Source organism: Leucopleurus acutus, assembly GCF_964270905.1.
Source record: "Leucopleurus acutus genome assembly, chromosome: 6".
NCBI classification, from domain to species: Eukaryota; Metazoa; Chordata; class Mammalia; order Artiodactyla; family Delphinidae; genus Leucopleurus; species Leucopleurus acutus.
Genome location: NC_139149.1, coordinates 117,595,269 through 117,735,038, shown reverse-complemented (window position 1 = coordinate 117,735,038; position 139,770 = coordinate 117,595,269). Strand labels below are relative to the sequence as shown.

The following is a 139,770-nucleotide window of genomic DNA, read 5'->3' as shown; positions in this document are numbered from 1 at the left end:
CACGAGCTGCCCTGCACGACTCTGCCCTGCCTGCCTGTCCTTGGCCGAACCAGGGTCAGCTTCCCCTGTGCCCCCGGCTGGGTCAGGGAGTCTTAGGGCCCCACCAGCCACATGTCCGCCTTGGACGCTCTCAGAGGAGCTGTCTGGACCAGTTCTCGAGAGCCTACACGGAGAGCTGCCTAAGTGAGAGGTCATGTTGGCCCTCCTTGCCGGGTGGTGTAATTTTTCTTTTTTTTGAGCTTATAGCCACATTTTATTTTATTTTGGTATACGCTAAGTTTTTTTTAAAAAAATTGTTCTTTATTGAAGCATAGTTGATTTATAATGTTGAGTTAGTTTCAGGTGTACAGCAAAGCGACTCGTTTATGCATACACATCTATTTTTTTCAGATTCTTTTCCCTCATAGGTTATTACAGAATATTGGGTAGAGTTCCCTGTGCTCTACAGTAGGTCCTTGTTGGTTATCTGTTTTATATATCGTAGTGTGTATATGTTAATCCCCAGCTCCTCATTTATCCCTCTACCCCCCTTTCCCCTCTGGTGGCCGTAAGTTTGTTTTCTGCGTCTGTGGGTCTGTTTCTGGTGCTGCAGTTCTGAGTCGTCAACGTCGCGAATTAAGAAAAGCAGGGACTTGACTCTATGGGATTTGGTGGCGCTGCCTTTAGCAGTGCCGGCTCAGGGCATCATGGGTCACATGCCCCTTGGCCCCTGAACCGTGGCTGCGTGAGATGACGGGAGCCGTCCCTTCCATAGACGCCCCGCCAGGGGTTGGTGGCTCACCTCCCGCCAGACGAGGGCGCTCCGGGCAGCTTCACTGGGCGGCATCGGTCAAGGCACAGGGCGGCAGGGGGACGGTTCCATTGACCTGTTTCTGCCCACAGCCACCCCAGAGATGCACGGGGTGCGCGTCTGAGCTGGGGCAGCACAGAGGCTGTCGCAGAGGTTCCTGGGTGGTGGGGTCAGGCCAGGGGGCCGAGGCCCCGGGAGGGCCACCCAGTGAGGGTACAGGCGTCCGGGAAGCCCGCCTCCTGCCTGCGGCCCAGGCTCCCTTTGTTCACTATGTCTGTGGCTCTAGAGAAAACACTGCCTCTCTCCCCAGCCCTTCGTGTCCCGCCCTGCTTCGTGTCTGTCTGTCCTTTTGCCCACTGCCTTCACACAGCCCCCCGGAGGTCACCACCCTCCCTGTGCCTGCCTGAACCCTGAGCCCCCACTGGCCCTGCCCAGAGCCCCACAGGACAGTGGAGGGCACGTCCCCACCGGAGCCACAGCCAGGGCGGTTATGCTGGGATTGCTGCCACCCAAAGTCTGACTATTCAACTGACTGCTGTCCCCACGACATCCCTACAGCCCAAGGACCCCGTCGCATCACATGTTACGTCAGCTGTCAGGTCCCCTGAGTCTCCTTCCGCCTGCCCGAGCTGCTCAGTCTTGTCTGGACTTGGGCGATCTTGCCACTTTCCAGGCGCAGGGCAGTCGTGGCATAGCCGCCCCCAGTGTGGGCCTGTCCGCTGTTTCCTCCCGTCAGGTCCAGGCGCCGCGCTAGGGCAGGACTCCCAGACCCATCCGGCCCTCAGCTGCATCCCGTTGGCTGGCACGCGGCTTCGGTCTGCCCGTCACGGACGGTGAGCACGTTGTTGCCTGAGCGGCTGTCCCCGGAGCTTCCAAACTGCCAAGTTGCTACGTTACCGTGTAACTGTACATTTTGCTGTGTAATTAGGACATGTTTTGCAGGAGATTCTTTGAAAGTGTGTTAATGTCCCTTTTCTCATCAGACTTGCCAGGAACTCATTTATGTATGTTAGGATAGACCCGTGGTTTCCCGTCCTCAGTGAGCTCTAGGCCTCTGCTGGCCGTCTGGGTGATGAATGCTTTCAGATTTAGCTAGAACAGCCCGGGAGGCTTCCGAGGAGGACACCTGGGTGACCCTGGAGGGAGGAGCAGTCTTCCAGGTGGACAGCTCAGGGTGGGGACTGCACTAGGGACAGAGCGGGCAGCATGACCCCTCAGAGCACCATGGCCAGCCTGGGCACTGCGGTGGCCCCAAGCAGCTGGAATTTGGGAAGCGAGACAGGGAGGGAGGAAGCAAAGGGGGAAGGGCCCGCAGGGCTAGAATGTCTGGACCAGAGTTCCCGAGGGTCAGGGAGGTCAAGGAGGCTCGCGGGGGAAGTCATGGCAGGAACCACGTCCCCCTCCCCTCAGAGCAGGGGAAGCAGTGTTGTCGGGGGGCAGCCTCCTCCACACCTGATGGTTGGACGTGCTCTGTTACCATGGAGATGGCCCGGCACCAAACCCCATCAGGCATCTCTGAGAACGCGGCGCACCCAGGAAAGACTTTAGTCACCTTGAGCGTCACCCCAGAGGCCATGAAGATCTCCTAGATCGCCTGGGGGAGGGAGTGCGTTAGTCTCCTGGGGCAACAAAGCACCACAGACCCCGGGGCTTAAAACAACAGAAAGATTCTCTCGCAGTTATGAGGCCAGAAGGACGAAATCAAGGTGCTGGCCAGACCAGGCTTCCTCCAAAATCCCTAGGGAGGGTCCTTTCTGTCTCTTCCAGCTTCTGGGGGCCCCACCCCTCCCATTCTGCTTCCACCTCCACACGGCCTCTCCCCTGTGTGTCTGAGTCCAAACGCCCCTCTTCTTAGAAAGACACCAGTCACATCCCCTTTGGGCCCAAGCTCCTCCAGGGTGACCTCATCTTACCTTCACTAATCACATCTGTAACGACCCTATTCCCAAGTAAAGTCCCATGCTGGGGAACAGGACTTCAGCCTATCTCTCTGGGGGACACAGTCCAACCCCTAACAGGGAGTCACTGTCCCTGCCTGGGGCCCCCGGGGCACGGTTACCCCACAGGGTCAGGCCAGCGCTCCAGCCCGCTGCACCCCTGTCTCCCACGAGGGTCTGCTGGCCCCTCGCCCTCTGGACAAATTCCGGCTCCTTCTGTCTGCTGCCCCGCTCCATGGCCATGCCCAGAAGGTTTGGCCTCTGACGCCTTAAGCTCCAGTGGCCATCTCTGCAGACCCTCTCCTGTCCCCAGGCCCACTCCCTCCACTCTGCAGGAGCCCAGCCCTGGCCCAGCCTTGGCCCTCAGCAGGCCTCTCTGGCTCCGTCCCCCAGGCTGGATTCTGGGATTGACCATCTGTGACTCACATCGGGACAGGTGCACAGAATCCCTAGGTGGGTCTGGGCACAGGGTGCTGATGGTAGCCGGCCAAGGAACCTCCAGCCATGGATGCCCCCCACCCCAGAGCCTTCCTCCACCCCTACCCGGCCACTCCTCAAGAAATGAGGCCATCAGTCACCATGTCACTGGCCACTTTAGGGGAACTCAACAAAAATCAGTTTACTGAAAGGAAATTTTCTGATGGCCAAGTGAGCAACTGATCACGGCGAGCCCCCGAGCCCCCGAGCCCTCGCGTGGAAGGGGGGCAGCAGAGAGCGCGCCTGCAGAGAGAGCCGCCTGCCCGCCGCACGCACGCACGCACGCGTGGGAAGGCTCGCGCCCTGGGCGCGCCGGGTGGGCTGGCGCTCGGCTCCCGGGAGGAGGTGCCTGGAATCAGTGAAGCCCCAGCTCCCGGGGAAGGTGCTGCCCTGGCCCACAAGCACCCGCCTCTCCCTTCTCTCCACTGGAGGCTCCCCCCGCAGCCTGCATGTCCCCAGAGCCTGCGTCCCAGGCCTTCCCCGCTGTTGTCCCCAGGGGGCTCCCCACCCTGAAGCCACACACACCACTTCCCTCTTGAGCCCATTGACCCGAGACCCCACTGCCTGCCAGTGGTCTGTTCACCGTTTCCACCCCCAGCTCCTGCCTGCCCTCCCTCCACTCTGACCCTCCCCTCCTTCTGAAAGCCCCCCACGCGGGGAAGCCTGTCTCCCCTCCTGAGCACCCTGGCCGGCCCGCCCCTGCCCTCCTCCTGGAAACCTTGTCCGGAGATGCGGGCCCCCCGTGAGGCCCCTTAGGGTGGCCGCCCCTCCTCCCCACATCCCCCACTTCCCTCCGCCTAGCTGCCCCCACGGCCGCACCCTGAGTCCCCTCCTGGGCTGGCGCTGCTCTTCCCACACTCTCTCCCCCTCTCTACAGGCTGATGGCCCGCTGCCCCCCAATCCAGGACCCAGCCCTCCCCTTCCGCCGCCAGCCAAGCTGACCGCTGACCTCGCAGCCGAGGCCAGTGTCCTCCCTCCGTGTGCCCCCACCTGCCAAGCTTCAGGGGGGCCTCGGCGTCTCCCCCCACGCCCTGCGGAGGCCCAGGGGCGGCAGCAGCATTGCCCAAACAGCAGGGCCGGCCCGAGATCACCCGCTCGGCTCGGAGCTCAGGAGCAGTGGGTCTGTCTGTCCATCCTTCTGTGGCGAGGGCTAGAGACCCCGGCTGGCACACCTGCAGGCAGGTAGAGGGCACACGGAGGCCTCAGTGCCCGACCCTGAGCTACCCGGGCGTAGCACCCACTCCAGGAGGAAGCTGTGGGTCTCAGCTGCACGGGAGACGGTTTTCTGAAAGAGCTGCCAGGGGACGCCACAGGCTGTCTGTGTGACCCTAGAACAGGCCCCCTAGAGCCCCAGACGCCAGCCAGGGGTGGGGACGGGTGGGGAGGCAGTAAGCCAGAGGAGGGCGGGCCCCCCTGGGGTGGCCTGACCGCCCAGCTTCACCCCGAGCCCGGCGACCAGAGGCAGCGCCGTCCCCGCCGGCACCCTCCGTCATGCTGGAGGAGAAGCGTCCCCGACGGCCCCGAGGTGGCCCACTTTCCCTGCTGAGAGCCTCGGATCTCCCATCGTAAGAAGGCCTTTCTGCCCCGTGGCTGAATCTGAACCTCGAAGCCGCCTGAGCAAAGGGTGGGTTGGGCCTCGTGGTGGGGGAACCTCGGCCCTGAAGGCGTCCATGTCCCGGAACTGAGACCGTGTGGGGACTTCGCAGCTGGGATTAAGGTAAGGCTCCTGAGGGAGAGGGCGTCCTGGATTGTCCGGTGGGCCCAGTGTCCTCACGAGGGTCCCTAAACGTGGCCGACAGCAGCAAGAGTCCGAGAAGGAGATGCGACAGGGAAGCGGCTCCGAGACACCAGACGGACAGACGGCGCTGCCTCTGCGGGCGGGGGAGGGGCCGGTCAGCCAGGAGCTGGAAAGGCAGTGAGGGGCCCCCCCAGGCCCCCAGGAGGGACTGCCTCACCCTGACTTTAGCCCACATCCCTTTATGGACTTCACGTGCTCTCTCGTCTGCATCTGAGCCACCAGGACAAGATGCGTCAGCCAGGCCGAGACGCGGCGCTGTAGGTGGAGGCGCCCGTCACGCATACCTGCGCACACAGGTGTCGTTGCCCTACACGCTTGCCCTAAACACGGGGATTCTGAGATCCTATTTTGCACATTTCTCTATAAAGAAAAAAGTGTGTGGTGAGTTTCTAATCGTGCGCCCGGAGTTTTAGTCAATTCGGTCCAAGTCGGAATCCTGAGACCAGGAGCACGGATGTCCCTGGGTGTCCCAGCTCGAGCAGAGAGCGAGGTCGCCCTTCCTCTGCCGTCTTGTCTTATTTGGCCTCAGTGGACCGCAGGATGCTGCCCGCATTGGTGAGGATGACGTTTACTCAGCCCATTGATTCAGATGCTAGTCTCTTCTGAGACACCCTCACAGACGCACCCAGAAAGCACGTGTCCCCGTCTCTGGGCATCCCTCGGCCCAGGCAAGCTGACACTCCTGGCCTGAGGCAGGAAAGGACTGGTGTCCTGCCCGAGCATCCCTGAGAACTGCATCCTCCACCTTAGACCATTTTCCTGAGCAGCTTCTGCACACCTCACCTTGCCTCTCCTCCCCCACCCCCGTGCTTCTGTTCCGTGCGCTGTAGGATGTTACCTCTGGCCCTGCCCCTCCCTGCCACGATTCCAGGCACGGTGTGGGCGGGACCAGTCCTTCAAGCTCACCCCAGCCCAGGATGGCTAATGGTGACGCACCTCTGCCCAGAGAGACTGCAGATGTCCTGAATGGGTCCCACGAGACCCAGGCTGCTGAAGATGTCCTCCATGGTGCCCGAGTGCCCACGGCCAGCCCAGCACCCGGGACACGGGCAGCAGAGCAAAGGTAACGGGCTTAACGTTTGGTTTCTTGCTCTTTGCAAAATGTACAAAACTGTGTGACTGTCTGAACTCAGTGCTGAGGCTTCCCAGATCTTTGGAACAGGTTCACACAAGTCCTGATGCTCCCTGAATTCAAGCAGGTTTGCCTTTGGGGGTAATCCCATTTGGGGAATCAATCATATAAAGTAAAACTGTGAATATAAGATACAGCTCCAGGCATCTGCACGGTTGGTAGAGCGGCCAGGTCCTGGGACCCACAGGAGAACTGTCGAATAGACGCGGCTTTGGGCTGACAGTAGAGCCAGGGTCTCCTGTGAGTGTGCCCCTGGGGACACGTGACAGTGTTCAGACATTCTGGGCTGTCTTGACAGGGGCTACTACTGGCATCAGGGCGTGGAGGCCGGGGATCCTGCTACACGTCCGCCATGCACAGGACAGCCTCTCCATGGAGAATTATTCCACCCCAGCCTCCGTGGCGTGAGGCGGAGGCACTCCATGCTAGAGTATTAACGGCTGTTGCAGAGAGCGGGTGAATCTGATATACAGAGACCTGGCAGAGGTCCAGAGAGAAAAATGCAACAGTGGGGAGCGTGTTTACAGAGCAGGACAAACTCTGGGCGCCCTGGGCGCACACGGTGCTTGGCTGGGTGGGGAGGGGACGGGGAGAGGGTCTGTCCACGCCGGGCCGTTAGCACTGAGGGGTTGCTCAGAGAAGCAGAGTGGAGAGGGGGTGGTAACCACCTTGTCTCTCTTTTTCACTTTAAAGATATGTCTCTGTGTGCAGTGTGTTCCCATTGTTTGGCCAGCTTAAGGGGCCAGCGGCTGACATCTCCCTGGGAGCAAAGCAGGCGGCGAGGCTCGGCTTTCAAGGCCCGTGGGCTGCCTCCCGGCCGTCCAAGGAGCCGGATTTAGCGCTGCTTCAAAAGCCATTTGCAGCCCTTTAATTCCCAGCCGCCACTCTGGCCCAGCTCGGGCCTCCTGGCTGCCTGCGTCGCGGGCTCACAATACCTGCTTCTCAGATGAATCGGGGAATCTAGGACAGCCGGCGAGAACTGAGCCAGGCAAGCTGCTCTGTCATCAACCTGTTTCCACCAACACCAGGGAAGGAAGAGCCGAAGGATCAGACAGAGGAGGCCGGCGGGCGGCCGCCAGGATGGCTGGTGCCCAGCTCCCAGCAGAGACCCTCAAAGGCAGGAGAGCCGGGAGCCCCCGACGGCGGCAGGACAGGGCCCCGCTGCCCGGACGCCTCAGTCGGGCTGAGAAACACGCCGAGCCCCGGTTCCCATAAATCCGGCTTTTATGTGGCGATGAATAGGGGTAAACAATGGATCTATTTTAGGCTGCGGAGAAACTGGCCCAGCCTGGGTCTCCCTCCTGCAATTAGGAGCCTCAACATGGCGGGGCCTGGAATCCCTGGCTGGCATGGAAGCCTCACGAAGACCAGGTCCGCCTGGGTTTGGGGGAGGAGATTCCACCCCCCCCTGGGGTCTGTTGCTGGCAGGGCCCCCTCTCCCAGCATGGGAGGAAGTGATGCTGGCAGCCCCGGCTGCCAGCAGGGCCCAGCTGGTGCTGACTGCCCCATCGCCCCGTCTCTGCGAGCACAGGTTGGCCCTTGGCCTCCGGAGGTGTCCCGCAGCTGCCCCCAGAACGGGAAGCCCCTCCGCGACCCCTCCCGCACGGCGGCCAGCCTCGGCGGGACCTCCCCATTCCTGCTGGAGCCCGCCCCGAAGACGTCTCAGAAGCCACGGTGTCTCCCTCCAGCCCCGCACTGCCTGCGGACACTCAGCCCGCCCGTGGGGTGGACACTTAGTGTGCCAGGCGCAGCCTGATGGAGCGCGTTGGCCACAGTTGCACAACAGCCCTCCCTGTCACTGCCACGGTCCAGGGGGGCATAGCACCCTCCCACCCCATATCTTCCTCCTCCAGGCAAGCGTCCCTCTAAAGTGCATCTTCTCCAGGCCCTCATCACCCTGTCCCCAGCCCTCCCCCGTGTAGGGATGGCAGAGGGCATGGGGATGGCCGAGGGCCCTTAGTGCCACACGGCCCTCACCCAGCTCCAGGCCGCACTCCCCGTGCATGGGGAGAAACGCCCAGCCTGTCCCTCCTAGAAGCAACCACGTTCACCTCTACCAGCTGTTCTTCTGGTCTCCACCTACTTCTGTCCAGAGAACAGTGTTCCCCCCATGACGGTTGCCTCTGCGTGTCACCTGGGCTGGCCACAGTGCCCAGGTATTTGCTCAAATGCCAGCCTAGACGTCACTGTGAAAGTGTTTTTTAAATGAAAGCAGACAGTCCTCCACAGTGCAGGTGGGCTAAGCAGAATGCTTTAAAAGAGAAAAGACTGAGGTCTCCAAAGAAGATGGCATCCCGCCTCCAGGCCATCTGTGGACTCAGGCCTGCAGCCTTGATGCTCCCCTGGGTGTCCCTCCTGCCAGCTTGCTCTGCAGCCTTTGAACTTGTCAGCCCTGCAATCGCATGAACCCCCTCCTTAAAGTACGCCTCTCTCCCTCGGTCTGTATAGACACGTCCTGTCGGTTCTGTCTCCCTGGAGACCTGGACTGATCCACACCCTGCGGTGGGCAGCCTCCGAGATGGTCCCAGTGATCCCTGCCTGTGGGTGCCCATGCCCTCCCGTGAGTGTGGGTGGGGGCTGGTGACGGATCCTAATACAGAGAGCCTGGCACCCGTGGTGAGCGAACCGCCTCTGGGATTAGGGTACAGAAGGATGCCCGTCGTGCTCACCCTCTCTTCCTCTCTCTCTCGGGGGTCAGAACCTTCCCTCTGAGGGAACCCAGCGGCCCCGAGTTCAACTACCCCATAGAGAGGCCCGTGGGGCAGGAAACCTGCCGCCGCCAGGGCCTTGAGTCCAGGCAGCAGCCCTGCGAGTGACGTGGCTCCTTCCCCAGCCCGGCCTTCAGGAGGTACAGCCCCAGGAGACACCTTGTGGGCGACCCCGAGTTGGGAGACCCCACTGTCCTGCGCCTGCATTTCTAACCCGCTCACATTGAGCCTGGGGTTCGGGGTCTGTTGTTGGAGGTGATTGGTGACACTGGAGCAGGTAACTAACACACACCTGTTTCTTTATCATCTTAGAACTTATCTCCTGACAGCTTCCTCTCTCAGCTCTGATTCTCCCTTCTCTGGCCTCCCAACACGTCTCAAAGTTTGGTTAAAATCAATATTCCAGGGCTTCCCTGGTGGCGCAGTGGTTGAGAGTCCGCCTACCGATGCAGGGGACACGGGTTCGTGCCCCGGTCCGGGAGGATCCCGCATGCCGCGGAGCGGCTGGGCCCGTGAGCCATGGCCGCTGAGCCTGCACGTCCGGAGCCTGTGCTCCGCAACGGGAGAGGCCACGGCAATGAGAGGCCCGCGTACCGGAAAAAAAAAGAAAAAGAAAAAAAAAAAAAAATCAATATTCCAGTCTCAAGGGATTACGACTAGGTAAAGAAGATGTGCTACTGAGCTAAGCTGTGCATTCTGGTGGTGTTTCATTCTCCGTATGTTTTCCCCCCAGAGTTAGTTATTGCCTTGCTTTTATTTAAAAACAAAAAGGGTGGGGGGAAAGCGTAGTTTCCATGTACCCGTTTATAATTATTCAATAAATGCTCTATCAGAATTTCCAAATGCCGTCCATATCTGCCCGAGAGCTCAAATGCTCAGATAACCTACTGTTGCCATTTCCTTTTCTGCTGAAAATCTAGCCCCGTCCCTGGAGTCCTGGTTCCCTGGGCCTGCAGGATACTGTTGCTTAGGGGCTTCCCTTCACCTCTCTTTGGAGGCGTGAGACCGGCTTTCTGTGTTCCACAGCTTCTCAGTACACTGTGTCACAACAACACGGGACAGGGAGCCTGGGAGATAAAATGCTGAGTCTGTGTAGGTCCCCAAATGCCTGCATTCTCTCCCAGGGGTGGCTGATGCGTGTTTTAGGCACAGTGTCCTGGCCCCCATCCAAAGGCCGGCGTCATCTTCCTATGTCGCCCAGCTTCCGGGGTGGCCAGAGAGATCTGACGCCACTGGAATTCCCACTCGTTTTATATGACCTGTCCTTGCAGCTTGGAAACTTGTAGACTTTCCTCTCGTGTCCAGTGTCCTGAAATTTCCAGAGTTGCGCCTCTGCGGGTCTTTTCTCTCACTGGACGGGGTGCAGCCCTGTCTTTCTGGAGGCGCAGTCCTTCCCCACGAGGACACTTCCTTGCACGACCGCTGCTGACGTTTATGTCGGATCTCCTGAATTCATCCTCCACTGTTCCCATCTTTCCTCGGCGAGTTTCTTTTTTTGTCTTTTTGTCGTATTTTAGGAGAGATTTTCATTACTCTACCCTCCTGTCTTTCTGTTGATTTTTAAGATTTTAAATTATTGTATTTTGAATTGTCAATTCTGTTTCTTGTTTTCAGAATGCTACTTTCATTGTGACATCCCATTTTGTTTCGTGGACACAATATCTCATCCGGCACTGATAATATTAATGTTTTAAGCCGTTTTTTCCTTCCTGCTCCCTTAACTGTAGGCTCACACCTTTAATCTTGTTACTCTTGATACTGTAATAGCTATCACCAAATGCCCGGAGCTTCCTGGATGTTATTCCATGATTTTGCCCATTTCTCGGGTGAGAATCTGAGGCCCTGAGGCGGGGTGTGTCCTGCCCAGTCTCATAGCCTGTCAGAGGTCAGGCCAGACTCAGGCAGTAGGACCCCTCCTGAGCCTGGGCTCTGACCACTGGACCATCCTGCCTCAGTCTGGGGCCAGCCCGGGAGGCGGAGCCCCTCACTCCCACACATCTGGCTGGCAGGACGGAGGCCCTTCACGGTCCACCCTGAGCTCGTCTCTGCCTGAGGCGCACTCTCCGTCTCTCTAGAGCACAAGTCCTTCCAAGACGCCCCCAGCCTTTGGATGGGGGCCAGGACACTGCACCTAAAAGATGGATCAGCCGCCACTGGGATTCAGGCATGCTGTGGAAGCGACCCCAGCCCCAAGGGACACCAAGCGGCACGGCAGACCCTGTTCCCTGTCCCCAGACCCTGCCTCCTCACACAGCCCAAAGCCCGGGGTCCCCCCGGGTGCATCAAGGGACCCAGGGGTCATCTTGCACGTGCACCCCCAGCCTGCCTCAGACCACCCTCCTCTCCACCCGCCCTGCCCAGCCACCTTCTCCTGCCCGGCCCTCACCCGGCTCCCGGGAAAGTCCTTCTCTCCTCCAGCCTTGGGGAGGCAGGGTCCCCCTAGGTCCCACCCACTGCCTGCAGAGAGCGGACAGGACATGCAAACCGCAGACCCGGGAGGGCATGAGATGAGTGGGCCCACGCGGCCTGCAGAGGGCTGGAGCGTGCCTGCCATGCAGTCCCCAGCCCCCTCCCACCAAGATGTCCAAATCCAGTGAAAGAAAACTCGCAGCTCTGAGGGATAGACATCTGGGCTGGATCCACCCCGAGGGCTGCCAGCGAGCGTCTACCTGCTAACTGAGAGGGGCCGAGAGCCTGGGAGAAGAGGGGCAGGGGGTGGGCAGGGGCCCCTGAGCCAGGCCAGAGGAGGGGCTTCCTCTCCAGCCAGGGACCTGGCTGGCCTCCCCGTCCCTCAGTGAGACAGGCCTGAGGCGGGCGTCCTAGCCCTGCGGTCCAGACACCACAGTGCTGGACACAGTTGAACGTGAGTAACTGTCCAGTGAGCGGCTCCGCCGATCTCAGGAACCCTCGGCTGTCCTTCCAGAGCCATGGGTTACAGAACCCTCTGCGCTTCTTGTGGCCAGGGTGGGCCCCGAGCCACTGCAGGGAGGCTGCAGCAGCACCTGGAGTGTGTGCCTCCTGGGACGGGACGGGTGGTTCCATCTGGGCAGCCAGCTGGACGCACCAGCTCCCGGGAGCCCAGGGGCCCTCGGAAGACCGGGGGCATCGTGACGCCCGGAGCGTGTTCGAAATGCCGGGGCTCGCGGCTAGGCCTTCTGAATGAGACTCCGCAGGGGCACGGTGTGCACCCAGGGCGGGGCGGGGGGGGCGCAGGAACGAGTGTGGTCTGACCCTCCGAGCGGGGCTGCCCCTGGGCCTCCACTGTTTACTGGCGGCTCCGGCAGGTCCCCAACTCTGAGAGCCTCGGTTGGTTTCTTCCCCAGTGAGTGGGGACAAAAGCAACAGCTCTGACCGCACTGGGAGGCAGGGATTTCGGTGGATGGTCCAGAGAGGGGCCTGGCACAGAGAATGCCGTACGATGCCAGGCCCTTAGCAGATGTCACGGGTGGAAACCCAGGGAAGGGGTCACCTGAGTAAGTGTTGCGGTGTTTTGTCACACAGCGAGGTGACCTGGGTACCCTCGAGGCTCACCGCGCCCTCTGGCACACAGATCGCTGAGTCTGACTTTGCCACGAGGGGAGTATGGACCCGGGTTTGGCTCTGGTCTGGCCTCAGAGCGCTGCACTGCGTCCTTGGGAGGACTGAGGGATACACAGGTCTGGGGCAGTCTCCAGCCCACCTCACGCCCATCCCTCCACTCCGCCTCAGTCGTAGTGCCCAGCTCCGCCCAGGCCTCACCTGCTCTGCAGCCCCTCGCCTGCGCCCCACCTCCATTCCCTCCGTGCTTCTCTGAGACCCCAGCTCCAGACCCCTGCAGGACCCCAGCGGGCACCCCTCACCTGGAGTAGCCCCTCGCCTGCGGCCCCCCTCCATTCCCTCCGTGATTCTCTGAGACCCCAGCTCCAGACCCCTGCAGGACCCCAGCGGGCACCCTCACCTGGAGTTTGGGGAGTTAACTCCCAAGGGCAACCCCCAACCAACGGGACAGAAGACCTCAAATCAGCGCTTCCTCTGGTCTGAGGACTTGGGAGCCCCGGGTGGGCGACGGCGTGCCCCGGGCCCAGCTTCGCCCCTTCTGTTCACGGCTCCACGCGGACTCCCAGCCCTGCTCCCCGACCACGCCCCAGACAGAGCATGCTGGCTACGCCCACACCGGGCCAACGCTGATGGAGGCCTGTGGTGCTGGGATGTGGCCCTCGGGAGCTCTCAGTACCCTGGGAGGTGGGGGGTGAGTGGGCAGCCCCTTGTCCTGCGTCTCCCATCACTCTCCCAGGTGGTGACCACAGACCTCTCCCTCCAGGGCCCTTTCCTCCCCCACAGCCAGGGCCACACCTAGAGCCTGGACACGATTCCTGCACCACCATGCTGCCGAGGCCCTGGGCTGCCTTCTTGGGGAGTATTTCCAGGAAGACGACCGCTGCACAGGAGCCTTGGGGGCCTGGGGCACAGCTGGTCCAGCGCTGTGTCACAGACGCGTCACAGGCTCCTGGCGTCTGTCACAGCCCACATCTCATGCCAATGCTTCTCATTATCTGAGTCTTGGGCTTTGGGGCACTGCCCCCAAGTCCTCATCCCTGGCCCCAAGGTCCCTAAGCTCCAAGCCTGAGAGGAAGAGGGCCCTGCTAGGGAGGGATGGAGCCCTCCTCTCCGGCTCCATCAGGCTCTCTCTCTTACGAGCTCCGCTGGGCCCTAGACAGCTGTGGACTCCGGGTGTCTCGGACCAGGAGCCTCGCTGACCGGGGGAGCTCAGGGCTGCAGCCGGCTGCCCATCCTGTGTGACAAGACCTTTGCGATGCTCCAGGAAGAAGCATCTTGGAAAAGACCCGCCCATGCCTGCCCCGCCCCCAGGGCTGGAGCCTCCTCTCACTGCCTGCTGGAGCCTAAAGCCTTGGCTCTGGGCCAGAGCCTGGGCTTGTCACCACGGGCCAGGCAGGGCCACGTGGCTCCAGTTAGATTAGAATCTCAAATAATCAGTGAACGCTTTTGAGTAGCGGGGTGTCCTGCCTTCCACCTGTCCACCCCGGCACCCGATGGGTCCGCGCTGCCTGGCCTCACTCCACCCCAGGCCAGGGTCCCCTCGGCTCAGGAGAAGGCTTCTCGTGGAGTGAACTGGGGCCTGGTCAGAAATTCTCGCAGATCATTGAATGGACGGAATGATTTTCGTGAAGAATCACACGGGCCTTAGGCGTGTGACTCCCGAATCTCCCCTCTGCCTTCGCGGGCTTTGACCAGCTATCCTCGGATTCCAGTGAGCGTGGCGCCCCCTGGAGCCCACTCTCGGATGCGCCGTCCATGATGTCAGGTGTGGGATTCCTCAGAACGCCCGGGTGTGTCCCGGTTCCAACTTCCCAGAGTTCTCCAACCCACACTTGAGAGTAGTTTCCGGCAATGTTCACCTCGAGTCGGCCTTTCCAAGGCAAGTGAGTTTTCACGCACAAAACTCTGTTCACGTTCATTAGCTTTCATGGTATTTAATTAAATCCTTTTCTTAAAATGACAAATACAATCAGAGCCTGTGGGTTTGGAAACAAAGAATGTGGCTGTCTCTTCAATAAGTGGTGCTGGGAAAACTGGACAGCTACATGTAAAAGTATGAGATTAGATCACTCCCTAACACCATACACAAAAATAAGCTCAAAATGGATTAAAGACCTAAATGTAAGGCCAGAAACTATCAAACTCTTAGAGGAAAACATAGGCAGAACACTCTATGACATAAATCACAGCAAGGTCCTTTTTGACCCACCTCCTAGAGAAATGGAAATAAAAACAAAAATAAACAAATGGGACCTAAGGAAACTTCAAAGCTTTTGCACAGCAAAGGAAACCATAAACAAGATGAAAAGACAACCCTCAGAATGGGAGGAAATATTTGCAAATGAAGCAGCTGACAAAGGATTAATCTCCAAAATTTACAAGCAGCTCATGCAGCTCAATAACAAACAAACAAACAACCCAATCCAAAAATGGGCAGAAGACCTAAATAGACATTTCTCCAAAGAAGATATACAGACTGCCAACAAACACATGAAAGAATGCTCAACATCATTAATCATTAGAGAAATGCAAATCAAAACTACAATGAAGTATCACCTCACACCAGTCAGAATGGCCATCATCAAAAAATCTAGAAACAATAAATGCTGGAGAGGGTGTGGAGAAAAGGGGACACTCTTGCACTGCTGGTGGGAATGTGAATTGGTTCAGCCACTATGGAGAACAGTATGGAGGTTCCTTAAAAAGCTACAAATAGAACTACCATATGACCCAGCAATCCCACCACTGGGCATATACCCTAAGAAAACCATAATTCAAAAAGAGTCATGTACCACAATGTTCATTGCAGCTCTACTTACAATAGCCAGGACATGGAAGCAACCTAAGTGCCCATCATCGGATGAATGGATGAAGAAGATGTGGCACATATATAAAATGGAATATTACTCAGCCATAAAAAGAAACGAAATTGAGTTATTTGTAGTGAGGTGGATGGACCTAGAGTCTGTCATACAGAGTGAAGTAAGTCAGAAAGAGAAAGACAAATACCGTATGCTAACACATATATATGGAATTTAAGAAAAAAAAATGTCATGAAGAACCTAGGGGTAAGACAGGAATAAAGACACAGACCTACTAGAGAATGGACTTGAGGATATGGGGATGGGGAAGGATAAGCTGTGACAAAGAGAGAGAGTGGCATGGACATATATACACTACCAAACGTAAAATAGATAGCTAGTGGGAAGCAGCCGCGTAGCACAGGGAGATCAGCTCGGTGCTTTGTGACCACCTAGAGGGGTGGGATAGGGAGGGTGGGAGGGAGGGAGACACAAGAGGGAAGAGATATGGGAACATATGTATATGTATAGCTGATTCACTTTGTTATAAAGCAGAAACTAACACACCATTGTAAAGCAATTATACTCCAATAAAGATGTAAAAAAAAAAAAAGAATGTGGCTGTGAGAGGCTCCCCTCCCCGTGCAGGAGCAGAGGGGCGGGCGCTTCTCCAGCGGACCTGGGTCATGGGGGGGAGTGAGGGCAGCACAGCCGGGCGCAGGGACAGCCGCGTGAGTGGCTGGCAGGACCCGGCTCTCACACTGACCAGGTGAACCCGGCCAAGCACAGACCTGACCCAGGTGTTCAGTCCGTGCTCTCAGCCAGCCCCATGCACCCTGGCCAGGAGCTGTTCCAGGCCCGGGACACTCGGATTCTCTCAGGAGCCTAGGGCTCAGAAAGGAAGTGGGCAGAGCACGGAGCCAAGAAGGAGGGCAGGGTCGCCTGCTGGGACCAGGGGCGTGGGACAGAGCGACGTGGGCTGGGAGATGGGGGAGCTCCAGAGGAGGCGGGGCTCCTGGGCTGGGGAGCAAGTTGCCCAGCGTTGAAGCTGCGGGCACACTCAGGGCCCGAAAGCAAAGCGAGCTGCCACTGGGGTCCCGGGAGCGGACTGGGTGGGCAGCGCGGACCCTTCCAGCCGCAGATCAACACGGCGGGTGGAGGCGCGCTGAGGGTGGCCCTGGAGGGGCTCAGGGAGGAGGGGCCTCCAGAAGCACCGGCAGGGGGCCTGTGTCCCGGAGGACCTGTGGCTGGAGGACTTCATAATGAACAGGGCTCTGGCTTGCGTTGGAACGGCTGAAAGCACTGTGACGCAAGCGCCCTCCTGCCCTCAGGAGACCCGAGGTGGGCCGGGTGCTTGTCCTGGGGGCCGCAGGCTCTGGAGTGTGCGGGGCTCAGGCACCGCAGCAGGAGGCCACACCTGGTGCTCCCGAGCTGGCAGCAGGGGGCGCCCCGAGACCTCCTAATGGGAGCAACTGCGGGACTGGCCCGGGAGGACCGGAACCAGGGAGGACCGGAACCAGGCCGCCCCTGGGGCAGGTGGAGCCGCAGAGGTGAAGGGTCCCCAGGTCGGCCGCCCCGGCCCCGCCTGCCCGCACAGCTGGCAGAGCTCCGCAGCCCGGCCCCTCTCTCTGCCTGGGTAGCAGAGAGGGAGACGGGCAGCTTCTGTCCACTTCGTCCCTCGAGACCCGTATATTGCAACCAGAGCTGCTTCTCAGCGCAGGCAGGTGGGACCTTCGGAGGCTCCGAGGCGTCCACAGGGAGGGTGCTGGGCTGGGCAGGGCAGGGCAGGGGCAGTCAACCAGGCTTCAGAGATTTCACCACCACCAGCCTGGGTCCCACCCCTGAACCATAATATTAGCATCCTGCCTCAGGAGCCTGGGGGCTGGAAATCCTGACTGTTTAAAAGCTCTGCAGGTGGTCCCCATGTGCAGCCAGGGTTAAGAACTTCTCTGGACAGCGGCTCTCAAAGCCTGGCCCTGGATCTGCTGAGCGCACCCCTGGTAATGTGATAGAAAGGCAGAGTCCTGGGCCCACCCCTGAGCTCTTGAATCAGAACTCTGAGAGGTAGGGGCCCAGGGATCTGCATTCTGCCATGTCCCCTAGGTGATTCTGACACTGCCCAGGTGGAGAACCTGCTTGTGCGTGCCTCCCTACCCTAAATGTGCTCTGGGACCAGCAGCACAGACATCTCCTGGGAGCCTTGAGGGATGCAGAGTCCCAGGCTCTACCTCCAACCTGCTGAATCAGAACTGCATTTTAACAGGATCCCTGGGCGATCTGTACATAGTGTGAGAACCACTGCTTTGGGGTCCCACTGAAAAAGAACAGTACACGGCTGGGTGTGCAGAGCCCCAGCAAGGGTCACTGGGGGAAGGCTACCTGGTGAGGGGGTGAAGGGGCCATCCTCCAGGGGGCAGAGGAGTGGGCCCCAGTTGGGGTTCTCCAGGTGGGACCCTTCAGGTGGAGCCCCTCCAGGTAGAGCCCTCCAGGTGGTGCCCAAGACGTTCTGTGTGCAGGTCAGCAAGGGAGAGGAGCTTGAAGAACTCAGGAGGCAAGAAAAGGTTGGGGGTGGACACACCTGGGGGTGGATATGGAAGACCCAGGAGGTTGACCCAGGCCAGCAGATCAGAAAGCTAAGTAACAGGGAGCTTGGGGTGGTGGGTTTTCTTAAGATTTTTTTTCCCATTATAAAGGTAAACAAACTTATGGTTACCAAAGGCGAAAGGTGGGAGAGGGATAAATTAGGAGTTTGGGATTGACATATACACACTCCTATATATAAAATAGATAATCAACGAGGATCTACTGTACCGCACAGGGAGGAACTCTACTCAATACTCTGTAATAACCTATATGGGAAAAGAATCTGAAAAAGAATGGAAATATGTGTATGTATAACTGAATCACTGTGCTGTACACCTGAAACTATCACAACATTGTAAATCAACTCTACCCCAATATAAAATAAAAATTAAGTTAAAAAAATAAAAGTAATGAATTAAGGAAAACATGAATACCCAGAAAGAAGGAAAAACATATATACCCATAGCTCCCAACACCATCACTGCTCATTACTTGTGGACTTTTTCTATGTATAGTGCTTTATAGTGAAGTAATCAGTTATAAAATAAGTACTTGTAATTTTATTTCGTTTTCCCCAGCATCACAGGGATGTTCGCACATCGTCTTCAGACATGGAACCGTTAGTGATGGACAACGTGGTGATGACAGTAGCGAGACCGGCTGGTCCCCGCTCCCCGCCGCGCCGCGGCCAGCTGCACACTTCCCCCGCAGAGCACCGGCGGTCCCAGGCTCACCACAACGCCGGGCCCGAAACGCACAGACGCAAGACCCCGCGGAGGCTGGCTCCCACCTGCCCTTCCAGACTTCACATCCTCAGCTCCCCATACTGCATAAGGCCTGTTCCTACCTAAACTCCGTGTCCCCTTACGCTCCGAGTGGCCCTGTTGGGTGGAGTACTGGAGCCGGGAGAGGGGCCCAGGGGGTTACAGGGCTCAGGAGGGGCTCGGGAGCTGCCTCTCTGGCCTCTGACATCGGTGGCGCCATTCGCAGTGGTCAAGGGCCTCCGTCGTCCACGGCACCAAGTGCAAGATCGAGTCCCGAAGCCAAGTGCCTACAGGAGGCACAGCTGTGGGTGACCGGGCAGCTGCTGTCACAGCCCCTTAGTGGGAATAAGGAGTAAAGACTGTTGGGCTGGCTGGTAGCTTCTAAGTGTGCTGGAGAATTTGGGAAAAGGAAATGAGGAGCTCAGAGCTTAAGATTCCCAGCCAGGGGCAGACAGAGAACCAGAAAGCGTCTGTGCTGTGCAGAAAAGCCCCTCAGACAGGCCTGCCCGCGAGGCTGGCCCTGGGCTGGGCGCGCCGGGAGGGTCCCCAGCCCCCTCGTGGAGCAGACGGCCTCATGGCCCCTAGACGTTTGTGCCCAACGAGGTTCTTGCGGAGTGCCGCTTCCTCCTGGGAGTCTGGAACCTTCACCAGGCACAGGTGCCCGCAACCACTCCCAGGAAAGCCCCAGGTGCTGTGTCTCTGACGGGCTCCCCGGGGAGACAGCACGTCACAGGTCATCACCGCTGGTGGCAGAGAGCTAAGTGTGTCGTGTGCTCACGCCTGGTCCCCGACTTGTCCCCACCAGCCTCTTCCTTTTACTGATGATGCTGTGTATCCTTTCTCTGTCCTGAATCCAGCTGTGAGCACGGCCTCTGCTGAATCCTGGGGGCCTCCTAGCGAACCTGGGAGAGGTTCTGGGGTCCCCGACACAGTTACCAAGTGCCCACCTGAGGACCCCAGCTCAGCTTCCCTAAAAGAATTTCTCTCTTGGAGGCACAGGGTCCGACTTCTGAAAATAAAACCCGAAGTTCAGCCTGGTGTGCGGCCGCATCACAGGCAGGTTGAACAGAGGACTCTCGGGTCCCATCTCTGAAAGTCTGGGCATTCTGGGGGGAAGCATAGCCCCTCCTCACTTGGGTGGGGACGTGTGAGCAGATTCTGGTGGAGCCGGGGACTCGAACCCCTAAATTCTGCTGGGGCTTCTTTGCCAGAAGACATCCTTCCTGCGCATCTGGGGGCTATAGTCCCCTCATACCTGAGTAACCTGTAATGGTCACCTGCTAAGTAGCTGTCTTGCGTGGCGACAGACTTAATCACTGCTTATAAGCCAGAGGCGCCAGTCTGGAGGTGGGACATCAGGCTGGACACCCCGCTTCCTGCCTGTCACTGTGCTCAACGGTGACCTGTCGGCGGGGACTGCTGACCCAGGGCTGCTGTTGGCTCCCCGAGGGTCCCGTCCTGCCTGCCTGTCCCCGGGGCAGCTCTGTGATTACCCTGCTCCCACAAGGGGGGCATCGCAGCCCCAGTGTCAGACTTCGAATGTCTTTCTCTCCTGGTAGAAAGGAAATTGGGTTTATTTTGAGTACCAATGTTGAATTCAGTCCTAAAACCTTAGGCCTGTGCAAAAATGTTTTTCTCCCAATTTGATCTTTGGATCAGATTCCCAAAAGTGGACTCCTGGGAGGTGGCCGCCAGCAGGGTCACAGAAGCCCTCAGTCCTCTGGGCGGGGATGGAATATTCAGTTTGAAGGTTCACGGAGGTGACGTCTGCCCCTGTCCCCGGCCTTTTATAAAGGGGAGGCTGTGCGCTGGCAGCAGACGCCCGTCAGGCTACACGGCTAGGGGACAGCAGCTGCGAGGTAACCTCTGGGGAGGGCATATGCGGGGTTGGGGGGGGGATTCCTTAAATAGTTAAATTAAATAAGGCCAACTGATTCTGCCTGGGGGTTAGCCTCAGAGGAAAGGCTTGAAGCCACTGAAATCGAAATTGTCAGGAAAACACTGGCAACTTCTCTTTTCACCAGAGCTGTTTTCCCAGGAGTGGCCCACCTGTGGGTGGCGGGAGCAGTGGCGGTCCGAGGGGTGGGTGGTCTCACCTGTCCGGGTTCCTCTTGCTGCAGGTGGACCTGAGCACCATTGGTCGGTGGGGGACAGGCCTGGGGAACATGAAGACCTGCCTGGTGCCCGGGCTGGCCCTCTGCCTCCTGCTGGGACCTCTGGCAGGTGAGGGGCTGCCTGTCCTCCTGTGCTGTCCTGTCTAGGCACTGGAGTACCGGTGGGTGGTGAGGTCCTTCCTGGGGGGCCTCTGGGGTGACTTCTCTCCCTTCCCTCGCAGGGGCCAAGCCGGTGCAGGAGGAAGGAGGTACCGTATTGCTTTCCCGGTTCTGGTCTCACGTGTCTGGGGGGCGGTGGGGGAAGAAGAGTGGCCGGGTGGGAGCTGGCCTCCGGTCCAGAGCAGGGGAAGTGGGAGCCCCGGCTCAGGTGTAGGCTGAGCCGCACTGGCAGAGGGACTGCAGCCTCTTCCCTGGGCCCTCTCCTCCAGCCACTGGGGACACACCGGGCAGGAGAGACCCTCTGAGCCCCCGAGGACCCCAGCATTCTCATCTCAGGCCCCTAGTCCCACCTTGGTGCAGAGCATCCGGACTCCAAGGCTGGGGGCTGTGGTGTCGTCCGAATCCCACCCGCATGCCCTGCATCCCGCTCAGTGTCTGCAGGATGGGCCAGACTTTGCCCTTCTCCCCTCCTCTGTCCCCCAGGCCAGGAGTCCTGAGGGGCAGGGCTGGTGTTACCCGCAGCTGCTCCTCAGATGGCCAGGCTCAGTGCCTCCGCGCAGGTGCGGGTGGGTCAGCCCCTGAGCAACTGTTGTCCTCCCTCCAGACCCCTACGCGGAGCTGCCGGCCATGCCCTACTGGCCCTTCTCCACGTCCGACTTCTGGAACTATGTGCAACACTTCCAGGCCATGGGGGCCTACCCCCAGCTGGAGGACATGGCCCGCACCTTCTTTGCCCACTTCCCGCTGGGGACCACCCTGGGCTTCCACGTCCCGTACAGGGAGGAGTGAGCATCCGGGGCAGGGGGGCCCCCAGCCCGTGGGAGTCGGGCCGGCCTCGTACTGAATAAACTCCTGGCTTGAATGCACGACGCACGTGGTGGTCTTCTTGGTTTTCTTAGGAGAAGCATCTCCACTCTGCTCCACTTACTCTCTCATTTGACAAATCAGCCCGGCCCCTCTTGCCCATCAGGGAACACTTCTTAGAAAGGCCTGTGCATGGTGTCTGTCCACAGAGTACCAACTGCGATGCCCCCTGTCCTCACTGACCCTAGGAGGATCCTCGGAGTGTAGGTGGGGAAACTGAGGCAAGCAGACACCAGGTAACTGCCTGGCTTGTTGACAGGACCCAGGTCCCATCCAGGCAGCTGCGCCCCAGGAACCCCCCCACCCTTGGCCACTGAGCTGGACAACAGGCAGACCCACAGCGGCCTCCCTGGGCTGGACGCCCTGCCGGGGCTCCACCCCTCGCGCTCAACTCACACCAGGGCAGCCGGTCTGTGGGCATCGCCGAGTGCCTGGGCGCTGGGTCTGCAGGCAGAAGGGCCCCCAAAACATGACCACCAGCAGTGCAGACTCGGGGACTTGGGGGGAGTGGGGCTGCCTGCCCTGGGCAGAGCCAGGACGCACGAGCTTCAGGCCCCGCCCCATCAGGGGGCGAAGAAATCGGTTTAATGGGCTGCAAGCTGCTTGTCTTTAAAATAAAATAATAGAAAATACTCCCTATTTAACTTTAGACACTGGTATTTGTACTAGCATCTAACCATAGAAACCACTACACACAATAAGAAGTTTGTAAGGTTTTGTGAAACTCGTGTGCTGTGTGTTCTGCTCATTGGAAATATGTGATGGGAATGAACTCCATCCTGTGTGCAGCCTCCAGGGTCTGCAGGCTGTCCTTTGAGGTGAGTGAGAAGTAGGGGTTATTCTGAGAGTTCTCTCCCGGGACCCTGGCATGGACACCCAGCTGTGCTGGGAGGGACCTGGGAGGGGGAGGGGAGGTGGCCGCGGTGCCCAGGCAGTGGCTGCCCACTGGCCCCAGCCGTCCAGCAAGGCTTCCTGCCCTCACTTCTGTCTCCACCTCCTGTGGCCAACGTGTAGCTTCCCTCCCTGTGTCCAGGCTTCAATGTGAAAGAGGAAGAAGCTGTTGGCCTAGCCTGTCGCTTCGGGAAAAACCAGTACATTCTTTGTTTCTTTTCCCCCTTGAGCTGGTCTGAGTTTGGTTTCTGTAAATTAACTGCACACACACACACACACACACACACACACATACACACACACACAAAGTCCCGACTCCTATGAGAGTCCACTTGTGGCAGCTGGGCCTTGACAAAACGTACCAGACGAAAGGCACCCTCACCCCCTGGACATGGTGCTGACCTGTGTGTTAATTCATGTGCGTGCGTGTGTGTTTGTGTGTGTGTGGTCATTTACATGCCACTCGGATTTTCATGCACCCAGTTACGTCAAGCATTGGAGAATGACGGCTCCAGATGCCCCTCCAAAGTGCTCGAAGGACTGCCTCCCGTGCGCCTCCCGGGGAAGCCCCAGGGGTGCCCTGGCCAGAGCTGTGTCCCCTCTTGGACACACCCATGACCACCCAAGACACATAGCTGCATTATTGCATGTCTTCAAAGTCCCAGCTGCCCTCCTTCTGTTCTCAGAAGAAGAAAACCCCACCCTCAAGCAACCCTCAGCAGACGCCCTGCCCGCCTGCCCTGTGGCCCCAGGGGCACCTGGCTCCCCATTCAGGACTCAGATTTGGCTGTGACCCTCTCTGTCCACCTGAGCACACACAGCTTCATTTCCCTTCTGTGCACCCCTCTTGGTTTCCCTTCACAGTCAGACCTGGTGGCGGGGGACCTCTCCACTTCCTGCCCCACGTCCTCAGCTGGCTTCACCCCTCAAGGCTTGCTACCAACAAGCACCACCGGCAGCCACTGTCTTCTCATCCCTGCCTCGCCGCTGATGGCCTGGGGGACCACACGCCCGCCGTGCCCAGCAGTCAATGCCCCGTCGACTGAAAAAAACGCACAACCTAGAAGTTGAGAATTATGTTTTATTTGGCAGACATACTGAGGACTTAAGTTCAGGAGACAGCCTCTCAGATCTCATGGTCCTGAAGAGGGAAGGGAGGAGCCAGGATCTATAGTTTTTGCCAAAAAAGACTAGGTAGTTGGGACATCAAAAGATTCCTGCTAATTAAAGAAAACCAGACATCTCAAGTTAATGAATTCAGTGCTTTTCTTTGTACGGGAAGAGGCAAGCGTCTGGGCTCACTGAAATTACTCCTTTGATATGCGCCTGAACTCTCCTGCGGGCCAGGATCGGGCTCTCCTCCATCCTGAATCCCCTCAGGGTGCACAGTGGGAGCCGCTGCAGAGGCTGAGGGCCTGACGGCCTCAACATCCTTTGTTTACTGATACGGCCGCAGCCGCGACATTCTTTGTTCACACCTGCTGTCCTGGAGCAGTCACCAATAGGGTCCCTTTCACTCTCAAAGGATATGGTCTGGATGTGGTCACCCAGCGACAAGCCCAATCCCCTGGTGCTCTCCGGGGTCCCCCAAGCCGACCCTGTCCTTCCACCCCTGTGACATCACTGCCCTGCTTCTGCTCCTCCATAAACATGTGTCCCCTGGGGCGGACTCTGTGCCCCGCTCTCCTGGAGACCTCACCTCTCCACAGGAATGGGGGTCCCTGTGCTTTGAAACTACTCAGAAGGGGAGTTGGCTGGTACCACGGACTCAGGCTTCACTGGTCTGACTTTCCCTCGGGCACTTGGGGTGACTCGTGTCATGGTGACATTGGAGGCTCACCCACCCGGCCAGTCACTTTCCCTTCTCCCTTGGCCCTGCGCTGTCCACCCACGCCTGACCCGGGGCCACAATCCCTGCTCAATCTAGGCTCAATTCCCGTCTCCCTGGAACCACCCTCCCTTCCCCCTCCCCCTCCCCACCCCCACTTCTCTGGCAGCTTAGCCCCCAAGCCTACCTACTTCTAAAAGTCTAGCTCAGATATCTCATGCTCTCCTTCCCCACCATCCCTTCCCCTCTCCCTCCTGCCCTCACTTCTCTCTCATTCACATTCTTTTTAAAAACTTATGATAAAATGCATACAATGGAACATTTACTACCTTAACTTTTTTTGAGAGGCATTAAGTGCATTCACATTGTTATGCAACCATCATCGCCATCCATCTCCAGGCTATTTCTTCTCCTCATTAAGCACTAACTCCCCCTCCCCCTCCCCCAGCCCCATTCTACTTTCTGTCTCTATGAATTTGATTACTCTGCGTACCTCATATAAGCGGAATCATACGGTATTTGTCTTTTGGAGATTTCACTAAGCATAATGTCCTCAAGGTTCATCCACATTGGAGCAGCTGTTAGAATTTCCTTCCTTTTAAAGGCTGAATAATATTCTACTGTATGGATGGACCACATTTTGCTCAACCATTGAAATGTTGATGGATACCTACCCGAGTTCTTTCACATTTTAGCCATTGTGAAAAATGTTGCTGTGAACGTGGGTGTACAAATATCTCTTCGAGACCCTGCCGTCAATTCTTTTGGGTTTATGCCCAGGGTGGAATCCTGGACCATACGGTAAATCTATGTTTCACTTTTGAGGAACCTCCATACTGTTTTCTGCAAGAGCCGCACCATTTTACATGCCAACCAGCAGCGCGCAAGGGTTCCAGTTTCCCCACATCCTTGCTAACATTTGGTATTTTCTGGGGTTTTGACAGTAGCCATGCCGATGGATGTGGGGTGGTATCTCATTGTGGTTTGGTGATGATGATCTGATGATCAGTGATGTTGAACATCCTTTCATAGGTTTATTGGCCAGTTATAAATCTTCTTTGGATAAATGTCTATTCCAGTCCTTTGCTGATTTTTTAATCGGACTCCTTGTTTTCTGTTGTTGAATTTTAGGAGTCCTCTGTACATTCTGTATATTAATCCCTTATCAGGTATATGGTTTGCAAATGTCTTCTCCCATTCTGTGGGTTGCCTTTTTACTCTGTTACCCACGCATACTCTTTAATGGGTATTTCCTGGGCACCTGTCGGTGTCAGGCCCTTAGGTCCAAACTGTCTGTGGCCGCGGTGAGGTCACGGCTTCCTTTGTGTGCCGGCAGCCACGCGGAGACCCCGCCCACCCCAGCCCCAACCAGGCCAGTCCTGCCCTCCTCGACTAATGGAGGAGGGGACCATAGCGTGGAAGGTCCTCCGGCGGCTAGATCTGCCAGATGGTGGGGGGAGGAAACCATAGAGTCGGCCGTCCTCTCGAGTCTAGACTTGCCAAGGCGGGGCTTGCACCGGAAGAGGGAGTCAGCAGGCCGGAAGTGGGTCGGGGACGCCGGAGCTGCAGGTGGAGATGAAGCCGGCGGTGGACGAGATGTTTCCCGAGGGTGCGGGGCCCTACGTGGATCTGGACGAGGTAAGGCGGGCGGCGCCGGGCCGGGCGGGAGCGGAGCCAAGGCCAGCTGTCGGGCGCGGGCCGGGTTTGGGGCGAGAGAAGGTGGCCACGGCCTGCGCGGGCGCGCTCGCCGTCCCTGCGGTTCCTACCTCGGGCGAGAGAATGGGGCCTCCGGGAACCCAGTGAGGTGGCGGCCGGGATGGCTGCGGGCCGGGGTTGCGGTGAGCGTCGGTGCCCGCGGCCTGGAGCCCCGCAGGAGCGATTGGTGGGGACCCCGGGGACGGGGTTGAGCTGGTGCCAGGTGCTGGGGAGGAGGTAGGCCCCGGCCGGGATGGCGTGCTGTGGCGCGGCGGGGGCGAGTCCCCGTCTGGGAGGAGGGGAGACGAGAGCTCGGCTGACCAACGGCCCTTGGGAAAGAAGCGGCCGCCAGCCCGCGGAGCGGGGGAGAGGGGCGCCTGGCAGGTCTGTGCTCCGCGCGGGGCAGTTGCGCAGGGTGGTTGTGTCACCCCATCCTCTGGGCACAGGGCGTTCCTGTCTGGTGTTGGTGGTGTGTGCTCGGAGTGTCAGGCCGGCTCCGCGGGGTCCGGACCTCGATTTCTCCTTGTCAAACCTCAGGGGGGACAGACCCATTCTGTGTGCTCCTGGGCGTCCCGGGAGCACAGAGAGACGCTGGGTGCCAATTCTTAGTGCATCAAAAGGCGGTGCGGGTTGCTAGAAGCCCCCGGGCTTTGTGGTGGCCCAGCAAAGGCTTAGGAGAGCAGCTGGCTGCAGCCAGATGCTGGCGGCGCGCTGGGGCGGAGGCAGGGGCGAGGCCTGGCGGATCGGGAGCGAGGCCTGCAGGGTCTAGGGGAGGGCAGGTCGTGCCTGAGAGAGCGGGAATGGGATGGAGCCGGGCAGGCGGGGTTGGGGGGCTGATGGTGCATGGCCTGTAGCCGTCCTGGGACAGGTGGGCCCTCTGCACTCCAGTCCCGAGGCACCTGCACTCACCCCCTGCTTCTCTGCCCTGTGCTCCAGGCGCTACTTTAGGCAAGCGTGGAGTCGCTGGAGGGCTTTAAGGTGCGGAGTGACGGCTCTGACTGGTTCGTGGCGCCGTCGCTCTGGAGGGTTTGGGGTGAGAGAGTGGGGCAGTACAAACAGGGGGACAGGGGGCGCGAGGAGGGTCTGAATGAAGGCAGTGCCTCCAGAGGGAGATAGGCTCAACTCCGCAGCTGTGTCACAGGTAGAATCCGCACAGCTTCCTGTGGGGACGGGGCAGGGGAGGGCGCCTGAGGAGGGAAGGAAGGCTCTGAGAGTCCCCGCTGCTAAGGGAGGGCGGGAGGTGCTCTGCCCTTTGAGCCAGCAAGAGGCAGGGCAGACAGCCTGGGGGCGGTCGGGAGTCAGGGTGGCAGCGGGCCTGTGGGCCGGCCGTCCAGGGTGCTGCCACCAGAGGCCTCTGCTCTGGCTGTCACCATGTGACTCTAAAAGAGGCTCAGAATCCTCGCCACGTTGCCCAGCTTTGGTTGTGGCGTTGTTTCACTGCCACCGTTGAGTGGTGGCAGTGGGAAGGCCCGTGATGGCCCCGCCCCCCTCCCCAGAACCCCAGGTCAGCAGGTCGGTTTCTCAGGGGAAATGGTTTAACTCTCAGAAGCAGTCCAGAGCAGAGCAGTGGTCAGGCTCAGTCTTGCGCGCGCTCGGGGCCTCTTGTCCAGGTGTGCGCAGCAGTGCTGCTGTTTGGGGCAGCGGCAGGACTCTACGGCAAAGGCGAGAGGAGTCGAGGACGTACGACCCGAGGGGACCCTCGCCGTAATTCCTTGGAATGCCGCCTCCCCAGCCCTGCGCGCACTCCCTCCCTTCCCCTGGACTAAGTGTTGTCTCCGACCTGGACACTTTCTGCCCAGGAGTGGTGTGGAGCCTGCGTGGCACTTACACCACTCGTTCTCTCGGAAAACCCCGCTGCCATGAGCTTTCCTTTCCCTCCCCAGGCAGGAGGCAGCACCGGGCTCCTGATGGACTTGGCGGCCAATGAAAAGGCAGTTCACGCAGACTTTTTTAATGGTAAGGACGCTGGGATTGGCTGGCCGGTTTTAATCTGTTTCTTCTGCAAGTTATGCAGTGGAGCAACTTCCTGACATGAGTGACTTGGATCGTAGACCAGTAAAGGCCAGATCCTGTGCCATTCTTGGAACGCCGCGCAGCCCTGTTTTTCAGGAGGGAAAAAAGCTTCCAGTCTTATGTTCCAGTTGTTGAGTTTGAGCCGTGAACGTGCACTTGGACACTGAAACTGTAGCAGGGTCTGGTCCGTCTGGCTTTCTCGTCTCCCCTCTCTCGCGATGGCTGGTTTGCTTTCCTCTCCCTGTTCGCCACTGGGTTCCTGTCTCCTGGGCTCTGCCTGTGCAGAGTGGCAGCCACACTCCTGCTCTTCTCCGCCCCTTTTCTCTGACACCGGGAGCTACTCGCATGTAAGGGCTTAATGCTAGCTTCAGGAACATGGGTGGAGTTTTACCAAATAAACTGTGAGAAACTAACTTTATAGGAGTCTTCATATACGTTTGAGGGGGTCCTTCTCGTGTCCCCTTCCGGTTTCTTAAGGCCTTGTTCCTATAGAGTATATTCATCCCTACCAAGGGTTAAATCATAAGAAACACAAGATCGCTTTCTTAGGAGAGTAAAGTGGTATTTTATCTCTCACCGTCCGTCTGTCATCCAGGGTGCCCGCCACTACAGAGAACTTTCGTCACTAGTTAGTGGCGGCCAGGATGTTGCCTTGCCATGTTGGTTTTCAGGGGCCCCGAACCTCTGTGGCGCCCGAGCCCGTGTTGTTTTTTCTGGCTGCTTTTCAGGCGTTGTTGCCTAACGAGAGAAGCCAGGCTGCTGCATGAGGGCAGCCTTCCCGGGGAGCCCAGCTGCTCTCCCCAGGCAGCGTCCCCGCAGGACTGAGGGGGGTGACGTTTGTTAAGTTCTCCGGGGGAGCAGGTGTGGGGAGCACGGGGTGCAGAGCCGCCGCTAGGACCTCACCCAGGTAGGGGTGTGTGGTCCCCAGTACGGCACGATCCACTCACACTTTGAGGGTCTCCTTGCAAGCCCCCCTCCTCCTCTGCCAGCCCGGGGCTTAGAGACAGTTGGCTGATTTCCACCTACAGCCCTTTAATTCTGACAGAGCACCTGTGAGAAGGGCCCAGGCCTTCAGGCCAGGTGAGCACGGGAGCGGATGAGGGCGCTTCTCCCTCCGAGTCCGAGTCCGGCAGGGAGGAGAAGGGGCGCAGGCGAGCAGACGCCACCCGGCAGGTTGTGACGGCCCAGGTGTGCCGGAAGCCATTCCCGCGAGGAAGCCGAGTGGCCTTTGGAAGGACTTGTCCGTAGTCCTTTTCACTCATGATTGAACAGATAGGTTTTGATGGCCTGTCGTCCCCTAGGCAGTGGAGTTCAAACCCCGAGCGAGGTTCGCTCTGCTCACTCACTTTTACAGAATGGGAGCGCTAGACGGGGTGGGCCGGGACGGCTCGGGGCGAGAGCCCAGACAGGTGGGCGCAGGGGGAGAGTGGCGGAGCTGCGGGACCACAGGCCAGGCCAGGCGGTGGCAGAGGCGGGCACCGGTGGGGCCGTCCGGGGGCGGGGCGGGGCAGGAGGTGCCTGGGTGCCGCCTTTCCCCGGGGAGCAGGGGTGTGGGGACCAACCCGTCCTCCTGATGGCTCTTCGTTTACTCTGCACATTCTCAGTGCACGGTACACGTGAGTGGCTTTTTCTCTTCTTGTGAAAGTAACACATAACCCGTGGTGGGGATGTAGAAAATATACAAAGAAGTAGACAGAAGGACAAATAACCATGAGTTTGGCTTTGACCCCCTCGCAGGATGCAGTGCGCTGTGAATTTCTGGCGTTTCTTCTAGTGGGAATGGGGATCAGGCTGTGTTTCTCAAGCTTAACTATAGGTCAGACTCTCCTAAAGGGAGTCGTTCTCACGGGGCTCTGTCCCTCCACCGCCTTTCTCCCCCCAGCTCTGCAGTTTCCTGCTCACGGCTGGGAGCCGCAGGCAGCTTCAGCCCCCCTCCCCTGCCCTCCACGCAGCGTTGGGGAGAGCAGAGCCCTGGCCGTACTCACGGGCACGCAGTCACGGCTGTGAGGGGTCGCCCACGTGGTCCAGAACACGCCCTCATGCATTTTCTTAAGATTGTCATCTAAATAGAAACAAGAGTAAAGGTGCACTCTGGACTGCTGTCCCTTTGGACTGTATGAGCCCTGGTTGGATAAGATTGAGAGCCTGTCCTGGGAAAAGTCCTTTATCAGATTGTTCACTGTTTTCTCTCTATTTCCTCAGCTGTAGACCTCGTTTGCCCCATCAATGTGTGATTTTGTTCATTTTGTAGATTTTGAAGATCTCTTTGATGACGATGATATCCAGTGAGGTGTGTCCGGCGGTGCGTTTGCTCAGGCTTTGCCATGCCGTGGTGTGGTGGATCGCCTCAAAGGACAGTTTTAGATGGTTCTGGAGAACTTGTGGAAATCACTTGAAATTCGGTGATGGTTAACGAAGAAGGAAGAGATAGTTTTAACCATCTGGATGAAGCCTGTTAATCTCTGAATGTGACCGCCTTTTGTCCTTAACTTCAATTAAAAAAGTGATGTTATTACTTGCAGGGTGATTTTAATGCTTGTATTTTTGAGTGAATATTACAATCCCTAGACGTCTCCTTGTGCATACGTGTACATGCATGCCTGTGTTCCATGCTAAGAGAACCAGGTCTCAGCATAGAAATACATGGTGCACTTTTTGTTTTTGCGGTACGTGGGCCTCTCACTGCCGTGGCCTCTCCCATCGCGGAGCACAGGCTCCGGACGCGCAGGCCCAACGGCCACGGCCCACGGGCCCAGCCGCTCCGCGACACGTGGGATCTTCCTGGACTGGGGCATGAACCCGTGTCCCCTGCATCAGCAGGCGGCCTGTCAACCACTGCGCCACCAGGGAAGCCCCACATGGTGCACTTTTTGCTCTGTGGCCTTGAGTAATTCTGACAGCTCACGGTTGCTAACGTGCTGTTTGTGTTAGACCCGTAAGCGGTGCAGGCCGGCTCCTGGAAGTGCCTGTGAGACCTTACTCGGGTCCCATCCCTCCCCTGGAGGCACGTGTAGCTGCGTGTTTCCCCTCCTAACGTCAGAGCAGCTGCTGTCCCCAAATCTGAGGCTGGAAGAAGCAGGGCAACTCGATAATGACTCTGGAAGAGACGCCTCCTACCTGAGAAATGTGTGCGTTGGTTCACCTCAAAGGAGAGCGTAGCACCTACGGGGGAAGTTTCTTGCTGGTCCAGCTCAGCAATTGATAATGGTTGTAAACACTAAGATTACTATTTCGTATCAGTCTCGAAGTGAAGAATGTTCCTTCGATAAGGAAAGGCCCAGGGCACATGGCTTCATCGGTCCCCACAGCTCAGAGTCGAGCAGAGCCACTTAGATGAGTTGGGATGTGCTGACCTTCCCCGTGAGAACTGCCGAATGGAGCACCTCGATGGCCTGGTTATGAAAGACATTTCACCGAAGACCAGGTGAGATTTTAAACAGAACGAGACGTTCCCTCTGCCTGTTTTCTCGTGAGTGCCGAGTGGGCTTCTGCCACTTAGCAGGCCCGTCCTGATGGAGCTCGGCCCCCGGGAGGGAGGGCCAGTCATCTAGCGCGGCTCAAGGGGCTGACACGAGGGCAGCGACCCTGGGAAGACCAGCTTGGGAGAAACTGGGAACACCCTTCATTTGAAGCCCCGCCCTGTGTCGGGATTCGGGGCTACATCTGTGTCAGACTCACAGCTCAGATCTGCAGCCAGAGTGACGGGGCCTCCAGGCGAGCTGCACGGCCTGACCTCAGGGAGAGACATCTGCTTGTCCTTGAGGTCAAGTCACAGGCAGCTACGTTTCCTCAGCGGGCTCCTCAGAGCAGGCCCGGAAGGCTCTGTGGGGAGCACCTGGGCATTTGGGTGAGTCCTTAGCCAGCAGGTGGTTGCCCTGCAGCCGGCTCAGTTGAGGTTTATGTAAACACGGCCCTTCGGGGGGCTTGCACTTCACCGTGTTACGGGCGTGGTGACAGCTCAGGCTGGTGGCGCCCCGAGTTGTCCCTGCGTCGAGCATGTCACCGAGGAGCAGTGGTCGTGCCCCATCAGCTCCCCTGCCTCAGGCCTCTGTTCCTCGTTGGTAGACACAGCCCTTGGTCCCCGCGGTGCCTTCTGGTTCAGGGTCTGTGGTCTTCAGCAGGGAGGAAGCAGCCCAGGCAAAGGAAGGGCTGCCGCGGGCCCGGGTGAGGAGCTGGCCTGTCCCTGCCAGGCCGCGGCTGTAGGACCCCAGCGGGCTCCGTGTTGGCCTCAGAGTTTCAGACCAGTCTGGTGCTCAGTGAATGTCAGCTGTGTGCGTGTGTGTGTGTGTGCGCGCGCGCGCGCACGGGTCTTTTGCACTCTTAGGCCTCTGCTTACGCGCTAGGCTCTAGGCCTCCTTTGCTTTCACAGAACCCTTGCAGCTTCCTCAGTACCGTGAGGCCGAGGTTCAGAGTCACTTCTTTTCTTCCTCCTCTCACTGTGGCTTGGCCGGCACCCTTGGGGAGCGGTGGCTACCTCAGGAGATGCTCATACCTTTGACGAAGAAACTCTAGCCATTGTCCGTAGTATGTTGTCACTCACAGTGACAAAGCACGTTTTTTTCACTTTCTGTTCCTAACTGCCAGGGTCGCAGAGATTGGCCTACATGCCGGTCTGGAAAGCCCACGGCAGAGGGAAGCTGTACCGCCTTCCCCCGCAAGCTCGGCTGCCAGCCGGCTGCAGAACAGAGGATGGCAAAGCACGACTCCGGCCGGAGTGCCTGCGGCCACCGGGAGAAGAATGGGCGGAAGGCGAGGGAGACTCCTGGGGGCTGGAGAAGAGACAGGAGGGAAGCATCCTGCATTGGAGTCCTTGGAAGCGAAAGAAGAAGAATTTGTCGGAAAGCTGTGGAAGGCAGGCGAGCAGAGGGCCCCGGGGCTCAGGCCACCTGCGGGCGCACCCGCCTGTTGGCTCCTCGGCCCAGGAGGTCTTCATCCACACGGGAGGTGTGGTTTCCACGGTGCCCTGCTGTTCCGCTGCCAGCGCCACCCCGTTGGGGGTTTAGAGTCCGCAGCAAGCGCTCGGGAAGGCCTCTGATTGGCGCACCCTCTGTCTGTCCCACTCCCTGGCCCGTCGGCAGTGTCCACGCTTCTCGCTGTGAGCCAGGAGGGCAGCGCCCACTCACAGCTCGCAGGATTGGGAAGGCCCTTTCCTCCGGGGGAGGGTGCACATGGGGGACCGCCGCTCGGTAGCTGGGGTGGGGACCTGGAGAGTATCACCTGCTAAGGTGGGGTGTTGTGGATCCTTGGGAAGCTGCGGGCTCTTGGAAGGTAGGATTCCATGAAGGGAGCCCTTCCTAAGCCACGTGATCAAGCGCGTGGCTTTTACACGCTTTGGTTTTTGAGAATCTGAGTTTGGGGAGGTAACCGGAGGATAGAACTGTTTTGATGCTTTGAGCCATTGGAGGACTTCAGTCATGGCCTTTCAAGAAACCATCTACTTCCCCTGCCCTTAGAGTTCTTCTTCCCGGGTGGAGGGAAAGCGTTCGTCTCACGGTCAGCCTTTGCACTGGCCGCTTGTTGGGTAGAAAGATGCTCGGGAAGCCGCCAGGGAGAGGCGACAGGCCTCTGAGTTCTTGGACGAACACTGAGCAGCCGGGTTAGGGGCACTTCCAAACAAGTCACATTTTTAAGAAGCCACGTTATTGACTTTAGAAAATTTACTGCTGTGAATTCTGCTTGGAGCCAAGATGAGAAAGTGCTGAGAAAAGGGTGCTAAAATAAAAAGCTCCTTTGTCCCTCAGGAGGCCAGAGGTGGGCCTTCGGGCGCTGGGCCTTTCCACTGGCTCTCGGAGCCTGGGTCTCAAGAGTTCGGGCCTCAGCAGGGGGCAGAGGGCGAGGCCCCCAGTGCCCCGCACAGCTCTGCCCGCGCTCCTCCCCGACAAGGCTCACGGGACGAGCGGCTTCTCCACGAGCGTCCTGAGGCCTCCATGTCAGTCGTCCACCCCCAGCATCAAGCCGGGGTCAGTACTGAATGGTCACGGCCGCACTGAGGGGTCTTTTAGGTGCCTGTGTTGTGTGTGAATAATTATTATCTGATAAGTCACAAAATAAACTGCTCATAAGTGGCTTTAATGGCTGTCGTCACGAGGGAGTGTGACTCCGTGGGAACAGCAAGGGCTCTGCAGTCAGAGAGGTTGTCCAGGGGAGGGGACAGTGGAGTGATGTCCAGGACAGTCAGCTGACCTGCAGGGTGACTGCGCTAGAAGACAGCTGGTCCCTTTGTCCCTGCAGTTGAGCAGAGTGTCCCCCACGTGGCAGGTGCTCGGTGCATGTCTGATCCATGTAAACAGACAGCGGTGTAATAACCGAGTCCTGGTGCTGCTGGGAGGGGAGAAGCCTGACCCAGAGGGGTGCAGAGCACCTGCCCGGAGCTCCACGCCGGTGCCTCGTGGCTTCAGGGCCGGGGCACCGAACTCCAGGCCCCAGGAACTGCCCACGCGTGACTCACAGGGAAAGCCTGGGACTCAAGTGCTGCCATGTGTTCTCAGGTCACACCTGGCCAGAGAGAGGCTGCCGTGTGAGACCCTCAATTCAGAGGCCCCGGAGGTGGGACAGGCCAGACCTCGCCGGGGTCAAACAGGCCCTGCCAAACAAGACCGCCCCCTCCTTTGCCCCCAGAAATGTCCTGGCCTCAGCTCTGATTGAGACGGGGATTCGGAGAGGGAGGGGGGAGAAGAAGAGCTCTCAAGACGAAGCTGTGGTGAACAGTGTCCCTGGAGCTCGACTCCCCCTGGGTGGTCTTGGGACACCCGTGGCCTCTGAGCCTGTGAAGTGAGGGTACCATGAACACCTTCCCCGTGCGGGTACGAGAGGGGTCACTGAGTGAATTTGAGTTGCACCTGGAACAGCGCCCTGTACGTGGTGGAGCAGGTGCCTTGAACATGAGCTGCAGTGTTGTTTTCACGTTCGTGAGTCACAGGAACGCCTTGTGCTCTGTGCTTGGGTTTTTTCCTTCCCTAAGTCCCTATCCTTGAACAAACACTGTCTTCTCATCGCGCGAGTGATTTGCCCCAGGTGACTCAGCGTTTGGGAGGCAGAGAGGTGCCGGACTGTGGCCCTTCGTCAAGGGCTGCGTTCTCTCTCCGCAGAGACCACGAACAAAGCCAGGAGACAACCAGCAGATTTGGAAGGAATACAGGAAACCTGGCTCCCAGACAAAGGGCTGAAGTGATCACATTTGCGGACGTAGAGAACTTTTACAAAGTGGCACGAAGGAGGTGACGCGTTGGCAAATGATGGGCACAGGTTACTGAAAAGTCAGTTTGCAGAAGAACAAGTTCAAAGGGCCAGTAAGTACTTCAAGGTGCTCAGAATCACAAGAAGTTGGTAAACGTCCATTAAGGCGGCAAGGCGCCGCTTTACTCACTGGAGGGCAAGGGCTTTGAGTGATGGAAGGCTGCCCACGCTGATGCGGGGTGGGGGGACCATGGGACGTGGCCATGATGAAGACTGGAGACCCGGCGGAACCAGGACAGGAGGTTGGTCCCAGCATTTTCCCTCCTGGCAACAGACCATGGAAAGAGTGAACGATCGTCGCTGGAAGAAGCATTGGTGCATGCACACCACGGGGAGCCCTGCACCCCTAGACCGAGTGGCCTTTGACCCTGGAGGGGGTTCCATAGGGCCCTGTGGGTGGGGAAGCTGAGATGCAGGAGGCGGGCTGTTACCGGGCACATTTATACCTGTTCATCTGATGTATGGAACTTGCCTCTCGGGTGTGTAAAGAGGTACGTTTTGGGGGTGAGTGTGTGTGTGTGCACATACACCTCCCCCTGTACGCCCATCGTAGCCCACGGGTTATGATGATACTTGTGTGTATATATATGATCAGATGTGTGTGTGTGAAAGTTTCACAAAAGATGGAGCTCACAGCCCTGTGGGAAAGGACAACAAGCAAAGAGGCTGTGAAAACACTGTAAAGGTGTGAGGGCAGGTGTGCGGGCAGGTGTGAGAGCAGGTGTGTGGGCAGGTGTGAGGGCAGGTGTGCGGGCAGGTGTGAGAGCAGGCAGCCAGGGGCCATCCCCGCTGCTTGAGGTAAATGGGAGAAGGAACCTCAGGAGAGGGAGGGAGAGAGTGGCCCAGGTGTGTGCAGGGCCCAGAGGCGGGCAGGTGGGCCGACAGCAGGGTGGGAGGGGGCCCCCCGAGCAGTGAGGGGTGCTGGGGCGGAGGACAGCGCTCACACGGCTCTTCCTGTCTCCTGCGTCCGCCCCAAGCTGGGGTCCCGCTCCGTTTCCTCTGGTCCTCGGTTTGCAGCCGAAGCAGAGAAGGCAGGCCTGGCCTTCGAGGTCAGGGACGTTAGCGCTAAAGGAGGGACGGATTTCATGGCTGAATTCCTGAGTTTGGAGAGACTGTCAGGGCCTGGCTGAGCCCTGCAGGCCGGGTGGGCCTTGCCTGGAGGAAGGCGCGCTGGGCCGTCTTCAGCGGGAGCCTGCCCCGCTCCGCAGCGTTTTCTGCTCCCCTGAGGACTGGCCCATGTCCTGGCAGCACAGAGACAGCTCTGTACCGCTGAAGGGCTCTTGGGGTCGGCAGATGGAGGCTTCCTGTCGGAAGGGGCCCGTGTGGGGACCCAGATGATCGCTCCAGCCGGCAGTCCATGGCCGCTGCTGCTGCTTTCGTTTGTGTTTTATTTTTTTCCTTTGACTTTCAACTTTAACATTTATTTTGCTGAGACTTAATTTATCCTGTCACTTGTAAGGCTCAGTCCTGTCCCCAACTGTGCCCAGCGCAGTTAAATAAATGTTGAAGGAACCTGCTGGAACTTTTGCTGCTGAGACAGGAAAACCACCAAACCTGCTGTGAGAAGAGCATCTGGACAGTTCGCTGTAGTTTTCCTTTACTTAGCATCTTGCTGACGGTCCTAAGAACGCCCCAAAGGTGCCTTTCATTGAGAGCCAACTTCGGGCGCAGCGTTTATAGTCCATCCAGTCCTCAGAATGTTCCAGAGGGGAGGGTCGTGTGCTCTGTTTGCACGTGGATAAGCTGAGGCTCTTGGAGGTGACAAGACCTGCCTGGACTGGCCCTCCGAGGGGACAGAGCGGGCATCACCCTGGAGCAGCGCAGTGGAGCGCCCTGCTTCGGACACTCAGGTCCGGGTCGCGGTTCTACCTCTAAATTCGTTAACTTCCTTACCTCTGCATTTCCCATCTGCACAAGTGGAGGCAATAGAAACACCCAGCTCAAGAAAAGATAAAGAATTTCTGCTCAGCAAAAGAGGCCACTGAGGAATAGTCGAACTGCAGCTGTGGCAGTGTTGCAGTGTATGTAGCTCACAAAGGACTCATTCACAATATATAAAGAGCTCCTACAAACCAATAGTAAAACCCAGGCAACCTAATGCAAATGTGGGCAAAAGACAGCAATGAAAAATGGATACGTGGAAACGTGCAAATGGCCACTGAGCATCTGACAAGATGCTCGACAATCAGGGAAATGACAGCAACGTCCTTTCACATTGACTTGAAGGGCCAAAATCCAGAGTGAAAACTAACGCATTAATCGATAAAGTGCCCCCACCCCTCCCTAGTAACTTCACTTCAGTGTGAGCCGTGGCCTACGCGTATTACTGGTTAACAGTCCCAAAGAGTGTAGTCAAAGCAACGTGGCTTTGGAGAGCATACCGTGAGCGAGGGTTGTGGCTCGCTCTTCTTTAGCGTGGGTGAGGCTCCCTGCTCAGAGCGCTACCTCGTTTTATCACTTAATCCTTACAACCACTCTGCAAGGTAGGTATTATCATTAATATTTTTTCTTCTTTAAAACTCTTTGTGGGACTTCCCTGGTGGCGCAGTGGTTAAGAATCCACCTGCCAATGCAGGGGACACGGGTTCGAGCCCTGGTCCGGGAAGATCCCACATTGCTGCGGAGCAACTAAGCCCGTGCACCGCAACTACTGAGCCTGCGCTCTAGATCCTGCGAGCCACAACTACTGAAGCCCGTGCGCCTAGAACCCGTGCTCCACAGCAAGAGAAGCCGCCGCCATGAGAAGCCCACGCACACCGCAAATAAATAAACAAATTTATATGAAAAAAAAAGCTCTTTGTGTTATGTACTGAAGTTTGCCACCAACCCCCATTCATATGTAATGTTTACATCTGGTTTTGGTATTAGAAAAACGCTGGCCTCATAGAATGAGTTGGGAATTGTTCCCTCTGCTTCTGTCCTCTGAAAGAAATTACAGAGAATTGGCACAATTTCTTTTTTTTTTTAAATTCATTAATTTATTTTTGGCTGCGTTGGGTCTTCGTTGCTGCATGCGGGCTTTCTCTAGTTGTGGCGAACAGGGGCTACTGTTCCTTGTGGTGCGCCCTGGCACAGTTTCTGTCTTGAATGTGCGGTAGAATTCACCAGTGAACCCATCTGGGTTTGGTGCTTTCTGTTTTGGAAGGTTATCAATTATTATTTTAATTTCTTTAAAAGAGCCATAACAAGGTTGTCAGTTTCTTCTTGTGTGAGTTTTGGAAGATTGAGTCAAGGAATCAGTCCATTTCATTTCATCTAGGTTGTCAAATTGTTTGGCATAGGGTTGTTTTAGTAGTCTTTTGTTATCCTTTTAATGTCCGTGGTATCTGTAGTTCTGTTCTTGTCATTTCTGATATTAGTAATTTTTGTCCTCTTTGTCTTTTTCTTAGTTAGCTTGGATAGAGGCTTATCAATGTTATTGATATTTTCAAAGTGCCAACTTTCGGTTTCATTATTTTCCTCTCTTGTTTTTCTGCTTTTAATTTCATTAATTTCTGCTCTAACTTTTATTATTTCTTTCCTCCTGCTTACTTTGGATTTAATTTTCTCTTCTTTGTTTCCCTAAGGTATAGCCTTAGATGATTGATTGTAGATCTTTCTTGTATTCTAATGTATGCTTTCACGGTACTCCACAAACTCTGATGAGTTGTGTTTCATTTTCATTTAGTTCAAAATATATTTAAACTTCTCTTGAGATTTCTTCTTTGACCCATATGTTATTTAGGAGTAGGTTGTTTAATATCCACATATTTTGAAATTTTCCAGCTATCTTTCTGTTACTGATTTCTAGTTTATTCCATGGTGGGCTGAGGGTAGAAACTGTAAGATTTCTTTTATTTTAAATTTGTTAAGGTGTTTTACAGACCAGCAGGTGATCTATCTTGGTGAATGTCCCAAGCAAGTTTGAGAATAATGTGTCTTCTACTGTTGTTGATGAAGTAATCTATAGATGTCCATTATAGTGATGATAGCGTTGTTTTCAGCTATGTCCTTACTAATTTTCTGCCAGCTAGATTCACCCATTTCTGACAGAGGAGTGTTGACATCTCCAGCTGTAATAATGAATTCATCTGTTTCTCCTGGCAGTTCTACAACATTTACTCATGCATTTTGATGCTCTGTTGTTTGGTGCATACACATTAAAGTTTGTTATATCTTCTTAGAGAATTGACCCCTTTATCATTATGTAATGCCTCTCTTTCTCTCTCCATATATATATTTATATATGTTTATATTTATAATTTTAAATAAGGACTGGTAGCAAAATATATATGTGTATATATATTTTTTCTTCCAGTCTATGATTTGTGTGGTCGGTAGGCAACTTCCAAGATGGCCCCCAGAAGATCTCTGCCTCCTGGTTTCATGCTTTTGTTTAGTTCCCTTCCCTTGAGAACTTTGTTACTTCCTTCTAATGAGTAGAACATGGCAGAGGTGATGATGTGATTCTTCCAAGAATAGGTTAGTTATGTAAAGACTGTGGTTTCTCATTTGATCTCTTTCTTTATCTCTCTCTCCTCTGTCTCCCTCATCATTTTCTCTGAGGTAAGACAGCTTTCCTATTGTCAGGACACTCAGGCACCATATAGAGAGATCCACTTGGCAAGGAAGTGAGTTATCCAGTGAGGACCTGACACCTGTTCACAGTCACATGAGTGGGCTTGGAAGTGGGTCTTTCAGCCGATTGCAGCTGCGGCCAAAACTTCGACTGAATTCCAAGTGTTGCGGCTGAGCTGCTCCCAGATGGGAGACCCTCGGTAACTCTGTGAGATAATATATGTGTTTGTTTTAAGCTACTAAATTTGGGGGTAATTTGTCGTGCATTAATAGATATCTAGAACAACTTTTGGCGCCTGGACGTGGTGCTTCCATAACAAAATGCTAAAATGTAGGAGTGGCTTTAGGACCAGGCATTGAGCTTTGATGAGGTATTTGTGAAAGCCTAGGGTGCCTTGAGGAAGCTATTTATAGAAGCCCCATGGTCTTGATAAGGGCTTACAGGAACGTGAGGGGCGTTTTCTTGGAAACTGTATAGAAGGGGACACCAGTTTTGTGGTGGCAGAAAGTTTGTTAATGCTATTGCCTGCGTTAATGGGGAAAGTAGGAATTACGGTTACTGAATTGAGATGTCTTGCTAAGGAGATTTGCAAGCAAAGTGTTGGAGGTGCCACCTGTTTTCTTTTTGATCCTTGTGGTAAAATGCAAGAGGATAGAGATAAACTAAATTAAATGCTATTAAACAAAAAGGAGCCAGGAATCTGTGGTTTTGAAAATTCTCATTTTCTCCAGATGACAAATGGTGCTTCTATTAAGACATGAGCTCTGGGCTTCCCTGGTGGCGCAGTGGTTGAGAGTCCGCCTGCCGATGCGGGGGACGCGGGTTCGTGCCCCGGTCCGGGAAGATCCCACATGCCGCGGAGCGGCTGGGCCCGTGAGCCATGGCCGCTGAGCCTGCACGTCCGGAGCCTGTGCTCCGCAACGGGAGGGGCCACAGCAGTGAGAGGCCCGCGTACCGCAAAAAAATAAAAAAAAGAGAGATGAGCTCTAAGAAAAGCTCAAATCCAGGGCACTGCTAGGAAAACGGGGAAAGAAATGAAGCCAAGGGTGTGACCATGAAATCCTTCGTTAAGATCTTAGAAGCTCTAAAGTGGTGCCTCAGCCACAAAAACTCTTTCAGAGAGAATAAGGCTGCGCCCCAAGCCCCCTCCACTCACACGACGGCGCCTCCGCGTGGCACAAGGACATCGTCTGCCGGCAGGATGCCGAAGGATAGAAGGAGTTGCCTCGAGGAGCCCCAAGATTTGCAGGACACCTTCCAGGTTCTTAAAAGAGTTAAGTATGCGGAAGCAGCACCAGCTAGCCGTGAGGAGGACGGTGATAAGTCAGAACGCGGAGAGGCCTTCCGGTCCCCGGAGCTGTGGGTATGGGCAGAAGTCAGGGTGAGAGAGCTATTTAGCTAAAAACATTTTACACCTTTCATGTAAAAGGAAAGATGGGTCAAATAGCAGAACTGAGAACCCAGAGGGCAGAGCGAAGAGCCGGAGAGAATGATTCCCAGGCAGTCCAGACATAATTAAGGAACTTGCAGAATTTCCCAGCTAGATTTGAAACCTGCTGTGGTTCAGTGACACCTTCGTGCTTCCCGTTTCCTTCCTTTGTGTACAGGAATGTCTGTAGACATTATCTTATTCCTGACCCACCATGGTGTCGTGGTGTGCGGGGATGCAAATAACTTCTCTCTTTAGTTCTACAAGTCTACAGATGGAGGAAAACTGTACTCAGTGAGCCATAGTTGAGCAACTGAGGAGCCTCACCCACACTTGGGCCTAATATAAATGATAAGATTCTAGACTGAGCTGATGCAGTAATGGGATGAGATTTGGGGAACCCTGGGATGGAATGAGGAGTGTATTATTCATGCAGGATAGAAGTGAATCAGATGAATAGAATACACAGAAATACGGGATGTATTTCTGAGATTAGATTATGAAGCAGCTCTGGCTTCCACCTTGGGGTTTTCTTCTCCCCATTTCCCGCGCTCTCTCTCTCTCTCTCTCTCTCTCTCTGTTTCTGTCTCTTATTGCTTATTCTGGAGGAAGTCAACTGCAATGTCATTAGTACTGTCGAAAAGATGCTTTTCTTTTAATGAGCTTGGAAGTAGAACTTTTGAGTCTTGTCTGTGGACACGGGTGATCTTGGGAGTGGATACTCCCCCAGTTGAGCCTTTAGATGACCACAGCCCAGAATGACATTTGATTTCTGCCTCAAGAGAGACCTTGAGCCAGAACAACCCTGCTAAGCTGCTTCCACATTCCTGACCCACAGAAACTGTAAGATGATAAATGTTTTGTTGTTTTGTTTTGTTTGTTTTTGGTTTTTTAGCCTCTAATTTTGGGGTAATTTATTAATCGGTAATAGATAAAAGAACTATTCTAGTTTCTTTGCATTTCCATGTAAATTCTAGAATTAGCTCATAAATATGTACCCAAAAAAAGAAAATCTGTGAGGATTTTGATTGGGTTTGCATTGATTGAATCTATATATCATATTTGGGTGAATTGATATCTTAACAGTATAGAATATTCCAATTCGTGACCAAAAATTATCTCTCCATTTATTTAGGCTTTCTTTAATTTTAGAATTAGTGTTTATAATTTTGTGCGAATATATCTTGTGCTTATTTTGTTAGATTCACACTGAAGCATTTCATTTCTTTGGTGCTATTGTAAATGGTAATTTTAAAATTTCAATTCCAATTGTTTATTGCTAGTATATATAAATATTATTGCTAGTATATAAATATTTTGTATGCCTACTTTGTATCCTGAAATTTTGCTAAGCTTATTTATTTATTTATTTATTTTGCGGTACGCGGGCCTCTCACTGTCGTGGCCTCTCCCGTTGCGGAGCACAGGCTCCGGACGCGCAGGCTCAGCGGCCATGGCTCACGGGCCCAGCCGCTCCGCGGCATGTGGGATCTTCCCGGACCGGGGCACGAACCCGTGTCCCCTGCATCGGCAGGCGGACTCTCAACCACTGCGCCACCAGGGAAGCCCAAGCTTGTTTATTGTTCTAAGAGATATTTTATAGATTCTTTGAAATTTTCTGTATAAACAGTCATGAAGTCGTCTTAACTGGCATTATCTACTAAAGTTAAACATGTGACCCAGCAATTTTAGTTTACTTGGTATATTTGCAATGTAAATCAGTACTTACAACCATCAAAAGGTATACAAAAGATTGCTCATAGCAGCTTGAGTTATAATAGCTCCCAAGGTGAAACAACTCAAATGGCTATGAACAGTAGAGAGGATAAATAAGTTCTGTATATCTATGAGATAGAATACTAGGCAGCAGTGGGAAAGAATGAAGCCCTGCTACATGCAGCAGCGTGGATGACTTTCACGGGCACTGCGGTGAGACCAGTAAGCCAGACAAAAGAGTGTACATTATGTGATTCCATTTTTATAATGTTCAAAAGCAGACAAAAGCAGTTTATGCTATTAGAGATCAGAATAGTCGTCACCCTCGGAGCAAGGTGTTCATTGGAAAGGAACACAAGAAAGCGGGCCTTCTTCGGTTCTGAAAGTGTTTTCAGTCTTGACATGGATGGTAGTTTCACGGGGATTTTCATGAGAATCACTGAGCTGCACACTTAGTATTTGTGCATTACGGATGGGGATGGAGGAGATTGGACGACCTCATACGGAGATAGTGATCTTGAAGGTCACCGAGGGAGGGCAAATGATTACAGAGAGATGAGGGACGAGAACAGCCCCCCAGAGGGCACTAGCCTGAGTGAGAGAGTCCCACCAAAGTGTCTGGGTAGGATGGCCAGGGCTGTTTGGAAAGAACAAGTATCGCCAAAATAACATCAGACACTGAAGGGCAAGCTGGGCCTGACATGTACGACGCTGATACCCGTGATTAACAGAAGCTGGCTCATGTTTCCAGCAAAGACGGAAGGGCCAGACCAGACAGTGAAATTCTTGGGAGAAGCCGCTCTTGACATCCCACAGGCAACTGAAAATAAGCTGCAGTCCTTGCCTATCCCTGGAACTTAGGAGAAACACCATGCATGGTTGGGTTGTTTGGAGGACGCAAATGCCACATTTGGGCATACGGCTAGCTCCAGTCCACACCCTAAAGAAGGCCATGTTTGAATGGGGGACTAAACAACAGCAGGTTATATCTGAGTCGCAAAAAGCAGTAGCTCTACCATGCCCTAGGCCCTGATGATCCCCACTCAGTTATGACTCTGGAAGAATCTGTGAGTCACACTTTGCAGACTGGAGCTCATGGCTAAAGCCCGTGAGTGCCGCCCAGTGGCAAACACTGGGATTTTGGTCCAGGACGGCTCCAGACCCAGCGGTGATGGTATACACCATCTGAGAGCCAATCACCAGTTGCTGTTGGGCATTGAGCGCGAGTGTCCCTGAGACTGAGGACGTAAAATAGTCCTGAAGCCGGAGATACCCATAATGTCTTGGGCGATGTCAGAGAAACACTGCGATACAGAGGGAGTTCCATGAAGACCTGGAAATGGACACCCAGGAACACGCTGCCTGGGGGTGGGAGGACCGGTTCCTTGTATTCACGCGCTGGGAGCCTCTTCGCCTATGGCTGGCTTTAGGGCCATATGCAGAGTGGCCAGATACCGCTGCCGTGCGGACAACGTCCTATGACCATCGCTTGATTGACCAACCGTAAGAGTCTTGGTTTAGGGAGGGAAGCATCCTGTCCCGGCACTCCAGGAGGCTGTAAATGGGTCCTGATGGGAAGAGACACTCCGGACAAGGCTTTGCACACCTGACGGTAAGTGAAAATGCTGAGACACTGTAAAAAGACTGGAAATAAGATACTGTACCGATTTGGACCGCGGAGCTACATTTCTTCAAACCAGGGAACACGCCTTACAGCCCACGGTGTCCAGCAGTGGGCAAGGAGACACCGTATCCGGTGGATACATCATGTAGCATTTCATCCTCAGAGTAGTGGTTTGATGGGGAGTTGGAACGGGTCGTCGAAACACTTGTTTAAAGGGGACGTAGCACTGGCTCCCTCTCAGCCTGAGGGAGGCCAGGAGAGGGTCCCTACTCAGTAGCCCCCTCCTTTGCTGGGGGAGGGGGAGGGGAGATGCAGTTCTCAACTTTCCTTTTCCTGTGCAGTGGTCCTGGGACCAGGGCTGCCACTGCAGTTACTGGAAGCAGGGAAGGCCCCTCAGCAAGAACCTATAAGGGTGCTTTAAACCTTTAGGCCAGAATTTCCGAGGGAGATGGGGTGAATTGTGCCCCATTGTCTCTGGAAGCATTGGAGCGGGCGGGGAATGCAGTGGTGTGGTCGCTGGTTGAGGAGGCCCACGGACTCTGCCCTTGGGTGCCCCCCCATGTTGGGGGAGCTGGCTGAGGGGGAGGCCCTTGCTGGACTGGCATTGCTGCCAGGATTCTGGAGTAGCACAGGGGCTGAAACTAACGTCCCTTGCAAAGGTGGAAAAGTTTGGACTAAAATCGATGACAAATGGAGAGAAAGAAAGATAATACCTGAGGGCAAAGGAATGCATAAATGTCATCTGCAAGGAGGGAAGTCCAGATAGCTTCCCAAATAGGACACGGGAGACCCCTGTGACTTTGAGAGAACAAACATTTCTTGAACAGTGCCAACCTAGAAGAAAACGTGAACGAGCGAGACTGATAAGGGAGAAGGCATCTCTCCATTAATAAGGAGTAGCTTCCCTCTATCAGCACCATGGACCAACTTAGGTCACACGTCTACCTGAAGCTGAACTCCTTCCAAGGCAACACTGTGAGCTGGTTTTCTGAATTCTGGGTTCTTGTGGATCTGTTGAGGGCAAATGGGTGCAACAACCACACTTAGTATACAGGCTTAGACTAGTTGATACTCTCCCAGGAGTTAGGAACAGGTGGTCTTGCCCCAAGTCCCGTGGACTCAGTAGGGAAGGGATGGGCCCCCAGACAGACTGGTGCCCAGGACTTCTGTTCATCAGAAGAAATTAGTGAGAGGATGAAGAATGGAGAATATACCAATATACAGAGTGGAGAGTATACTTGTAATACAAATAAATTACCAAAAACACCTGAAGTTATGAACACAGAATTCAAATCAATGAAAGAAATACAGTGAGTTCAATTAAAAACAAGTAGAAGACTTAAGTCTTTCACCAGGGGGTTAGAGGATAGGGGGGAAGGAGGGGAGGGATGAACTGGGAGACTGGCAGTGACACATACACACTACTATATATAAAACAGGTAACTACTAAGGACCTACTGTGTAGCACAGGGAACTCTACTCAATACTCTGTAATGACCTATATGGGGAAAGAATCTAGAGAAGAGTGGATGCATGTATATGTATAACTGATTCACTTTGCTGTGTACCTGAAACTAACACAACATTGTAAAGCAGCTATATTCCAATAAAAATTAAAAAGAAAAACAAGTAAAAGACTTAAGTAGGGGCTTCCCTGGTGGCGCAGTGGTTGAGAGTCTGCCTGCCAATGCAGGGGACACGGGTTCGAGCCCTGGTCTGGGAGGATCCCACATGCCGCGGAGCAACTAAGCCTGTGCGCCACAGCTACTGAGCCTGCACTCTAGAGCCCGCAAGCCACAACTACTGAGCCCATGTGCCACAACTACTGAAGCCCGTGTACCTAGAGCCCATGCTCTGCAACAAGAGAAGCCACTGCAATGAGAAGCCCGCGCACCACACGGAAGAGTGGCCCCTGCTCACCGCAACTACAGAAAGCCCGCATGCAGCAATGAAGACGTGATGCAGCCAAAAATAAAATAAAATAACAGATAAATAAATTTTTAAAAAAAGACTTAAGTAGTTGTTTCTGAAGAAAGAGAGCCAGCTGGACGCTAAGTGTATGAGCAGGGGCCCAACTTTACCAGCAGCTATAGGGAAATGCACGCTGATGTAAGAAGACATCATCCAAATGGACAAGAACATAAAAATGTGAGCTCGATCCACACTCTTCGTTAGTTGGTTAGCTTCTATTGCGTGGACGTAGTACAATTTGCTTATTAAAGGACATCCGAGTTATTTCCAGCTTTTAACGATTATGAAAAGAGCTGCTGTAAACATTCGTGCATAGGTTTTTGTGCAAATATACTTAGCTTTATAAGAAATTGCTGAGCTGTTTCCCAGGGTGGCGGTACGACCAGAGTTGCAGCCGCACCAGCAGTGTCCGGGAGTTCCAGTCTCCCTGCATCCTGGCCAGCGGTGAGGTTGTGGCTAATGGTGGTGCACACTTTCTCCTGTGCTTTTGGCCGTCCTTTTATCCTCTTTGATGAAGCGTCTGTCCGCCCATTTTGTAATCGGCCGTCCTTTTTTCATTCCATTGGCTTTCCCGAGAGCAGGAAAGTCACTGGCAAGTTGGGGTATTTCTTTACAAGCATGACAACCTCCCTCTGCATGCTCCTCCCCATGTCCAAGCTCAGTGATTCTCCATCAAGGGCAGCCCCAGACTCACTGGGCAAGCACAGATCTCTAGGTCACTCCTGTTCTCCAGCCGACACAAAACCATCTTCTGGAAACGTTTGCAAGACGGGCCTGCTTTGGCTGAGACTAATACAATGGTGTGCGTGTGTTGATTACATAGATGGGGGAAAAGTTCTTATGCCAGAAACTCAAATTTCCCTGCCCCTTTGTGAGTAATAACATCCATGAACCCTGAGGTAGGGCAGGGTCCTCACCGAGTCCATCGCCCCGGACCACGCCGCGGTCATGGCACATGGAGCACCCCTGCCCCCAAGCCGGAGTCATACCCCTCCCCAGCCCCAAAGGAAGGGGTAGCGTAGGTCTTGGTAAGGACAGTGTGTGTGGCTGGAGACTGAGTGGATTGGGGAGGAAGCGCGGTCAGGGGCCAGGACACCTGGACAGGGCACAGGGAGTGTCAGCAGCGAAGCCCAGCGGGGCTGTGCCCCCAGCAGACGTCACGAGCAGGGACCGGAGGCCCGGGATGGGAGGGGAGATTCCGCTCTAATTGGTGATGTGGGCAGTTACATCTCCGTGGAGGGGTAAGTGGACCCTGGAGCCCCGCATCTGTGCGCGATGGGGAGATGGCCAACAGCCGTTCTTCCGGTGCCGCCTTTGAATAGGCAGATGTCAGAGCCAGGCCGGCTGCTTCAGGATGGGCCAGGCCACGCTGGGGGCCGCCCGCTCAGGGCCCAGTGGGCAGAGAGGAGCAACGCCCGGCCTGCGCTGGGCTCGGGGAGGCCAGGGACACCCGCGGCTCTCCAGGTAGGTTTCCGCGGGGTCCTGCCCCTCGGTGAAGTGGCCGGTCTGGCTGCCTCTGGACCTCGTCCCTCGGAGGGAAGTGTTTGGGGCGGGGCCGGGGTTGAGAGGTCCCTGATCTCACAAGGTGGGGGCTTCCTCCCCGCGTGCTTCACCCCACTGCACCCCGCATATCCAGCATCCTCCCCCCTGAGCTCTGAAGTTCTCCACCGAGGGGCACTCTTGCCACCGCCCACTTCGTCCGCCCCCCAGGAGACGCCCCCCACTCTAGGAACATGCGGGAACCCCTGCCGAAGGTCTGCTTGTCCCTGCCCGCCACCCCAAGCTACTTACAGGATGCTCTCCATCTCTCTCCCCGACACATGCCTGCCTGTCCGGCCCCCTCCCGTTCCCTCCTGTCCTCACAAGGAGTCTGCTGAAACGGGACATGGAGGGACGTTTCCAGACAGGAACACTCTTTGTGTCTATTCCCCGTTTGCTGCAAAGCCAGAGCGGGTGTTGGTGGGAGAGGGGGGCGCAGGCTGGTGCTGTCTCCACTTTGCTCATGTCCCTTGTCAGGGTGCCCTGAGTCTCAGTGCAAGGGACCCCCGATTTGGGGGAGAGCTACCCCCACCGCCGCCCCTCCGGCCCCGCCTCCTCCCCTCCGGCCCCGCATCCTCCCCTCCGCTCACCCGCATCCTCCCCTCCGGCCCCGCCTCCTCCCCTCCGGCCCCGCATCCTCCCCTCCGCTCACCCAGCTCCGGCCCCCTTCCACTGTCTCCCTCAATCCCACTGTGTCTGGCCCTCATGTAAACTTCCGCTGATCCCCTCTCTGATGAGGCTGGAGATGACCACACATTTCCCTCATAACTGGGAACTTTGAGAGCAACAAGAAATGCAGAGGAGCCTAAGAGTCGCTTCCTTGAGACACTCTGCTCCGGCCCGGCAGACTAAGGGCTGCTGCCCATCCCAGCGTGAAAGCCAGTGGCCTCCCCATGGCCCACGAGGTTCTGCTGACGCCCCCCTTCCGTGGTGACAGAGCCCCCAACCACTGCTCTGTGTCACTCTGCTCCAGCCAGGCTGAGTCCTTGCCGCCCTCCACGCACCCGGAGGTGCCCGGTGTCCCCCCTCCCCCCGTAGCCACCTGGCCAGTCCTCACCCCGTGGGGCTTTGCCCCTGGGTCGGTGTCGCCTTCTCACCGGCACTTGCTCCCCACGGCCCTAACCCGGACCGCCTTCCGGTCTCACTCTCCACCTCCGTACACCCTAAGCAGCTTATCTGCGTGTTATGAGCGGTGTTTACTGTCCTGTCTGCTTCCCTGCCCTCCCTAGAACTTACATTTCATGGAGGCAGAAGTTTCCGACTGTTTTCTCTCCCCATCGACCCCAAGTACCTTGAAACCATCACTTCCCAATAGTGGGCGCTCAGTATCAGATGGACGGATAAGTAGGGGCCCCTCCCCTGCTTCCTCCGTGAGGTCTGAACATTGCGACCCTACTCACTGGGTCTCTACATGGTGGTCCCTCGGATCCAACACGTCCCAAAACAAGGTCTTCCTCCTCCTTTCTCTCACAAGTGTGCACCTCCCTTCTGCACCCAAATCCTGAGCTCTCCCTTTGGGGGCATCTCACAGCAGTGCTGGGAGCCCAGGGAGCCCTCCGGAGGAGATTACAGCTGAGACCTGACGGACGCCCAAGTTCCGCTGGTGACGGGGCGGCAGGGGTACCTGCGGTCAGCAAGGTGCTCTCAGGGACTGAACGTGATTCCTCGGGCAGGACGGGGACAGACAGGAGCGAGGGGGCAGCAGAGGGCTTTGCTCAGGAGAGCGGCGTTTGGACGGATGCGGCTGGGAGAGGGATCTGCGTGCAGTTCTCTGCTCCGCACAGGGTGAACCAGATGGAGTCAGGGACTGTGGAGAGGACCAGTCAGAGTGTTGGTTACGATCATTCCGGGTGCGCTGATGGAGCCTGAACTCGCGGTGGCTGGAGGAAGCCCACGAGGGTGGCGACAAGGGAGCCTGCTGGAGAGACGTGAGGCTGTGGGAGGGGTGGGACCGGCCTTGTCTTAGCCACGGGGGTAAGGAGAGCCGAAGCTCGGTGTCCGCCCGGGCAGCGGGGTAGATGGTGGTGCCCTGGTCCAAGATGAACACGAGGAGGGCGTGGACTCCAGGGCCCGTGGAGACCTCCTGTCATCGGCTGGACGCACGGGTGGGATCTGCAGACAGACAGGGCGGTGCGGGCGTCATCTGGTGGAGACTGGAGGTGGGTGGCTTTGCTGAGTGTGGACAGTGAGAGCAGAAGGCTGGGGCCACAGCACCAAATGCGGAGGCGAGGCGAGTGGAGACGGAACGAAACATCCCCCAGAAATTAGGGAAGGGCTGGTTACTGGCATCTGGGGGGCCACCGGTCCGCGGCGCGTGGGGACAGAAGCCAGGTGGCTGCGGGCCGAGGGGGCAGGAACCCAGAGCATGGCTGCCCGTGAGCATTGATGGACGAGAGGAGTCCAGGCGTGACAGAGATGCCAAGTCAGGGGGACGTCTGGGGACTCAGCGGAGACAGGGGCAAACAGGAGAGCCCGGAGGAGAGAGGGCGGGAAGCATGTGCCCACGGAGACTGGTTGCGGGGCATGAGCAGAGCTGCAGGGGTGGCTCGGCTCTGAGGCAGGAGCCCCGCACCCCACAGCTGGAGCCAGACCACAAAGGAGCTGCAGGTGCTGCCCGCTGAGAGGGCCATTCTCGCCCTGCCCAAGGGTCCAGCCCTTCCGGGTGCACGGGGACATGGAAGCTGCCCCAGCCCTTCCAACTGTTCAGGAGAAGCAAGAAATCTGCGCTTCTGTGTGGAATGTGCTGATTTTCCAAAACGATGATCAAAGTGAGGGTGTAGGGCTTCCCTGGTGGCGCAGTGGTTGAGAGTCCGCCTGCCGATGCAGGGGACTCGGGTTCGTGCCCCAGTCCGGGAAGATCCCACATGCCGCGGAGCGGCTGGGCCCGTGAGCCACGGCCGCTGAGCCTGCGCGTCCGGAGCCTGTGCTCCGCAACGGGAGAGGCCACAGCAGTGAGAGGCCCGCGTACTGTAAAAAAAAAAAAAAAGTGAGGGGTGTAAAGAGTTTTCTGTTATAAAACGTGTAGGATAAAAAGGGCCGTAATAACTCAATGGTGCCTGGGAGGGACCTGCAGCGTTGCTCAGGCTTCGTTTAAATTCTCCCTCTGCCCCGCCATGAAACCGGCCCCCCAGGTATTCTTAAAATGCTGCTCATCTAAATCTTTCACTTATTCTCTAACAACCAAAGCCCAAAGGAAACCAAGGAGCAGGCAGGCCCCTGGCGAGTCGATTATGCCTCCACACTTGCCGGCCATGCTCTCTGCTCCACTGATGTCCGTGGACAAGGAGGCTGGGACTGCTGGGCTGCAAGTACTGATGCTTTATCCAGCGGAAGTTTGCTTTCTGATGTAACATACAGAGAAAAGAGTCATTTCGTTTTTTAACAAATATTTAACCTATGACCTTGGCATCACTTATTAAGCAATCCACCCTTTCCTCACTAATTATATCCCATGAGCTCTGATTTAGGACTTTCTACACTGTTTCCATGCTGTCCCATCGACTAAATGGCAGTACTCATTATTTTTAGCATTTATTGTATTAAACTATTAGTTCCATTTTATTGTATTTTCTTATCTCCAAAATAGCAAGTCCACTTCATTAATCCTCTCCTTTCTTTTTCATGAATTTTATTTGCTATTCCCATCTGTTCATACTTGCAGATGATTTTAAGAATTATTTCATTCTGTTCTTTTAAATTAATTTATTTGTTTTTATTTTTGGCTGTGTTGGGTCTTCTTGCTGTGCACGGCTTTCTCTAGTTGCGGTGAGCGGGAGCTACTCTGTTGTGGTGCGCGGGCTTCTCATTGCGGTGGCTTCTCTTGTTGCAGAGAGCGGGCTCCAGGCGCACGGGCTCAGTAGTTGTGGCACGCGGGCTCAGTAGTTGTAGCTTGCTGGCTCTAGAGCGCAGGCTCAGTAGTTGTGGTGCACGGGCTTAGTTGCTCTGTGGCATGTGGGATCTTCCCGGACCAGGGCTGGAACCCGTGTCCCCTGCATTGGCAGGCGGATTCTTATCCACTGTGCCACCAGGGAAGCCCTTCATTCTGTTTTAAGAAAAATAAAATTTGGTGAGATTTCAACTATAATCGAATTAAATTTTAAAATCCATTTGGAAATATTGATAGCTTTACAATATATTTTTCTCATCAAGGAACGTCTTTGTTATTAATTGCTGGATATAGGAAGACAGTTATAATATCGGTTTTGAAATCCCTTAATTATAATAAGGTTCTGGATTTTCTAAGTTAAAAGCCATGTTATTGGATAGGGAGGCTGGGAGGGAGATGCAAGAGGGAGGGGATATGGGGATATATGTATATGTATAGCTGATTCCCTTCGTTATACAGGAGAAACTAATACACCATTGTAAAGCAGTTATACTCCAATAAAGATGTTAAAAAAATAAAATAAATAAAAGCCGTGTTATCTGGAAATAATGATAATTTTGTCTACGTTCTCCTTTTTGTAGTAGGTGGCAGAGGGCAGTGTTGTTGTGTAGCGGTGGTTAAGAAGAAGACTCATCTTCATCCTGATATCAGTGGGACGGGAGTGATGCTGGTGTCAACCACAGGGATGTTACAGGCTGTTGGTTAAGAGATTATTATTATTATTTTACCTGATGTCATGATTTATCAGAAGCCATTGCTAAAAGAATCTACAACAAATGGTACTGAGATTTTTTTGGTTTTAAATTTTTATTGGAGTATAGTTGATTTACAAGGTTGTGTTAGTTTCAGGTGTACAGCAAAGTGATTCAGATAAATATATATATACTGTGTATATACATCTATCTATTCTTTTTCAGATTCTTTTCCATTATAGGTTATTACAAGATATTGAGTAGAGTTCCCTGTGCTATACAGCAGGTCCTTGTTGTTTACCTGTTTTATATATAGTAGTGTGTATCTGTTAATCCCAAACTCCTAATTTATCCCCCCCTTCCCCATTTGTAACCATAAGTTTGTTTTCTATGTTGAGTCAGGGATTATTTATATATGAAAATAAACCCCTTATTTGGGGATGACAAATGTATAACAAGTTTGGAATGGTTTTTAATCTAAGCCTTTCCACAGCAGCTGGGCTCCCGTGTGATCATTTTGGTCACTTTGCCAGCCTGGCAGCCTCCCTGCACTCCGAGTGGCGGCACGCTGGCTTGTCTGCAGCGTGTGCCCTCCTCATGTGCTGCTGGGTGCTACTTGCTGGCTTTTTATCTGACTTTTGTAACTATAGTAAAAAAAAAAAAATTGGCATAGAGTTCTCCTTTTGTGCAAAGGAATTTGCCACTTTGTGAAATGAATTGGGAAGAAATTCCCATGCCCTGTGACAGTTTACAAAACATGAGGAAGCTCTGCTCCTGGTATAAAGGGAAGATTCGTGCTGCTGAAGCATCTGAGGCCACTGGCTTTCTCTGAAGCAACCCGAACAATTCTTGTGTTTATATTGTCGTGATGTTGAGGTTTCTGTCTTCACTTGTCAGTGTTCTCGGAAAGTGGTGACTTTGAGGCTCTAACACTGACCATTGCATGACCGACTGCCTTTAGGAATCGCCTAGGCTCTTGGTGTGTCATTTTCCTCATCTGTAAAATGAAGCTATAAAAAGAACCACTGGGCTTCCCTGGTGGCGCAGTGGCTGAGAGTCCGCCTGCCGATGCAGTGGACTTGGGTTCGTGCCCCGGTCCGGGAGGATCTCACGTGCCGCGGAGCGGCTGGGCCCGTGAGCCATGGCCTCTGAGCCTGCGCGTCCGGAGCCTGTGCTCCGCAACGGGAGAGGCCACAGCGGTGAGAGGCCCGCGTACCGAAAAAAAAAAAAAAAAGAACCCCTGCGTAAATCTTTGCCTTTTCTTCTGGCCAATACTGTTTATTTTGTGAACTTTCATTTTATAGCCTGTTAGAATAGTGTCAGGGGGCAACCAGAAACTCTAACTGTCCATCTTAACAATTCCAAATTTCTAGCCCACACCCAAACGGGTTCACTTTTTTCTCTTGTTGACATCCCTCGGGAAGAGCCGCAGCCTTGGTGTTTGAGGACCCGGTGTGCACTGGTGCTGCCGCGACCTTGGGTAAGTCGTTGAACTTTCCACTGTGAGCCTCAGATTTTCATCTGAAGAATGTGAGCCTTGTTCTCCCAGGGCCGTGGTGAGGATTACAGGGGGGGTTTATGTGGACACGCCTGACACTTGATAAGGGCTAGGTGCTCCTTTATGGCATTGAGGCTGGCTCTGGGGGACCCACCTGCAGGATGGAGAGAGCGTGCCGGCGTGGCCACCGGACTGCTCTGGAAACACTGCATGTAGGAGCCCTGTTTTCATGCCCCCTTCACTCCCCCATCACCCCTGTCACGTGCTGGACAGGTGGCCTCTCCCTCAGCGACAGGTCCCTCGAGAATGTTCTGGACTCCTCCCCTCTGCTGCCCAGCCACCCTCTGCCTTCTGTTTTCTCTCCTCCAGAATCATGTTGACACCTCCCCTTGCTGATACTCCCTCCAGATCTTTTTGATGTTATGGGGTTTTATCTTTTTATTCCTTTACCATATTTTAAGGGGGCCTTGACATGGTGCAAAGACAGACACGTGACCACTCTCCCCTCTTGGCCTGGGAGGCTGCTTCTGCTCCTGCAGAACCCCAGCCCTGTGGAGGGACCGCATGGGTCTGGGGTCTGGTTAAGCTGGCTGCCACACACCCCAGCATCCCATGAGCCCTCCTGGTGTCCCTTCCTCTTGTACAGTCATCTCTGAAACCAGGTGAAAAGCCAAGCATCTACTAGTATAGATGACCCTGTGGTGAAGGGCTGTGCATCCTTACTGTTGTTAGATTCCTTGGGAAAGTCTGGGTTATAGGAGCAATTAGATGCTTTCAAGATTGCCTGGGGGAGAAAAAGGGCAGCATGTTCTGGAGCCCCACGGGTCACCAGGAGACCTAGAGCTGCCATGTTCAGTGGTAAAAGCTTAACTTGGAGACACTTTCTGCTCCCCTGCTGCTCCAGGAGCCAGCTGTCCCCTCCTTGGGCCAAAATTCACCCCCAGGCTGAGCTGTGCTTTCTTCCCCAGCTGTCCTCGGCCCTCATCTGGCACGAAGCTGGTTTGCAGCCCTGGGCTCCCCACACGGAAGGATGAAGGGAGAACGTGACCGAGGTCGGCGCCTTCATGCTGGTGGGCTTCCTCACGGCCCCGGCTGCCTCCCTCTTCGTGCTGGTGGAGAACCTGGCCGTCATCCTCACCATCTGGGGCAGCTCCTCCCTCCACAGGCCCATGCACTACTTTCCGGGCATCCTGTCGTCCCTGGAGATCTGGTACGTGTCTGACACCATCCCTAAGATGCTGGACGGCTTCCTCATGCAGCGGGGACGCATCTCCTTCGTTGGCTGCATGACTCAGCTCTACGTCTTCAGCTTCCTGGTGTGCACCGGGTGTGTGCTCCTGGCCTCCGTGGCCTGCGACGGCTACCAAGCCATCATGACCATGGGGCTGTGCGTCCAGCTGGTGGCCTTCGCCTTCGTGAGTGGCTTCACCATCTCTGTGATCAAGGTCTCCTCTATCTCCAGCACCACATTCTGTGGCTCCAACGTCCTGAAGCACATCTTCTGTGACATCTCCCCCATCCTCAAGCTGGCCTGCACGGACTTCTCGACCGCCGAGCTGGTCGGCTTCGTCCTGACCTTCAGCATCCTGGTGTTCCCGCTCGTGGCCACCATGCTTTCCTATGGACACATCACCCTGGCCGCCCCCCGCGTCCCCTCGGCCACGGGCCGCCAGCGAGCCTTCTCCACCCGCGCCTCCTGCACGGTCACCACCTTCTACATAGCCTTGATATTCATGTACGTCTGGCCCCAGGCCATGGATCCCCGGAGCTCCAACAAGCTCATCTCTGCTGTTTACACTGTCCTCACCCCAGTCATCAACCCCTTGATCTGCTGTCTGAGGAACAAAGAATTCAAGGATGCTCTGAAAAAGGCTCTGGACTTAGGTCAACTTTCACAGTAGCACAGTTAAATGTCTTATAGTCTAATCTGTGGTGATAATAAAAACAACACCTTATAGGACACTTTACTTTCTTTAATAGTGACAATTTATGTAATTAATTAGTTTATTTTTGGCTGTGCCACGCAGCTTGCAGGATGTTAGTTCCCCCACCAGGAATCGAACCCGCACCCTCAGCAGTGAAAGTGCAGAGTCCTAACCACTGGACCACTGGGGAATTCCCACTTTAGGTTTTTTAAAGTAAATTTTTAAATGAAATTTAGCAAACCTACAGAACTGTGAATGAATAATAAGTCTTCATCCGGATTTGGTTTCACAAAAGAACCACACTTATGTCACCAGCACCCGGATCAAGAGTCAGAAGCTACCCTCATGGCCCGTCCCCAAGATTTCCACTATCCAGACTTCTAACACCAGATACTACTTTTTGACGTTTTTATGAATAAAACCATGAAGGATGATTTTACATTTGACTTCTTGCGTTCATTATGATGTTTGAGTGAATCCTCAATGTTTCTGCATGTAGCAATAACACATGCATCTAATGTGTAATATCCCACAGTACAAATACATCACAACACATTTATGCATTTTACTGTCGGGGATAGAATTATGGATACTGCCTATTACGGATGGTGCCGCTATAAATAACTGATTTGTGTCTTCTCATGAATGTACATGCAGTTTTGTGAGCTGTGTGCTAGGCCAGACCTACGTACATAAAGGCGACACCTACAGTTCCTGCAACAAAAGATTCACGTATGATCAGGCTTCATAGAAACAGCGAGACTGTTTCCCCAAGTGGGTGCATGAGAATTCCAGTAGCTGCATATCCTTTCCGACACCTGGCACGCTAAGCATTCTCTATTTGCCTTTCTTCTGGGGTTGCAGAAGAAGTTCTCTCTGCAACCTGAACTCGCATTTCCAATGACCAAGGCTGCTGGGCACTTTTGTAAGTTTAGTGGTTTAATGTCCTTCCAGATGTGCCCTTTCTGGAGGGCTCTTGCAATCAGGTCTTTTGCCTATTTTTATATTGAGTCACTTTTTCTTTTTAACATGCAGGAGTTCTTCCATATTCTGGGTCCATGCCCTCTGTTGGTTATATTTACTGCAAAAATGCCCTAGTGTCTGGGCTTGCCTTTCATTCTCTTAATGGTGTCTTTTGATGAAGAGAAGGTCTTTATTTTGATGTCCAATTTGTTCATTTTCCCCGTTTACAGTTAGCCCTTTATTTTCCATCTGTTTGCCTCCAAGATCATGAAGATATTCTCCTGTTTAATTCCAGAAGCTTTGTTGTCTTACCTTTCATGTTTAGTTTCAGTCCATCCAAAACTGATTTTTATTTATGGTATGAGATATGGGTCAACATTAATTCTTTTCTATAGGGATATGAAATTGACAAGAACCCACTATTTATTGAAAAGACCATGCTCTCCCCTCCGCAACGTCACTCTTTTCATAAACCAAATACCTATCTATCTATCTATCTATCTACCCACCCTTATCTCTTTTTGTACTCCTCATTCTGTCCCATTGGTCTGTTTGTCTATTCCTGCACTAATACCATGCTGTTGTAATTACTACAGCTTCCTCATATATCTTGATACCTGGTAGTAAATCCTCTGTCCTCGTTCTTCTTCTTCAAGATCGCCTTGGTTATTCTTAGTCCTTCCCAAATGGGGGTTGGGGGAGATACATTTTAGAATCAGCTTGTCAATTTCAACAAAAGAAAACTTGGGGGGCTTTTTATTGGGATTCTATTAAATCTATAGATCAATTTGGAGGTAACTGTCCTCTTTACAGTTTTGAGACTTTTAATCCAAGAATAAGGCAAATCCTCTCTTCATTTACAAGTCCTTCAATTTCTTGATATACTTTTGTGGTTTTCAGTGTAGGGCTCTTTCACATGTTTCTGGGGATTTGAGTTTTTTGGGTTTTTTAAACAAAATTCTAACACAAATGGCATCCTTTCTTTTAAATTTTTAAAGTTAAAGTTAAAAATTTTTATCTCTCTTGTTGCTGGTACATAGAACACAATTTTTTAAACTTTCTTCTTGAAACAATTACAGATTTACAGGAAGTTTCAAAGAAAGATGGAGGGAGGTTCTGTGCACCCTTCACCCTGTCTTCCCCGATGACACTGTCCTACATGATGGTAGCCTCCACACTGGGACACTGACTTTGATGCAATCCATGGAACTTAGATTCTACCAGTTATACATGCATTCACCTATGTGCGTGCACCTGTGTGTGTGTGCGTGCACATGCATATGCAGATACGCTTGTAGCTCTATGCTATTTTGTTAGCTGTGTAGCTTCGTGGACCACCACCATCAAGATACGGAACGTTTCCATCACAACCCCCCATTCCCTAGCCTCTGGTGACCACTAATCTGTTCTCCATCTCTATATAATTTTGTTATTTCAGGGATGTTACTTAAGCAGAATTACATTGTATGTAATCTTCTGAGATGGACTCTCTTCACGCAACATAATTCTCTCCAGGGGTCCAGGCTGTTGCCTGTATCAACAGTCCATTGGTTTTTCTAGCCGAGCAGTGTTCCATGGTATGGATGTACCACACTTGTTTAGCTGTTCACCTTTGAAGAACAGGTGGGTGGTTCTCAGTTTTTAGCTGCTAGGAATGAAGCTGCTACGAACATTCATTCGAGTTTCTCTGTGAACCTAAATTTTCATTTCTCTGGGGTTAATGTTTAAGACTGTAATTGCTAGGCTGTATTACAGTTCATTTTTAGTTTTACACCTTTTCCAATTTGGAAACTGCTAAACTGCTCTTTAGCAGAGCGGCTGTACCTTCTCACATTCTTACTAGCAGTGTATGCGTGAACTAGCTTCTCTTCATCTTCTCCACCATTTGGTGTTATCACTATGTTTTTCATTTGGCCTTTCTGATAAGTGTGAAGTGGTATCTCATTGTGGATTTAATTTACATTTTTCTAATGGCTGATCACGTTGAACATCTTTTCCTGTGCTTATTGGCTATGTGTATAACCTCTTCAATGAAATGTCTGTTCATGTTTTTGCCCACTTTTTAATTGGATTACTTCTTACTGTTCAGTTCTGAGATTTCTTTATGTGTTCTAGATGCGAGTGCCTGGTCACACCTGTGGTTTGCAGGTGTCCACCTCCACCCCCATCCCCACAGTTGCTTTTTCATCCTCTAAGGGTTTCTCACAGAGCAAAACTTTTTAAAAATTTTGATGAGGTCCAATTTACTAATTTTTCCTTTTTTGTATTATGCACTTGGTGTCAAGCCAAAGAATTCTTTCCCTAGTCCTAGGACAGTGATGTCCGATATTTAATTTAAGGTTATTTTGTTTCCTACTGGGATCACTCTCCCTTTTTCGCTAGGGCATCAGTAAAAGTTGTTAAACACAGAACTTTGTCTTGGGAAGTGAGATGAAGGATGTGTGTTTGCTTGGGGTGAAGCAGGAAAGACAACCGGAGTGCTGGAGGGAAGATGCAAGTGGTGTGGACAGTGACACAAGGCCAGAGAGTCTGACAGGGAGGTGTCCCCACCCTCACCCCCCCGGACTTCTCAGACGCGCTGGCAAGGACACGGAGCTTCTCAGACACATCAGAATGTAGAGCCAAGCCTTGGGTAATAAGCGGTGATTCCACAGGGCTGGATGACTTAGGGCTACCTGGTCACGCCTGCTCATCCAGCTGTATTTGACGTGCACCTGTGATGTGTTAGGAGCTTTGCTTGGGGCTGGGGGCACAGTGGTGTAGGATCTGGAAGTGGCCCATGCTGCCGGACAATGCAGGGTGTAGAACACTATTCTCTCCATGTGGCTCATTGACATCAGAATTAGCTGGAAGCTTGTTAAACACATTTTAGGGCCCATCCCAGATCTTCTAAATCAGACCCTCTGGCACTGGGGACTAGGAATCTGTATTCTGGATAAGCAGGGATTCTCTTATTAGAGAAACAGCCATTGAAAGGACCTTCGTTTTTACAACTCCAATGATCATTCTGAAAAGTTGAAAACCAAATGAAATTTAAACAAAAGAAAAGTTAGGGTGTTAAAAACAATAAGCCGGAGGAGGAGAGTGAGGATCGTAAAGCCTTTTCAAACGGCAGCCTGGTAGGTAAGAAATCTCACATTAAAGTCACCTTCTAACCTGAAAGGAACTGAGGCCCCCGGTCATTGGATCGAGGTTTTAACAGGGGAATGAGGACAGCTTTTGTTTGCATGTTACTCAAGGTGTTGACAACACCAGGCCCGCCAAGGGGTATGAGACCTCTTAGACCTGGAGTCATGAGCCAGGCGGGGAGATGGGCCCTGGGGAGGCGGAGGATGCGCGGACCTCAGCCAGGCCGGCCCTGCTGGACATGCGCCGTGGCTCGGGAAGGTCAGCCTACGACGGTCCTCCTTCAGAGCCTCTCGGACGCCCGCGCTCACGCCGGCCCTCCTTTCACCCCCCGCCCCTAGCCTCAGGCCGCCTTCCTAGCCTCGGGTGGTTTGTGAGCTATGGAGACACTTTCAAAGAGGTGGTTTTGAAGTCCGCACCTGCCGGTCTAGGGAGTTTGGGAGCGTCCTGGACGCGGGATGTGCTGCAGCAGTAACTACGAGGTCTGGGGCGGCCTCGGCTCCCCGCACTGCGCGCCGTCAAAACCGGGCAGTGGGCAGGCCTCCCCTTGGAGCCCGGGCGGCGGGAGACCCTCCCCTTGGAGCCCGGGCGGCGGGCGGGCACTACAAGGTCCAGAGGAGTCGGACGCCAAGGGAGACCCGAGGTCAACCAGCCCCCGGCTGCGCTCTGCGCGCCTGCGTCCGCCGTCCGGAAGTTCCCGACAGGCGCGGCGCGGGTATCCCGGCAGTGACGTCACTGTGGCGCGCCGGTCGTGGGAGGGGCCCTGTCGCGACTGCGTCCCCTCGGGTCCTTGAGCCGGTGCTGACAGCGGAGCCATGGCCTTGAGGCTGCTGAGACTGGTCCCCGTGTCCGCGACCTCTCGGGGCCTCGCGGCGGTCGTCCAGCGCGTGGTGAGGCGGCGGCGGGCGGAGGCCGCGGGTGGGACCTGGCTTGTCCTCCTGGCGCCGCCCCTCCCTCACCTCCCCGGGCCTCCCGGCGTCATTCTCGGGGGGGATCCTACTGTCCCCTGGAGAGTTTGGTCCTGAGTCGCGAGGGTAGGCCTCGGAAGGGCCGCCGCGAGCTTCTCCAGGTCGTTTTGTCTCAGCTCCGAGCAGAACGTGGGGCCCGGTGGGGAATAGGCGGCCTGGCCGCCCTCCTCGGGGAGGCCAGGTTGCAGATATTATTACCCAGTGCGATTGTGCGATAGACGAATGAGCTGGTGTGGGCGAGCCGCGAGAGCCTGGGGGCGCTCATGCATTCATTAATTCATGGGGCAGCGCTGTCAAGGGCCAGGTAAGGGGCGATGTGACGTTGAGCAGAAACGTTGAGCAGAAGGCGTTCAGGTTAGATCTGGAAGGATTAGGAGAACTTCTTATGGTAGAGACAGTGGAATGACGTTGTACGCGGATTCAACAAGACAAGCAGATGAACTGTGGCTGGAAACCTTAGGAAAACTATTTTATGACAGTGACTGTATAGTGGCTGGAGCAACGTTGGTGTCGAACTGTAAAGGGACTTGACCTCTGTGCTCAGGATTTTGATGAGCAAAGGATTTTGAACAGAACAGTACAATAACCTTATTAAAAAGTCATATAAATGTTTTCAGGAGATAACTCGGGCTGCAAAATAGAAGAAAGGGAGAAAGAATGAAAGAGGGAAAGGTGATTGTCTATAACACCCAGCGTACTTCCCTGCATTAGTGACAGTGAGGGCCCCAGAGTAGAGGGGGCTGCCGGGCACACACTAGATGGACCCACCTGTAAAACTGTGTTCACCTCTGGACGCTACTCCCTACAGGGGATGTAGATGGCCTTCAGTAGGTCCAGAGAAAAATGAATAAGATGAAAAGGGTATACAGCTTGATACTTGGAATAATTGAGGGAATTGGAAATGTGTCGTGAAAGATCACTTATTCCCTGTGATTCCAGAGAGCAGAAGAATGGAACTGAGGATGGGAAATAATAGAAAAACTGTCATAACCGTAAAAAAGCACTTTCTAAAGATTTGAAGTCGGGGAAGAGTTGATTGCTTTATTCACATATCACTGTGCACCTGCAGTGTGCCACATCCGAGGTATATTCAAGTCGGGGACACAGATGGGAGACAGTTTGCACATGGCTCAGAGGTAACCTGGAGGAGAGAGTGATTAATTTCTTGGGTGCAAGGTACCAATATGATTAACACCCCGTCACTTATCTCATCTGCTACTCTTCCCGCACCCAGTCCACTTGGCACCAGCTACACTGGCCTTGCTGACCTTGCCTCAGGGTGTTGGCGCTTACTGTTCCCCCTGCCCGAGAGGGAGACCCTCTTTCAGGTAGCCACGTGGCCAGTTCCCTCACTGCCGTCCAGTCTCGGTTCAAATGTCACTCTTTCTGCGAGGGTTCCGTGACCACCCGTTTTAACGTACATCCCATCCCGTAAACCGTCCTCTCCTTCACAGCACTTATTAATATGCTGTATAATTACTTGTTTTGTTATCCTGGGGAATTTTTTGGCTCACTGCTCTATCCCCATCGTCTAGAAAAAAGATTGCATAGTATGGGAATCCAATGAACAGTTGCCAAATGAATAAACGAATGAGTGAATGACACACAGTTGCAACTGAGTAAATTAGGTATCCGCAGTTGTTGGGATTTGAGAGTTTTGGAATATATAGAGAATATCCTGCCGTTTACTCTCCTGGTCTCCTGTCGAGGGACCTTTGGTTGGTTCCAGTTGTTGTTGTTGTTGCAGGTGTTACTCTGTGAGCGTTTTGATATGTGTCATTCCTCCTGTTTGCTTCTCTTGGTTGCGGTGGCTTCTCAGATTCTCCTTGTTTCTGTTGACTGTGGCAGTTCTGAGCAGTACTGTGTGGGTAGTTTGTCCCTCGGTGGGACCCGTCTGATATTTCTCGTGACTTGACTGGGGCTGTGTGTTCTTAGGAGGAAGAGCACAGAGGCAAAGTGCTGTTCTCATCACATAATGTGAAAGGTACACTGTGAGCATGACTTACCACTGAGGACCTTCGTCACCTGGCTGAGGTGGCGGTAGTGTCTCTGCTGTGAAGTTACCCTTGCTTCCCCCTTTCCATCGTGTCCTCTTTGGAGGGGAGTCACTGCGTGCACACAGGGAGTGGGGGGTTAGGCTCCCTTCCTCGAAGGCAGAGTAGCCACATAAATTGTTTGGAATTCTTCTTTATGGGAGGTTTGTCTCTTCTCTGCATTTATTTATTTATACCAGTATGGACTTGTGTATATTTATTTTAAATTTGGGGGTAAAGTTCAGCACAGCTCTCCTTTGTTGCTCAGACCGTTCCAGCTGTGGCTATTGGGAGCTCCTTCAGGTGGCTCCTGTGTCCCTGTAACCTGCCCCTCACGGTGTGTGTTGAGCACTTCCTTACTACCTGGCCTGGCAAGCTGGTAGGCGTAGAATGAGCCATTTCTCTGAGGAGCCCTTGTTCCTTTTACTGGAGAATGGCGTTAGAAACCAAGACCTAGGTACTCCGTGTGACTGATCTTGGAGCTTTGTTGCTTCTAGGTCCTCTCAGCAGACAGAGCAAGGAAGTGTACTATACTAACCTGTGTACATGCCCACATCTGTAAGTACTTCTCTGTGTCCACTAAACGAGTTCATGCTGTGTCTGTAGCTCCAATGCGGTTCTGCATGGGTCATTCCAGCTCCTCCCCTTGCTGATCCGTGGGGTTTTTTGTTTTTCAGGGATAGGGGTTGTTTGAGTTTCAGTGTGGAGAGTAGATTGGGACACTGGAGACAGGAGACAGAGCAGGCATTTGCGTTGCAGACGAGAGACATGAGGATGTCGCAGAATCGGTGCACTGGGGGTGGGGAGGGGCCGCTGGCCCGAGAGACTTCAGATTAGGATCAGTAGGGTTTTGTGAGTGATTGTGGAGTTGGAAGAAGGAGGAGGGTATCAAAGGTGACTTGTGGCTTTGCTCTGTTCTGCTTGGTGGATGGTGGATAGGGAGCTTGTGAGGGGAGCAGATTGGGGCTTGGGGTGCGGATGCTGAATTTCAGTTTTAGGTCTGTTAGCTTTCAGGTACTTTCAGGACATCTAGGACATGAGGAGCTGTTTAAAGGCATGAGATAACCCGTTCCAGAGCTCAGGACGGGAGCCTGCACTAGAGAAATGTTCCTTATCCCCTTCCGCCCTGTCCCCCCCTCCCCCTCCTTCCTGCCTTTCTGTCATCCGTCCATCCATCCGTCCATCCAATTTTTATTGAACGTGGTAAGCGTGTCCTGTTCCAGGCCCTGAGGATTTAGCAGTGATCAAAGCAGGCAGTCGCTGTCTTTATGAACTTACGTTGGGGGTGGGGCTGAGAGGCAGTAATTCAACAAATAGGTTATACAGAGGTCGATGTTTTGTCACCAGGGGTCTTCTTGGCATTTATATTTACCTAATAGCTGCTGGTGCCTGCGGTGACCAGAATGCTCACGTGCTGTTGTCTGCTGTGTGTTTTTCAGGGAGGAATTCACACAAGTGTCCAGTGCAAGCTGCAGTACGGCCCGCTGGCGTACCTGCTTGGTGAAAGAACGACCAAAAAGCTGACGGGAAAGAGCAAAGTGATAACTGTGGACGGCAACATATGTTCGGGGAAAGGCAGGCTTGCAAAAGAAATAGCAGAGAAGCTAGGTATGAACTTGTGTCCTGCAGAGTGACACGACTTTCTCAGATATACAGTTGCTTATCTGGGTTGGATTTTGCTTTAACATTGAGCAGGGAGAATTGCGCCTGAGGTAGGTATTTACGCTTTTGAAATAGTTCCTGAAAAAGCTGTTTTTAGTCTTTCAGATTTGGAAAATTTTAGAAGTCCACACTGGTTGTCAGTTTGAATTGGGATTTTATCTTGACCATGTAAGCAGAGCACTTTCACAGGAGCAGTCTCATTTGAACTGTGTAACAGCCCGTGGAACAGGGCTGACAATCTCCTCTCACTTACGGACGGGCAACCTCAGTAAGAAGCTGGGTCACAGGCTGCTTTGTGTAGGGCCAGGCGTCCACCCCGTTTCCCGACTCTGGAGCCGGTGTCGTCCCCGTGCCTTTCTCTAGTGTTTGACAAGCCGAAGCCCAGTTGCATGCAGCGGGCACCCCGCTCAGGGGCAGCTCTCCTCAGGAGGAGTTCATACGATGGTGCAGTGGGAGATGCTGCCATGCAGCCCTGGACCTTCATGCTGCCCTTGCACACGTGCTTCAGACATGTCGTCTTCCGTGTCTCGTGTGCTCCCTTTCACGCACCAAGAACACAGGTGTCAGGGTAACTTTCCCCAGGTCTTCGCCGACCGGCCTCAGCAATGGTGTTCACATGCATCTCCGCCGCTTGCTGGTGGGATGCGCCGTGCCCATAGCATGTTTTGTCCGGTTGTTTCTCTCCTCAGGCCTGAAGCACTTTCCCGAGGCAGGGATCCATTATGCAGCCAGCACCACTGGGGATGGGAAACCCCTGGACATACAGCTCAGCAGCAACTGCAGTTTGGAGAAGTTTTACGATGACCCGAAAAGTAATGACGGCAACAGCTACCGCCTGCAGTCCTGGTTGTACGCCAGTCGCCTCCTGCAGTACGCGGACGCCTTGGAGCACCTGCTGAGCACAGGTGCAGTATCTGTGGTTGGGTAGCTGTCGGGCGTGTCCTGCACTTGAACCCTTTTCTGAAATGCAGTCGTTTTAGATTGCTGCTCATTAGAGCTTTTTTAAAAGGGTATTTGATGAGGCAAGCTCTGGCTTTCCAATAAGATCATGGATTCTCTGAGATCCATGGTGGTGGGCGTGGGACGGATGCCCCGGGGGTCTTACTGAGCATCTGGGAATGGGGCAGGGTTGCAGTGGACAGGGATGGGGGGGGGGCGGGGCGCGGGGCAGGACCTATGGTTCCAAAACGAAATCCCTTTCTCTAGTAGCCGGATGCTTTCATCAGGGCTGAAAGAATGAAACAGAACATTGTATCGCCAAAACCAAAAAAGTATTGTAGTTTTGAAAATGATTTCCCACTTAGAAGTGCAAGTATGTTCTTTTGAAAATATTTGGTTTGGAAATGGAATTGTAAATAATTTTTTCCCTTTCTAAAATGAAAGGGCTGGTTTTCGTTGCTTTAATTACTATCTGAGTTTTGATGTTTGTCTCCATGTTTTTACACAGGGCAGGGTGTGGTGCTGGAGCGCTCCGTCTACAGTGACTTTGTCTTTGTGGAGGCGATGTACCGACAGGGCTTCATCCGGAAGCAGTGTGAGTCCGGCCGGCAGGCTGGCCTTCCTGGGCGCATGGGGTGACTTGGTAAAGGCCCTGCTACACTCACCCTGCAGTTAGTATGCGTTTTGTGAACATCCGTTAAGTAGATGAATAATGCCATTCCACAGGAGAAACCAATTCCTTCCACCCTCTTTCCCTCCTAAATTCGTCTCTCCCTGTGAAAGCACGGTGGCGTACTGGATCCTGAACGCACAGCTTAAGCCGACTCCACACAGCCTCCCAGGAAACTTCCCTGGCTCTCCAGCCACCTTGTGGCACAGCCCCGTGGCTCTGTGGCCCGTGGCTAGCTTCACTGAGCGGTCCTGTTCCCGTGCCTCCCTCACTCCTCTTTGCTGGCCCCTGTGACTGCAGCATTCTTGTCCTTTCCTTCTCTCCTGCACGTGCTGGTCTAGTGCTTTTAGGGACACTAGCACTGGGTTGGGGGATTGTTGAAAGTCTGGCGAGTGGCCAGTGACAAGAATAAAGGCTCCTGGCTGAAGTAGCCTGGCCGTGAGGAGTGAGGGAACCCGTCCGGTTGGGGCCGGGGTGTCTGGAGCTAGGCGTGTGCTGGACAGGGCTGTGGAAAGGCCGTGTTGTCGTTCAGCCTGTGGGCATTTTCACCGTGAGCTTGGTCGCCTGGATCCAGCAGGTGGCTAGATCTGGAGCGCAGAGTACGAGCGGTGGGTTCCTGAATGGGGAGACCGAAGCCAGCCAAGGCTGAGCGGTGAGGGGGCCGCCCTTGGTCTGCGGGCCCGTCCTGCTGTCTGCGCAGTCCTGGTGCCTGTGCGGAGGGCAGCCAGAGCCCGTGCTGCTGAGCCAGGCGCTGAGTCACACAGACACTCCGACAGCCTCGAGGCCAGCCAGCCGGCCTTTCCGGGGTGCGCGCTGTGTGCCAGGCTCTGCCTTAGGTGAGACGAGGCCCGCGCCATCCTGGGGGGAGGGGTGGGAAAGCAGCCTAGGTGCGTAGTTGCAGTGAGCGCACTTGCTGGCTGCGCAGCGTGGTCCCCGGGTGCAGAGGAAGCGTGTCGAGAGTGTCTGACCCGTCGGGAGACGGGGTGTTGTGGGCAGCGTCCCTGAGGAGTGAGCGCTGGCTGAGCCGTTGGTGGTGCCGCTACAGGAGCTTTGAGGGCAGCAGGCGCTGGTGCGGCTTGGAGGGGGCCGGGTGCTGGCGGAGGGGCGGGCAGGGCCGCACTAGCAGAATGGACACCTTGGCCGGGACGCTTAGGTTTCTCCTGAAAGTACTGAGGAGCCCCTGAGGGGTTTTAGGTGCGGGAGGCATGTGGTTAGATTTGAATTTGTTTATCTGAAGGATGTGTTCGGGGAAGGCAGGTCAAGGAAAAGGAGAGCCGTGGGCGCAAGTCGGGGTTGGAGGGGGCCCCCGCGGGAGGGAGGCCTGTGGCGGGCAGCGGAGCAGCCTGCTGGGCTGGGCGGACCTGGACACGGGCGCGCTCTTGGCCAGCCCGGCTGCTCAGCTCTGTGGGAGAGGAAGAGTGGACCCAACTGGGCCGATGGGGCCAGCAGCGCGGAGGACCCGGAGGGGCAGCAGGCTGGGAGGGGGAAAAGGTGCTGCACCCTCCCGTGTGGCCGGGCTCACTTCAGGTCTGGCCTTTAGAAAGCTCTTAGGCCGGGCCTCAAATCCCAGTGTTGGTATAAGTTGCCTGATTTCTCTGGCCTGACTCTTTTGGTCTGTAGAGATGAGAAGCCCTGCCCTGCAGGGTGGCTGTGAGTGCTGCGGTCGCCGTGTGCCAGCCTCACGTGTGTGCAGCTGGCGGTAACGGCCGTGACTGTTACGTGGTTCGCAGGTCGACACGTGGCTCTGAGAACCGCGTGTACCTTTGGCCTTTTATTTGAAGAGAAGTGTGCATCTGAGGGCTGTCCGTGGACCATCGGCTGACAGATGGTGCCTCTCTTGTGCCAGGTGTGGACCACTACAACGAGGTGAAGAAGGTCACCATTTGCGAGTACCTGCCCCCTCACGTGGTCATCTACGTCGACGTGCCTGTTCCCGAGATCCAGAGCCGGATCCAGAAGAAGGGAAACGTAACTCAGCCTTTAAGTCCAAGACCACTGTCTCTTTATGTGTCCTCGTTACGTTTGACATAGATCAGCGCTTCACACCGATACTTATAGTGGGATACTGTGAATTCCTGATGGCCCCCACAGGGACGGGGGCACGCACATGGGTCCCCCCGGGGGAGCGGGCACTTGTGAGATGGGCGACTGAAGGAGGCCCCGGCCGCTCACTGCTCTCCTCCAGTGCTCTCCATCCCTGGTACCATCCTGCCACTGTCCCCTGACCCTGGGTCACCTGAGCCACTCTGAGGATGGGTGCATCTCCTGACAGGACTTCCCTTTCTGTTTTTCTAATGGGCTTTTCATGCCCTGTTGTTTCCTACAAGTTGAAAATAATTTCTAATACCCTTTCAGTTTACCACTCCCATATGTTGGGCCTGTCTTCCTCTTTTTCCTACTCAGTGACCCTAAAACAGTAGAGCAGTGATCTCCATACACGTTCATTAACGCTTAGGGGCGTCGAGACAGACAGGTGCCTAGAAACCCTGCGATTTGAGGTTGGCTCTGCAGGTGTGATGCAGGATGCAGGTCAACAAGGCCCGTCTTTGCCCTTTTGACTAGTTCTTATTTGGAAAGATCCCTCTTACCTGGAGTATTTTTTCCTGGGAGGAAATGCTCTTTTTGACATTGTGATGAAAAGGTAGGCTTGTCTGTATATCTGTCATCCCAGGGCCCGTCCTTAGCGCTGGGAGTCTTGTGGGTGCTCCGTGAGTGCCTCTCTGATGGCAGGTCCTTGCCAGGGTGGCAGAGACGCTCTGGGCGTCTTTGCTGCAGCTGAAAGAGGCTGTGGGTCCCCCTCCTCGCTCATTTGGTGGTGAACACGTGACACCCGTGGCTCCCTGTTGGTTACCAGTCTGCACCTGTGAGAGTTTCCTCCTAAGTGTGATGTGTAAGGTAGACTTTGGAGAATATTCCATCAGGTGGTGGAAGGAGGGAACTGCAAGTCAGAAGTATTTAATTATCATTCAGTGGAATAATTTTGAACACTTCTGCTTATTAGAGTGACGTTTATTGAGAAATATGAAGATATATATTTCGAATTCTCTAGATAACTTTTGATATCTGGATAGCAATATTTTAGAAACCATCTTGAGGAACAACTTAGAGCTATGAACATTTTTATTTTTCCAGTATTCCATGAACACTGTCACCAGCTAAAATTACCACTGTGTCTAAGTAAAGGAGACATTTTATCAAAGAAGCATTATGTCATTAATAGATGTGTGTTCTTATATTCTAGCGGGGAGACTAATAGTAAACAAGGAAATGAATAAGAAGTACGGGAAGTAACGGCCAATGCCATGAAGAAGACCAGACAGGGCGACAGATAACTTAGCCTTTAGCGTTGCTAAACCGTGAGAGGTCTTCAGTATGGAAACTTGCCACTCATAATTGGAGCTTTATGTTTCTGAAATTGGCAAACGTTGTATGAAAGGGAAGTGGAGATGGAAAAAGCGGGAGAGGTGGGGGTGAGTGGTAGAAAAGTGGGGTGGGCCACGGGGGCGGGTTCTGCGGCTCGGGGGGGAAGTGGGCCAGTGCCCCTCCCAGTCCCCTCGTGTGGCGTGTCGTCTTGCATCGCCTGCACTCGGGCACGGCGCAGAACGGGAGGCGGGGCTGTAACTATAAAGGGGGTTCTTCCTGATCCTGTTCTAAGTCCACCTCTTAGAGTCTGTGAAAGAAAGGTCATGCCATACGTTCACCTGGGCAGGCTTCCGTGCTCTCTGCGGCGCAATGAGAACTGTTCTAACTGGTACCGAAGCCCCTCCCATCACCCCACAGTTCCTAGAGCACCCAGCGTGACTCGTTCTAGGAAAGCTGTTCGTTGATTGTCTCACATTTTCCATAAGCACGGGAAAAAGAAAAGTCCAAACGTATCACACTTCTCTGCTTCTTTTTAGCCACATGAGATGAAGATCACCTCCGCCTACCTTCAGGGCATCGAGAATGCCTATAAGAGGACCTTCCTTCCCGAGATGAGGTGAGCCCAGGGCACAGTGGATTGATGTATTTATTTAATTTTATTTTTCTAGATGTTTTTGATGTGGACCGTTTTTAAAGTCTTTATTAAATTTGTTACAGTATTGCTTCTGTTTTATGGCCTCAAGGCATGTGGGACCTTAGCTCCCTGACCAGGAGTCAGACCTGCACCCCCTGCATTGGTAGAGGAGGTCTTAACCACTGGGCCGCCAGGGAAGTCGCAAGGATTTATCTGCCAGAACTCCATACGTGCAGTTCCTTAGGCCCCACCAGCCCAGGGGCGCGCTCTTGTTGATTTCAGTGGATGTCGTCTGGGGAGTTTTAATGTGACGTTCATAAGCAACAGTGACAGCAGATATTTCAGTTTGAGTTAGTAGGTTTGGGGTTGACTTTTGTTTTTTGATTTGCTTATTTTGCCAAGACATTTTTTTGTTGTGTTTTTAGAATATTTTGATGCTAGAAGTGAGCTGAAGCTGTATTCTGTGACAGGTTTTAGGGTTAGAGAACTCATGTGTTCACTCTAGGTGGCAACTGAATGGTCCTGTTTATTACCTGGAAGGCTTGCCTGAGGTGCTCAGTGAGTCCACACAAAATCTGTGAAAGGCCAGCAACGCCTGTACGTGCTTTTGACAGATGTTCTTAAGTGGGGTCTGGGCTAGATGAAAACACCACCAGACCTTTTTCCATTTGGTTTCTTCTCTCCCTCCCTCTTTCTTTATTGAAAGCACCGCGGGATTCGTGGTTTCATCCATTCTCTCTAGATGGTCATTCTGTGGTCTGCGTGTGTGTCGTGTGGAAGGGGTCATCTCCTACTGTCACTCAAGTCCAAGTAAAATTAGGATGTTTGAATAATGCTGTTACTGAAGGTCTCTAGTAGTATTTCTCAGACTTTTAGAAAACGTAGGCCTCTCTTGATACCTTAAAGTATTATGCTCTTGTTGTTTAAAATTTCGAAGTAACCGTAAAATTGTGAATAAAAACAAAGTAATGTCTAGCAGTTTTGGAAGAAAAGTTTGATTTTAAATTGGAATGTAATTTTTTAGCTGTGAGCATTGAGGCTTATAGTATCTCTGCTTGCTTGTGATAAGCTTTTCCCTCATAGGCAGTAGAAGCAACAGGGCGGACTGTAGGTCATACTGCTCTATTTTCAAGGCCAGAAGTGCGGGAAAAAAGTCAGTTTTGTAAATCTTGTCCAGGGGAATATATAGAGCTATGAGAATAAACAGAGATGGTTGACCCTAGGATTTCAGTTCCACCGGTTCCTCTTGGAGATCTTCTGGCTACAAAATCACCACCGACAAGGCTGCCCAGCAAGTTCTCCAATAGGCCGTTCAGCTGTAACATCAGGAAAGTACAGGCTAGATTGAACTTGCAGATGGGGTGGGATTCTTCCTGTACCTGGCAGTTATTTTCCAGAACTTACCCTCAGGGCTCCCTGATCATGAAGTGTTGAGCAGTGATTCTAAGTATCCGTTGCTCTACTTGGCGCTCCGCCCTTGAGCCGTGTTGGGAGTCAGCTCGTGGCCTCTCCAAGGTTCAGCGCTCCCGAGGGGCCGCTTTCCGTTGTGCTGGAGACCAGACAGCCTCCTCCTCCACTGGTGAACCCAGCCCAGCACGTTGCCTTCTGGTGACTGGTGAATCCCAGCGTGGAGTGGACGGTTCTTCACATCCTCACCGGTCAGGGCAGACGGTCAGACGTTCAGTTCTGTTTTCACATCCCTGCCTCGGTGGTCGGGCGCGGGCCTTGTGTGTCGCCGCACGATTCGGAGGCCGTGGCTCGCTGGTGATGGACTGGTAGTTCCTAAGGATGGGTTTTTACTGGCTCTTGGTCTCTGCTGGATGGTGGTGCCGCACGCTGGGTCACCCCGCGGGGTCAGTCTGGGAGCTTGGTGGTGTCACCGTAACGGCGCAGGTGTTGTGCCTTCCAGCTGATTCCCGGGCTTGAAACAGCAGCTTTCTCTGCACCTCATTCTGAGGAACCTTGCGGGTGGGGTGAGCTTCCTGCGTTGCGGTGTGCGGGGCCCTCGTCGGGAGGTGCCCCTGAGGACGTGCGGTGCGCCGGCCATGTACAGCGGGGCCTTTGCGGCCTCTGCTGGTCCCTCGTGCCAGGGCCACTCGCTCTCCTAGAGTCAGGTCGCACTTGGAGGGAGAGGCTTCTCTGGCGTCTTCGCAGGTTGGGCTGGGTCTGGATGTTTTTAAGTGCCACGGGCTCAGTTAGTTCAGAGTCGCTCAGGAGTGTTGGACCTGCTGTGCGTTGTGAAACGGACCTCTGTTTCTGCTGCACGGACTTCCCAGATTCCCGGGTTGGTTCCTTTCTCTCTTGGTCCCCAGCCTCAGCCACCTGAAAGGGGAAGGTGCAGCCAACGGTATGGCTCTGCCTGTGGAGCCGAACCTGTTGGGGCATGGAGTCGGGCTTCCCCTCCGAGAGGCTGCGCTGCTGTCCTTCTGTTTCCGTCTCTCTCCTTGCAGACTCACCACCAGTCGGGCCCCTCAGGCCCGAACGCTGGCTTCTACTTTGATAAGCAGTGAGCAAACCAGAAGAAATAAAAAAGAGGGTTTTTTGTTGATGTTTGTTTGCTCTTCACGCGACACATGTAGCACGGCACTGTGACTACAGAATCTGTTTAAGATGATGCATTTATTCACCTGAAAGGAGGAAACTCCACTCTGTTTATGATGGTGTTACAGGCCGTCCTGTGCGCTGCTGCCCGACACTGCACAGGGGCCGGGCTTCCCGCCTGGAACCGCTTTGCAGGAAGGTTGGGTGGAGCCCTGCTTCCAGTAGTTTGTATTGGAGGAGCTGTATGTGGGCATATGCGTGGGGGGCCGTGTGTTCTTGGAGTATTGACCCTGGTGTAGATGTGGCTCCCGTCAGTAGGGGGCGCTCTGGTGTAAAGACGCCTGAATGAGAAGATGCGAGCGGTGTTCACGGGAGCGGTGGTCCAGCCTTGCCTTTCTGCTGTACCCTCCTGGAAGCGGGGCGGGGGGCGGGGGGAGCGGAGTCAAACACTCCTGCAGAGACAGGCTCTCCAGTGGGCCTCTCTGAAGCGTCCCTCGGGTTGGTCTGGAGGTGGTGGCGGAGGCAAGGGCGCACTGACTAGGAGGCGGGTTTCAGTCTTCGCCTGGCTGGGCAGCCAGGTCTCCGCACAGCAGTAGATGTGGTGAGGAAACGGGTAGACGTGCAGGAAGCTCCCTCCACTGTCCCCCTTTTTGGGACCAGTGTGACTTTTCAGTGTCCAGACTAAGGACCTGGACTAAGGGAACCGAGTTGCTGCTGTCCTGTTGCATAGTTTGGTTGAAACAGGTTATTTTGAGGGTTTCATTTGTCTCCGAAATTCCAGCAGCTCAAGTAACGTGCCCCTCCCATCCCCCCTCTGGCTCCGCGACACCCACCCTCCAAACACCACTTAGCTGCTCTCTGTGCGTCCGTCCCACTCAGGCCCCGGGCTCCCCTGCACCTTCCTGTAGCGAGTGCTGCAGCTGGAGATGGTTTGCGTGGCAGCAGAGATGACTCGTGTCCCTGCTCCCTGTAGACGCTGGCCTCACGCCCATGCAGCGGGGGACGGTCCAGTCAGAGGGGAAGTCAGGAAACAGACCTGCAGCTGTCACCGTCCAGCCTCGAGCATGTCCCTGCTTCTGACTTGCCCTCCTTAGCTGGTCGTGCCCCGTGAGCCAGTTCAGAGAATGTGGAGTGTTGATACTTAGAGTGGGAGCCTTGATGTCAGGTATTCATTTGTACAGTAACGTCCACGTGGGAAATTTACATGAATGTCGTCTTGTTTTCTCTAACAGTGAAAACTGTGAGGTTTTACAGTACAGTGCAAGGGAAGCTGAAGATGCAGAAAAGGTAAGAAAATGGCTGAAAAACTTATAATTATTCTTAAATTTAATTCATGTATAAGGTTTTACAAATCAGGTAATGAATTCAGCTCCTACTGGTCTTAGAGGCGTCTGTGTTTTATAATCTAAAACAAGTACTGAGCCAACCCATCACATTCCCCTGGTCATGAGATTTTGATTTTCTTTTAAATTATTCAGCTTCTAGAATCTTAAAATTATGGAATGGTGAAGATGCAAAGAACCTTAGGTTATCTGCACCAACATTTTTGTTAAACAGATGGTAAAACTGAAAGTTGGATTAGTTAACGGGAAAGACTTATTAAGACTGTTGACCCTTGAACTACACGGGTTTGAACCGTGCGTGTCTGCTCATACGTGGATTTTTTCAGTAGTAAATCCTATAGCACTGCACGGTCTTCAGTTTCCAGTAGTAAACCTCCTGGCGCTACACGGCAGCGCGGATGTGCAGGGTACCGTCCACGCACGGGGAGGGCCGCCTCCAGGTTGTACTCGGGGTTTTGACCGTGTGGAGCATGTTCAGCGCCAACTGTGTAAAGACACCAGCTTTCCCCAAATTCGCAGGTGCATTTGTGAAATCAAGTCACCCTCTGCAATTTTCAGAACTTAGTGAGTAATAACCAAAAATTTTGAGAAAGAATAACATTTTCCTGCCCAAGTATGAAAACATATTACAAACTTACGTTAATTAAGGCACTGTGGTATTAATGCAAGGATTAATAAATACCTTAATGGAACAGAACAGAGTGCAGAAACAGGTGCGTATGTGTGCTCATGTGTGTTTGTAACTTTAGCTTGGAAAAGTCAGTACCTTAAAGGTTGATAAAAAACAAAATAGAGGAAAATAGATTATTTCTTAAATGGTATTGAGGCAAATGACCATCTGTTACATTAAAGAAAAAAGGCCCGTATTTTGTGTTATATATTAAGCATAAATTACTAAAAACACACAACAAAAGGTGTAAAAAATCTAGAAGAAAGTACAGGTTTTATGATGTGGGGTTGGGTTGTAGGTCGTGACAGCAGACAGAAAGCTTTGCAAAGCAGTTGGCTGCTTTAATGATAGCACAGCCCTCAGCTGCCTCCTGGCATGGGGAGAGGGGAGGAGAGAGTTGGAGGGAATAGGCCTCTCTCCTCCAGGACGGGAGACCTGCAGTCAAGTCCGGCTCTGGGCCCAGCCCTGGCAGTTCTTTTCGGCCTGGCTCTTTCTGCTTGGACCCGTTAAGTTGCATTTCATTTCCTTCCAGCCTTCTTTTTCTGTGATGTTGATTTTTGTTTGTCTTTGGGTAATTTCTGTTCCTTTGACAGACTGTTTCTGTGGCATGTGCCTGAGCAGAAGAGTAATACATTTTCTCTGAGACTGGGTTATTATTTGTGTTCATAACTGAATGTGCTCCAATTCTTGAAAGCTAAAGAGAGGTGCCCAGGTTCGGTGTGTTTTGGGGGAGAATGCGTCTGGAACGGCCGCCCTCTGGGAGGTCAGGCTGTACGGACCGCAGGCTTTGGGGCTGAGGACTTGGATTACTGGCGCTCTCTAGGACATGTATTTACTTTCTTGTCCTGTTGTTCCGAGTGGCCGAATCCTGCCTTCTGGAGGGAGGTTGCATGGGAGGAAGTAAGGGGTCTGAGGAGTGCTGAGCCTCCTCCCTCGTCTGGGTTCTTCCTGCACCTGCCCCTTTTCTCCCAGCCTGCCAGGGAGTTTCCACAGCACCCCGGTGTCAGCTGGGCCGGGTGCCCACGCTGGGCGTCGTCACTCGGCCCCCGCCTCACAGAAGGCTGTCTGCCCCCCTTCCTTTCGTTTTGACTTCCACGGTGCGATTCTCCCGCCAGGTATTTGTGGCTTGTCGTGCACTGAATGTTGTCTCATTAAATTCCTCTGTCCAGGTGATCGAGGATATTGAGTATCTGAAGTACGAGAAAGGCCCGTGGCTGGACCAGGACGACCGCACTTTCCACAGTCTGAGGATGCGGTGAGTCTGCCGGAGCTGGGCGGTGCCGGGGGGGGGCAGGGCTGGCTTCCAGTATGGCGCGTTGCCCGCTGTGGGAACTTACAGAATTTTGGAGTAACTGTGTTGCAGGTTGCCAGATATGAGGCGTACTTCCTGTTCCCTTCCACACAGGCTCTTGCTCTCTCTGACCTGGCGGTGAATTGATAGACAGCCATTATTAACTCACCAAGTATTTTGCTTGCGCCCTGTGCCAGGCAGTGTTCCAGATTTAGGGAATATAGTGTCAAATAAAAGTCCTGCTGTCACTGAAACAGTAGAGCCATACGGGTGCTAAAGGCCGGGGAGAAAGGTAACCCTGAGTAATGGGGCAGCCAGTGGCTGGGGTGAGTGACAGAGGGCGCTCTGGGGAAGGCTTGAAGGCCTCTCTTCTGAGGAGAGCCGAGTGTGCGAGGACTGGGCCCCGCAGTGTCTGGGATTAGTGTGGGGCAGGGATGCCGGCGGGTGGAGAGGTCCTGAGACAGGAGCCGCTGGGGCTGGAGCCGGGAGAGGAGGGGCGGGGAGGCCATGGTGAACGTGGAGGTGGGGGAGGCCACGGCAGAAGGGGACATGCTGAGTGGGCTACTTTGTTCATTAAAGGTGCAGTGACACGTGGGCAGTATTTTGCCCAGAAAGCCCATTAGACACTCAGTGCGCAGAACTTGTGCTGGGTGCTGGTCACACAGCACCCTCTGCTTTAGTACCTCCTTGGGTCCCAGCCTCCCAGCGAGGAGGCAGGTGCTCACCGTGGTCACGCTGTCCCTGGTGCGTGGGGCTTGGTACTCCAGTCCAGGGAGACGGCGGTGCAGGCCTGCTGTGCTCGCAGCAATGGGCAAGTTCTGTAGGCATACGAGCTGTGCTTCTGCAGAAGTGTTCCAGGCAGAGAAGACAGCTCCGACCCAGGAAACGTCACTTTCCTGTGAGCGTAGGTGACTGCCCCTGTGCTGGAGGGATCCGGGGAGCCGACCCCCGTAGTGCCCCGGGGCGGGGGCCTGGTGGAGGCTCGCATCGGCCTGCGCTGCTGGCACCCGGGCTCAGGCGGTGGCGGGGCTCGGTCAGTGTTGGGGAACACACGTCTGTGTGACCCTCGCATGGCCTTCTGCCTGGGTGACCGCTCTGCCGTCAGCCCATCGGGTGAGCGCCGCGGAGCTGGTCTGCTGGCCTTCCGCGGTGCAGAGCCCTTTGCTAGGTCAGTCTCTCTCAATAGCGAACGCACTTGTTTCTTTCCACTTGGACGCACCCTAATATGAGCGTGTATGGAAAATGGACCTGCCGTTAGTTTTCCACATCCTGTGCTTGAAAGTGAATAAGTTTTCCTTTTGAACCTGTTGATTTAGTTGTTAAAACTAAGACTTAAAATTTTATTCATTTTTCACTGTTTTTGTTGTGTGTTTTTTGTTTTTTGTTTTTTTGCGGTACGCGGGCATCTCACTGCTGTGGCCTCTCCCGTCGTGGAGCAGAGGCCCTGGACGCGCAGGCTCAGCGGCCATGGCTCACAGGCCCAGCTGCCCTGCAGCATGTGGGAAGTTCCCGGACCGGGGCACGAACCCGTGTCCCCTGCAGGCGGACTCTCAGCCACTGCGCCACCAGGGCAGCCCTGTTGTGTGTTTTAGGTGGAAGAAATCGCATGTTTTGTACCAATGAGAGAGGTCCTATGGCTGGGCTGGGGGTAAGGATGCTGAGAGGACAGGAGAGGCCCTGGAGGAGGGCGTGGGCTGGTGCACTGATGGGCAGTTCCTGCTTCCCACGCTGGCGCTGGGCAGGCGGGGACAGGGCGGGGCTTAGGGAAGTGGGTCTGTGCCAGGCGTGCCTGGAGCTTCTCTTCAGCTGGCTTCTGTCTTCACAGTGAAATGAGAGAGGGGTCATCAGCCCTGAGAGGCCTTGAGGGCGGGAGGGGCCGTGTTGCGGTTTGAGGAGGGAGGAGAAGGTCCAGAACGCCGCCCAGGCCCGTGGGGAGGACCGGACGGGGAAGGAGCTGTGGGCGGCTGCCGCGGACGGGGGTGCATGGTCATGGAGGTACCGTAGGGGTGAGGCAGAGCTCTGCATGCGAACAGGGTCAGGCTTTGCCGGTGGATGTGAGCGAGCGGGAGAGCTGAGAGAGTGTGATGATGAAGAATTTAACCTGGGGAGGGGCACTGAAAAAAGACTGGGATCGAGAGGGTCAGAGGTCAGAGTCACACTCACACGTAGAAGAAAGTCAGGAAACAGAAGTCCAAGATGGAGCCAGATCACCTACAGTTCTGCCACCACAGGAGCCAGCGTCGGAGTTTAATGCAGGCTCTTCCAGTCTTTTGTAAAGTGTCGGTGTGTTCATATGTTTCTAAATAAAAGTGCCTTGCTCCATGTCTTTGTATTGTAACTTCTAATATGCGCGTGTCCCTGCCTTGCTAGACGTTTAAAACTCGATCATGTCTTTGTATTGTAACTTCTAATATGCGCGTGCCCTTGCCTTGCTAGACGTTTAAAACTCGATCATGTCTTTGTATTGTAACTTCTAATATGCGCGTGCCCCTGCCTTGCTAGACGTTTAAAACTCGATCATGTCTTTGTATTGTAACTTCTAATATGCGCGTGCCCCTGCCTTGCTAGACGTTTAAAACTCGATCATGTCTTTGTATTGTAACTTCTAATATGCGCGTGCCCCTGCCTTGCTAGACGTTTAAAACTCGATCATGTCTTTGTATTGTAACTTCTAATATGCGCGTGCCCCTGCCTTGCTAGACGTTTAAAACTCGATTTTGTAACGGCTGCCCACACTGCATAAATCCACTGACTGATGCCAGTCAGGGGTTGGCAGACCATGGTCCGTGGGCCCACCCAGGCCTCAGCTGCTAAGAACGGTCCTTACAGTTTTAAAAGACTGAAGGAAAAAGTGCACATATGAAGCCGCACGTAGCTCTCTCAGGCTGAAATATTTACTATCTGGCCCTTTACAGAAAACGTTGTTGACCTCTGAGATACAGGCATAATCCATTTGCCGCTTCTTTAATATCAGTCTTTTGGGTTATTTCCATTTCTTCATAATTGTAGTAACGGTAATGAGCGTAGTGTATTTATTTTTGTTCCATTTCAGGTTACTTTCTTAAGGTATAAAAGTGGAGTTACCGGGTCAGATTATATGAACACATTTGCAACTATTGGTGTGTTGTGAAATTGTTCTCCAGAAGATGTGTACCAGCTTGCACACTTGGACCGGTCTTCTGAAAGCCCTTATTAAGCCAGAATAGTTAAAATAAGAAGCAAACAAAAACTTGTGATTTTGATATCAAAGAAAAGCATTTGCCTTATTTTTGCATTTCATAAACACTGAACTTCAAACAGGTGTATTTTTATTGGCTATTTATTTGTCCTTTGTGAATTTTTTCTTCATGTTTATTGATCTTTTTAAAGCACCAGCTCTTTGTTTTATTGATTTTCTCTGTTGTTTTCTTATTTTCAGTTTCATTGACATCTACTCCAATTTTTATTGCTATTTTTTTAACCTGTTTCCTTCGGGCTTCAATTGCTCTTCTTTCTCTAGTTTCCTAAGGTAGAAGCTTAGGTGATTGGATCTTTCTTCTTTTCTAATGTATGCACTCGATGCTATAAATTTCCCTCTAGTCTAATTCCGCTGTGGTCCTAGAACGTACTTTGTATGATTTCTGCCCTTTTACCCTTGTTAAGACGTTTCATGTGGTCAGCAGTGTTTCTGTCTTGAATAATGTTCTGACTGAGTGTGAGAAGAGTGTGTATTCTGCTGTGGTCACATGGCGTGTTCTACAAATGTCAGTGAGACTGAGCTGATTGGCGGTGATGTTCAGGTCACCCATGTCCTACTGCTTTTCTGTTTGCTGGATCTGCCCGATCCTGAAGGAGAGTGTTGAAATCTTTAACTGCAATGGCAGATTTGTCTGTTTCTCCTTTGAGTTTTATTCGTTTTTGCCTCGTTTATTTTGGTGCTCTGTAAGTTGCGGGCGTGTTTAGGATGTTAAGTCTCTTCTTGGACGACTGAGCTCTTTACTCTTACACAGTGCCCCTGTGTAAAGGATTCGTGATCCTTTCTTGTCCTGAAGTCTGCTTTGTCTGAAATTAATGCATCCGTTCCAGCTTTCACTTCATCTAGCAATGGCGTATCTTTTTCCATCCCTTTACTCTTAGCCCCAGTCTTTGGATTGATTTCAGGTGCGTTTCTTATAGACGGCATACAGTTGGCCTTATGTTTTTTGAATCGACTCTGTCAGTCTCCAGCTTTAATTAGTATATTTGGATAGTTCACATTTAAAGTGGCTATTGATATATTTGGATTAATTTCTACCATGTTTGTCATCATTTTCTATTTGTTGCATTTGTTCTTTGTTTCCTTCCCCTGCCCCTTTTTTCTACCTTTTCTGGTTTTAATTGGGCATTCTGTATGATTCCATTTTATCTTTTCTCTTAGCACATCTGTTGTACTCTGTAAAAATTTGTTATCATTGTTGTGGTTTCCAGTTCACGTCTGCCTGCTTTCAGGTGGCGATACCACTTCACGGCTGGGGCAGATTCCTCCCTCCATCCCTTATGGCGTCGCTGTCGTTCATTCCACTCTGTGTGCTCTAATCACCCATATGTTGTTGCTACTGTTATTCCCGGACAAGCAATTGATTTTCATTTTTCTCAGCTTCCTTTGTTGTAAAGGACTAGAGAGGTGGTTTCCAGGCTATTTCCTTGTTGGAGCTGAACCTGGAGTCCGTCTTTGTTTTTTAAAGCTTAGTGGTTGACTTCGTTTTTTGTCAGATACTTACATATGTATATGTGTTTGTAAATTTACCTAAATGATATTATGTACTATTTCGTTCTGAACCTCGTTTAAAAAAAGTAATCTTTACAGGCAGACTTGAGAGATAATGCAGGTTGGTTCCAGACCACCACAGTAAAGCAAGTCTCACAGTAAAGCAAGTCACATGAACTGTTTGGTTTCCCAGCGCATATAAAAGTTATGTTTACACCAAACTGTAGTCTGTTAGGTGTGCAGTAGCATTATGTCTAGAAAAACGTACATACCTTAATTAAAAAATACTTCATTGCTAAAAAATCGTAACCACCATCTGACGGCGCAGGGTTGCCACGAACCTCCAACTTGTAAGAGACGCAGCATCTGCACAGTGCAGTAGAGCAGAGCACGTGAGATGAGGTCTGCCTGAGCTGCTGCGTGGTGTTCTCCCTCTGCTGAGAGCTCGAGGTGTCAGCTTGATCCCAGGCACACAGTCGGCGTCGACACCGTGTCTGGGAGGTGTCTGGGAAACGTTTCCTGAGTCCACAGCACTCCGCCTGGTGGAGGTTCCCGTCCTCTTGCAGGTGGGGGACTGGGCCTCCAAGAGCACTGCCCTGCTGAGGTCCTGGAGCCCTCAGCTCGCCGCGCCCTCCTGCGGTCTCCGTTGTGCCCTCCCTCCTATCTCAGCCTGGAGGCCGGGTGGGGTCGTTGCTTCCTCCCCTGGGGTCATCTGCTTGAACCCTCCTTTTCCCTACTGACCCCTCACCTTCCCCTGGGTCCCGCCCTCAGGGTGGTGCTGGTCTCCGGTGACTCTTCTTTGGGGTTTGATCTCCGTTCCTTGGTTAGTTATTTCTTCATCCCACCCATCCCCTGTGCGTACGCCCGCCAGGTTAATTTTCATAAAATATCACAGTGACCCTGTTCTTTCTTTACTCAGAATCCTTCAGTGGCATATCTTGGTTTAGGCATAAATCCAAGTTTCATTTCCTAGAATTAATTCAGAGTCCTAATCATCTGGTTCTACCTCTTCCATCAGGATACGGTCTCCTGAATCCATTACCTCCCCCTCTGCCCAGTAATTACCCAAAGATCTGAGCATTCTCCTAAGCCTCGCTCTGTGCACCTTCTTTTCTACTTGAACCCTTCTCTTAACTTTTCCGGCTGTCGTTTTATGTGGATTTATATGTGATTCTTGTTAGCATTAGCATTAGCATTAGCTACTGCAGGGCAGAGTACGTGAAAAACATACAAAAAGGTGACTGTCCTGGCACCCTGACATCTTGCTGAGACTGGGCTCAGCAGCCCCGTGGGCTGTGGGATGCCTTTTCCACTCCTTCCCCGGTTGGTAAGCACAGTGTAATTCCTAAAGGTACTCTGGAATGTGTATCAGTTAGATGCTAGACCATGTCCAAAGTTCGTGTCTTAAGATCATAGTCCTATTAGTTATTCGGTTATGTTGATATCAGAGCATGGAGAGGGAGCCTGTCATTCCCTCACAGTTTACAGATTACAGCATTCAATTGGTTTAATTATTTTTGAAATAAATGGTATTGTTCTTCCTTCTCGCAGTTTTATGCTCCTCTGCCTCCCAAGGATATTGCATAACGGTTTACAGTGGTAATTGTGTTTACTTTCATTTAAGTACCATTTCGTAATTTGGGAGACTCAAGTGAAAATTATGGCCATTTTCTAAGATAATTATGGTAAACCTGCCATTTACCAGTTGTACTCATTTTGTCTAGAACCTGACCAAATTATTGGTTTAGGACATTTTTGTACCATCTCCGAACGTGTGTGGGGTATAATTATGTGCGTGTGAGTGCTTATTTCCCAACCTTGATAGCATTTTGTGTTCGTATCCGTAATCCATAACTGACCGGCGCCGCCCTGGTGGTTTCATCCTCGTGCTGGAGACTTGTTACCAGTGAGGCCTCCACTGTGCCCACCTTCCTCCCACCCTCCAGAGCCTGGGCTCCCCTCTCGCCCTTGCTGACTTGTGTTTCTAAGACTCCTGGAGGATGGCTTTCTAACAGGCAATTCCAGTGCGACAAAAACTGCAGGGTGTGAGTTTGGTATCAGAAGTATAGGGTTTCAAGCAGAACTTTGCAGTTCAGGAGAAACTAAAGAATATGCTTTGGACATGTTTTAGGAGAAAGTATAGCATTCTGTTAATTGGGAAACACTTTGAGTCATAAGTCATAGTTTACTATTTTTGTTTTCTTTCTCTTCTTGGCCTCACTCTTCTGTTTTGGAATTATGTGGCAGAGCACCTCGTTTTGTGAACCACACTGTAGGATGCTCTGTCTTCTTACGGGGGGTGGGGGGGCACTTTGGCCTGTGATGTGAAGAGCGTGTGCTCAGGTTTTGAATCTCCTTAATTAAACTAAGTGCTCTGTGAACAGAATTTTTCCTTTCACTGCTTTTTGCTCCTGAGTCATAAAAGGCTTCCTGTTGTCTTCGTTCCTCGCTTATCTTCAATCTAGAATGTGTCTGTAGTTTTTGGAGGCTGAGATTTCGGGTTTACTGGAGACAGGACACACGGGCTCTTCTTGGTCATCGTTTAAGCTGGTAGTCAGAAAGTGAAGGAGCAGTTTATCCAAGTTTGAGTAAGTGGGAGAACAGTCACTGTAGATTATTTTTTTAATCTCCAAAGGCAGTTTGAAGATATTTGTTCAAAGATACACCCATTTTGAAAGGGGGGGGGGTTGTGTGTAAACTGTAATTCTGCCAACTTATGCATAGATGGCGCCGTTGCTCTGTGTATTCCACACAAGCCCCTAGGCCAGTCTGTACTTTCCAGTTCTTCAGGGTTGTGTTAGGTTTTTCAAACCGCAGAGAAAATCAAATCATACCCCACTTTGATATTTATTAACATTTAAAAATATAAACTTCATTTTTAGTTGAAATTGTTTATGGTGAGATCACTTTAAAAGTTATCCTTGCTGTAATAAGTATAGAATAATTCTATTTGTGTTAAAAATAAATATGTACTTTATTGATACATGCTGATGAAAGGTATTCTATAACCAACTTACGGTTAAAACTGAGAAACACTTCTCATGTTTGAGCGTGTACGTTATAGCCATATGCAAGATGTCGCAGCAGTGTTTGCTTGGAGTGATGTTAGGTTATTGGATTACTAGTTGTCATATGAGTGACACAGACACAGTGTTTATGGTGACCCTGGGATGTGCCTGTGCCTCCTGTTCAGTCACATTCAGCCTGTCACAGGTTCTCAGTGCTCTGTGGTCCTCTATGGGAGAGGGGCCGAGCGTCACCTGGGCTTGGGCTGGGACCAGGCGGTTCTGACTGCGGCTGAGTCTGCCCAGGGTGCAGGGGACAGGCTGGGCTTGTCCTCGCAAAGCGTCTGAGAGCCAGATCCATTTAAAAGAGCTTCCGTTTGGGCCATTACAGACAGAAGCTAAATCATTAATGGGAAAGGGGCCATTTAAAAGAATCGTTTTCTTTGTTTTGAGCCCTTAAGAAAGGAAACTTTATTTTAACATTTTTTCCTAAAAGCACTCAAAATGCTTTTTATCTTCAAGTATAGTGGTTATATTCAGACTAAATTTAATTTAAAATAAGCAAGTTATAACAAAGTATAAATATTTTAGCATTCAAAATAAAATGGTCAGGCAAGGAGTGTGTCCTCTCATGTGTGTTTCTCGGTGCCGAGAAAAGCAGGGGAGGAGACGTTCATAAGCAGGGGTGCAGCAGGCCGTCCTGCGGGGCAGTTCTCCCCAGCCCCGCCCTGCAGTTCCACTAAGGCCTCGTCAGCCTCCGCCCTGGAATCGGCCCCCCAGGCGGCGTGGGCATCGCGCGGGGCGGGGGGAGATGCAGGAGAGTTGCTCGTCTCTCTTTCCCCCAAGAGTCATTAAATGTGCACATTGTTCATGAGAGCAGACCACGCGCGGCACTGTGACATGTGGTGTTTGTGTTTAGCTCTGTATTCCTGGTAGTCCTATGTTTAAAACACACTGCGGCTCCTTTTTTATTTTTCAAAACTGTGTCTGTCCCCAAAGGGAGTCACCTGTGGCCATGAGACTCTTGAAAGACCCCGTCTCCGGCTGCGGAGGTGGTTTCAGAAGAGCAGCCGCCGCAGCCCGGACGGTCTCTGGGGGGGAGTTTGGCTTCTGAGATGCCTGCTTGGGAGCGCGTGGATGAATTTCTCAACATGGATGTTTTAAAGAACCAGCCTGATAGCTTATTTTGTTATATTTACTTTGATGTTTAGTGTGACTATATCTGCCTTACCTTCTAGGGTTCAGAACAAGTTGGAGGTGCTGAATTACACAACCATTCCTGTCTACCTCCCAGAGGTCACCATCGGCTCTCACCAGAGCGACCGGGTCTTCCATGAGTTCAAGGAGGTGAGGCCCTCGAGTGCCGGGTGTCAGACGACTGGCACAAAGTCACTTCTCTGAAGAATGCTTTCTGTTTGTTTGTTTTAGTGAGAGAGCTCCGTTTTCACTGCAGTAATTCTCCTTTCCCCCTTCATCAGTGTATTGACGCGGCAGGGCTGCGTGCAGGGCGCTGCCCCTCTGGGCCGTGTGTGCCGCGGGCAGCCTTCCGGGTCAGCGTGTTGTCTTGACATCAGAACCTTCTCTCTTCCTCAGCTTTCCTCTATGTCCTTTCATGTCAGATTTCACTCTGGCGTCGCCTTCCTCTTCACGGTACATCCTCCATAAGGAGGGAAGGTGTGTGTTTCTGCAGAAGGCGCTCGGTGGGACGGGAGCCCTCGGGAGGGGGAGGGGCAGGAGTGAGGCGGGAGCTGGGCGGGGCCGACTGCTTGTTGGTCGTCTTTCCAATTTCCGTAGCTTTTTAGTGAATTACCTGTTTTCAGCATGGTGAATGGTGAACTTAGAGAATATTGTAAGTTCTGCCTTGGGACCTGGCCGGTGAGTGAGCACCTCCTCTGAGAATCGTGGCGTCAGTGGGGTAGTGAGAACGTGACCCGTTTCCGCGTCAGTGGTGGTTGTGTTTGGTTATCGGCAAAGGTGTGAAATGATTGTACTTAGGTCAGAACTTCAAGCTGAGCAGTCGATACTTAGGTGAGTTGAAATCTGGGTTAGATATTTTTGCATGACTGTGATTCTCTGATTTGAGGCTTAGCACATTGCTTACAGCTGCGCCGATCGAATGTCCAGGGGTACCCCGTTGCTCTCTTTCTTACCTGAGATACTTGGCCTTTTCTTTTACGTAAGTTCTTTTGGTGGCCTTGGAAGTGGTGTTATTAAATGTAGACATTCGGGGAAGTACGTAAAACTGTAAAGGTGTCACTCGGAGGGACCTACAGTTAGTATTTTGGCACATTTCTTTCTTCCTCATGTTTGCGGGGATGTGAGTGCATGCGTGGTGTCTCTTTCTCTTTTTGAGGGGAGCTGGCAGGCCAGAGGCCGAGCTGGCTCCTCTCGGCCGCTGGTGCCTCGATGCCGCTCCTGCCGAGGCCGAGAGACCCACCCCGTCGCTGTCCCCACCCTACATGTAATGACCCACCTGGCCTTGATGAGGCTGTCTTACAGGCGGCTGTCTGTCATCAGGGCCGCTACCTTGTGCCGGCCTCCACCGTCCTACTTAAATTTGTCCTGCAGCTTCCTGTCTGGCCTCCTCCGCGTCGGGTCTCTCCCTGCAGCCCTCCTCTGCAGTGCAGAAGTGCCTGAGCTGAAATGCCAAAGCGGCAGAGTCTGTCCCATGCTTGTAGCCCTTCCGTGACCTCTGATGAATTCGGTCCTGCAGGGTGGGTGCCCTGGCCCCTGCAGAGTCCCCTCCCTCATCGCAGCCCTGCGAGCGCCCGTGGTCTCACTGGTGGTGTCCGTGAGTCCATATACGGGACCCTGGGGGTTTGGAGGTGGTGCACAGAGAATTTTGAAACAGATAAATAAATTGCCCTTTTAACTTGTAAATTTTTCTGATTACACCAGAGTAGTGATTTACTGATAATGTGTCTTTAACGCCTCTGTAGCGTTCTGTGACCTCACTTTTAAACAAGGAAGCAGCGGGCAGTGGGTTCAGAGATTGTGCAGTCGCCCACGTGGAGTGGGGTTTAGGAACGTGGCTTGCTTCGGCGGTTTTTCTTATGCTTCCTACTGTGGTTGCGTGGTAATGGCTTTTCACTTGTATTACTGATACAAAGTTTCCTTTTAAAATGAATTTATGTAAGAAAAAAAGGCATTGCATTTTTTAATGTAAGCGGCAGTGCACTTGGTATGCAGCTGTGACCTGATGGGCAAGGTGCCCTCAGATGACCTGAGCAGCCGCCTCTGCTCAGTTCAGGTTCTTTGGGCATCAGGCGCTTTCATCTTGTTCTTTCATACATTTACTCCATTTGTTCATTAGTTCAGTTATTTATTCCACTAAATATTTATGTGTGTGTACTAGGTGTTATGAGTGGTACTAGGTATTATGAGTGTGTACTAGGTGCCAGACCTGTCCTAGGCCCTGGAACAAAGCAGCGCGTGACCCGGAGAAGAATCCCTGACCTCCCAGGCACTTACATCCGAGTGGGAGGAAACAGAAAATAAACAGAAGGTGAAGCAAAGAATTCGTTAAGTGACGGTGGCAAGTGCTGTGGAGAAAATTAAATTCCCAGAGGAGGGCAGGGCCAGCTGTTGTGGGCTGGGGGAGTTGGATTTGAAGTCCGGTCGTGGTCCAGGAAGGCCTCACCCAGAAGCTGATGGGTGAGCAGAGGCTGCAGGGGCGAGGGGAGGGGGTGGGTGTGCTGGGGGAGGTGGCCACACGGGGAGGAGAACCGAGGCAGTGGCGCAGCTCCACGTGTCTGGGACATCAGAGACACAGGCAGGAGGCCACTGTGGCTGGAGCGTGGAGGGCGGGCTGGGACAAGCAGTAAGAGGTGGCGGAGGCCCCCCGGGCTGGTATGAGGGCTCTGGCTTGTCCTGTGCAGGATACAGGGAATAAGAATGATTTGTGAGATGCACTTGGTAGTGGGAACGTTCTGGTTTCTGATTAAAGGATGGATTGAGTAGGGGCGCAGGCAGAAGCAGGGAGATTAGCTAGGAGGCTGGTAACGGCATACGGACTGGGAGGTATGTCAGCTGGGACCAGGGTGGTCCTTGTAGGCGTTTTGGACAGTGCTCAGGTCGTGGATAGACCCGACAGAGGCTATTGAACTTTTGTATTGGGAAGTGAGAAAAGGAAGCTGATTTCTAGGTTTCTGGCCTCAGGAACTAGAACTCTGGAGTTGGAACCGGCAGACTTTGGGAAGGTGCAGAGGTACAGGTTTCCAGGAAAGATCAAGAATTTTTCATTGGCCATGGCAAGTTCGAGATGCTCGTTATTCCCCAGAGGAGGTGCTGAGTGGGTGGGCGCCCTCTTTTCATCGCACTGTGTGGATACTGTGTTTCTCACCGATTGAAGGTTTGCCTTAAGGCATGCACAGTGGTTTTTTTCAGACATAATGCCACTGCACACCTAATAGACTGCAGTATAGCATAAACATAACTTTTATACGCGCTGGGAAGCCAGAAATTCACGTGACTTGCTTTATTGTGTTGTTTGGACCTGAACCTGCTTCCAAGGTCTGCCCGTAATGGGTTTGGAGTCTGGAAGTTGTCAGCATCTGACTGTCGTGTGAAGCTGTGGTCCTGGTTGAGATGGCTTTGCAGTGAGGAGGGAAGAGGAGCACGAGGTTCAGAGGGGCAGGAGACGGCAGGGGGCCCAAGTCACTGTCTTCAGGGAGCTTATGCTTTTGTGTGTTTATTACTTCATCAGTTATCTTTACAACTGGGAGACTGTTCATAGGAATTTCGTCTTTTCTGTTAATGTATGTCTCTTTATAAACAGGTTGTGTTTATCTCTATCTCTGTAAGCAAGGAGGATTGAGCCAAATGACCCCAGAGAAGTTGAATGGTACCCAGAACAGGCAGGACCCTCATAGCCAGGTAGGGGGGCGTGCACTGTGGTCGAGCATGGGTGGGCAGATGAGGGGCTCAGGAGGTCCAGCAGGGCTCCTGGGGACGGAGTGGCCTGACGTGTCGTGGAGGAGACCCAGTTGCACCGACGTTGTCCCTTGCGGAGTGGGTGAGGGCCCCAGGTGGCCCTGCTCACTGCTGGGAGGAGACACTTCTCAGAAAATAAATTCCAACAAACCAACAGCCCAGGCCATCGTCACGACAATTACGGGAAACACTACAAGTTTCAAAAATTAAATCTGTGTGGAAAATGGGCATTTGAAAGTCCCATATAAGAAGGAAAATGCATGCCAGCAAATAATGACAGTTTTGTTTCTTTCTAATCTTTATACCCGTGTCTCTTCCTTGCCTTAATACATTGGGTGTGTCTCTAGTTCATGGTTGGATAGAAATTGTAACAGTGGTCGTCCTTCTCTTGTTTCTGATCTCGTGGAGGAAGTTTTCAATAATTCACCAAATATTATGTTTGCTCTGGGTTAGGTGTAGATACTCTTTATCAGGTTGGGGAAGTTCCATTTTATTAGTAGTTTCCGAGGACCTTCTGTCGAGTACGGGTGTTGAGTTTTATCACATTTGTCTGTCACGGGTGATTTTCCTCTTCTTTATGTTAATATGGTCATAAAAATTATAGTGATTGATTTTCTCATGTGAGGCCAACCTTGGTTTCCTGGATCAGTCCCACTTGTGTGTGCTTTATAAACTCTTCATGTGTAGCTGAACCTAATTCACATATTTAGTTTAGGAGTTTTGTGTTTATGTTGGATGGTAATGTTTCTTTCTTGTAATATCCTTGTCAGATTTACTATCAGGATCATGCTGCTATCAAACACTAAGCTGAGATGGGACCCTCACATTTTAGTCTCTGGAAGAGTTTGCCTAAGATTGTTATTACTGCTTCTTTCAGTGTTTAGGATTGACTGATGGAGCTATGTTGAAATATTTTAAATTATAAATTTGTTTAATCGATGCGGAATGTTCAATATTCTGTTACTTCTTAGGTTTGAAAGTTGTGTTTGTTGAGGAAGTTGCCCTCATTTCTAATTTTCTAATTTCTTTCACTAAGTTGTTTAAAGTGTCCTTTTTTAATGTTTTTAATTAGATCACATCTGATGGTGACCGCTGTCCCCTTCTCCATCCCTGTTGTTGGTCCTGGTGTGTCCCTTCCTTCTATACTCTTGAGAGAAATTTGTCATTTAGGGACTAGCTTCTTGCTTGGTATTGTTTGTTGTACATTCGAATTCACTGATTATTGCTCCTTATTTTTTCCTTTTCATTTGCTGTTTTTCTATCTTCTTAGTATGAGTGGGTGGATCATTGATTTTCAGCCTGTCTTGCTTTTGAATATATGCGTGTAAAGCTGGTCACATTGCCCTCCAAATTTGTATTAATGAACTTGATCTCATAATTCTTTCTTTTTTAAAAAATTTGAAAAAAATTTTACTTGTTTTTGGCTGCATTGGGTCTTCGTTGCTGCACGCGGGCTTTCTCTAGTTGCGTCGAGCGGGGCTACTCTTCGTTGCAGTGCGTGGGCTTCTGATGGTGGTGGCTTCTCTTGTTGTGGAGCACAGGCTCTAGGCGTGCAGGCTTCAGTAGTTGTGGCATGTGGCCTCAGTAGTTGTGGCTTGCAGGCTACTGAGAGTGCAGGCTCAGTAGTTGCGGCGCACGGGCTTAGTTGCTCCACAGCATGTGGGATCTTCCCGGACAAGGGCTTGCTCGAACCCATGTCCCCTGCGTTGGCAGGCGGATTCTTAACCACTGCGCCACCAAGGAAGTCCTGATCTCATAATTGTTGATGTTATGTTTTCATTATCCTTCAATTCAAAATATTTTCTGATTTTAATCTGGTTTCTTTTTTGACCAGTGTGCGAATTCAAATTATATTGGATCATTTAAAAGCAGTTGGAATCTTTCTAATTGTCTTTTTGTTACTGATTTCTTGCTTAATTTCACTTTAGGCAGAAACAGTCTTATGATTTCTGTTCTTGGAACATGGCTGAGACTGACTCTTCGGCCGAGCATTGGTCATTTTGGTGATGTTTCACGGTCCTTGAGAAGAAGGCCTACTCTGCCCCATTGTGTGCAAGGTTCTTGCAGCGTCATTGAAAGGAAGTCTCTTGATCACATTCTTCAGATTGTCTCTATGCTCACTGATTTTTGTTTCCTTCTTCTGTCAGTTTGCTGTGAGAGGCGTCTGGAAATCTGTCACTCTCTGTGGGTTTCTGCCTCCTGTATTTCTGTCAAGTTCTGCTTTGTGTGTATCTTGAGGTCGTATTATTAGACATACACAAATTTAGACTTGCTCTACATTCCTAATAGAGTCACCCTTTTATGTGTTATGAAATTTTCCCTGTTAACTTTAGTCATGGTTCTTACCTTAAAGGTTACTTTATTTGAAACTTATGTGGTGTCTACAACTTCCCTTTGGTTAGCATTTGCATGGTATTGCTTTTTCTACATCTTTTAATTTCATTCATTCTGTATCTTTGTATTTCCAGTGGACACCTTTTAACCTGAAAACAGTTATGTCTTTAGTTTTTGTCCAGTCTAAATATTGGGAATATTTGTCCATTCACATTTAGTGTAATTACTGATACATTTGTGTTTAAATAGCTTATCCTACTACATGTTTTATATTTTTCTTACCTGTTCTTTGTATTTGTTGTCTTTTTTCCTTGCCTTCTTTTGGATTAAGAGGTTTTTTTTTTAACATTTTTATTCCATTTCCCCCTCTGTTTGCTTACTAGTTATCATTCTTTCAATAGTTTTTAGTGGCTAACCTGGTAATTACAGTATGCATCCTTGATTTATTAACTTGTTATAAGTTAGTAGCTCTCTAGTTCCAGAACACTGTAAGGACCTCATAACACTTCTAACTCCATTTACCCAACTCTTGTGTTTTGTGTTGTTTTTGTCATATATCGTAATTCTTCATGTATTTTAAGCCCTCGGGACACTGTGGTTATTGTTCATGTGGTCAGTTCGTGCAGATTGACCCATGGCTGCCCTGCTGCTGCTCTTACCCTCCCTGGTCTCCATACCTCCACGTAGGATCATAGTTCTTCTGACTGAGGAAGCTTTGCTGACAACAAATTCTCACCCTTATTGTTTAAAATGGTCTTTCATTTGCTCTAGTTTTTATTTTGGAATTTTTCAAACTTACAAAAATAGCAAGAATAGAAAAATAACTTCTGAACCTTTGTAAGTGGTCATCATTATACCCCATTATCTTCAAACATCTTAATGCACAGATTCTCAGAGTGTGGTCCCCATATCGGCATCACCTGGGCACTCATGAGGAATGCAAGTTCTCAGGCCCCAGCCCAGGCCTACTGGATGAGATTCTCTGGGCATGGGGCCCAGAAATCTATTTAAAGGAGTCCTCCAGCCAATTCTGATATGCACTAAGGTTTGGGAACCACTGCTTTAGTGTGTAATTCTTATAAACAAGGACATTCTCTTATATGACCACAATATAGCTATCAAAATCAGGAAATTAACATTCATACATTGCTACCTCTAATCTACAGACCTTGTTCAAGGCTAATCAGTTGTCCCAGGAATGTTCTTCAGAGCAAAAAGGTCTAATCCAGGATAATGGATTGCATTTAATTATCTTGTCTCTTTAGAATCTTTGAATCTGATCAGTTCTTCAGGCTTTCCTTGATATTCAAGACCTTGACACTTCTGAAGATTACAGGATGGTTACTTTTTAATATCCCTCAATTTGGTTTTGTTTGATGTTTTCCCATGATTGGATTTAGGTTTCATGTGTTTTTTGTAGGAAGGTCACAGAACTCATTATATCTTATCAGGTAGCACATGATTCCTCTTTGTCCCATCACTGTTTCTATTAACTTTGATCACTTGACTGAGATAGTGTCCTCCCTGTGAAGTTATTCTTTTACTCCTTGTAATTAATAAGTATTTTCAGGGGAAGTACTTTGAAGCTAGGTAAATATCCATTTTCTCATCAAACCTTGACCCAGTAGTTAGCATCTGTTGATTTTCATGGCTAAATTAATTATTAGGTAATTTTCCTAATTCTGTCATTCCTTCTACATTATTAGTTACTATTCTACTATAAAGAAATGCTCTGTTTTTTCATTTATTTATTTATATCACTGTGGACTCACAGATTTCTGTTTTATCCGTATACATCTGTATTCATTTCTGTCTCTCAGTATACTGACAGCTATGAATTCACATCAGTACCTTCAGTTCCAGAGTGACACAACAAGGCTCGTTCTCATTGTCCCCCAGCCCACGTCCTTCTCAGATAGTGAGAAACCTGGCTTCCCTCAGGTCAGTGCGTCTCCTTCCTGGATCATTCCCCCCAGTGTATCACCAGGTTCCCACCACTGCTACCACTGCTCCCTTCCACAGTTTCCACTGGTGTTTCTCCAGCCTCTGCTGTGTCCTGCTGCCCACCCATGTAGGTGCAAACCTCTTTTGAAGACCGTTTTCCTGTGTTTCTGGCAAGGTTTGGTTTGGTTTTGTTTTAGGTGGTGTTTCTGACTTGGTTCTGCGCAGTCACACTGTCTTGGGGTGTGTGCGTCTGTGCTTCTGTGTGTGCTTTGCTTGTAGCTCAGAACATTCTTTGGCTGACGTTCGTTGTCAGTTTTAGAAGAGTCTTGCTGGCACCTCGTCAATGTTGCTACACCCCGTCTTCTCTGCTCTCCTTGGGCTCCACTTGACCACATGTTGGACCTTTTCACCATGTGCTGTGTCCCTCTTTTCTGTGTCTCTCATTCTGTTTTCTCTGTGACCTTCAGCCCGGATATGTTCTTCAGTCTGTCTTCTAAGTTACTACTCTTTCAGCGCTTCCCAATCTGCTCCTAGACATGTATTTTCTATATTTGAAGTTTTAACTTTAATTGTAGTCCTTTTTGATTTTAGAATTTCCATTTTTTTAATAATTTTGAGTTGTCTGTTGAAATTATTTTGTTATCTAAATTCTTTGACATATTAATCACAAAGTTATCTGGTAACTATAATATCTGGACCTCTGTTCCATCTGTTTAAACTGATTCTCCCTCTGTCCTTTCCGTTTGGGGACATTTAATCTTTTTTGGTATGCTGGTATTTTTTAAAAGGCCAGTCATTATTTTGGAAGAACTGTAAAGCTAGCGTGAGGCTGCTGTCGCTGTCCTTGCTGTCTTCTGGCAGCGTTTTTACAGACTCCCGAGTCTGTCAGAAACCAAGCCAGGGGACACTGCACTTAGGTTTGTGCGGCCTGGTGTATTTCCTGTTTGACCTTCCTGATGGAGCACTTTTACTAGAGCCCCTCCACTTTGGTGGGTCCTGACCTGCAGTTTTGTCCCCATGGCCCCCTCCCTGCTGAGGGCTGGCTCAGCCCCCAGGCTCCTGCCAGTGAGAGTGGGCGGGGCCGTGGGGGGCAGCAGTCACCTTGCAGCCGTCCTTTTTGCTTTCCTTTCCTGGGGCCTCGGCACCGCCCTGCCTTTGATGTCTCGGCACAGGTGTTTTTTCATGTTGTGTTTGTCTTGGTGGCTTGGGAGGGGCTTGCTCTGCACTAGTCCACCAGAAGCTGGACGTACTGGTCGCTTTACCCAGTGACACGGGGAGGCTGTTTGGCAGGTTTTCATCGTTGTTAAGTTCTGTCTTATTTTTAATCTGTGAGCATTAAAGGGAATCTATTAATACTGTATTGGACTTACAATTTTAAAGTTTAGAAATGTTGAAATTTTTAATCAATATTTAAATGATTGGGGAAATCTAACTTTTAAAATGCTTAACTGTTTTTAAAAAATAACTTCATTTTTTAGAACGGTTTTAGTGTTACAGAAAAATGAAGGTACTGGAGAGTTCTCATATACCCCAGCTTCCCATATTAACGTCTTATATTTGTGGTATATTTGTTACCAATACTGAACAATATTGATACATGTTACTAACTAAAGTCCATACCTTATTCAGATTTCCATCGTTTTCTCCCTAATGTCCTTTTTCTGTCCCAGGATCCCATGCAGAATAGCACGTGACTTTGAATTGTCACGTCTCCATCGGCCCCTCCTGGCTGTGACGACTTCTCAGACTTTGCTTGTTTTTAGTGATTCTGACAGTTTTGAGGAGTACTGGTCAGGTGTCTTACAGAATGTCCATCAACTGCAGTTTGTCTGGTGTTTTCCTTACAATTAGCCTGGATGTGTGTGTTTGGGGGAGAAAGACCACAGGGTTAAGTACCATCAACGTGACACATCACTGCTGGTGTTGACGTTGACACCTGGCTGAGGTATGTCTGTCAGGCCTCTCCGCTGTGTGTTTGCTCTTTCCCCCTTCCCAGAAGTCACCATGCCTGCCGTAGCCTTTATATTTGTCTGTGGGGTAAAAATTGTGTGACTGTTTAGAGGAATGCTGTTTTCTGAAAGGAAATTTAGTTGCTTGATATTTTAAAAAATGATAAATTGAAATTAGAATGTAAATAGAGTGACTATATTTCTTCATTCACAGAGTTTCTTTTGAGTGTTGAAGACATGAGCAACAGTTATTACCAAATTTCCCTCTAGAAGGCGTGTTATGAGGGGTAAAGACGGATGAGTGAAGCCCTTCTGTGAGCGTCTTCTGCAGCTGTTTGTAGCTGGAAAAGTTTGTTGCTCCTCAGAGAAGGTTCCCTGGCCAGGCTGCAGAGCGTATTTCTAGAAACGCCCAGGCGAGCGGCCGGGAGGCTGGTGTGTCTCTGAGACACCGAGACACCGGTTGGTTCCCTGCAGGGAGGGAGCCAGCAGTTTGGGAACATTTTAAGGAATTGTTTCTTTTAGAGAAGGACTGGTTCAGTATTAGAGTGGAGGGTGTTTTGTGGCCATTTATTTCCTGGAATAAGGGGGGGTTGATGGGGTGCTTTTTTATGGCAGTGGTCTGTAGAAATCAGTTTCCCTGGTTCCTCATATTCTAGGAAAAAAAAAATTAATGTTAAGTATGTTTTAGCCAAACTCCACTGACAACGTGAGAAGTTTATACAGTTGACCCTTGAACAACGTGGGGGCATATAACTTACAGGCGGGCCTCGGTATCCACGGTCTGTGGTTCCCCCTGTCCGTGGATTCAGCCACCCAGGGCCCGGGTGGCACGGTAGTGTTCACTGTCGAAAAGTATCCACAGATGAGTGGCCCCACAGAGTTCAGCCCACATTGTTCAGGGGTCCACTGTATCATCCTGATTAATATAACAAGGGTGATAAACTTAGAGACACACTTCATGGTTTCATGAGAAGCTTGAAGGGCACTTGCACTGTGCTTATGGAGACACTTGGGAAGCCTGAGGAGGGAGGTGTTCTCATGATACATCCATTATATCGTATGCATATTTTATAGTGGATATGGAACTTGTTGATACTTTGTGGCTGGAAATTATTGGCCAACACTTCTAATTCTTGGAAAAAGTCATGCAACGTCCTTTTGTGTTTTTTTTTCTTTAAACACAGAAAAATTAAACCAAAATTTATTCATATGCATATGGGAAATTATAAAATAAGTAGGTGGTAAATGGCTAAAATTAGACGCTTACATGATTAACTTCAGAAGGGAAAGGGAGGGGCAACAAGAAGCTTGCATCAGAAGAACAATTTTGTTTCTAGGGGAACAAACAGGAGGTAAGAAAATTTGTGATACTAATTGTTTATGCAGGTGCAAGTGGTATTTTCCATATGTTCATGGCCATAAACACCCCAAAAATAGGAATTTATGACAGTTTCTTCTTTCTTTAAAAAAATAATTAATTAATTAATTTATGGCTGTATTGGGTCTTTGTTGCTGCGCACGGGCTTTCTCTGGTTGTGGCGAGCAGGGGCTACTCTTCGTTGCGGTGCGTGGGCTTCTTGTTGTGGAGCACAGGCTCTAGGTGTGCGGACTTCAGTAGTTGCAGCACTCGGGCTCTGTAGTTGTGGCTTGTGGGCCCTAGAGCGCAGGCTCAGTAGTTGTGGCGCATGGGCTTAGTTGTTCCGCGGCATGTGGGATCCTCCTGGACCAGGGCTCAAACCTGTGTCCCATGCATTGGCAGGTGGCTTCTTAACCACTGCACCACCAGGGAAGTCCCTTTATGACAGTTTCTTCCCCAGAAGTGTCTGCTTCCTTTTTTTTTTTTTTTTAAATGAAATATTATGGTCTCCTTTTCTCTTTCAGGAACTTTCTACTCTTCCTGTCTTTGGTGTTTTAGAGTTTAACCAAGATAGGTCTAGATTTAAATTTCTCTTTTGTTACGTGGGTACTTTCTGATTTGTTGGTAGGACCTTATTCCTTGCTTCTGTTTTCAGTTTCTTCTCTTGCTTTGAACATCTTAAATGTAGTCACTGTCTTCTGTGTGTGATCTCAGGTTTGGAGGCCTGTCTGACTCTGTCGTTTATTGTGTCCTCTGATTCTCACCCATGGTGGCTTATTTCCTTCTGCATTTTGGAGACTTTGGACACTGAGTTCATGCTTCGTGGGTATTTATCCCTGGGCCCCAGGGACGTTTGATTTCAGGTGAACCCAGACTCTCTCGGTGTAAGCACGCCCCAAATACTTCGTTCACAGGGCATCCTGTGTTGTTTGCTAACGCTGACAGCCCTGCTCCTGGAAGGTCTGTTGCCGCCTCCAGGCCCTGAGATTCAGGAGGAACCGGGAATTAAGCTTCCTTTGCTGCTTGTGGGATTCCAGGCCCCGCATGGTGAGGATTGGAACCCCACACTTGTGTGAGGACAGGCTGAGGCTGTGAATTCTTAAGACGCCCGCTGAGACCCCCTTGCCGTCAGGGCGCTTTCTTCCCTCCCGCCTTCCCCTGAGGGTGCGCCCTCGGAGCTGCGCATATGTGCAGAGGTGCATCACAGGTGTCCACCTGCACGGGGCGCCGCTTTGCCTTGCCTCCCAGCGGCTCTGCAGATGCCCCGGGGTGGCGGAGGCTGCAACTCTCCCTCTGGTTTCCAGCTCGCTCTTCATTTCAGCCCCTTATGATTTCTCGCAGAGCCCATCAGTGCATTTAAAAGCATTTGTAGAGGTTTTATATCACGAGGTTTTTCAGGGTATTGGGCTGTTGTTTTGCTGGAAATGGAAGGCGTCTGTTTCTCTGTATGATCTGAAAGCTGATTTGGTGCTGGTTCTTCCCATGTCCCTTCCACAGAGGGTCCAAGTGGGGAGCTCTGTATCTTCCTTTGCTCAGTATGTATTTGCTCAGTGAACCCCCGGGATGGAGAAATCTTTCAGTCCCCAGCGTTGAAGGCGTAGGAGGGAAACGCAGAGGATAAAAGGCTTGTGCGGTGATGGGAGGATTCTGTCCGGGAGAGCTATTCGGGCATCTCCAGAGCACTGAGTGGTACGAGGGATGGTGGCTCAGCCCGCGCACGTGGTGCTGAGCCTGACGTTGCAGACACGCCCCAGTGGGGTCACCTCAGGCCGTGTGCTACATCGAGTCACTTACCACTCAGCAAACACTTTCTGTTGCAGGCACTGTTCTGAGCACTGGGGATATTGGGGAATAAGACAGAGTTGGGGGAGGAATGGGCAAGCGATCACCAAATACGTAGGGGGGGCCTCTGAGTGCTGTGGGGTGGAAGTAAAGCCGTCCCGGGTGGGAGCTGTTTTGTGGAGAGAGGCCTTGGGTACCAGAAGACGTGGGTGTCCCGGCTGCACTTGCGGGGAGGGGGCAGGGTTGGGAGGTAGAGGCAGGCTTGGCACGTTCTAGGAAAGGAAGAGTCCACGTGGTGAAATGGAGGGGCGGGCCCAGCGCAGGTGAGGTGAGAAGGCAGCAGGGTGCGCGCAGCGAGGGCCTGTGGGCTGCGGTGTGAGGACTTCGGTTGAAGTCGCAGCAAAGCTGTGGCCCGTTGGCATGCTCTGAGCGATAGAATCTGAACCACGTGTTAGGAGGATGGCTCTGCGTGCCGTGTTGGATGTCGACTGGGGCACGGGTGGAGGCGGGGAAGCAGAGCTTCAGGGTGTGGGTGAGAGACGACGGGGGCATGGCTGTGACCAGGACAAGCTCACCTTCCTTCCCCGCAGCTGCTGTCTCCCGGGGCAACCTTGCTGTTCCCTGTGCAGCCAGATTTGTTCTTACTCCCTAGGTTTTCAAAACTAAACTATCATGGAAGGATTCAAACGAAAGAGGGTCCACAGGGGAAGGGCTGTGACTGCGAGACAGGAGAGTGGGCACCTGAGGTCCCTGTGATGGACGTGGGTATTGGTCTTACGACTTTCAGACTCACGTGTATGGTCCTAGGAAGAGAGTGGGGAGCAGTGTAGACCACACCTGGGTGTGCTCTGAACTGGATGCTGGTGGCAGTGGGGACGATGTGGGGGTGCAGGGGATTCCTAAGAGGGGGAGTTGCTTGTGGCAACAGTGGCCTTTCGTTGTAGACCGTCAGGCACTCTGGTTTATGGAGATCTTTCCTTTAGAGGCTGGACAGACTCAGGGGCGCCGGGGCCTGAGCTGGGAAGTGTCCAGGTCACAGGGCCCAGACAACTCATTTTGCTTCTTGGGCGTTTGTAATTCTTCCTTTTGCTTGCCCTTGTGTAGTTTGAGGTCCACGCTGGCATTTGGGCATGCGTTCCGCATGACTTAGGCCCCGACAGGTGGCCCGTATCCTGGGAAGGGGCCTGTTTTTCCGGGAACTTCTTCATGGGGCCTCTGAGCTCTTGCAGCCCTGGAGTTGGGCGCCTGCTTTCTGGCTCCGCAGCGTGCAGGGTGATACGTTTCCGTGGTGGCCACGCTTGTCACACCGCAGAGCCAGGAAGAGGCCCTGGGAGCTCCCCTGTCCTGTGTATTCATCCGGTGCCCATTCGTTGCACTCTCAGTACCAGACGCTGCTCTAAGGACACAGAGCTCTGGAGAGTCACCGACCAGTGGGGGCGACAGACACGTGGACACAGGATGCGACGAGGTTCCCGCTGGGGGCTGACGGGGGAGAGGGCTTCACGGTGGTGGCCCGGGTGTTGGGATTACAGGACGAGGGGGTGAGCCGAGTCGTCGGGAGCCTGGGGGCCTGGGTCTTCTCCGAGAGGAGAAGGCTGGAGGGCTGGAGGCCGCCGGGACGGGGCTGCCGCGGGCAGGGGGGCTGGTGTGTTGGCTCCGGGGCATGTGTTCATGACGGGAAGGGGGAGTGGTGAGCACTGGGAACCGAGGCAGGCCCCGGGGGCTCCCGGCTGCTCGGGGATCCTGAGTCTCGCTGCGGGGAAGGGCTTTTGTGGGCCCCTGGGATGAGCCGCGGGCTTTGTTTAGAATCACTGACTGCAAGAAGCCCTGTGAGGAGAACCTGAGAGACAAGGGAAGGGCGTGAGGCTCGGGGGCCAGCCCAGGGCGACACTGGTAGGAGGAGGTGTGCGGCAGAAGCGGGGTGGAGGTCGGGTCAGGAAGGCATCTCCCCGCGGCCGCGCACCTGGGGCACCCGGGGCGGCGGGAGCAGGCGGGAGTCGGGGAGGCTGGCCTGAGGGTGAGGCCGGAGGGTCACGGTGGGAGCGGGCCTGAGGGCACGGGACGGGAGCGGGGTTGGGGAGGAGGCTGACGAGGAAGTGGCCTCGCTGGCCAGCTTTGAGCCCCCGTGTGGGCGGGCCCCGCGCTGTGCCCACAGGAAGGCATGACGGTTCTCGTCACCGCTGGTAGGTGAGGCCCCGCGGCTCCGGGAGGGCAGGTGAGGCCACGGCGTCTGCCATCCATGGCAGGCAGCCCTTCACGCCCAGGTCCCGGCTGGGGCCGCGGGGCCTCCCGTGCAGCCTGGGCCGGCGGCTCGTGGCACAGTTCACGTGTCAGCACTGCCCCTTCAGCTGTGTTGTGGCCCTGGGGCCTCCACTAGTGCGGAGCGACCTTTTTAGGAGAGAAGGGAGCTCGGGTTTTCATAGAACAGAAGGACTTGTAACGTCGGTTTGGTTTGGTTTGGTGGATCTGGTGGCCTGGGCATGTGGCTCAGTCCTGTGGCTGGACTGGCTGGGGTCCTGCTGGCCTTCAGCCTCCCATCTGGTCTCCAGGGCCTGCCCGGGGCTCTCAGAGGGGCGTGAGTCCCCGGAGCCTGAGAAGCATGTGTCAACGCATTTTTCATTCACACAGCCCCTCCCATTTTCTGTTTGGAAGTGGCCCTGTAGACAAATCCATATACCCTAGTGTGTGCATGAGCACCTGCTAATTCTTTAAAGTCATTTTTCAGGCACTGTGCCAGGTCACTTTTTGTTACTGTGCAGCCCTCCCTTGGGGTAGACAAGCTGTGAGTCGGTCTCCACTTTACCGATTCCATCTCTTTCCAATTTAAGGAGGCCAGATGCTGTTAAGATACTGCGTTCCTTCCATGAATCCGATCTTGTCCAAGACAGTTGCTAGGACAACAGGATCTTCGGTTTTCTCTCCTGCTATTTTTATTTCTTTACTATCTCAGGTTACTATTTTCATTTGCCGTATCAAGTTCCTCTTTACCATTTTTAAAAATAGAGATGTTTAATAACTTTAATATGTTAACACTGTATGTTCTTGCCTTTACGAAGTTCACCTTAATAAAGACAAACTTGCAATAAACGGAAAGGCCTTAGGATCAATGTATCTAAACCTGCCGAAGAAGAAAGGTACAGACTCGGTCGTTTCATGTTTCCTCTCGATGTTCAAACCTTAGTTAGAGCTTAATTTGGTATTTATCTTTTATGTTAAAATACCGATTCTCAGTTTAGAAGTCGTTTAACGTGAAAGTAGGTGCTAAATGTCTTCAGTCTGTCCTTCATTAGTTGTGGCTGGAAGAGGCACGCACCCCTCTGCCCTCAGTGCATGCCCCATGGAAAGCTCATGATCGAAGTCCAGTGTTCATCTCCATGTCCCGTTACTTATATTTCTGCGTGCAGGAAATAACATATGTCCCTTGGAGAAGAAAGTTAGTATATAAAAGGTAGACTTTCTACCAGGTGCACTGATTGGTGTGCAGTTGCAGGTTTTCACCGGGACCTGCTGGTGCGAAATGATAGGGTAGTGTTTCACACGCACCCTGACCCACCAGGGGTGCCTGGACTTTGCGTGTGTCCAGTCATTACTTTGGCTTTAGAATTTTTTTTGTTTTGTTTTGTTTTTTGGTGGGTTTTTTTTTGCGGTACGCGGGCCTCTCACTGTTGTGGCCTCTCCCGTTGTGGAGCACAGGCTCCGGACATGCAGGCTCAGCAGCCAGGGCTCACAGGCCTAGCCGCTCCGTGGCATGTGGGATCTTCCTGGACCGGGGCACGAACCCGTGTCCCCTGCATCGGCAGGTGGACTCTCAACCACTGCGCCACCAGGGAAGCCCTGGCTTTAGAATTTTTAGGACACATCCCGCTTCCAGGTATTTGAACGGGCGCTTGAGTTAGCAGCTTTTCTTCTTCACAGTTAATATGAGTTAAACGGGATTCAGACATTTAAAGTATATGATGTTGTGACACTTGTGGTGTGAAGATAGGACCTCAGTGTGGATGTATGTGTAATAGGCTGTGGTGTTCGTGTGCTAAAAATAGGAGGCACTCATTTTTAAAATAAAAAGATTGTTTTTGAAAATGGACTTTGATAAAATAAGATTTTTTGGAAGTTGATTTCATTTTTTTATACTTGATTTATGTTTAACGGTAATGGAGAATTGGGGAAATTGTATATCAAAGAAGTGACTTTAATAACTAATTTCTCTGGTGCTCTTCTTTAAAATTAATGAGAAATTCTTAGCCGGGCTCATCAGCATTCATATGCAATAATGAGTAACAGGGCTGGGGGATTGGAGTCCCCGAGCCACCCCACAGTTAGTTAGTAGTTTCCAGCTCCTTAGTGCATCTAGACAGAGCAGAGTCAACAGTACCTAACAGTACTATTTACTGCTCCAGTGGAGTAGAGCAGATCCAGAAGAGGCAAGGCGTAGTCCATCCTTTTCTAAAAAATTCTCCTTTTTACGGTAATACAACACAGGATTTGATGCTAGAATTACGACATATATTTAGTCCTCCAGGAACACTCTTCCAACCAGGAAACCCCGAGCATCACTGACTACCCCTGAGGTGGTGCTAAGAAATAAAAGTGCCCCCGCTCCCCGGGTAGTTCTTTGAGGCACACGTAAAAGGGCAGGAAAAGCGGGGCCTTCCCAGGGCAGGATGGTTGTGGACTGGACCCTGACATGCGTCCTGCAGTCTCACAGCGGCAGAGCTCAGTGTGTACTGGCTGACAGGAGGGGAAAGCTCCACGTGGTGCAGGGACTTCACGCGCTAACAGCGCACGGAGACGTGCCGTTTAATACAGCGGATACCTGCAGGGGCTGGTGGGCAAGACGTTCCTGGATTCGAGGGTCAGAGCATCTGGGCTCGGGTGTCAGCCTGCCTCTTCTCGCCCGGTGACCTCGACTGCGTCACTTAACATCTTTTACCTCCGAGACAGTGCCTGCCCGCTGACCTCCCGTGTCCGATCCCAAGGCGGTGCTGGGACTGGTAGGCAGGCCGCCCTCTAGGATCCAAGTCCATCTTGATTACGGCAGGCGTCACCAAGGTGGGTACCCAGAGGATGGGACGGTGGACTCGGGAGTTCCCAGGAGTGGTGCTGGCTCCCTCAGCTTGAGGAAAGGTGTCGTGGAGGAGCGGGCGTCGTTTAGGGCAGGCGTTCAGGAGGAAGAGATAGATGCTCAGGAGGGCGCTCCAGGGAGGGCAGCCAGTGCTGGGGAGAGCGGGTCCGCGCACGTCCAGGAGGCTCGCTGTGGGCCCGTGAGGACCCTGGCTTCGTCTGATGGGGGCTGAGCAGCGGGGGTGTGGTTGGCTTTCTCCCGAATGGTATTTCCAAGGGCATCGGGTCATCAGACTCACTGAGTGTTCTTTCCTCCCGAATCGTTAGTTTTCATAAAGCGGCAGTTTTCTTACGGGACTTCTTTCCTGAGAGTGATTCTCTAACTGGTAGATAACTGCGTGCAGTAGCAGCTGGGGCTGGAGAGTTAGACGTTCTCTGAGCAGAAACCGAAGTACCGGCACCGAGGTCATCCATTGAAGGGGGCGCGCCCGTGACCTTTGTGCTGTCAGCCGCCTCCGGGGAGGGGCTTCCTGGGTCAGGGCGAGGCGCTTCTGCTGAGGGACCCGCTGCTCCTGACCTGCTCACGTTTCAGCCCTGCAGCAGCGTCTTCCTCCCTCTTTCCCTGGCTTCTGTGTGCTAGTTGATTGTTTAACGTGGTTCTGTTTCATTCCCTCTGTTGACCTATCCGCTGCACCTCTTTATCTCATCGTTAGTGACTGCTGTGAGGTGTGCAGTGCACACCTTTACCTTGTCACGGTCCCCCAGAAAGCCAGCATCCGGCCACGTCACACATGACGTGAGCCCCTCGCAGCCGGCTTCTCTCCCCGCTTCTGTCCTCTGTGCTGTTACGCGTGTGTATTTCACTTCCACACATGTTAGGAACCTCAGGATATACTGTTACTACTTTGGCTTTAAACAGTTCATTCGAGCTTTTTATTCCTTCTTTCCTCCTTCCTGCCCTTCCTCCTGCAGCTGTGGTTCCTGCTGTGCTGGGTTCCTTCATGCAGGTCCAGGTTTCACCTGGCTGAGCAGAGCCCCCTTCAATAGCTGAGCTCCTACTACAGGCCTGCTAGCGATGACTTCTATTAGCCGTTGTTTAGAAAGATACGTATCTCCATTTCATTTTGGTAGATTTTTCATTCATCATAGAACTCTGGGTTGACGGTTGTTCTCTGCCAACACTGAAGATACTCCATAGCTTCCTGGCTTGCACAGTTTCTGCTGAGAAATGTGAAATTACTCTTACCCTTGGCCCTTGTGCCTAACGGGGCTGCTTTCTCTGGCTGCTTGCTTTCTCTTTAATCATCATGCGCTCCTGTGGCCTCCTCTCTGTTTGTCCGGCTTGGCGCTTACTGAGTTTCTTGGCGGTGAGGATCTCTAGTTTTCCTATCATTTGGAAAATGTTTGGTCGTTATTTCTTCAGCTCGTTTTCCTCCGCCATCGAGGACTCGGAGTGCACGTATGCTGGATGACTTGATCCTGTCCCACGGGCCACTAAGGGTCTGTCCATTTGTCCTTGACCTTTTCTCTCTGTGTCTTGTTTGGGATAGTTTCTGTTGCTCAGTCTTCAGGTTCACTGCTGTTTTCTTCTGCGGTTACATGTAATAACGCTATTAATTCATTGCGTTAGTTTGGGTCCTCCGAGAAACAGAAGCCAGGATGGGAGTAAACACCGATGAGGTTTTGGAGGGAAGCCCCTGTGAAGGATAAAGGGACCAGGCCTGAGGTGGAAGGAGTCTGGCCCTGTGACAGGGAAGGGGAGGGGAGGAGATTGGGGAGGAACAGTCCAGGAAGGGTTTGGCCAGGCCGACGGGGTGTCCTAGAGCCAAAGGCTCCTGCTGAAAGAGGCCCACGGCCCACGGATGGGCTGCCATGGAACTTCTGCTGCTCTTGGTCGTGGGCTGCACCCTTACGTGGGAGGCGTGGCCTCTGCGTGAACAGGGTGGCGGGCCCAGAGGGTCAGCACCTAGGCCCTCGGCCACTCGGGCCTCCTCGCAGCAGGGCATCTGAGCAGCACATCTGCATGGCTGCCACACCTACCCAGTGGAATTTGTATTTCGGGAATCCTGGGTTTTTTTAAATTCTAGAAGTTCTTTTTATATTTTCCAGTTCTTTCATGATTTTCCTTTTCCATTTAATTTCTTGATTACATTGAATATTTTTATAGCTGTTGCAATGTCCTTGTTTCCTAATCCATCATCTTTGTCATGTCCTTAGTCTGCTTGATTTTTTCCCCTGGTTACACGTACATTTTTCTCTCTCACGTGTCTAGAACATCGGTTGCCGTAAGTCATGAGCCTTTATGTTTGTGAGCGCCGGGGTGTGTTTCGTTCTGTTGAATGGCAGGCAGTTACGATACTTGCAAGTCAGTTTAAGCTTTGGGGCTTGATGTTTAACCGCTTTGGTGGGTCTAGAGCAGCCTGTCTTCTAGGGAAGGGTTAGCCCGGCCCCCGGCGTGCAGTGAGCGGTCCCTCTGCTCTGGCTGGCTCAGCCCCAGGGCAGCTCTTGGACTGCTCACCCGGAGACACCCTGGGACGTCCTTTGCCTGGGGTGCTCTCCACCCGCCGCAGGGGCACCGCCCCACGCAGCCTGCCTGCTGCTCAGCTAGAGACCAAACGAGCTGGATTGACGTGGCTCTTTTCTGCCCAGGTCCTTCCCCCTAGCACTCAGCCCATGTCTATGCAGTGCCACCAGCACACTCAGGTGGTCCAGTTTCCAGATGCGTGTGGCCAGGGGTTGAGTCCAGGCCCTATTACTCCCTCGTGGCGGGAACTACAGGCATTACCTGGCATGGGTTGGCCTCTCGCTTGGGCTGTCCCTAGTGGCGCCGCTAGAGGCCAAGGTGACTGAGGTCGTGGCCATCAGGGAGCAGCTTTCCACGCCCGGCGGCTCCAGCAGGACGCGCTCCACCCCATCCTGTCACCCTTGCCCCCCTGTCCTCCTGACCGTGTCCTCTTCTCCGCTGTCCGGGTCGGTCAGGGAGGACTTCTGCATCCCCTCCACTCCTCCAGCACTTTCCACCTGCTACCATCCCACTTCCCAGCTGGTTTATATGTTCTGTGTATTTTATAAGGTTAGAGAAGATGGGACTTTTATTCGTGTCTCGAAGCAGCCAGGACACAGTGTATCAAATGTAGAAGGAGTGCACAGTTTCCTCCAGGAGGATGAGTGCATATATGTTTCTCTTCTCAGCTGGCTTTTGTCCAAGCAGCTGCCGGCATCTCTAAGCTGCGTGTGACAGCAGTGCCTGGGAGGAGCAGCCTCTGTGAGCCCAGACCTCTTGAGCCACTGCACGGCACCCATGCCGTCCCGGCCTGTAGCGTGTAGAGATGGGCGCCTTTTCCTAAAATCAGAACTCACCCAGGGTTTAAAGCGTCCTCACAGTCAAACTCAGCAGCATCACTTTGTTTCAGCCGCACCACCCTGAGCTCAGACCTACCATGCCTGCGGCTCCCCGGCCTGACCCAGGACAAAACTGACTGCGGGCCCGCGTCCAGGAGTCACGCTCTCGTGCTGACGGTCGGACGAGGTGCCCGCGTCAGCTTCTGAGAGATGCTCCCGCCAGGAGGTCCTGGGCCACTCCGTCCTCACAGGGCCACAGAGCATGTTTTCTCAAGTGATGAATGTGGTGGACTGGGGCTGGGAGGTTTGAAGGCTGACTTAAAGAAGCAGATGCAGATATGAAGTGATGAAAAGGAAGAAGCTTTGTTTTGCATTCTCGTTGTGAAACATCCCAAATGGGAACCCTTCTGTTGGCTTAACTGCACTGAAAGGGAACCCTGAGGGTCTGGGGACCCTTGTCTGGGTATGAAAGGCCAGTTAGGTGCTGCCCCAGGAGGTCCAGAGAGCAGATTTTGTGATGCAGTTAATAGACGCTGGCTGCACTCAGAGGTTCCACATCCTGCGAGTTTTTATTCTCTGCTCTGTGGTTTAAAATTTGATTTGCAAAGAAGACAGCAGAGCCAAACTGTGGCCTCCCGGCCCTTCCTCAGCAGGTGCTGGGGGCTGGCCCCGTGCCGGTGTGCTGGTGTCGGCGAAGCTTGAAAACCTTTCCAATGAAAAGAAATCACTTTCTGGTGTGATAAAAATTACGGAGTGATAAAAATTAAGATTGTTCTTTTATTGCTGCAGCAGTTGTGTATTCATAGCAGTTGGCTGGGAACGTCTTTGTGGACAGGGAGAGACCACGTGGGGAGGTGCACCCGCGGCTCCTGCTTTGTGGCCCCTCTGCCCCCGTCCTGGTTCTTGTTCCCAGGGGGTGGCCGCTCTCCCACAGCCTCAGCGCGGCCTCTCTCTCGTTGTACAGACACGCCCAGTGTCTCCGTCATAAAACGCGGAACAAGCTGCATGGGTTTTCTGTAGCTGCTGTAACGAACGGCCACAGGCGGAGCGGGTGAGAAGGTGCCCGTGTCATTTTCCGGTTCTGGGGGGCAGAGCACAAACCCAGGCGAGGGGCTGTGCTCCCACTGGGGCTCTGGGGAGCCTCTGCTTCTTTCCTTTCCAGCTTCTAGGGCCCCTCGCGCTTTGGCTCCCGTCCTCGGTCAGGCCGGCCTCTGCTTCTGCCACCGCATCTCCTGGCCTGACCCTCTCCCAGGACCCTCATGATGACCCTGGGCCCACCTGTCAGTCCAGGGCGGTCTCCCCGCCTCGAGGTCCCGGCTTAATCATGTCTGCACAGGCACAGGGTCTGGGCGTGAGGGCGTGGGAGTCTAGGGGGGATTTTGCGATCTCAGTACCCCCTTGACACAGAGGCTCTGCTCACACCCCGTCTCTGCACACAGCGCACCCTGCTCGCAGGCTCCGGGGCCCCTCCTCTCCTCGGGTTCTCCCCCGCGCCGTCCTCGCTGGGATGGCGGCCCCTCCCTCGAGATGCCGAGCGGCAGCTGTGCAGCTGGGTCTCCAGCAGAGCCCCGCCTTCTCGGCCACCGACCCAGTTCCCCACCTGCCCGTTGGTGGTCTCCCCGCGGCAGCCCACGCGCTGCTCCCATTCCGCTTGGGAGCCAACCGGGGTGCCCGCCTCCCTGGGGGGGTGCCCGCCTCCCTGGGGCGCCACCCACCTCTCTCCCGCTCGTGCTCCGCTGTGCTGCCCAGGCTCTCCTGAGCCCTTAAGGCCCGTGGAGGTCGCTGAGACCCTCGCGCAGGGCCGCACTTGCAGCTCTTCCGGCCCAGTGACCACCTTCTGCCGCAGTGCCTGTCGGAGTTGGAGAGCAGGGGCGCCGCCCTCACTCCCGGGTCCTCCCGCCACTCCTGTCCCCTGCTCCTCCCGTGGTGGCCACGCCAGGCGTCCCTGCTCGCCCCGTCCCCGGGCTCTGCTGCTCCGTGTGCGCCCCCCGCCGGCTCCCCCTTGGCGGGCACCCTGGGCCGTCGTGTGCCACTGGCTCCCTTCCCAGTCTCCGCCCAAGAGGATGACTCCTGGGGGGGAGCCGGGTGTTTCCTTTTTCCTCTGTTGTATACCCAGGGTGCTCCTAGCACCTGGACGAGACCTTGTGCACAGAGGCTCCCAGGGCCGGAAGCTGCGGTCAGCCTGCACTTCGGTCCTCCCCACTTACAGGTCCCCGCTTCTCTCCACGTCCTGCAGCCGCGCACGCCCACTGCAGGCCTGTGCACCTGCCAGAGGGGACGCAGGCTCAGTGCCGGGATGGGTAGTGTGGCCACGGGGCGTGTCCAGGCAGGGCTGTGTCTGGCCTCGGGTGTGACTGTGACCCCCCTCCTTGCACTGTAGCCTCTGCCTCCACCTCGGTGTGGCTGGTAAGGAATGCCCTCTGCTGATGAGAATCAAGGAAAGGCGGATTTCTTTTCTAAGCTGCTTCAGTACTTGTTCTCAAGGGCAAAGTGTGGAAGATTTTTGTGTGCGGTATGTAGTGTGTACATATCTACTGCTGGACCACATTAACTGGAAGGCAGGAAAAAGAAAACTCCGTATTTTGTACCCACTGTTAACTGGATGAATCTCATTGTGCTTTGCCTGTTCCCTGCCCGGCCCACGCAAGACTCCTTCCAGCCTGGCCTTCAGAGCCAGGCTTCCACGCTCCACGGTGGAGGCCAACCCCGTGACGCGCCATCCCAGCCTGTGGACCCCTCGCCCTCTCCGCAGGCTCCCTTCCCCTGGGAGCCCTCCTGGCCATGTGAGGGAGCCTCTGTGCCCCTCCAGGTCCACCCTGAGTGTGCCCTGCACCCCTGGGGCCCCTGCCCCCGATTTGTGGTGGGGCCCATGGCAGGAGGTGCTGGCAGGAGACGGGCAGGTGGGGCAGAGAGAGGGGCTGAGACATCTCCCCTCCCGCCCTCTCCCCCCCGAAAGCTGCGGCTCCCCTAGGTCAGTGCCACTTCTGCCCGAGGCTCCACGGCCACCCTCCCAGCAGCAGCACGGACACGCGGGTTGGCCACTGGCGTTTGTAGCCCCCCCCAGCAGCGTGGAGGCTCCCGAGGGCAGGGTCGTGTTGTGCTTCCTTCCGCGGGACCCCTCACCCTTACAGTGGGACCGCCAGAAGCAGGCCCTGCCGGCGCGGGGAGGGGAAGGGTGGAGTGGAGGAAGCCGTCAGGTGAGCTGCGGGGACGGACGGACGTTGTAAACTGCTGGTGACCACGGCTTTCCCTCCCGCAGCTGCCGGGCCGCAGGTACAGCCCTGGGTACAACGAGGACGTGGGGGACAGATGGATCTGGCTGAAGTGACGGCCGCCTGCGTGGAAGCTGCCTCGCGAGGATGGAGGTGCACCCGGGCCGCCTGACTCCCCTGGACTCCACGTAGCTTAACATCGGGGGTGGGAGTGAATGATTCTGAAGTTGCACAGTGGAAGAAACGGCCCAGCAGACAGCAGTCTGCCCTGCAGTGTACCTACGGGAGTGGAAGGAGGCACCCCCATTTAAAGGGGGGGCCCTCCAGCTTTATTCTGGGACGATGATCACTGGGGAGAAACAGTCTGCTGTGAAAGAGCAGGTGTCACTTGGAGAATCTCATTTCGTCACAGTCACGCTCTGTGTCAGGCAGGTTTTGTACACTGTGTGTTCAGACTTCAAGAAATAAAACCGTTCCTGTGGCACATCCCTCCATTATACATCTGCCCACACGCGTACGCGCCACACACGTGTGTACGCACACACACTTACCATTAGCCAACAGTTGGCTTTGATGTGGTTTAGTTTGATCAAGACATATATTAGGATTGAAGAGTTTTTCTGAAGCATTTCTTCTTTTTGTTTTAGAATGTAACTACTACATTAGAGAAAAAGGAAAAAAGCAAAGAGGAAATACCAAAAAGAGGAAGCAGTTACCCTAGATTCACAGAGCAGAGTGTTGGCTGTGAAAGGGCTTTGGGAAGAGTCTCCTGTGGCGGCCACCGTCGCTGGTGGTGCAACTCCTTCCTGAGGGGACTTTCAAGCACAGAGTGTCAGTGGGAAAACACAAAAGCAAAACATGCCCCGTTTATCACCTAAAAGCCAAGTTGTTGGTCAGAACTGAGCCACGCGAGAGAAAATCGCACTTGCCCATCCGCCTCTGTTGAAACTTAGAAACAAAAGTAAGATTTCCTGAAGGCCAATTGCTGAGGTCCGCGTTTTAGTTGCGGAGTTAAGCTGTGAGTCCTGTTAAATTGGGTTTTCTACTGTGGAGCCCCACTGTGTTCAGCATGGTCACTCCGAGCCCGCACGTGTCTATTTAAATGTAAATGAATTAAAATCCACGTCCTCAGTTGCGCTGGCCACAGCTCAGGTGCTCGGAAGCCACGTGGCCCGTGGCTTCCGTCCCGGACGGCGCAGGCGAGACGGCATCCTCACCGTGGAAGGTGCCCTCCGGCGTGGCTGTGTTGGAGCTCCCGCTGGCCCCCGCACCATCCTTCCTTTCCCTCCCTCCCTCCCCTCGCCCGTCTCTCCCTCTCTCTCTCTTTGGATTTTAAGAACTGAACGTAAAGATTCCAGCAGTTTCCGAGTTGGAGTCTAGATTTAAGTGGGCGACATTTTGCATTTCACTAAAACCCAAAGCGCTTTCACGGTTGACTGAAAGTGCGCCAGGCGTGGGGCCAGTCCTGCAGTCTCGTGGCCCAGGCGCCGCACAGACCCCTTAGACAGGGGAGGACGGAAGAGGGGACCACGTTCAACTGTCCTGGTTGCTCTGGCGTCTGGGCTGTAACGGGCCAGCGCGTCCCTTCTCTCGCCGCCACCCTGCAGTGTCCCTCCCTCCGGGGTCGGCGTGCGTGTGGCCAGAGGACTTGGGTGGCAGACAGGCCTCTCGGGCGGGCAAGGCCGGTTCCAGCTTTGGGGGCAGCCTACACCCCCGACGGGGTGTGGCTCTGTGATTGGTGGGGCTGAGAGGGTGAATGGTGTCACGTTCAGTGGTTCCTTTCCCGTGAGGTTGGGCAGAAGAGCAAGTGGATGGTGCCCAAGTCTCTGCACATTGAAGCCCCGAGGGGCCCGGCTGACGCCGCGTCTTCGCCCAGAGCTGCCGCGTCGTCGCCTCACAAGAACGCTCGCAGCCCTGAGCAGACCCAGGGTGGCAGTCAAACTGCATTCTGAGTGTTTCCTGCTCGAGGATCGGGACGGAACGACGCGGTTACGTGTCTTGCAGGTGTGTGTTTCCAGGCGGGAGACTCTGTATTGAGGAAAAAGTGCTCATTCTTTTCCTAAAGTACGTTTTTTGCTCTATCAGGTTTTGTAAGCAGAAAGGTGAGAACGGCGGCTGCCCAGAGGGAAACGACAGACGGTTTCTTCCGTCCACCCTAGCCGGCGGGTCACCCCGGCCTCACCGTCCCCCGCTGGCCGCAGCCGTTCAGCAGTCACCCGCTGGGGCCCGCAGCCTCGTGCCGACAAGGCGTGTGGCCCAGCGAGGGCAGGTGACGAGGCTCCTCAGACGGCAGGTGTGCCGAGGACTCTCTGGTTACGTTGTTCTCATCTGATCTCGAGGGCTGGGGTCTGTGATACAACAGGAATGAACGGCGCGCCTGCCTTGCCTGCCAAAAAAGCCCCTTTTGTTTGTCAAAGCCTCCCCCCCCCCCCCCATCAGCCACCGACTTGGCTTGGGACCTTGCTGTGTCCTGTGTCCTTACCAGTAACCCTTTCTGGGCTGGTCTTCCTTAGAGGTGTTTGTACGTGTCAGAACGAAGCAAGCCTTCAGCTGCCTTTTCGTAAGAAAGCACGGTCCGTGCTCGCACTGGGTGCAGATCAGTGAGACTCGGGCATTGGCAGAGCGCGGGTGGAGAGAAAGCTGCAGTTACTGTCACGCTGGGCTTTAGAGGAGACGCCTGTGTGGGCGGCAGCCCCTGGCTGGTCAGGACTGGGTGAATGGAAGCGTGCGCCCGAGGGATTCGGGGCTTTCACGTGGCTGCAAATGAAAGGCGGGAACCCGAGGCTTCCTTCGGGAACATCGGGAAAACGCAAGGGCAGCGGCTCTGGTGCCACCCCGCTGCAGGGACCGCCTGATACTTTTTTGAATTTTGCTGAGGAAAGTGTGCTTTTAAGTCCACATCCAGGACTTGAACCAGAGGTTTCCTCGGGGAGGTGCTGGGGGCTTGGCCAGGATGAACCTGGGGTGTTGGGACCCTCGGGGCTGCAGGAAGAGGTGACGCTTCCCCGCGCAGCGTGGTCAGCGGGCTCGCCGTTTGGCTCAAGTTGCCGTCAGGATTCTCCCCTCAGGAAGCAGTGGAGCGTGGTCAGACTTTACCTTCAAACACGTAAATAAATTCCACATCTATACCGTTGACTTACTAGTTTTGAAATTCCTGACGAAAAATTGTAATAAGAGGAATGACATGTGTTTCACAAGTGGTGCTTCCTAGTTGAGGTTCTGAAGCTCCGTGCTTAGACCCGGCTGCTGCTGGTAATTTGGAAAGTACTCAGGTTGGCACCATGTAGTTTCATGGAATTAACTTTTTGTTAATCACGAGGCTATGCTAGTGACTAATAAAATCCCAGCTTTTCATTTTCAAAAAGGCCTTTTCCTCGGCATGGTTTGCGTGGCGGTGGGTTCTTTAATACGTGGGTGTGTGGAGCCTCCTGGGTCCCAGGCACCATGTGCGGCCCTGGACGGAGGGCAAAGAAGAAACAGACACCACCCGCAGCTCCAGATGTCGGGTCCCTCGTGCGGAGAAGCTCTGGACGCCGTGAGGCTCGGTGACCGGCGGGGCGAGCGTGTCGGCCGAGGAGGTCCAGGCCGGCCCCTGGGGCACCCCAGCACTGACTCGGGAGCTGAGGTCGGGGGACAGTGTGGCTTTGGGAGGTGGCCGGGCTGAGGTCCTGGGAGGATCTGGGCCGGGAAGACGGCCGGGGATGTGACCCCCGGCAAGAGCTGCGTCTGGAGGTGGACGGAGAGCCTGGTGGGTGGGGACCAGGTGGGGCAGGGAAGCACGTGGGGACAGCTGGGAGCAGAGGCCAGGGTCCTGTTAAATTCCGAGTTTTCCACCGGGCCTTCTTGTAAAGTCAGTCCCCACGCTGGAAGTACACGAGGGTGAGCACGTGCCCGTTCCTCGTTGCTGAGCCTTCGTCTGCTTGGGAAGCGCCGTGAAGAGACGGCTGGGAGTCACGGGGGGCAGCCTCGCCCGGGCTGAGCATTCCCTCCCGAGACGCAGGGACACTCGGGCCGGGGAGGACACGTCTTCTCCGAGTGTCGCAGTGGAGTGTACAGCTGGAGCCCTTTCGTGGGAGTCTGGGAGCCTGAAGGAGGACTTCGACTTTAATCTCCCAGATGTGTGCTAAGTGAGGCCAGGGCCCTGGCCGGACGGGAGCCAGTGCTAAGCCCCCTCCTGCTTGCGCTGCTGCTTCCCACCTGTTCTCCCTCTAGAGGAGTCACCTGACACGTGGTGAAGACGCCAGTGTTTTTGCTTGAGTTTGTGCGTCTCACCTGTGTGGCCCTGGGGGCTCACCTGGGCTCAGGTGGGCGGCGCGTCAGCAGGGGGGTGTCCAGAGCTCAGTTTTCTGTCGGGGGCCAGGGATGAGTGTGTCTGCGTCAGCGCGGCATGTGTCTCCAGGGATGACTCCAGGCCCCTGACCTGGCCCCGGCCCCTTGTCCTGTTGCTGCCTCCTCTCCTGTCCCAGTCCCGGGGCACCCAGCCCATCCCCCTGCGGCGTGGGTGCATGCAGCCCCGAGCCTCGCTGCTGCCGCCCTTCCTGCCCTTGGTCCCTCAGCGGGGAGGCAGTGCTGCCGCTGGAGGAGAGCATGTCTGCGGAGGGGGCCGGCGGCGGAGTCCACGCAGAGCTCGTGGGTCGGTGGCTGCCCCCTCCCCCAGTGCTGCCCTCAGCTTCCCCGCCTCCTCAGCCCAGGCTGCCTGTGGGCGGCTCTGGAGGGGGGGGTCTTCAGTGGACTCACAACTCTCACCCTCACCTCGTAAGCTCTTCCGTCCGGGTACCGGGCACTGTGAGCCTGGAGCTGAGGGGCCCTGTGGGCCGGACCCCGATGAGGAGGCCTGGGCACCGAGCGCTGGCTTGGCCGCCGGACAGCTGCATCCTGGTCCCGTTGCCATGAGCTCTCTGCCATCCTGAGGCCTGGCCGCCCCCGCTGGCGCCCGGTCGTCACACAGCCAGGCACCCCGAGGGCCCCTCCACCCTCCTCCGGCCCCTTCACATTCTGCAGAAGGGTCTTCCCCCACCCCCAGCCCCCCGAGTGCTGAGGTTGCCGAGATGACCTGCTCTCAGGGCAGTTTTCCACATATATACGTCTGTAGTATTTGTGTGCTTCATGTGAGGCTTGCTTTCTTAGGAGATAAATGCAATAAACCCGTTTCTGTTGAAATAAAAAGCAAGACTTGCAACGCACCCGTCAAAGCTGAAACGAAAATGAATCCCTTCTGCGAAGGGGGACAGTCTTGCCAAGAGAATGTAGCTTAGATGCAGAAAGAATTCCAGCTGGCAAGAAATCCCCAGGGCAAAAAGCCGGCACATGAGCCGCTTGTCCGAGGAAGCGTGGCTGCCCGTGGCAGGGAGGGGTGGCGGCGGTGACGGGGGTGACGCCTGGGTCTTAGGACCCTTGTTTCCAGAACGAACTCGAAGCCAGCGTCATGGCTTCAGTCACTGCCTGCCAGCCGTGCCGTGCAGTCAGGCATCTCTGGTCTTGCTCTGGCTTTTTCCAGCTGTCAGCAGGTTTCACATCTGTGAGTACAAAAACAATCTAATGATAGTCTTTACCTGGTCAAAGGTGGCAGGAAAGGCCCCAGACCTTCTTCTTTGTTGTAACATAAAACAACCCTTTTCTCTCCGCCAACAAGTCTCATCACGTTTGCTCTCTCGTGGGTCCATGTCTGTTGCTGCTGCTTCCCTCGAAGGTGCAGGGTCGGCCGAGTGTGCAGTCACCTCGCCCTCCTTAGGAGCCGCTCCTGCGCCCCGACGCCGCTGCTCTGGAAGCCGGTTGGCGGTGGACCACCACCCCCACCCCAGGGCCGGGATGTACCCCAGAGGAAGCTGTGGCAAGCGCACATGGGGACGCCGGGGGACTGGCTTTTCCCTGCAGGGCCAGGCCTGGAGCCCGGGTGAGGCAGCGGTGGGGAGCCGTCCTGTGAAGGGCGGTGTCCGGCGCATGGAGCGGGTGTCCAGGCGGGAGGGGCCCGCGGTGGGTGCCCGGAGCCCCGCGCGATTCTGCAGGGCGCGCTCGGCGGGGCCTGGGGTGGGGCCGTCCCAGCCGCCACGGACTTAGGGGGTCAGAGGACACCTGTGTCCTCTCGCAGCGGGCCTTGGGTCCAGCTGCCGGCAGGGCTGGTTCCTCCCGGAGGCTCAGCGGACAGAGGCCGGTTCCCTGGCTTTTGCAGCTTCTGGGCGCTGCCCGCAGGCCCTGGCTCGCGGCCCCTTCCTCGCACCGCTGGCCTCTGCTTCTGTCCACACGTCTCCTCTGACTCTGGCCCTCCTGCCTCCCTCCCTGAGGGCCCTGTGAGGACATGGCCCACCGAGATAAGCCGGGGGTCCTGTCTCAAGGTCCCCGATCACATCTGCAGAGCCCCGTCTGCCACACAGGGTCAGAGCCACAGGTTCCGGGACCAGGACGTGGACATCTCGGGGGCCGCCAGTCTCTCCACCACGAACCCCATAACACAACGACTGAAAGGCCCTTTAAAGGCCACGGGGATGGCCTGGCAGTGCTCCTGGCGGTCCTGACGGTCTCCTGAGGGGCCCGGCCCGGAAGGTCCATCCCTGGAGAAGGTGCTTGGCACTGAGACCCACCTCGGGGTTGTACCCTGCTGTCCCCAGCAGCTGTCGACAGCCCCAGCCGTCGTGAGCCAGGCCCACACTGGCTGGGATCCAGCAGCTCCCAAGGTGGGCCCTGCCCTCCCCGGGGCGCCCTGCCGGGACCCAGGCCGGCTGCCCACACCGGGGGGGGCGGCTCTGAGCGGTCTCCATGGGCTTGCCCAGCGTGGTGGCTGCTCCCTGGGGAGGGTCCCCGCCAGAGCCGCTGGCCTCCCGGACCTTCACTGTCCATGACACCCGCTGGCTCCTCCCCGCCCGGGTTGGGGTGCGCCCTCTGCTGCCGCCCTGCTTTGTGGTCCCCGGAGCCCTGCCGGCCACCCAGCCCCTCCCCGGGCCTGCCTGCAGCCTCTGTCTCCCGGGGCCTCTGCTGTGTACTTCTCCGCGAGCTGCTCCACCCATAGGACGCCCGGCTCTCCACCCATGGCCCAGCTCCTCTGAGATGCAGCGTCGGGGCCACGTGCGTGACGGCGTGGGCCGGGCCCGGCGGGGTCACCGTGCACATACCTCGTGTGGACCGTGGGCCGGACCCCGAGGCTGGGCGGGGACAGGAGTGCTGGGCACCAAAGCCCCTTCCCAAGCGCGGTTTGGGTACCGTGGCCCCGCTGAGCTGGGCACGTCCTACCAGCTGCTGCTCGAGCCCCAACCGCGGGGATGGGAGGGGATGTCAGGACTGGAGAGGGACGCTCCCACCCCCTGCCCTCCCTGCTGTCTGGGTGATGACCAGGCGGGGCCCTGGAGGTCAGGGCTCTGGGGAAGTGCCCCAGCCCAGCCGGTGGCATCAGTACCCCGTTTCCTTAGAATCCTTCCTCCCTACTTCCTGATGCGCCAGTACTGTGTGACCGTTTTACACAATTTAGGGATTCCAGGCAGCAACAAGGAAGAGGACTTCGGAGTCAGCTGTGTTCTCTTTCTCCACGTCCTTAAAGACCTTCCCAGACAGTGTGACGGCGCTCGGTGCCCCCTGCCCAGACGGGATAGAAGTTGTGATCCCACCCTGGGGTTTCTCACCTGAGCCCAGTGGCCAGTGTGCCCCGTATTGGGGGTTCAGGGCACCGGGGGGAGCGTGCTGAGCGGTGGACCCTGGCCCAGTGCTGCGGGCATCTCACGGGGCCGCTGGTGTTGGTACCTCTGCCACTTTGCTTTGCTGGTTTTCCCTCTTCCAAAATGAACGTTTCCTGATTCCTTGTGGCCGGACATTGGGCAGTGGGGGGCACAGCTCTGATGCCTGCGCCTCTCAGTGCCGAGCTTGCCCGCGAGCGAGGACACGCGTGGACCTGAGAAGGGGCCACAGAGCCCGGCAACCTCCAGCCTGGTGAGGAGAGGCCTCCGTGGGCACCGTCTGTGTTGATTCAGGAGTTTTCACTTAATTAGCGGAGCCTCTGAGGCAGGGCCCTCCAAGATCAACTGGCTGCCGAGGGAGCCGGGCTGGAGTGGAGAGGTACGGAAGCCGTGGCCGGCACGTGGTCAGCTGGACGCCGACAGGACACCTTCCTGAAGCAGGTGCGGGAGTCGTGAGAACGGTTTCCCTGTAAACTATGGGACGGTAGCCTTCAAATGTCTGCCTGTTCTAAGGACACGGCAGAGCGTGAGGGGCCCCCGGACACCAGAATGAAGAAGCGGGGTGTCATGGGTGCTACCCCCGAACCCAGTGAGGGACGTGGACCCGCTTTGGGGTGTCTCTGGTTCCGTGGTGGCCCGAGCCCAGTGCCTGCAGCCTCAGATGGGCGTGGGAGAGTGGGTCTGTGCTTCTGATTCCTACACCAGTCAGATTCCCAAGTCAGTGTCTTCGAGGGCAGGGAAGGGCCTGGCCACCCTCCTGATCTCCAAGGGGAAGGCGCCTCGAGGGCTCCGCGGGCTTCAGCTGTCTGTGGGTTCCCGGGGTCTCACGGCCACGCCTGTGCTCTGACAAGGCTCTGGGTGGGTGCACCGGAGACCCGGCCTTGCTTTACCATCGGCTCCTTGAGTCAGTAGCAGCCGGCAGACCATTTCCCTCCAAGCTCGGTGCGGCCCGCGGGCCTGGGGCGCAGGCTGGCGGGTGGGAGGCCTGGATGGGGCTCAGCCCCAGACCAGGGACACCATCGCGAGCGCTGCCAGGGGCCTTGGAGCCGCGCTCCCGGAGTTCGATCTTGCTTCCCAGGAAGACCCCAGCTTCCGTTGAATTGCAGACCATTGTTTTGATCCAGGCTGCCAGTTCCCGTGCAGAAAAACACTCCCAAACCAGCGTGGTGGGAGCCCCACCTCCCTGGCCTGGCTAGGCCAGGGCTGAGTTAACACAGGAGAGAAAACCCATCCCCGTGGGCTCGCTGAGAGCAAGTCTGACAGCCTGGGCCTTGGGGGTCTCCACCGTCTGGGACTGCACTCGGGTCCCCAGCGGGGGGCAGAGGCCCACCCCGCCACCCCGTGGGATGCTCTCCCGCTACGTCGAGTGATGGGAAAGGCCTCAGCATCCACGGGTCCTTTCAGGTCTGGCCTGGGGCTCCTAGCAGGAGGACCGCAGTGCCCGGCAGGGGTTGTCCAGCCTGTGTCAGCAGCCTGGGTCTGGATCCGTGCTCTGTGTCCTCGGGAGGACCAGTCTGGGTGGCCGCAGACCCTCAGGATGCCGGGGGAGGCCCCGCGATGCCCCAGGACGAGGGAGCAGGGCACCTGGAGTCTGAGGTCCCCCGGCGACGGTGGCCGGCTAGGGCTGACCTCAGCTCTTTGCCCTGAGCACTTGCGTGCCGAGGTCCATCCCTGGGAAGGGGCATAGGGAACCGGGCCCTGACGTGAGGAGGCGGGAGCTCCAGGCTCCCACGCTCACCTGCCCCCACTCGCGCTCCCACCTTTATAAAGCTCCAGTGGGTGGCAGGCACTCTGCAGAGAGGGGTCAGCACTGAGGGAGGTGGGAAGGCCCCCGGCCGCCTGCGGGGGACGAGGATGTGACGGGGCACGGGGGGGAAGGGGCCCGAGTGGAAGGTCGCACACAGAGCCCTGAGGATCACTCTTGAGAGGCCGGAGCAGCGAGGGGTGGGGGGCCGTGTACAGATGGGCCAGGGTCCCGGAGGTGGGCCGAGGTGGGGAGGGTGGGAGAGCAGGGGAGCCCTGGAGTCAGTTCCCAGGAGCGAGGAGCGACCGGTCCTGCGTCTGGAAAGTCAGCGCAGCTGCAGGGGGTGGGTGGTAGGTACCGAGGGGGCAGGAGCTCAAGAGGAGGGCGGGGCGGGCCGTGTAGGAACAGTGGGCACCACGACGTCTGAGCCCCGGCGCGGCATCCAGGTCGCACAGCCCACCCGCCTCGGGCTTCGCCGGCCGCAGGGCATCTGGGAAGTGCCTCGCTTTCTAAGGAGCCCGAGTCCCGCCTGGGAGGACGTCGTCAGATCCGGAACCTGCCTGGGGGACGTCTCCCTTCTTGGCCTTGATATTACTTTTTGCTCTTTTGACCTGGATTGCGCTCCAGTCGTGGCCCTAAAGCACTACGTTCTCCCTTCTCAGGGACATTCCCAGCATCCCCAAATCATATATGCTCTTGTGGGGCTAAGAGTTGTCCCTGCTTGTGAACATTCAAAAAAAAGGTCAAAGATAACAGATGAGGCAGAGGCTCCTGCCCCCAGTCCCTGAACGAATAAAAAGGAAACGATGACAAATTAGAAAAAGAATCCCAGCAAAAAACAAGCTAGGTCATAAACTTCAGACACAGGTTGCTGAGGAAAGAGGGGAGGGCTCCACGGCAGAGCGGAGGCACAGACCAGTTGGCGCCCGGGCCCGCCCTCCTGCCTTGGAAACACGCCGGCTGGTGACTGGGGGCTGGGAACCCTGGATCGTCTGCACATACGGACCCTGGGAGGTTGTGGCATAGCAGAAATGGGGCAGGCTGTGGGCTGACCCTCCCTGGGGGAAGGGGAGGCTCCAGGCACACTGGCCATGGGAGTGGCCTGGGATCTGGGACTGGACGTGCCACTCTCCCACTGTGAGTCCAGGACATTTCACGGGATTTCAGGAGGAAGCAAGGTCGGGCTTCTAACAACACCCCTCCCAGGTCGTGGAGACCTTCCTTCTGCCACCAGCCCCTCAAGCATCCCAAGTCATCCAGAACACAAACATCTGTGCCTCCGATGGGAAAAAAACATCATTGCCAGGCTTGGAGGGACAAGGGTTAAAGATGCAGTGGGACACGTAGACACAGTCGCTCAGGCTTGAACAAGATGGAAAGGGGTGGGGTGACCAGGCTGTGTGCAAACAACCACGGGAAAATAAGTGACTCAGTGCACAGGACAGGGTCATAGCCTGCAAAGATGACTACACACCCAACTTAGGAAAAACACAGCTAGGGAACAGAACGAAACCTCCTCCCATGCTCTGGCTGAGAGAATAGTTTGATAAGAACACGACTCATAAGGTAAGCATCAAAAATATACAAAAGGCTAAGAAATGAAAATAAGGTTCCAGACCTCAGAAAACAACTTGAAAACCAAACAGTATCGATAAAGAACCAAGAAATGAATTACAGAGAGCAAAAAGGAGCAAAACAGACAAGGCTGAAGTCAAGCGGGGGACGAAAAGCGGTGTTCTCGGAGTGTGGTCCCTGGACCAGCGGTGCCAGCAACTCTGTTATAAATGCAGGTTCTCAGGCAGACCGTATTGACTCAGAAGCTCCGGGTGCAGGGGGACACCCAGCCTGGTTTAGATGACCCAGTAAATGAAGTAAGTTAAATAGGTTTTTATTAAGAACTGTGTAAACCTAATTCACATTAAGAATAGACAAGACAATCCAACATAAGGATAATTGGTGCTCTTGAAGTGGAGCTTCCAGCAAAAGGAACTTAAAAGGTGTGCCTATGGGGGGGTATGTGTGTGTGTATGTGTGGAATGCACATATGTGTTTTGTGTGTGTACGCCTGTGTACACACGTAGTGGGGTGTATGTACACATATGGGGTGTACACGTGTGGGTGGGTGTGCACACGTGTACGTGTGTGTGCACATGATGTGATCTTTCAAAATGCAAAACCAGTTTTGGTGTTTTGTTTTTTTTCATTTCAAGGGATTTTTAAAATCAAAGGTACAGACTGTTGTGGTGCAGAAATATTTCAAGTTTAGAAAATGCACTAGTTTTACTTCTATTATGTTAAACCTAACATTAAATGAAATTAAATGTACTTTGAGGTAGCATCTATAGTAAGGTTTCATTTTATAAAAGTGTAGCTATCCTTCTGTATGTACGCACTTGAAAGTGTCACGTTCGCTTATGTTAATGGTTTTGCTGAAGAGAAGACCTTGGCCTGTTTTCCTCCTTCCTTATGTGATTTTTTGTGTAGATGGCGTGGAGGGACATCTGACACCAAGGACTGAGATGACCAGGCTCTCAGTTCCTGGTGCATCGTCATACTTGGGCAACGGCAGCCCCTCCTCGTTCGTTTGCTGATGTGTTTCGTCCCCCGTCTCTCCCCTGACAGAGGCAGCGGGACTCCTGTGCTTAGTCCATCTGCGCCGTTCGTGTGTGTTCTTGCCTGATGCGTTGTTTTGTGTGCAGGCATTTTAATGCACACGCGTGTCTATGGGATCTACAGCTCCTTGTGCTGCTTGTATGTTTTGCCCACTGCTATGTCTTGAAGATCCGTCCTGATGCCGTGTGCACCTGGCTGGTCATCCCTAACTGCACCGTGGGATTCGGTGGTGGCGTACCTTCTACAGGGACGGATGCTACGGCAGCGCGGTGAGGACAACCCTGCAGGTGTAAACGTTCCCACTTCAACATTAAACTGTACGTTGTCTAGAGAACGCGGTCAAGGTTACTTGATTCTAGTCTGTCGTGGGCTTTGGGCTGTTTTCCAGCTCTGTGGGGCGTAGGTGACTGAAGAGCACAAAATACTCCTTATAGATGGGCAAGCCCTGCACCACCCATGGACGCTAACCAATACCTCCTCTCACAATGTCCTTGTCCCTTTAAATCCGGGTCCATCCGTGTCTGGTCTTCGGATTCTTTCTGAGCCAGTTATAACGTCAGTCCTATTCCTACAATGAATAGAATAAAATCTCTAATGGGTTCCTTTTTACATCTCTCCATTGAGAGACATGACTTTCTTTCTAAAAGTTATCTTGTCCGCTGAGGGGACCCCTGACTCCTCAGGGAGCCATGCGAGTGTTTCTTTGGGAAACGTGTCTAAGGAGGATCTCGCTGATGGGCCGTATTGCACGTTCTCACCAGCGTCTGTTCTCTCCTCCCTCTGGGTGCCTGACAGCCAGGTGGCACCGGACGACTCCTTCAGGTCTCTGGGCCGGGAGTAGAGGTGACACGACATCTCCAAAGCAGAGGAGACCCCCCCGATGAGGCCTGTGTGCTCCATGCTCACTTCCCTGGCCCTGGGCGTGCGCGATGTTCTAGATCAGGGGTCAGCTAACTGTGGCCCGTGGGCCGGCTCACCGTCTGTCTCTGTAAATAAGTTTTATTGGAACATAGCTGCCTCTCATTCACTGGCTCTTCTGTCGGGCAGAGATGAATCTTTCCAACACAGGAAAGGCCTTCTGACCTTGTTCTGGGTGGTAGGGCCTCCGTCAGGTGAAGCAGAACCCACTTCAGCACGTCCAGGAGCCAGGCCTCTGCCGGGCGGGCCGCCCAGATCTGCTCTCAGGCTCCCGGCGGCTCTGTCTGCACGTGACAGTGCAGGCTGCTCCCAGCCCCTGCCCACAGCCCTCCACGCCGGGCTCGCCCCCTCCCTGACTGTTTCTCCCTGAAGAGCCCTGGTTTTGACGCACGATTGCCCGTGGGAGGGGTGTGGGCAGGGTCATCCGTTAGGGTCTTGCTTCGTGCCCGAGCTCGATTTCTTCCGAGTCGCCTGCTGCGTTCTTGGCTCCTTTCTGGCTGGGAGAGCTGTGGTCCCTTTGTCGCTGACATGGAGAAAATCCTTTTCTATTCTAGAAACTGTGCACATTACAAACATCTCCTACCATTTCTTTTCTTTTTTTTTTTTTTGTGGTACTCGGGCCTCTCACTGTTGTGGCCTCTCCTGCTGCGGAGCACAGGCTCCGGACGCACAGGCTCAGCGGCCATGGCTCACGGGCCCAGCCGCTCCCCGGCACGTGGGATCTTCCTGCACTGGGGCACGAACCTGCGTCCCCTGCATCGGCAGGCGGACTCCCAACCACTGCGCCACCAGGGAAGCCCCATCTCCTACCATTTCTTGAGTGTTTCTGCACGGCTATCCTTTATAATGAACTTGCATAATTTTTACCAAAACAATGAGATTTTTCTTAAAAATACACACACAAAAGTGTGGCAAGAGCAGAAATGCTTTAAGCAGCGGTGGAAACCTTGGGATAAGCGAACCCTGGGGAACTGTGCCGCGCATAGCAGCATCACCTCCTGGTTGCGTGAGCTTTGCGGGTGGGTATTCCTGCTCCTTTCCTCCGCAGAGCCCTGCTGCCTGCTCCCCCAGAACCCACAGTTGTTTCAGCAGCCGCCCTGTGGGGTGAGCTGGATGAGTCACCTCCTTGGAAAGTTGCGGGAAGACGCCGGGGTGGGTACGGCCCGCCCAGCTGAGACCCTGTGGGGCCTAAGACAGCCACCTCTCTTCCCACTGAGCGCCCCCAGGGAGGATGGGTGCTGTCTGCCGGGACCCTGATGGGCACAGGCCCCCCACATCCTCCCCGTCTGGACACGTGGCACCACCTGTGTGATGTCCCTCCACCAAGCAGTGTTTCTCCCAACTTCATGGTTGAACAGGAACCAGGTGGTGGACGAGAGACTCCACTGCCCTCGTTACTCCGTGTGTGTTTACTGGGCGTGCTTGCCAATCAACACTCCTGCATCCCTGCCCGCAGGCCCGGGGCAGCCCAGTCTCCCCACGACCACTCCGGTTTAGTGGTTCGACCTTGCAGGCCCGCCAAGCAGGAGCCCGGCCTGGCCCATGCCCCCGTGTCCTCCCCTGGCAGCTCGGCCCTGCAGCTCGGTGGGACCCAACTCAGCACCTGCTCGGAGCAGAGGGCACAGGGAGGGGACACATCCTCTGCACACAAACGCAGGGTCCCTTCCTGCATTATTTATACAGCCTCTGGCCAAATGGGGAGCAGTTGACCCATTAGATGAGCCATAGGACATGCACGACCGCTGTGACCCCATAAACTCTTCAGCGGGGACGGGCCAGCACTGGGTCTGATTTATCTGCCCGCACGGTTGATGGCTGAAGATCTTGGGCTGCCAGCCTGGCTGGTCGTGTTTGCAGCAGCTCCGTCCCAACAACTCAAACTGGTACTGGGGATCTGGTGTGAAAGTGAGGTGAAGTAGAGGCTGCTCTCCAGGGACTTAGCCGTGACCTAGTGGGTCCCACAGGGACAGCGTGCAGGATCAGGGTGCCGTGAGCAGCTGCGAGGTGCGTCACAGACAGTTTGCTGCAATGAAAGTCAGTAGCTGTAGAAAAAATCAGACAAGGACAAGCGCTGGCAAGGACGTGGAGAAGCTGGCGCCCTCGCGCACAGCTGCTGGGAGGGTGAACACGCAGCTGTTTTGTAAACACAGAGTCACCCGTGGCCTGGCGGTTCCGCCCCTAGGTTGATACTCGAGAGAAATGAAAACACGTGTCCACACACACCCTTGTATAGGGATGTTCACAGCAGCTCTATTCACAATAGCCCAAACCTGGAGACGCCCCAGTGTCCATCAGAACGTGGTCTGTCCACACAGTGGAATACTATTTGGCCATAAAAAGGAGTGAAGCCCTGATAACATGCTACAATGTAGGTGAACCTTGAAACCATGATACTGAGTGGATGAAGCCACTCAGAAAATGATCACGTATTTCACGATTCCCTTTATTTGAAATGTTCAGAACTTCAAGGCCAGAGAAGCAGAAGGTAGATTAGTGGTTGCCGGGGGCTGGGCGGACGGGAGTGAGGAATGATGGCCAGTGAGCCGGGGGGGTCCCTTGGGGTCGTGGGGATGTGCTAACATTGGATTTGCAGTGACTGTTGCACAACTCTGTCAGTTGATGAGAAAGTGTTACGTCGTGCACTTAAAATGGGTGAACCTTACGGTATGTAAGTTACGCCTCTGTAACACTGTGAAAACACTGAGTGGCAAAAAGATAAAATTAATGGGCTCGAGTTTGCGCATTACTGACGCTTCTGTAAATCTCAGCTGAGCGGCGATCGTCTCGAGGTGGACTCTGCTGGCTGAGCCTCCGTGTCCTTCCTGGGTCCACGCCTTCACCCTGGAGTTTGAGCCAGGAATGAGGCACGCTGTTCCCTCCACTCCTGATTCACCGAGAGGGGGCACGTGACCCGGTTCTGGCCCACGAGACAGGAGGGGAGGGCTGCTGAGGCTTCTGGAAAAGAGTTCATCACTTTTAAGAAGGAGGCACCGGGCGAGATGCCCACCCCCTGCCCCTGGACTTCTCCCCGCCTCCACGTCCAGCCGCCTTGTAGCCTTGAGGAAACCAGCAGGGACGCGGGAGATCCTGGGCTCTGGAGCGTTCCTGTTTAAGTCGGTGTGTGTAGGGAACTGTGCTTTACTCTCAGCAAAACCGTCCTAACTGCCTGTCTCTGTCCTTCCGTCCCCGTCTCCCTCACCCTCCCGCATCCTCACGAGTGCTCTTGAGCAGAAGAATAACAGCTGGGTCCACAGTCAGCATTTTGCTAACCTCACAGCCCGCTGCCTGGTCAGCTCTGCTGAGCCCTGGGTGAGCAGGTATTGACAGCTTCCTTAATCACGGGCGGCTTCCAGGACGTTTCTGAAGGTGGCAGGGGTCTCCTCCAGGTCAGGACATGCCTGCCGATGTCATCCCTGACTTTGTGGGAAGATGTTACAGGCCAGTGAGCTCAGTGGGGGCTACAAAAGCGTTTATCAGCAAATACGCAATGAAAAGCTGAGCAGTTAACATGCCCCGAGCCAGCCCCTCGGGGTCCCGTTGGCCAGCGGGACCAGGGGATCTTGGGATAGAGCTGAGAGCAGTTCCTTTCTCTTATTCTGCCGTGAATCACAGATCTGTGACTTTCAACGAGGTTACGTCCTGATAAGCCCATCCTATGTTGGAAATATCGTCAGTTGAAAATGCATTTAGCACCCCTGACCTACTGACCATCACAGCTTAGCCTCATACCTTAAAGGTGCTCAGAACACTTACGTCAGCCTACAATCGGGCAAAACCATTGAACACCAAGCCTGTTTCACAGTAAAGTGCTGACTGTCTCATGTGATTTATTGAACACTGTCCTGAGAGTGAAAAACAGAACAGCTGTCAGTGTATCAGTTGTTCACCTGGTGATCACGAGGCCGACGGGGAGGTGCACTGCCCGGCATCACGAGAGGGGATCGGACCACGTACCACTGCCCAGGAGAAATGCAAACCCAAAATTCAAAGTACGGTTTCTACTGAACCCGAATCACTTTCACACCATCGTAAAGTCAAAAACTCAGAAGTTGAACCATTCTAAGTTGGGGACCGCCTGTATCAATGTTCCTACCCCATGACACAGGGCAGTGTCCACATTAGGAAGGACTCTTCCCTTGGGTTACTTCCAATCCTTCCACTAAATGTGTTTGGGTGGCTTTGGTTCGCTCTGATTCACGCCTGCGGTGCTGCTGGAAGGGCAGGCAGGCCCCTTGAGTGCGCGCCCAGGGAGGCTTAGCGGGGAAGGAGTCTCCAGGGAAGGAGGCGTGTGACACCCACAGGGGGTGCTCAGGCCTACAGGTTCAGAGGTGGGAAGCCCTGTGCCCACCGTCCCGGCCCGGGCAGGAGAGGAGTAGTGCCATGGGGGACTCCCAGCCTTCTGCACTGTTAATTCACTTAAAAAATGAACATGAGACCATCTCAGTATGACAGCTGCTTGTCCCAGGAAAGGTGTCCTCCCGATGCCTCTCTCTTGCCCGCGGTTTTGGGGAACGAACGTCCCTATTTTGCTGATGTTCGGGATGTTCCCCCGACATAGCATCCGCAGACCCGAGACGTTTTCATGCAGGAGTTTGCAGGACCCCCCGCGCACCAGCACCATGAGGACCGGTGCGGGCCAGGGAGGGGCCCTTTGGCTGCACGTCAGAGATGACGGTTCAGCACCGAGGCGGCCGCCCCAGGCCCCACGGCGCCCCGAGGACCAGCCGCCCTGCCTGTGCTCCCCCGGGCCTGGCTGAGGCCTCTTTCCCCCTGACGACATCTCCGCAGGGCCCTGGGCTCCCTCAGGAAACCATAGGAAGTGGGAACTCCCGGGTAGATGTGGAAGAGCTTGGAGGATCTCTGGCCAGTGTCAGAAGCGCCCAGTCCAGATGGGGAAGAAGGGGCAGGACTGTGGGGGCAGTGTGGCTCCCAGACTTGCTGTCAGCCTTGAAGGAGTGAAGACGTGATGGACCCCCAGCTCTGCGGCCCCCCATCCCCACCCCACCCCGGGCTCCTGGTCCTGCCCGGCTCCACCTCGGCAGGGGCCGCGGTGCTGCCTCCACCCGGACGGGCCCTTGTCGGAACCTCGGGTCGCTCGGGGCCGCAGCCCTTTGTCCACAGGCCTGTCTGCCCCACCTCGGGAAGCTTCTAGAGTGGAGGGTGCTGACATTCACGGTGTGAGCCTGAGAAATGACTTTTGGATAAATGGATGATGCAATCTATGACATACGCTGACCAGAGTCTCACTTCTGGAAACATGTCCCAAAGAAAGACCTACGTTACAAAAGGATTCACAGTTTCGTTGTCGAAAACAGCCAAACGCACAAAGAAACCCGCCCACCGTCCTCTGACCGGCGCCCCGGAAACCGTGCCGACGGCAAAGCGAGAAACATCTCGCTTCTGTCATCGTGGTGGCTGCCTGGACATTCGTGGTTCTTGGAAAACAGTTTTTAAACTGTTAGAAGAAAAAGAGAAAGTGAAAGAACGCATATACGCTTATTTCAACCACATAAAAGGGTAAAAAATAGGGACTGGAATCAAGCCTATGAGCCGAATCCTTGGCGTTTACGGTAAAAGGGTATTTGAGGGTTTATTTACTGTGCTTTCCAAATATGAAGACAGGTATTTAATCAAAAGAAAAATTCAGAGCTGAGCCCCACGACTATAGGATTTGGCGGAAATCCTGTTGAGGAGATGCCGCCCGCCTGTCTCCAGGAGGCGGGGGGAGGGGGGCGGTCCTCCCGCAGGACGCAGGGCTTGAGGGGCTGCGTGCAATCCCTGGGCCATCCTTCTCATTTTACTTACTTTACACTCAGTGAGTGAACACACACTCGCTGGGTGCCTACTGTGTTCCGGACGCTGGTTTGGGCGCTTGGAGATCCAGGAGGGAGTGGTCTGTGCAGAGACCCCGCCTGCTGGAAAATGGTTGTAGTGGGTGTGGGGTGGCCCCCCAACGCTGTGTCCACCTGGGGCTTGTGAGTGTGGCCTTATTGGAAAAAGGTCTTCGCAGATGTGATTATTTGAGGATATTGAGAAGAGAGCCTTCTGGATTTAGGGCGGGTCCTGAGTCCAACGACTGGTGTCATGTAAGGGGATGGAGAAGGCACAGAGGGAAGCAGGGAGAAGCCAGGTGATGCTGCAGCAGAGGTGGGCTGGTGCCAGGGTGGCAGCAGCCCCCAGGGGCTGGGCGAGGAGCAGGACATTCTCTTGCACAGCTTTGGGAGGGAGCAGCCCTGCCAGCGCCTGGAACGGGGACTCTGTTCTCCGCGCTATGGCTTGAAGCCAGCCTGGTGCTTCATCGCAGGCGCCCCAGGAAACTCAAGCCGGAGACGAGCTAGATGGCCGGTGTGGCCGTGCTCAGTGGGAGCCCCGGGAGAAGAGCCCGCCCGTGCCCGCGGGGCCGCAGGACAGAGCGGGGGCTGGGACATCCCCGGAGCAGAGACCCTGGGCACCGGGCGGAGGACATTGCAGGTGAGCGGCAGGGCCGGAGGCCCTGGGGGTGCACACACGGGTCGCGCTCAGGCCGTCACTGTCGGGGGACGGGTGGGCCGTGGGGCAGCTGAGGGTGTCTCGGGCAGAGGGCGCCTGCTCGGACCCCTGCCCCTCCCACCCCGTCCCTCGGGACGGGCCGCGGACCTTGGCGGGCGTGCACTCCCGGAGGCGGGAGGGTGTCTGCTTCGTGTGGGGACCCACGGGTGTGTCTGCATGTCGACACCATGGATCAGCAGTGAGGTCAGAGCAACACAGAAAGGAAGCCCAATACTTTGCTCATCTTAGGAGTCTTTTTCTGGGAGCGGGATTCCAGAATAGTCTAGGAAGATCCTTGGAAACACCAAGGAGCACTTAAGATGCAGTGCAGGATGGAGCAGACAGGACTGGAGCCAAGAGGGGCCGCAGGGCGCACCCAGGAGGGGAGGGGAGGGGAGGGAGGAGGGGGCCTGATGCCGTCCACGCACGCAGGGCATGAGCCTGCGTCCAGGTGGAGGGCACGCGGGAGCAGAGGGGCCAGAGCACACCTGTGCAGGGCGGGGAGCCCGCAGCCCAGAGGGGATCCCGCGGCAGGCAGGCTGCCCCTCGCAGAGAGCGGGGTCCCGGGTCTCCCGGCCCCCAACTTGGGTGTGTGGGCACAGCGTGGTCTCAAGACCTCAGCGTGTGCACACCTGCCCAGAAAGTTCTGTGATTGGACGGCCTCCTGAAGGTCTCCAAGCCACATCTGCTCCCAAATTCTGCGTCTTTGGACCCTCCGACTGCCCTGTTAGGCAGGACCCCACCCTATTATAGATGAGGAAGGAGGGGTTCAGAGAGAGCACCTCGGCCGAGGTCACGTGGCTGTGAAGCGTGGTCACCCATTAACTCCTGGAGGGGAGGAGGGGGTGTGCCCAGCTGGGGTGTGGGGTGCAGGGTTCACCGGGAACCCGGCCGCATGACCCTCCCTTGTGGACGGCAGAGGGTGGCTTCCTCCAACGTGTGGAGAAGACCCGAACGCCAGCAGCCAGGCCCTCTGAGTCTGGCCCACGGACGGGAGTACAGGGTCCAGGCAGGTCTGGGAGGCGGCCCGATCAGGACTCGCCTCTGGCCCCAGCGCTGTGGTTTAGAGGCGATGCTCTTGATTCACTCCTCACTCAGCAAGGAGCCAGAATGGTCCAGCGCACGGCCGGGAAGCTGTGACAAAGCTCGTAGTAAGTGCTTTCTGGAGCACGGTATCAGGACCTGTGAGTCAGCTGTCGGGTACTTCCTCCAAGAGCGAAGGATGTACATTTAGCCAGCCGTCAGGGACACGGAATTACTGCGTTTGAGGGAGTAGTGAATAGCCAGGTTCACGGAAGGGGTCCCACAAGTGGGCACCCGCTCGTGGCGACCCACCCAGACTGACAAATCCCTTTGAAAACGGAAGGCTTAATGGCCCGTCTTGGGCAGGTAATCTCTGTTTTTGCTGCAAACGTGGCGTCCCGCCGTTGGGCCCACTTCTTCCCTGGCCCCTGTCCCTGTACACCTGTCACCTCCCTGTGTACAGGCACGCTGCAGGGGGGCTGCAGTTACAGGGCAGCTGTCCCCCCTCTGCTGCGCCCCCTACCCCACTGCCCTCTCTCCTCCTTTTCTCCTGACCACTCACCTTCTAACCCACGGGCTCTGCTTACCCTCTACTCCTGTTTCCTCCGGGGCAGGGGGTTTACACTGTTTTCTGCTGCGTCCCCACACCTGGCTCCAAGCAGCAGCCCAGGTTCTACCTGGGGAGTGAATCAGCCGTGAGTTCCCAGGGAGACCCAGCCAAGAGAAGAGAGAATATCTTTAAGCTTTACGGCTTGGCGGCCGGCAGGGCTGAAGCCCACGGAGCAGGCGGCCGTCTGGAAATTGGGGTGGGGCTCGAGCCACAGCCGTGAGGCAGAATTCCCTGTTTCCACAGGAAACCGCCGGGTTTTCTCTTAAAGCCTTCAACTGATTGGGTGAGGCCCACCCGCTTTGTTGAGGTTGCTCATCACTCCAAGATGCTGAAGGCTGGTGCTACCCAGCCTGCCAGGTACCTTCACAGCAGCATCTGGATCAGCGTTTGAACCGCGGGACAGCAGCCTGATAAGACGGCGCCGGAGCCGAGTGTCCGGGGCGTGAGGTACAAGCCCCGTGGCACCAGAGTTGGGGCTCACGGCCCGTCGTGAGTGGGGAGCAAGGAAACTTCCTGCAGGAGAGAGCAGGGCAGCAGAGCAGGGCAGCAGAGGCTCCAGCGAAGAGCTGCCTCCTGCCTCCTGCCCCTCCCCAGCCCTTCCCACCCCAGGCCCCTCCCCGGCTGAGGGAGGTGGGAGCTGCGGACAAGGCAGTGGGCAGGGATGCGGAGGGTCGCGCAAGGGGCAGGGGCGCTCGGGGCTCCTCTCCTCCAGCAGGGAGGCGCGTGCAGCGCCACGCCGAGACAGACGCGCGTCTCTGGGCGTTCTTCCCTCCAGCACCGGGGGACACAAAGGACCAGTTCTCAGCCATGACAGATGGCCAGTGAGAGAGGATGGCGGCCCAGTGAGGACCAGCGCAGGAGGGCGAGGGGATAGACAGCGCAGGCGGTCAGAGGACGTGTGGGCACGTGTACGCGCGGAGTCTGAGGGGCCCCGGGCGCCCCGGGAGGGCGGAGGGGCTGGGGGTCTCCCCCATGGGTGTGGCTGACCTTGCGAGGGTGGCTTCTGAGCCTGGGTGGGGGTGAGGATGGAATTTGGGGAAAACAGCCATCTCTGTGTTGGGAACAGGGCCCAGGAGAGACTTGGAAGAGGCAGGCGGAGAAATGTCCCCGCGTCCAGGAGGCGTCCGTGGATGCGGCGACCTGGAGGGAGGTGATCCTCTGCGCTGTCCGTCCCTGGAGCGGCGGGAGCCCGTAGGCGGTGCGAGGACGCTGCGGGGATGGCGGCCGGGGTCCCTGCGGCCCTGCGGACCAGCGAGGGGGCGGAGGACCGAGAGTTGCCCCAAGGACAGCGGGGGAGTGGACGCTCCCGGGAGCCCCCAGCGGCTGGTTTTGAGGGACCACGGGAGGAGGTGGAGGCATGGGGCCCACGGGGAGGCCGGGAAGGCCGTGCACCCCTGTCTCATCGCCTCCCCCAAGCCCCGGCAGGAGGCGCTGGTTCTCCAAGACGGAAGTCACTGCCAATTAAACAATTTTGAGAGACAAGAGAATATTGTGTCATCATTTACTCTGTGCCCCTGAAAGAGACGCTTGCACTCTCATTTTCCCCTTATGTGAGCACAGGAGGGATGTACGGACTGAACCCGTGTGGGATTCACGGGTTCAGCCTCCCTGGCCTCCCCTCCCTCTTCACGTCGGAGCCCCACTGTCCTGAGTCACCTCTTGGCTCAGACGTGGCAGCCTCCTCCCCGGCCTCACCCGTGTCCCCAAGGCTCATGCCCCAGGTGCTGTCACCACTGTCATCTGCCTACCTGCCAGCCGCGGCCCAGAGATGCCGGTCATCTGCTTCATCGGTCCGACACGACAATCTATCCTCATCGACTCAGAACAACGGGAGGACGCTAGAGGGACTTCAGCCGGGTGGCCACGCACTTTGATTTTTGTCTTCCACCCACCTGTCCCCGGGTGGAAATTCCATCCCTCAAGCGCTCAAAGTGAGCCTCTCTGCACTGGGGGCTGGTGGGTGTCCAAGGGGAAACAAACTGGGATTTAGGACCACGGGGGGGCTATTACAATACAGGGTGGGGATCGGGGGCCCCGGTCGGGGAGAACACTGACCGTGAGTCTGCTGGCACGTCTGAGTCAGGCACAGAGAGGTTTTCTTTTAGAGAGACGGTGCAAACAGGCTGGAAGAACGGGGACGTGAGACCAAGGGAGGCATGACCCCACCCTCCATCCAGGGAGTTTCCCCCAGGCCAGCTGCGTCTTGGGGGGCCCTAAGCAGGGGGCTGCGTGCAGGGTGGGGTGCCAAAGCTCAGGGGCCCAGAGAAAGGAGACAAGTTCAGCCCAAGTGTTTTGTTCCCATTGGTCAGTGGGGTGAGCAGGTCAGCTGAGCAGCCTCCCCAGGCAGGAGTGGGAGACCGTGGGGTCTGGGGGCCACACTCCCAAGTGGGGTCTGATCAGGTGGCGCTTCAGGGCTCTGTTATGGGGCCCCTGCAGCAGTGCCCACGGGCTGGGACCTGCGGGAGCTTACGTGGGGTCAGCACGCCTGGCTCTCTGCTGCACTCTCCCAAGGACCGCCCTGCTCCCCCCGCCCCCGACCCAGAGTTGCTTGAGGATTAAAAGTGATCTGCAGCCAATCACCTCCACTGACTCCAACTGCTTTTGGGGCCCAGAGCCTCCTGCTTGCATGGGGCTCACATTCTGTAGCTCGGGCCATGGCTGAGCCCCACTGGGGTTACAGGACTCCAGGGAGGTTAAAGAGACCCCGACTCCTTTTGGGAAATGGGGCTTCTATTTGGAGACTCCTGTTCTCAATGGATAGCCCAGGAGGGAACACTTCCTCAAATTGGAGGTGTCGGTCTGCAGAAGGCTTAACCTCCTCTCTCACGTTGCTGCCCCTTTCCGGGCCCCAGGCTGTCTGCAGGCGCAGCAGGTGGGGGCCTGAGCCATCTCCTGCCACGTCCCACAGAGGCCACAGGCCTGCCCTCTGACGGGAGTGTCCTTCCGTGGGACGCAGGTGGCTTCGCCCAGCGTCTGGCAGGCAGCCGCTGTTCAGTCACCTTCTACTCAGCTCGCTGGTGAAGGAGGGGGTCCCCGCTGTGGGGTTATGGGGAGGCTGAACCCGGGATGCTGGGCAGACCAGACAGACAGCAGTCATCAGTCACGTACACTCACAGCCCAGGGAGGGGCTGCACGGCAGGCAGGGCCACATGGGCTGTGTTGGGCAATGGAATGAACACGGGGGGCTGTGCTGTGACAGGAGGGTGGGGCTCCCTGCTTTCCAAAGGACACGATGACCTTGTTTACGTAATTCTGGAGGCTGGCAGCGAGCTGAAGACAGTACTCAGGGGTGAGCAGGCTTTGCTCCTGGTCCCTGAATGAGGAGGACTCTCTGGGCCCTTACTTGGCTCCGGCTGCTGTAACAAAATGTCCTAGACTGAGAACAGGTGCCAGCAGGTCGGGTTCTGGTGGAAGCTCTCATCCTGGCCTGCAGATGGCCGGCCGCCTTCTCACTGTGTCCTCACATGAGGTTCTGCTGTCTCTTCTCATAAGGGCACTAATCCCACCATGGGACCCCACCCTCATGACCTTGTCCAGCCCTCATCACCTCCCAAAGGCCCCACCTCCTAATACCTTCACGTGGGGGTTAGGCCTTCAACATGTGAATTGCGGGCGGGCACACAGTCAGTCTGCAGCGCCCTGGAGCAGCGTGGGGGACAGAGCCTGAGCTCAGACCCCTGGAGGAGGCCCTGCCAGGTTCACCACACAGTCAGGCACCTAGTGTTGCACCTTAATGTTTTTCTGTAGTCTGTTGCACGTAATATTTTTATTTATTTTTTAATTAAAGTAGAGTTCTATACAATTTATATAAGTTACAGGTGTACAATACAGTGATTCACACTTTTTAAAGCTTATACTCCATTTATAGTTATTATAAAATATTGGCTATATTCCCTGTGCTGCACAATATATTCTTGTGGCTTATTTTATACTTAATAGTTCGTGCCTCTCCCTCCCCCATCTCCCCAATGGTAACCACAAGTTTGTTCTTTGTATCTGTGAATCTGCTTCTTTTTTGTTACATTCACTAGTTTGTTGTATTTTTTAGATTCCACATATAAGTGATGTCACACAATATTTGTCTTTCTCTGCCTGGCTTATCTCACTTAGCGTAATGCCTCCAAGTCCATCCATGTTGCTGCAAATGGCAAAATGTCTTCTTTCTCATGGCTGAATTGCACCTTAATTTTAAGCCCTAGCTCACAACCCCCCCCGATGGGAGGGAACCGGGTCTCCTTGGGAACCACAGCATGGCTGAGTCCCAGTGCACGGCCCCCACCTACCTGAGGGCTCTCCCGTGACATTCTCCTCCCAGAGGGCATGAAAATCCGCAGAGTCTATCAAATAAATGCATCGTGGGCTGAGTGACGTTTGGGAGGAGGCTGCAGGGTAAAAGAAATCCTTTTGCGAAGCAAGTAAAACTTGGGAATTATTCTTGTTTGTTTGTATGTCAGGTGTCTGTGTTTTTTTTGTGGTTGTTTTGTTTGGTTTTTTTTGGCCGTGCCACATGTGGGATATGAATTCCCTGACCAGGGATCGAAACCCCACCCCCTGCATTGGAAGCACTGAGTCTTAACCACTGGACCACCAGGGAAGTCCCTGTCAGGTGTCTTGGAATATGATTCTGTCTTGAAATGGGACCTCACAGGTCCACGGGTTGGTTGAGTTACACGAAGAACCTTCAAACCCCGACGTCCCCAGTACCCAGAGGCAGTCACTGTGACCACGTGGTGAATTTTTGCGTGTAGAACCTTTAATAAGACTATGTTCAATTAGGGCCGCACTCGTTCCTTATTCACATCATATGCCTATTACGTGTCAGGAACGGTCTGGGTGCTGGAGGTTTAGTGGGAAAAAATCAAAACTAAAGATGGCCCTGCCCTTGGGGGGCTTCCCTTCTAGAAGGAGACGGAAGTGAGCTTGGCGAGTGACTGACAGGGCCATGAAGGAGGGCATGGGGGAGGGCATGGGGGAGGGTGGGCTTTAAGCAGCTGCAGCGGGCAGCCCGCTGCAAAGGCGGCCAGATCTGCAGGAGACAGTAGAGCTGGGAGGCCCGGGCCCGAGGGAGACCCCGTCCCCCGGGCAGTCACTTCCCTTTGCTGGCGGGGCCATTGCCCTCGGTGGCGACAGTGACAACACAGCTCCCAGAGACCCCGTGAGACTTGGTCATCCTGCTAACCGATCTGCAGAGTTGCACTTGGTTCTGACCCTGAGGGCTCTGTTCATGAGGGTGTGATCCCCCACGCCACCCACTGCCCAAGGCTGGCCTGGGAGTCAGGGGGTGCGGGAGGGACTGGAAACGGTAAAGCGCAGTTCCCGGGACTGGTGCGGGGGGCCTTCGTCCCCTCACAAGACAGGGGCCACTTAGGGTCTCAGGCCCCGTCCAGGCGATGGGGTCCATGCCCTGAACCCAACTTGCCACTCGTCATCTGGAGAAGCATTCTGGAAAGGACCAGCGATGCGGACACCCCTCTCCCAGGCTCCGGCCTGCCTCTGTCTGCAGAGCAGAGGGGGGCCTGGTGCCGGGTCACCGAGTGGTGCTGAGGAGAGGGCAGCGGGCAGAAAGTGAGGGCGCCTGGGAAACAGACCCTGCCCCCGGCGGGCCTGTCTTCCCGTTTGCCGCGCTGTGGGCCGTCTGAGTGCCCGCAAGGCGCCTGGACGCCTGGTCCCTGCTGGATGCATTCGGTCTTGTTCCTGGAGTGACCCAGTGGGAGGCACAGCCTTGCTGTCCCGGGACAAGCAGACGCCCCGTCATCGAGGGCGCCCCGTGCTGCCCGCCTGTTGCCAGCTCTCTGCAGCCCAGTGACACGTGCCTCCCCTCTGAGGCCGGCAAGGCGACCCCGGTTTTCCCCGGGAGTCAAGGCCGAGAAGGCCTCCCAGTGCCCCCGACTCTAGAAGAGCTTTGGTCTCCCCACCTCCTCCCGCCTTGGTGATCCTGTTTCAGCGGGGCCTGTGCGGCCACCTGTGAGCAGGGGGGAGACGGGCTCTCAGAGCAGCTTGACAACAGGGATGGAAATTGCAGGAAATGGGGACAAATGGCAGATCCGGGACACGGCTTTCAAACTGCAAAGATGTTCTGACCGTACATATAATAGGTACAATGTATATGCTTTTCCTGTGCCGTGCTTGCAGATAAACTCTCTTCCTTTTGAGCAGGGCTGTGTCTGGCCCTCTTGGGCAGACATGCTGGTGTCTTACCTGTGCCTCACGGAAAAGCAGGCCTTTGACCGGGGGGTCTCGATCCAGAGGGACCTAGAGCTGCCCCGTCCCACCGCAGGGCGCGCTGGGCCGAGCGGCCACCGCCCTCCTGGTCACGTCCAGACAAGGTTCACGAAGTACCTCCCGGCTCTGTGTTCAATGAGGAACAAAGGCACGGCGTCCCTAATTATGACGGCCGTGTTCCTGGAAAACTCGATTGAAGTTAAGAGCACACTGGAGAAGTCTGCTTCTCTAGAGAATTTGTCATCGCTTAAATGAGATCTGAGGGTGACCTGGGTCAAACGAGAAAACACCCTGGAACTCCCCTGCGGCCGCTCACGGCCGCCTAAACTCCGGGCCTCGTTCCCTGTCTGTGAAGCAGGCCCGTGGCCGGCCTGAAAGGCTGTGATTTAGATTGAATGAAATGGCTCAACACAAGCCAACACCCGATGGGCTCGAGCTGTCTCTCTGGGTTAAAATCAAGTCAGACCTGCGTCGGGAGCCCAGGAGCCCAACGCCTTCCCCAGGAATCCCACCCAGGGCCCTTCCAGGTCTGACTCCGGGGTGGGGGCCACCTGCCCCCTGTGGCTGGTCCAGGGTCTCCTCCTACAACCCCATGAAGTGTCCAGCGGACGCCCCTGGCGCGAGGGCGCGCCCGCTCAGAGGCAGGGCCGGGCTCTGCAGCCTGACCCCTCCCGTCCAAGCACAAGCTCCTCCGCTGTGTCTGCGCCTCGGGCGGGGTCGGGCTGCTCAGCCCCTCCGGATGCAGGGCTCTCTCCCCGCTGCCCTGCCCAGTGACCCCTCCTCCAGAGGCGGGGTACGACACCCCCCAGGGAGGTGTGGCCGGTGGTGCCTGTGCCACAGCCCCGAACAGGCCTCTCCCCTGTGCCACGCCCAAGGGGTGCCCCCGGATGGGGCGGGACGGCGCCGTGCCGAAGCGTTTGGCCCCGAGGCCCAGCCTCTCTAGCTGGCAGGTGGGGAGACTCACTTTCCCCAGAATGAAGGTTTGCCGACCACGCCCCATGGCCAGGTTCCTGTCTGATCCTGGTTCTTGCAAGGTGGGGCACGACACCCTGCCCCACTGGAGAGAAGGCAGACAAAACGCCCGCACGCGCTGGGCGCAGAGTCAATGCCGCGCTCTCTCCTGACGACTTGCTCTCCACGGACCCTGCCCCGATCCTGGATCCTGATTGGAGGAGGGGTGCACCTGGCGCCTCTCGCCTCACAAGACCAGGGGGCCTGGGCCCAGCTCCGGGGCCTTCCCACTGGCCACGGGCCCTGAGCCTTGTTAGAATGACAGGAACAGAATTAGGGCTTAAACAGCGTCTTCTGAGCCTAGACGCGGGATCCCTTTTAGACTCTTCACAGGAGCTTCCAAAGCCAGAGCTGTGATTACTGACCTCTCCGTGGCCCCGCACGACGCCCAGAGCTCCACCTCCCCCTCTGGCCCACACCTGCCTCGCCCTCCCGGCTCTGCCCAGGCCAGTCCGCCTTCTTTCCTGCGGGGCCCAGGGCTGTGCTGGTGAGAGACTCCCAATGGAAAGACTCCGTGTCCAGGCCAGTCCCCCCGCCTCTGCCCACTCCGGCCACCCGCGAAGGCCGCTTGCTGCGCCGACCCTCTGGGGTCAGCGGCTTCCTGCTTGGTCTGTGCGCCGATCGGGGACGCTTGTGTGCAGTAGGGAGTCGTCACTCCTCTCTGGGGCTTGGTTTCTCCACCTGCAAGCGAAGGCTTTCCATCAGCATCAAGGGCTTCCAGACTGAGCCGGCAGCCCCGCAGGGCCAGTGGGGATCGGGGGCGGAGGGGGACAGGCGGGCAGGGCTGGCGGCCTGGAGCTGCTCTCCCCTGCCACCCTCGAGGCGAGGCTGCCCCTGAGGCCCGGCTGCCTGGAGGCCCTCACTGAGCTCCATTACTCACGTGTCAGGTGCCCACGTCAGGAGCCAGGCCCCGGCTCGGGATGCCACAGCATGGGCGCGGACGCCGCCCGCTGCCTACCTGGTCCTGGCACGTCCCAGGCCAGCCCACTTCAGGCCCTGTGGTCCCCGTCTGGAGTCCTCTGAAGACCGTTCCGTGATTCCAGGGAGGGGTGCGAGGTCTCCCTTGGAGGGTCCGTGCCCGCTCCCACCGTGTGCCCCGTAGCCCGGTGTTTGTCCAAGGTGTGTCCCAGCGGTGGGGTGGAGCTGCCCCCGCTGACAGCCTGGAAGCAGCCACACTGCTCTGGCAAAGCCGCGTCGCCCTCCCGGCCCAGTGCCTTCCCCACCTTGAGAGCCGCAGAGGCACCGGCTGGAGGGTCTAGGGCATCACCCGCCCCCTCCTTTGCCTTCACGAGAAGGGAAGGAAGGGGAGTCGTCTTCACAGACGAGCCCTCCGCCCAGTCATACACCTACTGGCCTTCCACAGCTCAGCAAAGGAGCACAGAACCCCCCCTCAGCACTGCTCTGCTCCAGGGCCCGCCCAGCGGCCAG

General features: G+C 54.3%; 4 protein-coding genes across 4 annotated transcripts; all 4 read left to right on the top strand.

The window, feature by feature from the left end:
- Positions 1-20,689: 20,689 nt before the first annotated feature.
- Positions 20,690-21,589, top strand: OTOS (otospiralin; the record flags this gene model as incomplete). Its single annotated transcript, XM_082841939.1, has 3 exons — positions 20,690-20,750; positions 20,863-20,889; positions 21,405-21,589. The coding sequence occupies exons 1-3, from the start codon at positions 20,693-20,695 to the stop codon at positions 21,587-21,589; spliced, it is 270 nt and encodes an 89-aa protein (XP_082698065.1). The 5' UTR covers positions 20,690-20,692.
- A 4,324-nt stretch (positions 21,590-25,913) lies between these two features.
- On the top strand, positions 25,914-30,609 carry COPS9 (COP9 signalosome subunit 9). The gene is made up of 3 exons (XM_082841738.1): positions 25,914-26,021; positions 27,962-28,034; positions 30,343-30,609. Exons 1-3 carry the CDS (start codon positions 25,959-25,961, stop codon positions 30,378-30,380), a joined length of 174 nt encoding a protein of 57 aa, XP_082697864.1. The 5' UTR covers positions 25,914-25,958; the 3' UTR covers positions 30,381-30,609.
- A 24,695-nt stretch (positions 30,610-55,304) lies between these two features.
- Positions 55,305-56,141, top strand: LOC309963325 (olfactory receptor 6B2-like; the record flags this gene model as incomplete). Its single annotated transcript, XM_082841616.1, has 1 exon — positions 55,305-56,141. One exon carries the CDS (start codon positions 55,305-55,307, stop codon positions 56,139-56,141), a length of 837 nt encoding a protein of 278 aa, XP_082697742.1.
- A 4,849-nt stretch (positions 56,142-60,990) lies between these two features.
- Positions 60,991-110,489, top strand: NDUFA10 (NADH:ubiquinone oxidoreductase subunit A10). The gene is made up of 10 exons (XM_082841533.1): positions 60,991-61,144; positions 64,695-64,863; positions 65,607-65,822; positions 66,365-66,451; positions 68,373-68,494; positions 70,426-70,505; positions 74,297-74,351; positions 76,247-76,332; positions 85,338-85,446; positions 110,060-110,489. Exons 1-10 carry the CDS (start codon positions 61,070-61,072, stop codon positions 110,126-110,128), a joined length of 1,068 nt encoding a protein of 355 aa, XP_082697659.1. The 5' UTR covers positions 60,991-61,069; the 3' UTR covers positions 110,129-110,489.
- The last annotated feature ends 29,281 nt before the right edge of the window (positions 110,490-139,770 follow it).

Bases quoted from the DNA above. Each gene is read 5' to 3' on its own strand.
- COPS9 (XM_082841738.1), top strand. From the start codon at position 25,959: ATGAAGCCGGCGGTGGACGAGATGTTTCCCGAGGGTGCGGGGCCCTAC. The intron at 26,022-27,961 runs GTAAGGCGGGCG...TTCCCTCCCCAG, and splicing joins CCTACGTGGATCTGGACGAG to GCAGGAGGCAGCACCGGGCT. The intron at 28,035-30,342 runs GTAAGGACGCTG...TTCATTTTGTAG, and splicing joins TCACGCAGACTTTTTTAATG to ATTTTGAAGATCTCTTTGAT.
- NDUFA10 (XM_082841533.1), top strand. From the start codon at position 61,070: ATGGCCTTGAGGCTGCTGAGACTGGTCCCCGTGTCCGCGACCTCTCGG. The intron at 66,452-68,372 runs GTGAGTCCGGCC...CTCTTGTGCCAG, and splicing joins GGGCTTCATCCGGAAGCAGT to GTGTGGACCACTACAACGAG. The intron at 68,495-70,425 runs GTAACTCAGCCT...GCTTCTTTTTAG, and splicing joins GGATCCAGAAGAAGGGAAAC to CCACATGAGATGAAGATCAC.